We start from the raw sequence: 144,179 nt of genomic DNA, 5'->3' as shown, positions 1-144,179 counted from the left end.
TGGTGGGCGGCTGGCACCATGACCGAAAAACGACATTTTTTATGGCTCCTCCCCTTTCACAAAATGATCGCCCTCAAAAAAGAGTGCGGACCGAAGTGACTACCCAATACTTTCAGAAATCGAAAGAAACGTTCCCAAAGTTTCATGTTGTTCACAGTGAAGCAACAGAAAAGACTGCCCGAACAATATCCCCATTCATAGTAACAAGAACCCTAACCAGTGCCTTAGGCACAGGTTACAAGCTAAAAAAAATACCTAGCGGTGACCTTCTACTAGAACTGAAAGACAACGACCAATATTCTAAACTGTCCAACTTGATGTCCATTGGGGATATACCTGTCTCAATTACTGCACATCGATCTTTGAACACCGTCCGGGGAGTGATCTCCGAAATCGATTTCCTTGAACTCACAGAAGAAGAAATGCTCGAAGGTCTGAAAGACCAGAATTTCATCAATGTTCACCGCATCAAGATCAGAAAGGAAAACAAAGAAATAGCAACAAAACATCTTGTCCTCGCGTTCAGCTCAAGCATACTACCTGAATCAATAGAAGTTGGTTACCTCAAGATAAATGTCCGACACTATATCCCAAACCCGCGACGGTGTTTCAACTGCCAGCGATACGGTCAGGGCTCACAGAGCTGCCGTGGCCGAAAAGCATGTGCAAAATGCGCCTCAAACGAGCACGTTTCTGAAAACTGTGAAGCAGCAGCACTTCGGTGCGCAAACTGTTATGGTGATCACCCCTCCTATTCCAGATCATGTCCGTCATGGAAAAGTGAAAAAGAAATAATAACAATGAAGACAAAGCAAAACATAACTTTCAAGGAAGCACGACAAATCTTTCATGCAAAGAACACGTTCAACCTCACAGCAAGAACAAACTTCGCTGATGTGGTGCGCGGGGGCGCTGCACCGTACCGCGTTCCGTCCACTGCCCAGGCAAAGCCTCAGGCAGGGCCATCTGCGCCCCCGGCAGGGTCAGCAAACGCTGCCTTGCCACCCCCCACAAAGGTCTCGCCGTCCCCTGAGTCGGCAGACGATCAGACCACCCCCTCTAGGAGGAGGTCTGAAGTTCGTACACGCGCGGCATCCCCGCGGGCCTCCAGCGCCTCCACCGAGGCGATGGATGTATCACCCGGCACGACCGTCCTGCACGGGCGGCAAAACTCACTTGACCGCCAAAATAAAGGAAGGACCCGAATCACGGGTCCCCCTAAACCAGAAACCTAGGTTCCCACTTTTCCTTAAAAAAATGCACAGAAAGTGGCGTTCCTTATACAGTGGAACTGCCGTGGACTTTTCCATAACTACAGTGACATAAAAGATCTTTTAGACACTTTCTCCCCGGTGGCGTTATGCCTACAGGAAACGAACCTAGGTCCTAAACACAAGAATTTTTTGAAGAAATACAAAGTCTTTCGTTCTGACAGAGAGCAAACTAGCAGGCTCTCTGGAGGTGTTGCTATTGTCATCCAAGGCGGGGTTGCAACTCGCGAAATCAAACTTCAAACTAACTATGAAGCTGTTGCAGTCACCCTCATACATTTCAAAACAATTACAATATGTTCTATACATCTTGGGCCAACCCAAACAGTTACACTTAATGACTTGGAAACACTTTTAGAACAGCTGCCAGAGCCATATCTGGTAGTTGGGGATTTTAATGCCCACTCTGTTTTTTGGGAAAGTGAACAGACTGACACTAGAGGTCGTGTTTTAGAAGATTTTATTTTGTGCAACGACGTTTGCCTGCTCAATACAGCTAAACCTACGTATTGTTACCCTGCCTCAGGAAAAATGAGTTGCATAGTCTTGTCTTTTAGTTCACCCTCTGTTTTTACTGATTTTAATTGGGATGTTCTTCAAAATCCGTACGGAAGTGATCACCTTCCTATAGTAATTAGCTTGTCATCACCACCATCAATCATTCCTAGCAAACCAAGTCGTTGGAAGCTCCACGTATCTGACTGGGCACTATTTCAGGAAAAGGCCGCACTGGATAAAATTTTTTCGGATGACCTTAGTGTAGACGATCTCAACGAAATAATTACAACTTTTATTATAACTGCTGCGCGCCTAGCCATTCCTCAGTCTTCGGGAGTGGTACACCAAAACCACAAGGTTTGGTATAACCAAGACTGCAGAGATGCAAAAAAGAAGCAGAACAAAGCCTGGGGAATTTTTCGCAGGTATCCAACAGTTGAGAACCTCATAAGATTTAAAAAAGCCCGTGCAAAAGCACGACATATCCGTCGTAATGCGGAAAAAAACTCATGGCAAAGCTACATATCATTCATAAACAGTTCCGTCACATCCAAAAAAATGTGGGCGCAAGTTCGCAAACTGAATGGCAGCTTCTCCCCTTTCACAATTCCCTTTCTTACAGACCCTGGTGCACAAACAAGTATAGAGGAACAAGCAAACATCTTAGGCGAACATTTCTCTAACGTTTCCAGCTCTTCACACTACACACAAGAATTTCTACAATACAAAAACACATCTGAGAAACAAAGACTCCCTAAAAGCGCCTGCACAAATGAAGCATACAATAGTTTCATTACAATTCATGAAATAAACAGTTTTATCTGCTGGGAAACAGACCGCGTTAAGTTCTCCCCACAAAAAACAGTTGCTGTCCTTTTCTCGCTCAAAAGAGGTTTGCAGACTGATCCCACCTTGCATTTAAATGACACTGTACTTCCATTAAAACATGAACATAAATTTTTGGGCGTAACATTTGACAAGAAACTCTCATTTCTACCACACATAAGTATGATCAAAAAGAAAGCCTCCAAATCCCTAAATATACTCAAAATACTGTCACGAAAGCAGTGGGGATCTGATAGAAAAGGTCTTTTGCAAATATACCGGTCTATAGTACACTCCACCCTAGATTATGGATGCGTTGTGTATGGCTCTGCGAGGCCATCATATCTGAAGAGACTGGACCCAGTACATAACCTTGGTTTACGTCTCTCAACTGGTGCATATAGAACATCCCCCATAAGTAGTCTCTATGTAGAAACCAATGAACCCTCCCTTACAGATAGAAGAACAATGCTCACTTGCGCATAAGTCCTGAAAATCCGTTCCCTACCGAAACACCTCTGTTATTCCATAGTTACAAAGTGCACCTCCAGAACACTGTTCAACAACAGACCCCAGTCAATCAGGCCTCTACTACTACGCTTCGAGGATAGTTGCCAGAGTTTAGGATTACTGGATACCCTTCCTGACATCACCTCAATGCACGACCTATTGCCCCCATGGTACAGCCTGCCCACTGTATGTGACCTTACATTAACGCGTTTTCAGAAAAAACAAACGCCGCGCGAACACATACTACAGGAACACTTGACATTGCAAAAAAAATATGCTTACCACACAGAAGTTTACACAGACGGCTCAAAAACAGCGGATTATGTTGGAAGTGCGGTAGTACAAGGAGACTGGAATAAAATAGTAAGACTGCCAAACTGTACGTCCATTTTTACCGCCGAATGTTATGCTGTTTCTGTAGCTGTTGATAGAATATTAAGTGTAGTGAATTACAATGAACGCGCCTGAACTATTATGAACGCGCCTCAGGTTGCCTCGATAGCAGACGAAGAAGTTGACGACGATGTGTGCCGGCGCGCGGCTCCAGCTCTCTGGCTGTGTAGACTGACTGTGATTTTGCTGCCATCCGCTCAGCTGTTTGGTGAACTGTATTGCTGAGTTCACTAGTACGTGAACCCCCTTTCATTTGGTGGAGGTTGCGGTCGTCTGACGCCCTGAACCTTCGCAGCCGTCTTCTCCCGCCGCTCACAATGCCTAAGGACTCCGTGCCCAGTCCTGCCCCACCCACCCCGACCGTTCTGTGCGCTGGAGCGCTGCGGCAGCGTGATCCCGCTTTCTTCAGTGGCACCGGCGACGATGACGTCGAGGATTGGCTGGCATCGTACGAACGGGTGAGCACCCATAACAAGTGGGACGATGCACTGAAACTCAACAACGTCATCTTCTACCTTTCGGACGTTGCGAACCTATGGTTCAGAAACCACGAAGCCGATGTCCCCACGTGGTCAGCCTTCAAGTCCAATTTAACTGATGTATTTGGCAGGCCTGCGGTGCGCAAGCTGCGCGCGGAACAACGCCTGCGAAGTCGGGCGCAGCTGCCTGGTGAAAATTTCGCCAGCTACATAGAGGACGTTGTGAACCTGTGCACACGAGTCGATGCCTCTATGTCTGAGCGCGCCAAGGTTGAGAACATTTTGAAAGGAATCGACGACGATGCGTTCCAGATGCTTCTGGCACGCAATCCCACCACAGTCGCTGACGTCATTACCCATTGCCAGAACTTTGACGAACTTCGGGAGCGACGCATCCTCACCCGTTCTCCGCTCTCGCAGCAAGAATCGCTTGCTTCCCTCACATCTGACACCGACCCGGCGCAACTGTCACCGCAGATAAAGCAGTTTGTTCGGGAGGAAGTCGCGCGTCAGCTCTCGTTGATGCCCTCCAGTCACGACGCTGCGACTCCTCTGGGGACGCCATTGCAGGAGGTCATCCGCCATGAAGTTGCCGAGGCTATTCCTACTGCACATCCAGTCCCTTCGGTTGCTTCCTTAACCTACGCCGAGGCTCAGTATCCCCAACCTTCTCCTATACCCGCCCGGATGACCTACGCAGAAGCAGCGGCGCGCTCCGTGCCCCTGACTGTTCCACCTCGTCAGCCCGTCCTGCGCCCGGCCCCGTCTCTACGACCAGCCCCGGTTTCTTCGCCGTCACCGCAGCGGCTTTACAACCCTTGGCGAACATCGGATAACCGTCCCATCTGTTACTCCTGTGGGTACCCGGGACATGTCGCCCGCCACTGTCGCCGTCGCATGGTGGCATCGCCAACCATCTCAACCCCTGTGCATCCATCCCAGATGTTTTATTCGGCTTCTCCATCCTCGCCGCTAGACGCGCACGCCCCCGACCGTGGTGCTTACGAGACCCGACGTTCTCCATCACCGCGCCGCCGCTCACTGTCGCCAATGCGCCGTCGCCCTCCCTCCGCTGAAGAGGGAAACTAAGATCCGCAGTTCCGGAGGCAAGAACTGCGCGCTGTTCGAAAAGCTCAAGGCCTCCGTTTTCCCCACGCAACGTTCTTCAGGTCATCGTCGACGGACTGCCGGTACATGCGCTTATCGACACGGGTGCCTCAGTATCAGTGATTCACGAAAAACTCTGCCGCCGCTTGCGCAAAGTCACGACGCCATTTACGGGTCTCTCGCTCCGCACCGCTAGTGAACAGTGCATTGCCCCTCTCGCCTCGTGCACAGCGCGAGTCATCATTGACGATATATTGTATCCAGTCGAATTGTTGGTGCTGTCCTCATGCTCACATGACATAATTCTCGGGTGGGACTTTCTGTCACACAACAACGCCGTCATCGATTGCGCCCGCGCTGAAGTTGAATTTTCTCCTTTGTTTGACGAGCTTACTACTGAAACCTCTGCCCCCTTGCCACTCAAGGTCACTATCGCTGAAGATGTTGAGGTAGCGCCGGGAGCATCTGCCCTTGTTTCTCTGTCGTGCCGTGCCGCGTCGGATGACACCGTTTTATTTACGCCGTCTGCTTCCTTTGTACGCCGGAAGAACCTGCCGCTACCTTCTGCTGTCCTCGATGTCCGGCGGGGTGTCACGAAGATGCTGCTCTACAATCCATCCCCGTGTGCCCTTACCCTGCTATCTGGTGAGTCCCCTGGCTGCATTCAACCCGTCTGCCTTCTCTCTGCCCTTAATGTCCACGAGGCAGCCAGCGGTCCCTCTCTAAACGCCATGCATTCCGAGCTCGCTACTGAACCTGAGCCTGACGAACTTTTCCGCGCCGCCATCGACGATACTCTTCCGTCCACCTACCGTCAGCAGCTTTCAGCCCTTCTCCACACTTTCCGCTTCGCTTTCGATGCAGCTCATCAGCCTTTAGGCCATACATCAACCGTGGCTCATCGCATTGAGACCGGCTCCCACCCGCCTTTTCGGCAGCGCCCCTATCGCTTGTCTGCGGCTGAGCGTCAAGTGATAAGTGAGCACGTTGAAGACATGCTGCACCGTGGCGTCATCCGTCCCTCTCACAGCCCTTGGTCTTCTCCGGTGGTGCTGGTCAAGAAGAAAGACGGTTCTATCAGATTTTGTGTCGATTACCGGCGACTGAACAAAATTACCCACAAAGACAATTATCCGCTTCCCCGCATCGATGACGCTCTTGACTGTCTCCAAGGCGCCGAATACTTCTCTCTTGACTTGCGTTCGGGCTACTGGCAGGTCCCGATGGCTGCCGCTGACCGTGAGAAGACCGCATTCGTTACCCCCGACGGCCTTTACGAGTTCACCGTTATGCCATTCGGCCTGTGCAACGCGCCAGCTACATTCGAAAGAATGATGGATAACGTCTTACGCAAGCTGAAGTGGCATACGTGCCTCTGTTACTTGGACGATATCGTTGTCTTTTCGGTAGATTTTTCCACTCACCTCACGCGCCTGCAGCAGGTTCTGACTTGCCTCACCGACGCTGGCCTACAGCTTAATCTGAAGAAGTGCCACTTCGGCGCCCGGCAGCTGACCATCTTGGGTCACATTGTATCTAAGGAAGGCGTTCTCCCCGACCCGGCCAAACTTCGCGCAGTTGCGGAGTTTCCCAAGCCGACAACAATGAAGCAGCTTCGGAGCTTTATCGGTCTGTGCTCCTATTTTCAGCTCTTCGTCCGCAATTTTGCGTCGATCATTGCGCCACTCACAAAACTGCTTGGAACCGACAACCACCTGTCCGCTTGGTCCCCCGAATGCGACGACGCGTTCACCACACTGCGCCGTCTTCTTACCTCGCCGCCCATCCTTCGCCACTACGATCCGAGAGCCCCTACCGAGGTGCATACTGATGCAAGTGGCGTCGGCCTCGGAGCTGTCCTGACTCAGCGGAAAGATGGTTATGAGGAATACGTCGTGGCGTATGCGAGTCGGGTGCTCAGCAAGGCTGAATGCAACTATTCCGTTACGGAGAAGGAATGTTTAGCGATCGTTTGGGCACTCATGAAATTTCGACCCTATCTGTACGGCCGCAAGTTTGATGTCCTCACGGACCATCACGCGCTTTGCTGGTTGTCGTCTCTTAACGACCCGGCCGGCCGCCTCGCCAGATGGGCTCTCCGCCTTCAGGAGTTCGACATCCGCATTGTACATCGCTCTGGCCGCAGGCACATGGACGCCGACGCTCTATCTCGATCTCCTCTGCCCACCGCCGCTGCATGCTCATCCGTGCCAGAACCCGTCCTCTCGCCTCTTACCACCTCTGATATGCTTGCGGAACAGCGCAAAGACCCGTGGCTTGCGTCGATCATCGACGTCGTGACCAACGCTCACACTGCTGTGCCTTCGCGCACTCTCCGCCGCCAGGCACCCCATTTTGCCTTCCGTGATGGCCTGCTCTACCGCCGTAACTACAAGCAAGATGGTCGACGGTGGCTCCTCGCGATACCTCGCCATTTACGTTCTGAGATCTGTGCCTCGTTTCACGCTGACCCACAATGTGCCCACGCCGGTGTGTTGAAGACGTTTCAAAGAATATCTCAACGTTATTATTGGCGGGGCATGTACGGGTACATTCGCCAATACGTCCGCTCCTGCATCGCCTGTCAGCGACGCAAGTCTCCCACGCCCCGTACGAGCGGCCCCTTGCAGCCATTGCCGTGCCCGGCTCGCCCATTCGATCGTGTTGGCGTCGACCTCTACGGCCCGCTGCCGTACACGTTATCTGGGAACCGCTGGATAATTGTTGGCGTCGACCACCTAACCCGGTATGCCGAGACCGCCGCCCTACCCGCTGCGACTGCTCGTGACGTTGCCCGCTTCCTGCTGCACAATTTTGTTCTTCGCCATGGTGCGCCGCGCGAGTTGCTCAGTGATCGAGGCCGTGTCTTTCTTTCGGACGTGGTGGAAGCCCTCCTCAGAGAGTGTCGCATCATTCATCGGACCACCACTGCCTACCACCCTCAAACTAACGGGCTGACTGAGCGCTTTAATCGCACTCTCGGCGATATGCTCACCATGTACGTCTCGTCAGATCAGTCTAACTGGGACGCTGTCCTGCCTTTTGTGACGTACGCATACAATACCGCCACTCAGTCAACCACCGGATTTTCCCCTTTCTACCTGTTGTATGGCCGTGAGCCGTCCTCCACAATGGACACGGTTTTGCCGTACACTCCGGACGCCTCTGAATCTACGCCCCTTTCCGAACTCGCCAAGCACGCCGAGGAATGTCGCCAACTGGCCCGTTCTTTCACCTCGGACTCCCAAGGTAGCCGAAAGCATGAACACGATGCCCATCAAACCGCGCACGCTTTCTCTCCAGGTTCATTAGTTTGGCTTTGGGTCCCCTCCACTACACCAGGACAGTCTTCGAAAATTCGCCGAGAACATCATGGCCCTTACCGCGTCGTCGAATCAACGTCCCCTGTTAATTATATTGTAGAGCCGCTTACACCGTCTTCGGACTTGCGTCGTCGCGGCCGTGAGCTTGTCCATGTCAGTCGCCTCAAGACTTATTACGACCCGCTCCTCTTGCCATCACCATAGGTCGCCAGGATGGCTCCTCTTCCATCCCGGGGCCATTGTAGTGGTGAATTACAATGAACGCGCCTGAACTATTATGAATGCGCCTCAGGTTGCCTCGATGGCAGACGAAGAAGTTGACGACGATGTGTGCCGGCGCGCGGCTCCAGCTCTCTGGCTGTGTAGACTGACTGTGATTTTGCTGCCATCCGCTCAGCTGTTTGGTGAACTGTATTGCTGAGTTCACTAGTACGTGAACCCCCTTTCATAAGTAACAGTATCGAAAACAGCATCATCTACACAGATTCACTCAGCCTGCTCACCGCTTTACATCCGCAAAATGCAGCTGAACCATTAATAGGGAGCATAATACACAACATAGAAAAAATCACAACACAGGGGCACACAATCAAATTCTGCTGGGTGCCGAGCCATATTGGAATAGTTGGAAATGAAAGAGCCGACTTGTGCGCTGCAGAAGCCCACAGTCACGAAATCAAAAAAGTCAGTACACCGTATAGAGACTGCATGAAATTAATACATTCTAACTTGAAAGCTAAATGGCAGACAACATGGGACAATGAAATAAACAACAAGCTGCATGATGTAAAACCTGTTCTAGGGGAATGGAAGACCTGTACGCACCAGGAGCGTTTTAGAAGGTAATTTTATGTCGGCTCCGCATAGGACACACACACCTGACACATAACTTCCTAATGACGAAACAAGACAAACCTCTTTGCGAAACATATGGAGATGAACTCACACTAATCCATATTTTAATATCATGTTCAGAACTCGAAGCACTAAGAAAAAAGCACTTCACTAAATTTTATAATGAACACATTCCTCTCCATCCAATGCTACTCTTGGGTGACAATGCATTTGTAGATATAAGTTTCGTTTTTAGCTTTTTAAGAGAAGCTGGTTTTCTCGATAAACTATAAATTTTAACCTATTGCCTTATTTGTTTTTGAAACACCCCAACCACTTTCTCACTCCTGAGAAGATGGCTGAGGTCCCTATTCCATCGGTTCGGGGCCTCGAGATCCTTGCTCAGCCAAGGATGGCTGCTGAGGTTACCGAACCCCTTTAAAGCTTTTACCATAAGTCAGTTTTAATAAGTTTGTCTTATATTTTTACTAGGTTGCATGAATTAACTTTTTAGGCCCTTGACACCTGCGTTCATTTAGACTTTCGTATAACATCCTGCATAAAACAATTTTCGATACCCTGAGCTTGGCGCATGATAGCCGCAGTCGCTTATGCGCCATAAAACCCAACACAACAACAACAACAACGACTTATATTATCACAAACAACAGTGTGTTTTCTAGCAGCTGCTGTGCGAGCATTCCGGAATATTAACGAACATTGACATTTCCAAAACCCAGTACTCCAGCCCACTTATAACGGACATCACGGTCCCGCGGATTTAATTCATTGTATCCGAAGTTCGTGGTAAGTGGACTGCTGACAATACAGCCAAAAATAGTCACATAAACCTGTCGCTTACTTTGGAAAAAAAAAAAACTTTCTTATGTACGTCTGTTTCTTCAGTAGCCTTATTACTGCGTTTTTTAGAATCTCCAACGTGGCCACAATCCTCGCCGAGTCTCAAGAGCGGATTTAAAGGCTGATATAAGTTATTCGACTAATCGCGGTTGAAGCGTCGACGGCAACTGGTTGAGGTCGAAGTCTAATCATAGATATCAAGAGGTTAAGCTGCGCCCAGTGCGGTGTCCCCCACGACACCCTCCGCCCTTCTCGTGAACCCTTACCCTCTATGAGCGCTGCACCCGATGCCTACGATGACGCCTTGTCGTCGCCGATCTTCGAACAAAATTGCAAAGATGCCACGATGAAGGTAGCCTAGAGTACTTGCTCGCTTTATATGCCGTCCCTTGTCTCCAGCGCAGAAGGTTAAGGCGCAGCGCAAAAGGTTGTGTCAATTGCGCAGGAGAAGCTCGCGACGTAACCGGCTAGGCCAATTAACAAATTGTATTTACCATGCGACTGATATTCGCTGTTGATCATCGACCCTGTGCAGTAGTTTCGCTTTCTACGGTGTCCCCGTCCCGCGCGCACTACGCTTCTGCTAGACGCTCTTCTCGGAATGCACGCGCGCTCTGATTTAACATCTAGGCCGAGGGCGCGGTGTTGGCCTCCGCGGTCAATGGCAAGTTCAGTGCTGTCTTTTTTAATCCGAAAGCTTTTCTTGCCACATGAATGGCGGTGACAGGATGTGTCACCACGGGCTGCGGACGGGAAGCGTGGACAGAGCGTGTCCTCATGAACTATCGGTCATCCAGTATAAGAGTGTAATATGAATTACAGTGCTTAATAATGATTCAATGGAAATTTTATATGATGGAATTACTAAACAAAATTAAGAAATAATAAGGCATTTAATTTTGCCACTTACTCCGAGTAATTCACAAAATTGGTGAATTGCCAGTAATTCCTTTAGAATAAAGCGAACAATAGGAATAAGAAAGGAATATTTTATTAATTAACAAAACTGACTAATTAATGGTTTGGTTTGGTTTGGTTTTTTGGGGTTTAACGTCCCAAAGCGACTCAGGCTATGAGGGACGCCGTGGTGAAGGGCTCCGGAAATTTCGACCACCTGGGGTCCTTTAACGGGCACTGACATCGCACAGCCCGGAGTAATGAATAAAAATATGAATTAGTTACCTTTCGCAGAGTAATGTTCCATTATTTGAAATAACCACACTCAACAAATAATTGCATTACTAAGCAACAGCGGCGGCAACGGACCTCGCAATGCTTTCGCATTTCCGCACGTAAAGAGACAACTGTACATTTAATTCTTCCTTTTTTCGGGCTCAGTGGCTATGGTGCTCGGCTGCTGGCCCGAAAGACGCGGGTTCGATCCCGGCCGCGGCGGCTGAATTTCTTTGGAGGAGAAATTCGAGGCCCGTGTACTGTGCGATGTCAGTGCACGTTAAAGAACCCCAGGTGGTCGAAATTTCCGGAGCCCTCCACTACGGCGTCTCTCATAGCCTTAGTCGCTTTGGGACGTTAAACCCCATAAACCAACCAACCTAAACCAACCTTTTTTCGGGTCGCCACGCTCTTTTTGGGGTAGGGTCATGTGGACTGAGAGACGCTGTTTGGTATCCACACTGGCAGAAACGGAGTTTTTCGACCTCAGGAACGCTCTTACGGAGGCTTCGCTCGCTGTAACCGAGCGGTGGTCACGAGCGTTCGTTGCATCTCAGACACAGGGCCGTTTCTCTAACGCGTGTTTTGACGGTTGCACTGCACTAGTTCGTAATAACCGAACGTTCTTCGTAACTGCGGTCGTTATTAGTCGGCTGGACTATAAGTGAAGACGCATGCGCATACACGCCGCCACGATGGCTCGGACTTGAAAGCCGGAATTCCGGCTGCGGTGGTTGCATTTCTACGGAGACAAAATGATAGAGGGCCGTGTACTGTGCGATGTAAGCGCGTCTTAAACAACCCGAGATGATAGAAATTATTCGGAGCATTTCACTACAGAGTACCTAATAGCAAGTAATAGTATTCGGACGTTGAACCACAGTAACCAAACCGTTCATATACACGCACGCACGCACGCTTGAAGTCACAAAGGTTGTTCCAGCCAGCATAGACGATAGATTAAAGCTACGACGGAGCAGCAACACATCTGTAACCATGCTCTTGACGGCCGGTCACCGAGCACGGGCCTTTGGTTACTTCAAATCGCAGAAAATATTAAAATATTTAAAAGTTCCCATCCTGGCAAAAACCTTAAGTAAGCGTGATATTCTAAAAGGAATGCTTCAACCCGAACAGGTGTTCCCTCCGCTTTCTGAAACAACGACGTGAAATTACACAACAGAAAGACGGCTACCTTTCGCCAGATTACCCGAGCCATGAAAGATACGGTGCCTCAAAAGAAGTCGAAACTAATATTGGAATAGTGGGCCTTTCTTTCTTGCTGTATTCGAAGGGGCTGAAAGAGCAAGACAGTCCCTCTCAGCGCATCAACCCATTTAGTAGAACGTTAAGTTGGGCGAGTTGGTACAGGTTCATGGTTGAAAAACAGCGCACAAAAGATTAGACACAAGAGTAAAGGCGACGACAGGACAAGCGCTGAACTCACAACTAAGGCTTTATTGCGAAAACCTGGGTATATAAGGAAGGCATAATACATGAAAACAAAATTGAACAAACAAAACTATGACAATGATAAAACTAGCGTGCGCCCGAAGCCCAAAATCTGCCAAGAAACGTTATCTCGTTATCACTTAAAGCAACCGAAGGTTTGCTAACGCAGCCCCGTTGCTCCGTTGCGATTCCTCCGATGTAGCGGAGCCCGCTACATCGGACAGACCGGCCGTTGCTTGAACAAGCGTTTGCAAGAACACAACAACTTAGATAAAGGCAATGACCAATCTTATCTTGTTACTCATTGTAAGGGGTGCGCAGTGATGAAAAGCAAGAAGAAAAAGTGCACTGCTTTGTTACGTCAAGCAAAGGTGTTGTATTCTCACAGAGATCAAACCACGCGGGAAGTAGCAGAAGCATACTTCATCGCAACGGAGCAACGGGGCTGCGTTAGCAAACCTTCGGTTGCTTTAAGTGATAACGAGATCTGGTTTCTTGGCAGATTTTGGGCTTCGGGCGCACGCTAGATTTATCATTGTCATAGTTTGGTTTGTTCAATGTTGTTTTCATGTATTATGCCTTCCTTATATACCCAGGTTTTCGCAATAAAGCCTTAGTTGTGAATTCAGCGCTTGTCCTGTCGTCGCCTTTACTCTTGTGTCTAGTCTTTTGTGCGCTGTTTTTCAACCATGCATCAACCCAGTTTCTTGCCCCTCGACGCACATACGATAAGCCGGTCTTGAGAACTGTGCACGATGATCACTAGGATTGATTCACCCTTGGTTGCCAAATCAGAAACAGGCCCCGAAAGTTAACAAAATTAAAGCGTAATGTGAATTAAGTTTTCTAGCACCCCCCAAATATCAAGAAAGGCGAAGACAATGTGCTCTTTAATCTCAAACTTTATGAACGCAGGAGAAATGACGTTAGTAATATATTCTATTGCGACTTTCGTAGGTTCATTTCTTAACTTAAAACGTAGAAATGAAAAGTAAATAAAAAAGCGAAGGGATTAGATTTTCACACGCAAATGCCGGAATAAAATGGCAACTAAGGAACATAGTGTAGGCGCACGGACACGACTTCAAGTGGTGTCTGGAAAAAAAGAGGCGGTTCTAAGGGAGCATGTAGTTGAAGTCAGCGGGCTGCGCCCGCTCGTGAATCCACAGGGAGGCGATCCATTTGGATCCACGCAGCACAGGGCACGAGCCGTGCATGGTGCTGAGGTCTGGCTCCCAAAGCCCTGCCCAATTCTTCTTCAGGTTGAACCAGAACAGCGCGGAGCCGAGGCGAGGAGTGATCGACAGTCCGGCTTCGGTAAATGCGGTGGCCCCGCCCTCCGCCACGTCACTCAGGTACACCAGCAGCGTTGCCAGCCGCTCCCCGTAAGCCTCCATTGTCCACGGCCCTAACAGGTCGGTATGCTCTCCATAGTGTCCTCCTATGCCGTAGTTCAGCACCTGCACTTTCTCGGCGAACTCCATTGAGAGCCCCGTCAACACCTCTGCGCGACGGTAGAAGGCGCTAGTGTTGGCGTTCTTTTTCAGAGCACTCATCTCCGCCGTCCTCATATCTCGAATCTCCCTTCCTCCGTCGCTGTTCAATACTTCAGCTGGTGCGAGTGCCTCGGGCAATCGCCGAAAAGCAGCGCATTCCGTCACGCTCAAAAAGTTGTGGATAAGCCACAACCGAGGCTCCGCAGCAGACAGCGCCTCCACGGCGAAAGGTGCCAGCGACGCGGCGCCACGCTTGCCCCTCGACAGCCAGCACATCAGGGAGCTGGCGGGCCTCGTATCGCCCTCCCGGCTCGACTGACACAGCTTGCCGAAGCTGGAGTCACTGACGAAGCCAGAGCGGACGGCTCCTCGCACCACGTCTTTGTAGGGCCACATGACCGGCGTCTCCGGAGGGTAGCCGACGACCTCGCGCCAGGCCTGGGACATCACAGTCTTTGTGAATTTCGCCCGCACCGGAAGGTGATGCTCAAGGAAGGACGCGTACCGTCTGTCGGCGGCGCCTTGCGCCATCCATTCAATGGCCAGTGTCCGTTCCCTAAGTGAGCAGTGGACGGCCAAAGAGAGCATATCGTCCGCCGTCGGTTGGGCCAGTTCGGGAGAGCGCATTGTCGTCACGGCATGCTCTGGCGTGATGTGGTACGCCTTCTGGATCCTACAGACGCCCGCAGCAGCTCCGTCAATGTCTTCTTCCGTGGGCCAGGGCAAGAAGTGGGCGTTATCTATCTGCGGCCGAGTACAGCGGAAGTCACGAAGCACGCCTGACATGGCGTCCAGAGCTGAGCGCCTGAGTAGACTCAGCAGGGATTGTTCTCCAGGCTGATTTCCCTTGCGCTTTAAAGCAGCGACGCGTAGCTTACTCCGAACGAGTGGTACGACGGCGGCAGCTCGGCGCCAGGTCACTTCGCAGGGCTCCAAATGGCGACGCAGGGCCCCGACCACGGTCTTCTCCGTATGGAACAGTCTGGCTAGGCCTTGCATAGATCTGAAGTAGTCGCCAGCTAGGACGCAGCTGATGCCGAGGAAGGCCGACAGTAAAGACAGCCATGAATTCATCTTCTTCCGAGCTTCTTTTTCATATTCTCCCATCAGTAACAAGCACGCGCATTGGAGTTAGGGCTTCATCGTCATTTGTTGACTGTGGTCATATTTCTTTTATTTATTGATTTTTCGCTCCAGCCCACCCGTCGTTCATTTTTATTATCGTCAGGGCCAGAGAATCCTTTGTAAGTAGAATGACATACAGTATAATAAACATTGTGGTGGTGGTGAAAAATATTTATCGTCTGTTAAATTGTCACAGAGAGGTGAATGGGGTAGGGCTCTATTGGCCCCTTCCGCTCACAGTACCGACTCTCGAGGGGTCTGTCGGAACTACAAGCTGGGATGGGATACCCCGTTTGTACGGCACATACTGCAGTCTAGTTGCTGATACAAAGCTCTAACTACGCGTAACCCGATTTGGGCCTCTGATTTGGGGAATAAACAGACCGATCAGAACGCCCGCGCAAAACGTGAGAATGTTCAGTTTTAAAGGGATAACGCAAAGCGATGAAAAGTCGGGAGAGATATAGGACAGGAATAAGACAGTGTTATCGAGCAGAAGTAAACAAGTGTATTGTCTGGCTGCTGTAAAACTTGACCGGCATTATTTATGGCTACTGCCAGGAAATTACTGCTCTAAAGAAAAGCACGCTTCAAAACTCCTTTTGCTACTACAGCGCCAACCTTCTTGAGACTGTCATTCTTTATCCCCTGAAGCAGCGATACGTATAATGAAGTCGTCATGTATGTGCCTTGATTGTAGTGCGAAAGCACTTATTAGGACTTTCAGAGCCTAGCAAAATCGTATTTTGGTGCATGCGTCGGGTATGTCTCTAGCGGGAGTGCTCTGTCCCGCTGCACTACCCACTCATCGACGCCTTGTACGTAACACTAATTCGGAGGTTCTGACACCATAATCATCTTTTGCCTCTCTGTCCCTTATGTGTGTCCCTCAGTGGAAGTCATTCCTCCATCTTAAATAAATAAAACAGACTGCCAAAAAAAAAAAAGAAAACTCGTGCTTCTGCACTCAATAGACACATTCTCTGTGTATTTTTTCTCGTCCTTCGTCCCTTAGACTGTTTTTGTCTCAATTAACCACTAAGTTCCTGGAATTGCTCACCAGGCTTTAGGCGTCCCTCAAGCGAGAAGCCTGAAGGAAGTACGCATAGCCATGACCATGCCACAGCCCTACACATTCAAAGACGCTCAGTTTGAACCAACCCCACGCCTTACGAAACATATCCATAAACAAAGCCAGCCAAACATTCATCGATTGCTGAGCGGACTGCAGTAAGGAAGAATGATGCTTAGCGAACACCTGACCAGCGTATCCCCTCTGCGTCCAATCTGGCGAACAAGCCCATATCCGGCGGCACTGCCCATACCGTGAAATGGGCCTCAGGGGTTTCTCCTAACACGCAACATGATCGCCCCCTGGCCAATGGCCACAATAGGTTGATGACTACCTGCATCCAGTGTAGCCTGTATCCAGCGTTAGAGGAGGTAGTAACCGCAGATTCGTTCCACTAGACTGAAATAACTTTAAAAAATAAAACAGGATGGAGCGAATTTAGCAGCCACTCTCAGGTCATGAGTGGCAGTTTACCAACAACCCTCAGAGAAAAACAAATAGCAGCTGTGTCCAATCTTACCACTACTCACCTATGGGGAAAAAGCGAGCAGGCTAACGGAAAGGGTACGGCTTAAATTGAGGGCAACGCTGTGTCCTATGAAATGGGTAATCAGACGTGTGGTGTTGAGACAGGAAGAGAGAACAATGGGTGAGGGAACAAACACGAGTTAATGGCGTCCTAGTCGAAATTAAGAAGGCGAAATGGACTTGGGCAGAGCATGTAATGCGAAGGCAAGGTAACCGATGGTCGTCAAGCGTAACGGAGTGGATTCCAAGAGGAGACAAGCGTAGCAATGAGCGTCATAAAGCTGTGGGGATGGATGACATTAAGAAATTTGCACTGATAGAGTGGCCGCGGCTTGCATAAGAGAGGATTAATTAAAGAAATATAGGAGAGGCCTTTCTCCTGCAGTGGGCGTAGTCAAGCTTGCGGTGATGATGAGTCATTAATGCTCAACGCCTTCGATTCACCACGTAGCAGCTATGCGACGCGCACCAGTGGAAGGCATCTAAGCCCCTGTAAGAGAAACTACACATAAACGCCACAGTTTTTCCGCTGACGCCGACGAAGCAAAAGAACCTCACAGGGGCGTGACGAAAGCTTCAAGTGACGATGCCACCCATAGTAGTTGGGAATACAGGCCCGAGCCACGACTCTCATACCCTACGAACCCGGAGCAAAAATCACGGAAGTGAGATTTGACGGCCTCAAGGTTGCTGCATCCAGCGGCCACAAGATTACTGTGGACACTAGAGCAAACTACTCAATCATTGGTCCCTTCGCCGCCTAGATGAATCACCGACTGAGGCGCTTGAAACGGCCCTTAAATTTGTACCGCTGGAGACCACCTGATTGCACTATCGAGACGATGCACCGTACCAGTGGCATTCACAGGTGTAAAGTCTTTGTCAAGAATATACAGCCCAAGGGGTTTGCTTCAAGGTCGAGTAGCGAGGCTGTTTAAGCACATTCGACAATCCTAAGCTTGGGTGGGTTGACGACTTGAGTTCCTTCTGCCTTTCTGAGATTGCCGAGCATGCAAGAAGAACCGTGCTGTAGGGCTCAGAAGCTGACCTCCTTGGGCTGTATACTTTTGACGAAGACTACGTATCTTGTGACCTTGCAACATCAAGTGCTTCTCTTCGGTGGACGCCAAAAGCGGCTACTGTGAAATTGATTCTATGAAAGAGACCAAGAGAAGGCCGCAATCATAATGACGGACGGCCTCTTTGAGCTCAGCATATTTTACCGGAATCTTTTACGCAACAAAGACTTTCCAAAGGCTAATAGACAGAGAACTGACAAGCCTGAACAGGCAAATACGTCTAGTGTACTAAGTAACGTCGCCGCGTTAGCTAAAAGAGGAGCGGCCGTTTCTGTGTCATATCAGTGGTAACGCGGGAGTACTCTCCGCCCGCAGAAAACAACTGCAGATATCGCGCAATTTCCGCAGCCGGCAGATAATAAACCAGTGCACAGACTCCTGGCACCGCGTGTATTAACGACGCTTTGACAGTCGCGTGCTCTTGAACCCTTAGCCAATTTCTGTCGCATCCCGGCATTTCGATAAAGGAGCAGAAACCGAGATCTACAGTGATGCAAGCAGAATGGGTCTAGGACTCCTGCTCGTGCAGTAGTGCAGTAGAAGGATGGGATCCAGAAAGAGTTGTTGCTTACGCGAGCCGCTTTCAGTCGGCTTGAAATAATCTAGGCCACAGCAGAAGTACAGTGAACTGTAGCAGAAGTGTTTCCATGATCACGCAATAGCCCATTCAAAGTGGTAAATAAATAACACGCTTCGCGTTGGTTCGTCACCTTGAAGTAGGCTTCGAGCAGTCTCACTCGTGGGAGCTTGCGCCTCCAGGAGTTCCACATCATCGTGCTGTGCAAGTCTAAACGCAAGCGCAGCAACGTACACTGCTTCTGCCTTACAAGAGCCCCTCTCTACACGCTACTGCAAGAAGACAATACGGATGCCTTTCTGGACCGTTAACCACCAACGATCACGAGCCACACCAACGCTACGACTCTGACCTAGAGCGCATCATCGAGTACCTGGATGGCAATAGCTCTTCACCGCCTGGTGTTTCCAAACGTGGATTATCCTCTTATTCTCCTTCGGACGGAATCCACTTGAAGAAAACCTGGCACTTAACAAGAACGCATGCCATCTTGACGTCCTTGCTATCCTTCATGAGGAGAAACAAATTTTAGAAGTTGCACAAGATTAACCAACAGATGTAACCTCCTTCAATTTAAAGAAAAAAATATCGCTGACTTTGTCTCTTCAGTCTGGTCGTACACTGCGTCGACATTTATCTTTATCGTGACTTTCAATTCCACAACACGGGGCAGCGAGGCTGGCAGTATTTCTGCAGCCAATTGAACCGCCATCGAGACCTTCCAGCAAACTGGAGTGGGCATACTTGGGCCGAAACTTACGAACAAACTTGCAGTCAAAGGGAGCGCTAGAAAAAAGACCACGCCATGTATGTCGATGCCGAGCAGAGACCTGGGATGCCATCTCAACTCTTCATTGTCTTCAGCGTACAACAGCGGAATGCAGGAGACCACACACAACACGGCCGTACGGCTCGTCCATGGCAGCGACTCAATGACCACGCTCGACGCCATGCCCCCAAACGTCACTGAAGAAGGCGACCTCGAATCATCGCCTACCTTCCTCGTGCAGAAGAAGCTTTGGGCTTGCCCCGCTCGAGATCTAAGAAAAAATTACCAAAAGCTGAGGCGGTGTATGGTCGAGCGTCAAATGTAAGTTTTGTTTTTTGTTTTGCCCGAACAATTTTCATGCCAACGTATACAGCTTACGAAAAGAAATCGTTTGACACCATTTCGAATCGAATGTCCTACGTCGAGTAGTTTGGTGGTAATAGAAGTCTGAAGGTCCAAGAAATTATGGTTTTGAGAAACAAAGGTCGTCGGTACGAATCACTATAACGCGCTAAGCTTCCATTCGCCTTGTAATTTTATGGTATATAACACGCTGAATAGTTTGATACCACTCCGAATATTCTGCCCCAATTAAGTGGTCGGTTCACAATCTGTATACCATTGGTGCTCATCAGCGGTTCATTTCGGCTGTTTGCACACAGGGGTATTTATAGGGAAAGGAATGTATAGTTTGTTGCGACGCGCGTCTCTTTTCTAACTCTCCTCTATCTGTCAGCCAGTCGGCAGGCCCGTGAACTTTCCTTTTCATCTTTCTCTCAGTTGCAACAACAACAAGGTATAGTAGCATATGCACGCTTTTATGCGGTACTTGGGTGCTGCTTATAAGTCTAGCTCGTTGTTATGCAACTGGTTGGGTCACATGGTATCACCCTGGTGCGTGGTGATGGTACGCCTGGAAACTAGGGAATACCACCCATGGTTAAGTATTATGGCGGCCATTTTAGTTACGTAGTATGGAAATTTAATGACCTTGTGTTGAATACTCACAAGACCTTGAATAACGTGAGTAGTAGAGCTAACGCTCCAAAACAGCGATCGTACACCCGATGTGCAACCTACAAAAGTGTGACGTGGAATACGAGTCAGGTGACAGAGTCTTGGGTTGGACATTGTAGAGCTACCACGATCTTAAATCTAGGCCACTGGGCCGCTGCTCTGGTCGTGACCAGTTCCTTCGACGAAGAAGCTACTCCGGCGCACCCAGAAGTAGCGAATATCATGGGCCTAACACCCACCCTATCACGTCCCATAATGGACGCTCGGCTTTCCATCCTGACTGTTTATTTTGGCTCGCTTTGTTCCCTTCCACTCTCAAGCTGATGTTTCTTTAGGAGAAAAGTAATGCGGTGAAACTGTTTCTTCCTCGAAAGCTTTGGCATGCGCCCTTTTTGCTTTGTTTTTGACGTGGGAAGCGCCGAGATTTCGGTGGCTAAATTGTAGCCGAGGATAACTACTTCGTCGTTCATCATTGCCATAGATGCTTTTCGCACCTTATCTCAAAAGTTCCCCATTATCTTTACACTCACCACTGCCGTCGGCGGCGGTAATTCTCTTTTTCGACGACCTTGAGCACAATTGCTGTTGTCTCTGTCTACGAGTTTTTAATAAATGATGTCCACGCTTGTCTAAGTACTCGGCTCTCTGCCATCTGCACTACGTGAAAATATGTAACCGACAAAACAAGGATTATTTTGCTCATCGCCTGCTGCCCCATATTTGGGAGAGATTAATCACTGCAAGAGAAACGCTGAAAATGACTGGAGTTGACATGATGCTCGAGAAACGATTCTTTGATGTCAGCAGAGAATGATGCTGATCGCTCTGAGGACACGCAGCATGTTTGGGAATGCGGTACGGTTCACAAAAACAATGAGGAACGTAAAATTGTTCGTTTAAGTAAAACATTTTATTTCCCCAAAATCAAGGCTCCTTAGAGCAACGAGGGCAACATAGAGCTGCGAAGACGGTACGGTACGAATAAAATCGCTACAGTTGCTCTGGTAGTATGAATCCGTATGGGTCCGCAATATTGGGAGGAAGCATACCTTCCCCAAGGTAGCCATTGCCTGTAAAGCACAATATATGTGAGTAAGTGTTTGCCACACAGATGTGCGAGCATTTCTTGTCGTTTCAGCAGCAGTCTTGAAAATATGTAAATTAGGAGATTTTTTTGTTTGTTAATTGAAGCTAATATTTCAACGCCATATTTTCAAAGAAGGCGCCGATTCTTTGCATGCCATATTTGGTGCCACCCTTTTAGCGGAGTTGTTCCACAAAGACCACCTTTTCTACAGAGCTAGACGGTGTTTAAAAACAACAGGAGCGCACGCGGCAGTCGGACTTTACAGGGGGTGTAAAGTAGGCTCAGCGCCCATGAAACTATATGAAAACTAGTGTTTTCAATGCAGTTTTCTGATTTCGGGAGTTGGCCTACGATGTCATTCTTTCGTAAAGAGTAACCATGAACATACTGGTATTAAACAGCATTTCAAAGCCGTTGTATCGTTAATGCGCCTGGAAACGCGCATGACAATCTCTCGCCGCTGAAGATAGGATCCATAAAAAGACAGGTAAGCAATACTTGCGAAATTATTTTTGTCCTTTCACAGACCGCAAGTGGTGGCGGCCCTTCGTTAACAGGGCTCCGGAAATTTCGACCCCAGGTGGTCGAAATTTCCGGAGCCCTCCACTACGGCGTCTCTCATAGCCTTAGTCGCTTTGGGACTTTAAACCCCATAAACTAAACTAAACCACAGTTGCTCAGCGCTTTGAAGAATACTGTGCCGTAGTGCGCTTCGTAACATTGGTTTGGTTTGGTTTGGTTTGGTTTATTGGGGAATAACGTCCCAAAGCGACTGAGGCTATGAGGGGCGCCGTAGTGAAGGGTTCCGGAAATTTCGACCACCTGGGGTTCTTTAACGTGCACTGACATCGCACAGCACACGGGCCTCTAGAATTTCGCCTTCATAGAAATTCAGCCGCTGCGGCCGGGATCGAACCCGCGTCTTTCGGGTCAGCAGCCGAGCGCCGCAACCATTGAGCCACCACGGCGGGGCGCTTCGTAACTTCGAAGCTATCTTTGTGAAACAACAAGAAAAATGTTTTGTGAAACAGAGCTTACCGCCAAACAGCCGCTCTTTACGCTCGATGTTTCTCCGAATCGCGCAAGCTTCTTGTGTAGTACCACATGCTGCCGCATACGGTTAATATTCTTGCTAACACAGTCGGTCATACCACACAGGCTAGACAGCATTACACAAAAGGCACTTCTGAAACGCCATGGCAAGCGCACGAAGGGAACCGCGCACTTTAGCAGCGGACGACCACCTACGACTCCGGCGTCCCTGAGTGCTTTCTGCATGTGTAATCAGGGTGTTGGTCATCTGCTAATATACGCAGTTCCGTTATTGAGGGTTCAGCATAAGTTAAGGACAACGCAGCGATCTAGGGAAAGGAAATTGATAGGTGTGTGTAACTTTCAGAGATCTTAAGTGGATGAGGGAACAAACGCGGGTTAATGACATCGTATTCTAATTGAAGAGGAAGAAATTACCTTTGGCAGGGCATTTAATGCGAAGGCAAGATAATCGCTGGTCCTTAAGGGTAACGGAGTGTATACAAGAGAAGGCAAGCGTGGCAGGGGGCGGCAGAAAATTAGGTAGGTGGATGAGATTAAGAAGTTTGCGGGGGACACAGTCGGCGCAGATGGCAAAGGACAGGGCTAATTGGAGATACATGGGCGTAGTAAGGCTGATGAGGACGCTGTGCCATGTGGTACCAATGTCTCACTGCACCAGGAACTTGAGCGAATAGGAGAAACTCCCAGCGCCTTTGGGCGTATGTCCGACTTCACAACGCACATTTATTGCGGCTTTTGAAAAAGACGGCTTCAAAATGACGTAGCGTACTTTGCTCTACTTGTATCCGCCAGCTGTTAACAAACAGGTCCCCCACCTAGTACCCTGTGAGACGAGAGGAGTTATCGGTAAGTTTTGCTTGCACATGTTTCTACCAGTCGGGCATCTCTTAGCACGGGCAGCGGCACCCGACTCCTATGCGCGTGTTTCGCGGTGTTTAAAAATACTGCGCATTTGAAATCACGCTGCATATTTTCACAATCTCTTTCCGTGTGTTTATGGTTACTCTTCTCCAAGGAACAAAAATACACGCGCACTGTGAAATCAGAAAACTGCTTTGACAACTCCCTATTTATCTCCCTCTCGACCTGTGCTCTAGCCACTAGAGGTCACCACTCGATGGAGGCAGGCTTTAAGCACTGCCATTAAGTAGCAGTAATCTCTTGCGTCCACATTTTGGAAACTATATTTGTTGACACTCAGACCATATTCCAAGTAAATGATACAGGTAAAATTCCACTTCTGGTTGTGTGAGTATTAGATTTTCGAAACGAATCGAACTCGAATAGTTGGCTTTCAAGACCAGATCGAATAACATGCGTTTATTTGCTCTTATTCATCTAACCTCGACCACAAAGTACAGAAATGCTTGTGAATGCACTCCGTGAAATTCGACTTTTTTTTAATGGTGGGGCCATTTTAAGTATTCAAACTATATATAACAGATCTGTGCAAACGTGAATGCTTCTGCGGACGCCGGTTGGTGGCATTGGTAACTACCACGTGCTTCATGTTCCAAGAGGTTAGGTTTAGGTTTATGGGGTTTAACGTCCCAAAGCGACTAAGGCTATGAGAGACGCCGTAGTGGAGGGCTCCGGAAATTTCGACCACCTGGGGTTCATTAACGTGCACTGACATCGCACAGTACACGGGCCTCTAGAATTTCTCCTCCAAAGAAATTCCAGCCGCCGCTGCCGGGATCGAACCCGGAGTAATTGTTACATACTCGTGAGCACAATACCATTGTATTATTGGCTGTGTGCTCAGCGTGCACTGCTCAGAAAGTCTGTGGCCCGCCATTAATGCCTATCGTTAAAACAGCCCCGAGTGCAAGGATAAGAAATTAGAAAGCACAAGATGTGTGGTGCTTTACTTGTCCGGTTATTGTCTTGCTTTTTTCCCTAGTTCACACTGGAATATTTTGATCGTCCAACCACCTTGCTTTAAGTGACCTCGCAGAACATTAGAGGAGAAGTTAGCCTTGACAAGCTTATCAGTTGCATATATCTCAGAGAAGTTGTGACATCGTTAGCAAATGCGAACTTACTAGAGTTCAGCTAACGGGGCTTCAGGTTACTGTTAACTTTGTAAAATAGTAGTTGGCACCTATGCAAGGAATGTTGTAACTTATTCCTGTTTTTTTCTCGTGAACGCGTTTTTTTTAGTTTATTTACGTTAGCGGCATTTTGTAACCTGATATTTGAAGAGTAAACTAGCTTCGAGGGCGGCACTGTAAGGACTGCTGAAGTGTAGAATATACTGATGGATATAATATTTGCTCCGATCGAAGCCTGACCGCCATCACAACATGGCGAGCTCCAACAGCACAGCTGATCGACTCAATGTTGGATATGTATTGGCAAAGGCGTGTCTTACAAAGGAGAGTGGAACCATTGATTTGCAATACTGGGCCGATTACCTAGCCGCTTGGGAACGGCTGCAATTAGCTCTCAAACGTTAGCATCAGTGTACTTAGTACGCGATTATCATCCCACCACCTCCCCTCTGAAAAAGAAATACTCCTCTCGACATTGAAGTGTCCAGAGTCTGCGGTAATGAGAACTTACATTTAATCTTGTCTAGGTCTGAAGCTACTCCCTCCAGTGCCTGGTTGGAGTTAGAGCGGATCATCAAAGAAAAGTCTGCAAGCATCTGGCAAATCATCGCGTTTTTAACTTCTTGGTTGTTGAATTGAAGGCCTTCTTCGACGCTGCACCGTGGGAAAAGAGATCACCGCATGGTTAAAGGGAAGCTGAAACACTTTTTTGAGAATTCGAGGTTATTCATGAATTCGAATCTATTAAGCTTCTAGATAAAGCATTAAAAGTAATTTTGCACTGGTATTTTAATTGGCGTCATAATCGTCGATTAAAACTACGACGATGTTTAGGCGTCTCCTCACTACGTTGGAGGAGTGCGAGGAATCTCGGCAGTGACGTCATTGTTGCCGAAATTTCAGATGTGCGCTGCTTACGCCTGCATGCTTCTGTGCGTCGTCGGATGGCGCCAAACAATGCATCGTGAGCTTCACCTTCGATGGCGTCGGTTTTCTTCCATGGAATAACCGTTTCTTCGCTGGAAACGTAGTGCCATCATACGTGACGTCATTATCGGGGCCTCTGCCTGTCGCTGTGCACTTCAGAGAAGCTGAACGCCGACGACGACTTTATTCGGCGATTACGCCACCAGTTCAAGTGCTACAGCAAAACGATTTCGTAGGCTTTACCTGTACATTTGGCACATTCGGGAACCTTAAACTCATCGAATTCTAAAACCGCTTCAGTTGCCGTTTAAGAGATGTTCTTGAATCCCACTATCTACCCTTCCGTAGCGACACAGAAAGGTGAGCAAATAATGTTGCTCACATACACAAGTTTGCTTTCCTGCCTAACGCGGGTATGTCAGCAAGAAATGGAGTGTATCTGGTCATTATATTATTTCTGACATGCCAGCTTTCGGTCAGTTATAGAAATCACATGTCCACTGCAGCACCATACTGACATAATTTCACCTTGCATGTTACCCTCATGCATTCTTCATGCATTCGACTTTGTTAGCCCATTTATTGGACTAACGCTTCATCATTTCATATCTTACATCATTATTTACCGTTGAACTTTAATACACATTTAATAGCCACATTTTATCTTCTATCCTTTTTTCTTTTATTTAACTTTTCTGCTCCGCTCTCCTTAAGTCTGTCTCCTGAATTCCCTTTCCAATGCAGAGTAACATGCCCGTGAATTTCAATCGCCGGCTAAATTCTCTGTTTTTAATTAAAGGGTTTTACTCTCTCTTTTTTCCTAAACAGCCTGAAAAAAGAAATATGGCTCGTACCCCTTTTCCGCACCGATTACAAGGCCAAATCATCGCATCACAACCTTCCGTCCATTTTAAATAAGCGCGGACACATCAACTGTACCAAACCTGTTGAACTACTTCAGTTTTTTTTATTGCATTTTGTAATCCAAATCTTGTTCCTCTCTGCGTTTCCTTTATGTTTTTTTCTTCTTTTTATTCTTTGTTTGATATTCCTAGCGGTGATGTTTTTTTCATTCTGTTATTAAACTTGTTTCGCTCCTACATTTTTGCAGCGATTATGAACACTTTTGCTCTTGTATAATTTCTTGCCCTCTTTCTTTTAAAGCAACACATTTTTATTTTTTTGGCGATCAGTGGCGGCCATTTTAAGGCCTATTCATTTTACTACAAAAATCCTGCTAGCGAAGCAGGTTTCTTTTGCGGAAAAACAGGATCGCATCGTCATGTGTTGACAGTCTTACCAACAGAACCACCGCTGTTTCTCCATCTTGTTCGAATAAAGGTAGATCTGACAGCAGTTTTTTTTTTGCATTTCGCGAGTTAACGAGCGAAAGCTGCCTTCAGCAATGGAGGCGTCACCTCATTCATAGATAGAGAAAATGTTTTAGGCATTGTGTCTGTTCTCGTTAGGCTTAGCAGAGGCACAATCGTCTAACGAGCGAATTCACTGCTCATACGTTTTTTTTTATAGATGAAAAGTGATGATGCGAAGTCCGTGTACCCAATTAGGGGCAGTAAATATAATGAATAAGCACTAACGACGACATGCTCGATTCTAAGCGAAGGGTCCTGCTTCAAAGCGTGCCTATACGTTACGAATGCTATCTCCTTGCGTGCGCAAGAGCCGAAGTGGACGCTGTAGAAAAGTTTCCGCAGCCACCTGTCAGCAGCGACTATTTTGGGGGCTAACGTGTTACTACCAGTTCATTTTACACACAATTTCTGTGCTCGGGTACTTTCACGAGCTCCGTCCTCCTGAGAGAAAATAGAGTGCCTTCAACTTCTGGTCAGACACTGCCAAGGTTTCCTTACTTAGGCGCGTCAGGAATCGTACGCGCCACGTTCACCACAACCGACGCCTCCGGCACTGATATCTGCAGAATCCGGCCGTACTTGGGAGAACCCTTTATAGGATGAAGTGGCAGTAGCTATCTTGCCGACAGGCCTAAGAGCGGTCGTCATGGAAACGCTCCATTACACAGCGAACAGCGCTCCATTACGTCATCCCTCAGCAAAACAATCGGACGACGAAAACGGTCCCATTCCCGAGGAGTCGGAGGAAGAAAGTTTCCTGATTTGAGTTTAAACGGGATTTGACGCCCCTATACCGGAAGTACCCTCAGTGCAGGGCTACTGCGGGGGCGAGAACTTCACGCAGCGGTAGCAAGAGTCCTAACGGCCGGAGTAAAACACATACTGCATTTTTAGCAGTTTTTTTCTGCCTCTTTTGAAATAATAGTAATAGTGCACGGCATCGTATCTGCTTTTTGTGCCGCTGGTTTTGCGCCTTAGTTCTCGTATATTTCTAAGCGTAATAAAATCTAGGGACATTTACTTAAGTTTTCATAAAAACCTAGAAATAGGGCTTCCACATCCAACAATTCTGAACAAAAGCATTTTTAGCGGGAAAAAATGCAATTTTTTCGCATATTATAGGATTTGTGCATAAAAGTCAGTATAGCCGCACACCTTCTGTCAGTAGGCTTGCATGTTCTTTATGTTAACGTTTTTGCTATCATAAAAAGCGTCCCCCATTGCTTTTCTATGGCACTCTAAACTGGTCGATGCGAGCTTTGGAAACACTCTAGAAGAACGATGTTGCAGCGAAAGCTACGGTGGCCGCGAACTTGCGATTTCGCTGTGGCGGTGCTTCGAGGAGGCACCCAGACTGACCTTGAGACGTTGCCTAGCAACCGCCGCGCGCTCGCCACGCCATCTGGCATAACGTCACACCACACGCCTCGCCGCGGAGCCACCGCCGCCGTTTGGTATGACGTCACGCCGCTTGCCTCGACGTTGAGCTCGCCTACGCTCGCTTCGCCAGCTGCGTCGCATGCCTGATAACAAGCTTTCGCTACGTATATCCTAGCAGAGCCGAGCTAAGCCAGTGCCAAATTTTTACTACAGATCGGAAAAGTGGACCATTGCATTGGATATTTAAGCAACAGCACCTTGCATATTTCAATATTCAAAATTTTTGTCCAGAAATGTTGGACATGTATGGCAATCGCATGCCCTGAGTGTACCTCAGCTTATCACAAGGGCGATTGTTCTGGAGTACCAGAGGTAGCGATTAATGGCCTCAAAGCGAGGATCAAAGAGAGGATAGTCTATAGACCCTGCGAAAGCTAAAAGTAAAGCTATTGCGGGGTTTAGACAAAACGACAGCGTCATTTAACAAATACATCAGCACACTTCTCTCTCTCCAGTATAAAGTCGCTGAACAAAAGGATATGAAAAAAAGAGACTCGAATCGTGGACAATTCGGCGAATTTTCTGCCAGAGATGCGCACTTTGCAGGAGGTGGTCATGGGAGAAAGAAATGCTATTATAAAATGTAGAGGACGGATGAAAAAGCCGAAACGGGCACATCACCCCGGGAAATAAAAGGAGTAGAACTGGACATCAATGAAATTGATCAGTGCTCTCGGAAGCTGTATAAGTGCTTTTATCATTTTTTTGTTTCTTGCGCTGTTGTCTTATCAAACCGAAACGCCACCCTTGTGTACATCATGCCACCCCCACAGTAGAATTCTCGCTCTGGCTTTTAGGGTAATTGAACAAATTGTGCTTTTGACAATCGCTAATGGTGTTGCACAGGAAAAGCCTACTGGCACAGTAAACGAGTATAAATCAAAAGTAAGATGAAATGCAAATAAATTTTACTCGCGTGCTTTCAGGGAAATGGCCGATTCTTTGAAGCTACTTACCATAAAAGCGTTAGTTACGCGATCCTGAAAAGGAAAGCACAGGGCAATATGTTTCAGAAGAATCGAATGCGGCAAGATAGCAAGCAATGGACCATCCTTGTTATGATCGCCACGGACCTCCAGAGTTCACAGGAAACATATCACCTTCTTGAATAAGCAAAACGGATTCAACTCCTTACTTGGACACCTCCGACACACGAAACAGTACGGTACACGCATTAACATACGAGTGGAGCTCTGCTGCTAAATCACAGCGTTCCCAACATTTTCTCGTATGTTTTGTAAGCTGCACTGATTGCCGGTGAACGAGTTTACAAATGTAGCTGAACCTGAAATTAACGACGTTGAAGAGGTGACGCCGGCTTCTTAGATACGACTACTTTATGTTACGTTTCCTATTCCAGCAGCGCATCATATATGTATTTATATATATATATATATATATATATATATATATATATATATATATATATATATATATATATATATATATATATATATATGCCTTGATGCCTTAGGAAGCATAAGAGGGTTCTCACACAGCTTCCACCCTCGCCGTTCAATGACGTTCTACGCCACAGCAGCGGTATCTCAGGACATGCTACGTCCGCCACTGAAGTACGTGGGTGGTGCTGATGAACACTCTCAAGATTAGGTTATTTGTAAACATAAATACCCCCGAAAGCAGAAGATTTGACAGCCGTCGCCGTAGCTCAGCGGTAGAGCACCGGACGCGTAATTAGGAGGTCGTGGGTTCGGATCCCACCGGCGGCATGTGGTTGTTTTTTCTTCTCCTTTTCTAACCAATTAGCTTTAAGTGATAACATATTCACTAATGTGTTAAATCGAAGAACAGCACAAAATAAATAAATTGATTCAAAATCCCCTGTGTCCCTTGGTTTCTGTGGCTGTTGGCTTCTCTCATATTTACAACGAGCCCCTCATTCCCCTTCCCAGCCCCTCATGCCCTATATATATATATATATATATATATATATATAAAGCGATCGACTCAGGCTATGAGGGACACCGTAGTGAAGGGCTCCGGAAATTTCGATCACCCGGGGTTCTTTAACGTGCACTAACATCGCACAGTACATGGGCCTCTGGAAATTCGCCTCCATCGAAATTCGGCCGCCGCGGCCGGGAACCGACACGGCGTCTTTCGGGCCAGTAGCCGAGGGCCGTAACCACTAAGCCACCACGGCAAGGCATATATATATATATATAGTTGTATAATGGTCTGTGAACCTTAAGGCTGTACTTTTGACAAAAAGCGGTTAATGTATTCAAGAGAAACCTTCCTTTTATATATCAAGCGTGACTACAGAAGAATAGAGTTTGGCGAAGCAGGCCTGACTTACCCGGCAAGGTGCAGACTCGTTTATGCACTGAAAGGGAAAAATGCGGTTTAGTATCCAAGAGTGACCCACTGGCTATGAGGGACACCGTAGTGGAGGGCCCCTGATTATTTTCAGCCACCTGGCGTTCATTCATGTGAACTGAAATCGCACAGTACACAGGCGCCTCCTCCATCGTAGCCCAGCTCCAGCGGTCGGGACTAAACCCTCGTCATCGGCCTTTGCAATCGAGTGCTCTAACTACTGTGTCGCCGCGGCAGGTTTACAGAAAATAATTGAGGCTTTAGTCTGAGCATTTGTTATTGTAGTAATTGGATAATTCCATTATTGGAATCGAATCAAGTGACATATTTTAAAGCTTTAATGAGGGTTAGGTTTATCTTAACATCGTCAATGTTATAGTTTTTGGAAAATTGGAACTAAAGAACATTCTATTATAGTAATTTGGAGAGAGAATAATCAAATGAAATTAGCAGCTTTGCTCCTGAATCAATAGCTCAGAATGCTTGCGCGAATGTGAGTTGTCTGATTGGAGACGAGCAGTAGTTTTCAGCGGATAATTTCAAGGAGAATATGTCGAATACTGTTGGTTCACAAGAGTTTGTTTCGCAAAATATACACTTTGAAAACAGTGAGTTTTACAAAGCCGTTACAAAAAATACGCACAGAGTGCACATAAAATTAATGTTTACCTGGTTGCGAGTGCAGCACTAAAAATAAAAAAACTGTCACAATAAACATCACAACAAAAGATGTAATTAGCTTGAGACATGGGTCGATACTCCACAAAAAGGCACTGCGCATGATATTGCAGCAAGGAGACAGAGTTGTTGTAAAAACACAAAAATTGACAATGTTAACATGGTGCCGCGTAAAAGTCTCATATTAGCGGAAATCGAACTGAATCTCGCCATTTCTCGGCAACGAGTTCACAGCGCCTTCTATACTATCCAACTCACTATACTATCTATACTCTATACTATCCTCCCCACACTATCCTCCTCGAAATCTCCGCCTGCCTAGCAATGCTTCTCCAAATAATAGCCTGCCTTCCAATGTTCAGCCGTCCGGTCAGTTTCCGCCATGCGTCCGAAAGGTGTGACGCAGCGTACATGAGACATCCACATTGACACACGGTTCTAGGCTTGTTCCTCACTTCCGATTCACCACCCCGCCATCTTAACAGTGCTAATGCGGCAGCGAAATACTGCTTAGATGTGCTATACCCGCGCGCCCTCGCTCTCCGAATCCACCGTGCGCGCAGCGCCATCCAGTGCATGTAACATTTAGTGCGCTGCAACAACTTCAACGCCCTTGTTGTGCGCCGTGCAACAAAGCGCAAACCGACACGGGCGCAGTGGTGTAACGGCGACACAAAGGCCCCCTATAGTGTACCACATACAGGTTTCACTACAAAATCGCATGCTTGTTTTCCGGAGGACGACTGACATCCGCAGTCCGAAACTGTGAAATCTTCACGTGAGACCAGTAGCGGCTCTACATGCTTAGTGAGTAGGTGCTCCCACTTTCATCACAATGACTCCTGCAACTGAAAATACCCTTTAACTACTTCATGGGTTGCTGGTATCAAGGTGGATCTGTCGTCGACTGGCGCTATGCATGGTACAGGTCACTTCCCTCCGTCACGCAGCGTGCGAGGGGGCGTTGTGGTAGTTGGGCAGTTTTGAGGTAGTAAGTGATTTTTTTGTAACTGTAATCGCTTGGTCGCTGGCTGGCATCACAGCTAACCTGATTAAAGGCGCACTCTTACAGTTACCTGAAGTGTCATGTTTGGAAGATGCACTACCTGGACAGAGAAGATGCACTGACCCTGATTCCAAGGGTGAAACACTCGCGCTAGGGAATCACTCGTATGAAACACTGAATTGGCAGTTTCGTTTCAACGTGTATAGCTCCTGGCTCTCGGTTTTCTGGACTGAACTTGGCCATGCGGACACCGCCTCGATGGAAATGCCGCAAAATAATTGTTGACTTTTAACAACCACAGCCATCGAAAATCAGGGTGGGGAGGGAGCCCACGTACATTAGGGCTCTGAGGTAGGCACGCCCTTCGTGCTGGTGCCCGGTCCTGCCATGATGCGTGGGAATGCTCGTGTAAAAAAAAGTTTTATAAATCGGTCCCGCTAACGAACATGGTTCAATCGCGCCAGCACTTGTTTGCACGGCAAATGGGGCGACAGTTAACTTCCGGCAACCTTCAGATCGTGAGTAGGGTGGAGATAGACTGCATGAAAGACGAAAGCAAGTTCGGTTACGTGCTTAGTCATCTGGACCGCAAGCGAGTGGAAGGAACAGAAGTTGTACTGTTTCATCGCCTTCGATCGCCAGTTACTCTCGAATAGTAGCCTTAACTGCGACCTCGTTGTCACCTGGCTCTTGCTTCGAGCTTAGCGGGCACCGCTCTGCCATCCCAAAGCAAGGGCCTGTAGAAAATTTTGAGACAGCGGGAAAAGTTGACAACGGGAATGTGAACAGTGGCTCAATCACTAAGAACTACATATCAGAAAGCGCGGTCTAGCCATGCATTCTTTTTTGTCTGCTTAAAGCATCACGGATGGAGAAAGAGACGACGTCGGCCTATATTTCAAGTCTTTGTTGTTGCTTTTTTTTCTTTACGAGGTCTGGAAGTTGAACGGGCGAACTTATGCAGTGCAATATAGGGTATAGGGTACACAAATGCCTCGTAATTTTTATTAATCAGACATTCGGACAGAATCAAATATAAAATACATTACTACTCTACCGAACATATCAAATCCTTGAATTTTCGCACAAACCTAGACCTGAGTTTCTGGCCTAAGGCTTAGGTCGTTTTGGCGACACACCGACACTATTCTTGTTCCATGTCACGGCTAAATGTAACACAATAAGAGAAGCACTCTCCGTTCCCCTAGAAAGCCGCGCGCACAAATTTTCTCGAACACTACGATGTCACTTTTTGTCATAGGCTACCAATGCGTGCTTTTTTAGAAGAAAAAAGACGGCCTAAGTAATAATTCTGTGTAAGTATACACATGCACAAATATCAAAGCCATATGTTATTAAACCCGGTGCGCTTACCTTGTCTATTCCTGTAGGAACCCTTATAAGATCTTCTTTGCAGTCCAGCTCTGGGACCTGACTGGTGAGGGAGCTCAGTTTCTGCTGCAGAGATTCAGCCACTAGAAATGGAATGGCGAAAACACTCGCTTAGCACTCAGGGCATTCTTATGAAGGCCAGACTGCATGCAGATTACTCTAGCCCAGAAGATAGCTGTGCATCGGAAAAGGGCAAATTTAAGAAACCCTCTGTTACCTTTGAATGAAAAAAAAAATACGCTCTTATGAATCACGAAAGTTTTGACTGCTATGGATTGTCACAATATCGTGAGCGAATTGATGTTTGGTTGGCACAAAAATTATAATTATTCGGGCCAACCTGCCCACCACTGCACTCTCCGTAAGTTTGAAGGGGGAGGAGCGACAAACTTCTCTACCCCGTGTGCGGAAGATGAGGGTCGACTCCTCACCGGCGATAGGAGCCACGCCTGATTAGGCGTTGACCGGAGGCATGGGGCGTAGGCAAGTTCCTTGTCAAACAGCTTTATACTTGGGCAAAGAACACCCACAAAATGTGCAAAACAAAGCCCAACAAAGAAGCGTCAACCCACAGGCGTGACGTGAACAACAAGCACAAAATCAGAACACAAACAACTATTAACAGGAAAAGGAAAACATGGGGCTGAGGACTACACAGCGTTATCAGAACAAATCAATACTATACAAAAGGTTAGAACAAGAAGAGACAGGACAAATAGAGTTCAAGCGAGTGGGGAGAAATGGTGGCTTAGCTGCGGGGTGGCAAGGACCGGTCGCAGGGAGCGTCGGGCTGCAGAGGCCCGCGGGGCTGATGGGGGGTTGCGGATACTGGCGAACTTGGGCCACGCGTCTTGAGGGCGCCGTCGCCGCGCTCTACGCGTCAGACACCCGCCTAGGCTCGCTTGCCGACCACTTCTCTGGCTGACCTCACACACGTCCGCACGCACCGAAATCTCCAAGCCAACTGCCCGGCTCGCGATTTTCCCGCCGCCGCGTTCTCATGGCAAACAAAAAAGAAACAACCAAACAAATCCTCAAGGCCCAGTGTGCCGACGATGTTGAGAAGGGGGGAGAAGAAACACGATGAAACTGAAGGGGACGCGAGGGAAAGCTACGGTCCTAACGAGAAGCGACGACAACTTGCCAAGGTCGGGAAGGGTGCTGGGGCATTCAACCGGCCGCTTCCCGTCCCCACATCGGCCAAGCGCTCGCTTCCCGGGTAGGGGACGGAGAAGTCTTGACCCTCCAGCGTCGCGAGCGGTCAACTGCCCCCGCGAGGGGTGCAAAATCGTCGACGCAGCATTGTGACCATTTCGTGATAAACTGAGGCGCCTTGCCTATTTCTGCTGCAAAAGTGAAATACGTACAAGGCAGGCACGACTTTGTGACATGGATGCGACTACTTCTATCCTCCGCATACAGGAACACACGCTGCAAGTCTAACAATCAGCATCGTCATCGTCCTAACAACTTCCGCTACAGCCCAAAGGCTTCTCTCATATCCCTCCAATTAAACCTGTCTTGTGCAGCTGCCCTCACCTTATCACCACAAACTTCCTAATCTCAGCCTTCCCTCTACTTTTCTGCTCCCTGCCCCGCCCTCCTGCTAAGCTTGCCTAGTCACTCTTCTGTTCCCCGAAGGGCCCGTCGGCTACCTCGCCTTCGCATTACATGCCCTGAACCTGGGGATTTCCTCTTCATTTCAATTAGGGTATCGATAACTCGTGTTTGTTCCCTGGTCAGTTCTGATATTTTCAGGTTCCTCAAAGGGACACTGAGGAGAAATTGAAGTTGGCTTGTATCGACAGAATACCAGCTCCTGATTATAAAAACGCCACTCATACTGACAACAAGGCTCTTGTAACGTAGAAAAGAGCAAGAACCAAAATACAGGTATCGCCGCCACAGGCCAAACTCGCAAGTACAAGCGTGATGACGTCATAGGACAAAGCAGTGTTGCTAGCAACTCTAGGACCCGAGAAGCCACAAATCCCTGAGGCGCAGCCAATGCATGCGCAAATGTCCTTGACGTCGCCAGATGGCGCCACGTGCCCGGCAGCTACGCGCGCTCCTGAAGCATCGGGACCAATCAGCGCCTGTTTTCCGGCGGTAGGCGGGCTCCCGGTATTCCGCTAGCGGTAACAAGGTACACGGTATGCTAAAGGTGTCTATTTGCGAGAATTTTGTTGACGACTTCGAGAATGAGATCTATCGTAACGCTGGCAAAACGCCAGTGTAAACGTAATCGAAGCGACTGTAGCGACGGCCGCAATAGCCGATAGATGCCTTCAACGTGCGGCCGGCGGTAGCTTTCTTTTCGGCTGCTGCTAGGCCGCACTGCTGGCTGCCAGAAATCACGGAGTCTGCGGTACGTCATGCGCACGTCATGTTTCACGTCACTTAGTCCTGTGTCGTCATAGGAGAATCCCAAGTTTGAATCAGAGCGGCGGGAAAAACTTTTTCAACTTCGAATCCAAATTTCTTAGAAATAAATGCATCTTTCGCTGCCGGCCAAGTGGCAACAAAGCCATGACATGCCGAACTATCGGATTTTACTATAAAAAAATATTAATAGTGCTCTCCTCAGTGTCCCTTTAACTTTACGCCATCATTTTGCTTTTCATAGCCCAATGGTGTGCCCTACGATTGTTTGAAAGCCTTTTATTTAGGCTCCAGGTTTCCACACCATAGATGAGTGCGGCAACATTAAACTGTTTCATACTTTCTTCTTGGAGGATACTCGTAGGCTGCTATTACTGACCTGAGAGTGCATTCCAAGTGCACTTCACCCGTTCTTATTCGTAGTTATTTCTCTCTCGAACTCCGGGTCAGCTAGCGGTTCCTACCTGCTCTGAGTACACGAATTTCTCAACTTCCAGTGCTTCACTGCCTATTATGAACTGCGGGGCAATACTCGTTGGGGGGCTAGTTGGTGCAATATTTCCAGAAATGGTTGTAGCGCCGAAACAGATAACACACAGCAAGCCCGACAGGACAGGCGCAACTTCCAACTGATTTATTCACCGCGAATGCGAATGAATATAAGGCAAACGATCAAGAGGGATACACGAACCACACATGCGCGGGAGGGTTGTACAAAAATTGAAAAAATAGATAGGTGAGTGAAACAGGTGTCTTACCCTCGTGTATCTAAAAAAACAGTTTCATCGCTGCAGTTGTTTTTGATATATAAAGCCAGTAACAGTTCACAGTCTTTCCGATCCTTACTTCTGCTTAAAACAATTTTTGTTTCAGCCTTGCTGTACACAGTGATGCGGCTTTACAGTGATGCGGCAGATGTGAACTTGTGCCATTTTGTAAATCCTGATTGTGTTCTGCTAATCGGTCGTTAATACAGTGGCCGGTTTGGCCGATGCACTTCTTTCCGCACGTGAGTGGAATCTAGTAGAGGACTCCCACGGCACATTTAACAAACGGAGCTGCATGTCTCTTCTTACATTCAGTTCTCTTTGCCTTGTTGGGATCAGTTGTAACGTATAGGGCAGCCAGTTTCTTGGGGGCGGAAAAAACCACAGGAACCTTGTATTTTGTTGCCACATGCTTTAAATTGTGCGCAACCTTATGAGTGTACGGGATGACACCGGTCTGCTTTTGGCTTTGGTGACCTCATCTTAACTGCGTTTTTTACTACATTCTTTCTTCAGTTGTCTGAGCAAAGCTTCTGCTGCTGCGCTTACGATCGACGTTGGAAGGCTTGCTTGCTCCAACTTCCGAACCTGGGTTTGAAAGCTTTCGCTCGCTTTATGGCAACATGATTTCTTCATCGACACTTCCATGCACATCTGAGCTATAGCGCGCTTTACAGTCTTCGAATGGGCAGTGTCATAGGGCATTACTTCTTTTCGTGCGCGAGGGCAATACATTCAGCAAAAGCTTTCGTCTTTAAGGATGATGTTATTGTCTAAAAACTGCAACCTATTGCCTTGGGCAAGCTCATGGGTAGAGTCCAAACCTTTTCAAAGTAGTTTAAAACCAGATAGAACATTTTCTACTGTTTGTAGGTAAGATGAGGGAACCTGATTTTTTTTAATAATTAAAAAATCGTCCACATATCTAAAAGTTTCTAGTCTTTGGCTTCGTCAAAAGTATCCACCAATGACCTGTCCAGCTCCGCAAGAAAGATGTTATACAGCACAGGAGCCACGAAGGAACCAATACGAATTCCCATTTTTTGAACAAGCAGCTGGTCTTCAAATGATACCACAGTGCAAGACAGGTAAAACTCTAACATTGCCATGAAATTCGCAATATAAACACTGGCAGCATTTCTAAAGAAACCGCAACATTCTTTTCAATGCATGGCTTAATTTACAACGGCTAACAGCTCAGTGTGTGGGATAGAATAGAACAGATCGACAACGTCAATAGAAAACATATAGCCTGAAGACCTATTGTCATGCAAAAATTTAGCAACATTAAGAGAGTTTCTGCAAGAAAAAGGGGTCTTCTACTTCTAAACTATTAAGACACCTTAGAAGGAAACGACTGGCTTGTCTCTGCCAAGCCCCTCTTTCATTAACAATATATATAAATGGAATTCCTTTCTTATGTGTTTTGGCGGTAAAAAACACATTTAAGTTATTTCCTTTGCAAAGACGAATGCCTTTAGCGATTCTATCCAGGCCAATACTTTCACACAGAAAAACCGCATTAGATTGCAGCTTGCCCAGACTAACCACGGTCTTGCGGAAATTCTTATGCACAGCCTCATGAGCCTTCTCGCTAAAAATACAAGACGGTATGACCACGAATCCACCTTTCTTGCCCGCTTGAGTGAGCCTAAGGTTGTGGAAGTCGAAGTGGTCGGCGACAGGTACGTCTGCTGTACGTTTGGCTGCAATTGATATGTTTTCCCAGAACTCGGCGAACATTGCCGGCGTGAAGCTTCAGTCCTACTGGCGGCTCGCCGCCCAAACCAGTGAAATCCTGAGGCAAAGGTCGTTGCTGGTGTTATCAAAAAGTGTTGAAAGAAGAACCCAAGAGAGTATAGCATGGCGCTTAAGGTTCTGGGAGGTATTAGTATCCCGGAAGGTGTAGTCGCTGTCCTTAGGAAAGTCCCGATGTTCAGCACGGGCCAAGGATTCCGAGCCATGAGCTACTTTCCTTGAATCGAAGGATTTCCAGTAAAGCTCACCCAGAGGACCAGGAAAGGTGCTTGCTAGACGGCGTGGGCAGTCTCAACAGGATCGCGCTCATCAACGGAGCTAGACATTAGTCGACCACCAAGAGAGTCGTTAAGTTCTTTGCCGACCACAAGCTTCGACTCACTCAAGCGGACAAGCAAGGTGGACTCGTCGTCATACCATCCGGTATGTTTAACGAGATGGCTCATGAGGCTGTGCATAAGAATTTCCGCAAGACCATGGTTTGTCTGGGCAAGCTGAAATCTAATGCGGTTTCTCTGTGTGAAAGTATTGGCCTGGATAGAATCACTAAAGGTATTCGTATTTGCACAGGAAATGGCTCAAATGTGTTCTTACCGCCTAAACACATAAGAAAGGAATTCCATTTATATGTATTGTAAGTGAAAGAGGGGCTTGGCAGAGACAAGCCAGTCGTTTCCTTCTAAGGCGTCTTAATAGTTTAGAAGTCGAAGACCCCTTTTTCTTGCACGAACTTTCTTGATGTTATCAAATTTTTGCATGACAATAAGTCTTCAGGCTATATGTTTTCTATTGACGTTGTCGATCTGCTCTATTCTGTCCCAGACTGAGGTTGTTAGCCGCTGTACAGTCATGCATTGAAAAGAATGGTGCAGTTTCTTTCCAAAATGCTGCCGGTGTTTCTCTAGCGAATTTCATGGCAATGTTAGAGTTTTACCTGTCTTGCACTGTGGTATCATTGAAGACCAGCTTTTTGTTCAAAAAAGGGGAATTGGCATTGGTTCCTGCGTGACTCTTGTGCAGTGTAACATCCTTCTTGAGGAGCTGTGCAGGTCATCTATAGATACTTTTGAACAAGCCAAGGTGCTGAAAACTTTTACATATATTGACGGTTTTTTAATCATTAAAAAAACAGGTTCCCTCATCTTACCCACAAACAGTGGAAGAAGTTTTACCTGGTTTTAACCTACCTGAAAAAGGTTTGGACTTCACCCATGAGCTTGCCCAAGGCAATAGGTTGTAGTTTTTAGACATTAACATCACCCTTAAAGACGAAACTTTTGCTGGATGTATTGCCCTCGCGCACGAAAAGAACTAATGCCCCATGATTCCGCTCATTCAAAGACTGTAAAGCGCGCTATTGCCCAGATGTGTATGGAAGCGTCGCTGTAGAAATCATGTTGCCATAAAGCTAGCGAAAGCATTCAAACCCAGGTTCGGAAGTTGGAACAAGCAGGCTTTCCAACGTCGATCGTAAGCGCAGTAGCAGAAGCTTTGCTGAGAAAACTGAAGAAAGAATGTAGTAAAAAAGGCAGTGAAGATGAGGTCACTATAGCCAAAAGTGGACCGGTCGTCATCTCGTACAGCCATAAGGTTGCGCACAATTTGAAGCATGCGGCAACAAAATATAAGGTTCCTGTGGTTTTTCTCCGCCCCGAAGAAAGTGGCTGCCCTATGCGTTAAAACTGAACCCAACAAGGCAAAGAAAACTGAATGTAAGAAGAGACATGCAGCTCCGTTTGTTAAATGTGCCGTGGGAGTCGTCTACTAGATTCCTCTCACGTGCGGAAAGAAGTACATCAGCCAAACTGACCGCTGTATTAAAGACCGATTAAGAGACCACAATCGGGATTCGCAAAATGGCACATGTTAGCATCTGCCCCATCACTGTAAAGTCTACGGTCAAGAAAGAAAGATGAAGTGTAAAGCAAGGCTGAAAGAAAAAAGTGTTTTTTTTTAATGCGATGTTTATTGCCTCAGGGCATAAAACGGCATGTAATGATAAATGAGGATGCCTAAATAAATGAGTAAAGGTTCGCTGAACTAATGAAATCGAGCAGTGAACGATGATGAGGTCCTTGTATCTAAGCGGTGTATGAAGCACTGTTGTCGGGCGAAAGACCCGCTGCCGCCAGGTGCCGAATTCTTGTAGGCTTCAGCGCCGGACAAACCCACAGCAGGTGGTGAATGTCGGCCTCAAGATTTCTGTTCTTGCAGACTAGACACCCGGGGCGGGGAAATACACCTTCAAATTGCGGCCACTTTCGTGTAACGGCTGGAGTTAGGGCAACGCCGACCCGGATCCTCCGAAGCGCAACCTCCTCTGCACGGGTAAGACCACGGGGGAGGGTTACCGCACACGGAGGGATTAGAGCACGTGTGCGGCGCCGGAGGTGTTCCTTTTTTGTTAAAAGGAGGGTGGTGTCATCCAGTGTTAGGACTCGAGGCGAAGACGAAGTTGGGGTCACAAGGTGGGTCGCAGAATCTGCACGGCTTTGCGAACTCAGGAGGTCTCGTGGGACCCACTGAATTCGGATTGGCTGCGGGATGCTTGTCGCGAGACGATGGATGTCCTGACAAATGCCTGGGGTGCGACTGACGCGTCGTAGTAGGCGTATGACTTGAAGAGCGTCGGTGCGGATGACAATGCGAGCCGTAGGTAGTAGGGGAACGGCGGGCACTGAGCATAGTGCCTCTTGAACGGCAAGCATCTCCACACAGAAGGAGGAAGGAGGTTCTGGGAAGCGAAACCTGGACGTTTTGTTGAGGGCAGGCTTGCAAGGGCAGTAAATTGCAGTAGTGGTTTCGCAAGCCTGGATGCCTGCGTCAACGTATAAAACGATGGAGCCATGCGGCAGATGGGCGTCTTCTTGTGTAATTCGTTCGCGAAACGACGCCGCCGCGAGGGTAGATGATGGCCGGCGTAGATCTGTTGGTTTTTTATCGCTTAGCTGCACAAAATGCCAGGGAGGGAGAACTGGCGGAGGCGGCTGTCGAATGGAGTGCGAGGAAGCATACGCCCTGAGTGCACACGTTGCGTGTGTAAGGTTAGACTTAAGCCGGCGAGCATCACGTCTTTGCTGCACCAGCTCATCTAGAGTAAGCAGTAGCCTTGACATTCACCACCGTACCTTGGCCAATCCCCCCGAGTGGGTATGTGCCATTTCCATATGGTGAAGAAGAAGAAGTAAGGACAAGACAGCCCGTGAACAGTTAGAGAATTTCTATATCAAAAGCAACTGTAGCGATTGTGTTAGTACCCCATCAGTTGCCATATATAAGAATGAAAGTGCTTTTTTAGATACAAGAGGGTGAGACACCTGTGTGACTCATCTATCTTTTTACAATTTTTGTACAATCCTCCCGCGCATGTGTGGTTCTTGCTATCCCTCTTCATTGTTTGCCTTATATGCATTCGCATTCGAGGTGAATAAATCAGTTGGATGTTGCGGCTGTCCTCTCTAGCTTTCTGTGTGTTGTCTGTTTCGGCGCTACAACCATTTTCTAGAAACTGCTGGGCCCTTCTGAAACTATGGAACATTGCGTTATATTGCGTCATATTATTTTTAGACCAATTATTCTGCTTGGCCTTTTCGATTCTCAATCATGGTTTGTAACCCGTGCCCTAGGTTACGCAGCAAGAGAATGCCATCAGTAAATTTGATATTACGAAAGTATTCTCCGTTAACTTTTAACCTCAACTGTTCCCAAACGAGTTCTGTAGAAAGCTCCTGTAAACAGGCGCTGAGTAGTACAGGACAGATCCTGTTTCCCTTCCTGACATCCTTCCTGATTGGGATTTTATCACTCTGCCTACCCAAGCACCACAGGTAATCGGCCCAATATTGCGAATGCATGGTTTAACTCTGGTCGTTTGCAGGACCGGCCTATCCCAATACATTTCCAATGTTGGGCCGATTAGCTGCGCTTCTGGGGTATGAGGGACTGTGGTGGCCCTACAGCCGCTATGGATATTATCAGTACATTTTGATGCGCCTCTGCTACGCTCTGGTTCCGCAATGCCAGCAGGACTGCTCATGTTTCAACGCAGCCAAGCGCTTGCTCTTAATCTACGAAAGCTAGAAAAAAGTTGGAGGCTTATCAAGGTTAAGCCCAGTGGATGCGAAGCAGCCTTCGTTTTGCATTCTTATTATTAACGTCCTTAGCGTTTCGAGGCATCTTGACCGCATACACGCCCGGCGCAAAGACGCTGGCGCGGTAGCGGGCAGAGACTGACGCGACGGCGGGCGCGCGCCGCTTCATCCCTGGCGAGACGTCACATATCACGTGATGCAGCGATGGTGGCGCCGCCGCCGCGTCGCGCGCGACGGCGCGAACCGAAGCGTGGAGGCCTCCGCCGGGCGACGTCCGACGGCGCGATATGAGGCCCCATCTGCAGCCGGTGTGACGTCATCACTTGACGTCACATCATGTGATCTCACTTCAAGGTCAATGGTGGCCACCGCCGGGCGTCGCGCGAAGGCCCGAAACCTACGTTAATATGCTTCGCATAATAAGGGATGGTTATATTCCGCCCAATTCTCTGTCTTTGGATATATGGCTTAAACATGCTTTTTTGTCAACCAGCCTTCATTCAAGCCAACCCGGTTTTTCATTTTACAGAAGTCCAAGGTTCTACACTCTTTTCTCAGTGAATACCGTGAAGCCAATGGACTGCAAGCTGATGTGTCAGTAGTTTTGAACTCCTTGACATGCCCTTTCTTAGGAATTAAGATAATTTGGCGTTCATCCCAGGTTCCCGTATGCTCGACGTTGTAAGACAGTATATAATAAGGTGGTGCTCGGTACCGGCATTCTTCCGGTTGACGTATGTAGTTATGCTAACTTGTAACTTTGTCTCCTCTGCTTAGCGAACGCGGAAACATTAGCATCAAGCCACCGTCTCCTTCTCAGAATCGGGTGTAATGCTCCGGGGGCGATTGAAAAAAAAAATGGCTGTGGTTCAACGTGACTTGAACCTAGTTATAGGAGCAAAAGCTCTGTTAAGCATGATCTCCACTGTCTCAAATGAAATGTCGAGATGTACTACCACGGCTTCGACCATACCGCCACGCAGTTAAGCTTGATTTGATCTTGTGAGGCACTGAAAGTCCTTGTATCATCCATATAGAAATCGTAAATTGTACTCGGAGGAGTACAGCCCTCGCTCTAATAAATTCAGGACTGCTCCATTAGTGACCTGAACACTGGAGTAATACCCACACGGCGCTATGGTGTCCAGGATACACGACATCACCCCCTAATCGGTGTCCCTATTCGTGCAAATCAGCGTCCGTCAGGACTTTGCCTACGACCGAGTGTGGCTTACCGGCATCTTGGTTGCCGCCACTTGGACGGGAGGGAGGGAAGGAAATAGATAGATGGAAATAGATAGACGGAAATAGATGGAAATAGATAAGAGCAACTAGCTTTCGTTTTCGTAAACCGTCTTTGGGCAAATTTGCAGGCAGAATGGTTGGTTTGTCATTCGTATGGTGGAGCCTACCGGGTTCTCTAAAATGAAAAGGTTTTGAGATGTGAGGGCCAAGGTTCGGTTTGCCTGACACAGATTTAGAGCTTGGGAGAGGGGGCGGTATAGTGCTCCACTTTGCGAATGAGAAGCAAACCATGCTGCCTGGCTTCTTGTTGCAAACAATGATACGTGGCGAAGCTGGTGATGCGAGTCAGTTCGCCCTTAACACAAAGCAGATCGAGCCAGCTTTGAGGCCCGCGATTCTCGACCAGCAGAGCCCTCCACTTATTCTCACAAATATTTAGTACTGGCGATAAAACAGATAGATAAGCTCCGTTCATGCTGTTGTAATAACTGCAAGGACTCACCGTTAGGGTCCCTTTCCTTTGCTAATCGTACGATGACCTTTTCGAAGAGGGTTGCTAATCGTTCCGGGTGTTCCCATCCACTACCCAAGGTGCACTAAAAAGAAAACAGGTATTTCATTTTCTCTGGCTAGAAGTAACAGACGTGGAGTTAATATATGATCATGTGGTAGAACGTAGGGGCAACACAGACGTCATGAATGACTCTACGCATCTGTGCGAGCTAATTGCACATCACATTGCAGTCGCGAAGTTTTTATTGATTTATAGATTTTGGCAGAATATTATTTCGACATCCTTTGACATTCTGGGCATTGGAAGTCCTGAAAGAAGGCGCACTGAGACTAGGTTATTTTTATGTGGCCTTTAATTAGAAATTCGAAGAGGGAGGGGGGGGGGGGGGGGAATGTGGCTTTTCCCAGTGGAAGCTGGGCCCAACACCACTTCTTTAAAGGAAGAGGGCATACACCTTCGGCTTGTTACACTTAACTGCGCCCTGTATAAGTGGGCACCTCTTTTACTAAATTCAGGCCTGAAGTACGCAGGCAATGAAAACTGACTATCAGGCTGACACCTTGCAGAAAGCCTAATCTTCAAATTGGCAGGATAACCACAATATTTGTTGCGAGCATTTTTTTTAATGGTGTGTAACGCACAGTAAATATGAACTGCCGCGCAGAGTTGGCGTACACTCGGAAAAAAAATTAAATGAACTTTGTTCTCCATTACAGTCGTTTCACCACTTTTCTCCTGTTTTGTATAAATTAAATGATGTACTAATTATTGCGACAATTACAGCTTAATGAACAGGACAATTAAAAAAAAACTAAAGGTTTCCTGACATTTCTTTCTTTGGTGCATCCGTGCATGTTTCCCAACAAGCATAACAGACCGAAACCGCAGGTATAAGGTTTGGTTTGGTTTATGGGGTTTAACGTCTTAAAGCGACTAAGACTATGAGAGACGCCGTAGTGGAGGGCTCCAGAAATTTCGACCACCTGGGGTTCTTTAACGTGCACTGACATCGCACAGTACACGGGCCTCTACAATTTCTCCTCCAACGAAATTCCGTCGCCGCGGCCGGAATCGAACCCGCGTCTTTCGGGTCAGCAGCCGAGCACCATAACCACTGAGCCACCGCGGCGGCGTACACAGGTATAAGTTGAGGCGTTACGTGCCCGGTGTGGCTGTGCGATGTAGTGTGGTCGCGTGGTTGCTAATATGGTCAATTTCACCTTTATTGCAGACAGATGCGTCCTTGATATACGTAAGCAGTAAGAGCTCACGCTCTTAAAAGTCAGAAATTGAAATTCGTACAGACGCAAGCAGTGTGAGTTGGGGCGCTGTTCTCGGTCAGAATCAGCGAAGCGGCGAAATTGTCCCAGCGTACGCCAGCCGTTCTTCGTCAAACGCAGAGCAGCGATGCACACCGCCACTACCACGTTACAATGTGAACTGCACAGAGCTGTTTAGAGCGGCTGTACAGCTCTGCACACAGGAGACGCCATCTTCTGCTAATCATCGCATATTCGCCGCAGGTTCTGCACGTGATACGCGGTGTTCATACCCGGTAAACGCATCGCAGGCGTGCGCCTCATTAAATTTTTCTGTCCCTACTCTAAAGCTACAGTGTCTTTCAGGGCGCACGTGAGGATACCGGTCGTTAAAGTCCGCACCATTTCACATTCTGCCCGCCTAAAATGCATACTTTTCAATCCACGGATATTAACGAATCTTATTCTCTAGGCGGCTTTGCAGTCGTGCTGCATCTCTGCTTTAAATATGTTGTCGTACGTATCCGTCTCATCAGCCATCATCCCGGCTCCTCGTATAGGCCTTGCTTACTTACGCGGAACAGCATCGGTAGAGCGCCTCCAAAGAACTGCACCAGAAGTCAGGTCCATGCGGAAAGAGAAAAAACGCCGTAAATATAAAAAAAGATGCTCAGAAAATTCGGCGATGGCCTACTAAATAGAGAAAAAGGTCATTAAGCATGTTCACATTAGGCATAATAAGCCACGTTCATTTAATTTGCAGAGCTCAGATACTTTATTGATTTCTTAGCAGAAACTTAAGTGCGGATCCTGAAGAGGGTATCATGAAGAACGAAGTTTGTCTTCTTGTCACTGCTGGCTTAGTATTTCTTTATAACTTGTGGATTTTTGGTTTTTTCATTCACACTGCTTCTCCTCTTCAGCTTCTTACTATTGAGATTAAGCGCGGCGTTGGCGTCTACAGAGGAACTGTGGGACTAGTCTACCTCCCTGCACTGTAAGTCACAGCCAACGTTGGGTTTCTCGCTGATGAGAGTGTGCAATCCTGTAACTGTGGCTCACATTAAAGAATCTTAAAATTTCCAATGCTGAGCTCTTTTTTAGTGTAAGTGGAATAATCATTATTGAAGTCAGTTATATAGTTTCACGCGTGGTGAAAGTGATATCTCAGCTGTCGATTGAAAGCACAGATTACTTCAAGTTCCACCTTTGCCAGATCCATCCGTGGTTTGCTAGATAGTAAATTAGGGTGCAGATAATGGCCAGCCTGGAAGTTTATAATCTTCAGTGTAGGCAACGTACAGCCCGTACAGATTCGGTGAAAAGTTGCGAGGTTATGGGGACCGCTTCTGAGTCGTGCAGTCAGGTTTTGGGATAACTGCGACGGTCTATGGCCAAGGAAACTTGGCACATATAAAGGCCACGAACAACCATGGCGGCCTATGAGCATTGCACCAAGGCTGAAAATTGTTTTTCTGCGGAGATATTTCAGTGCACGAAACACGTTCACCGAGACCCGCAGTGTGGATGGTCGTATAGCCTCACGTAATACATCACAGCCATTTCTTTACAGTATAACCCATTTCGAATAAACCACATTAATGCGGCCTATGACGAAGAAAGGCGGTGAGACAGAAGGAAATATGCACGCGCGGGCAAACATGACGTCGTTTCCAGCTTGCTATGCCGATCTGCCTTGTCGCAGAGCGCTGTACGATTGCTCGCTTGACACTCGGCCGATGCTGTTAAACAATTGGCCGCGTATACATAGTGCTAAACCCCCAGAATTTCTACCGAGGTGTCCGAGGCTTCTTTCAACACTCTCTGTAGTCACCGTTATTTTTTTTCCATTCACCTCTGTTTTGCAGTGAGTTTCGCTATGATAACACGCATAAGGCATCGTTACGATTTGGTTTTCCTGAATGCATCCGCACAACTTCGCGCCGAGAGGATTCTAGAGTTCGCAAGAAATTACAAGCAGAAAACATAGTGTTATCGCACGGACAGTGTATTCGCTTGTCGCCCAATGAATTTCCCCTTCTGTCAGGTTCACGTTTCGTACTCACGAATTCTCTGGTGCACCTGTATTGAACATCGGGGCACTGCAAAGAACATAGAAACTTTATTTAGACAACTTGAATGTGCGGCAATATAATTAGAGAACTGTGGTCCTGAAAACGTCTCTCTCGCAGTCGGCGGTGGCCGAGGTGCATGGAAACATTGCCAGCCACTACTTTTATCGATATGACTTACCTCAGAAACTTCCTAACCACACCTCAGTAACGCAAAGTAAGACAGTGAGCTCCGTACCCCTTCACACACGGGAATGAGCGCGACACACCATAAAATGCTCAGACGGATTTGCACTGAATTTCTTGAAATATTTAAAGCGGCTATTATTATTCCCTTGAGCAATGACTGTTAATTTAGCTGCCAAGGGGAAAAAAGTCATTGCACCAGGTTTCGAACGAGCATTCTATTCAGGCCTCTTGGCTAAACGAGGCACCTAAGCCGCTGCATCCAATTAAGATGCTCGGCCAATGAGGTTAATATTTTTCAAATCGCTTTATAAATATCATATAAGACGCCGTTGCGGGTAAGCGCGCATTCCGAGTCCACCAGTTGTGACACAAATCGCGAAAAAGTGAGCGAAAAGATTGTGAGCATTTTCAGCTGCCACTCTGCTACGCCTAACGTCTATATGTAACTATGTGAGCCGGTTTCTGGTGACAGCGTCACAAGAAAGTGGTTTTAGAGTGTTGATTGTTTTTAGCACATTTCTCAGTTCCGCGCCGTCACGTCCGCAGCGGCGTCCGTAGCGCCGTCCGTAGCGCCGTCCGCAACGCTGTCCGCAACGCTGTCCGCAACGCTGTCCGCAACGCTGTCCTCAACGCACTCCTTAACGCACTCCTCAACGCTGTCCTTAACGCTGTACTTAACGCTGTCCGCAACGCTGTCCTTCATGCTGTCCTTAATGCTGTCCGCAACGCTGTCCGCAACGCTGTCCTCAACACTGTGCTTAACGCTGTCCGCAACGCTGTCCTTAATGCTGTCCTTAATGCTGTCCGCAACGCTGTCCGCAACGCTGTCCTTAATGCTGTCCTTAATGCTGTCCGCAACGCTGTCCGTAACGCTGTCCGCAACGCTGTCCGCAACGCTGTCCTTAACACTGTACTTAACGCTGTCCGCAACGCTGTCCTTAATGCTGTCCTTAATGCTGTCTGCAACGCTGTCCGCAACGCTGCCCTTAACACTGTACTTAACGCTGTCCGCAATGCTGTCCTTAATGCTGTCCGCAACGCTGTCCTTAATGCTGTCCGCAACGCTGTCCGCAACGCTGTCCGCAGCGCTGTGCGCAGCGCCGTCCGCCGTGCATTTTGTAAGGAAGACGATGAAGACGAACGGTCAGGCGCGCTTCTTCGTTAATCTGCCGCGCACGAGGGTTCAGCAGTCCGCACATGCTGGTGCATCCAGCCTGAGCTGCCTTAGCTGCTCCTGAGCATGTGCGACGGGTTTGACAAAGAACATCTCACACGCCTCATACCGGTCGCGACACGAAGAAAGTAGGCCTGCTGTCTTTGTCAGGCATATAGGGAGCCTAAGGCTAATTCTCAAAGCGGATGATGCGCAAAATATTAGATCGAGGAATAGCGACCAGAATAAAACCGGAGATTAGTCAAGCGCGACGTTGCAGAGTGGGTGCTTGAAATGCATGGTAACTGGCTTGATGCGCTCTAGATTACAAGTAGGATAGGCTGAGCTAGAACCGGGCAGATTCGTACCCTGGCAATGATTGCATTTTGCAACAAGAGCCTGTTTTGAAACAAAAATGTGAAGTTTTTGAAGCAAGGAATGTGACTACATTTTCATCGCAACAGTGCACTTTATGTGGCAAGTCATGGTAGATTTTAACCGCGGTCATGGGCCTCTTGTCGCAAGCAATTGAGGCCACGTGACGCATGACAAGTAGCTAACGCATGCATAATTTTCTGGAGAGAAAAAAATTATCATCTTCATCAGCCTGACTACGCCCACTGCAGGGCAAAGGCGTCTCCCATGTCTCTCCAATATGAACCCGAACCCTCGCCAGTTGCGGCGACCGTATTCCAGCAAATTTCTTAATCTCGTCCGCCCACCTAACTTTCTGCCGCCCCCTGCTACGCCTGCCTTCTCTGGGAATCGGAGGTGGTATTCTCCCGGTGTCGCCTTATGCGACATGTCGCATTCGCTCTTCGCTCATTGGCTCGAGCTCCGGTGAAAGCGGCGTGACGACACGGATCCGCCTTCCTGCTACAGCATCGTGACGTCGCCCCAATTTACTACGCTTAGTCGAACTACGGAATGCGCTGAAGCGATTCGCGCGGGCGACGGGCTACAAAATTGATACTAGACGCCATGGATACCACTCTCCTTGCCTGGTTTTTGAGTTGCGAATAAGAGTGGCGTGTCCGCAGACATCGCGGCCAGTTTGCCTTGGCCGACGAATCTTGTCGGCGGCATTACCGGCTCTCGAAGAGCACAGCACTGTGGCTACCGTCTGCTGAGCCGGACTGCCACTCGCCATGCGAACTTACTTTGCACCGTCGTAAACAGACGACGAAGCAGACGTTGCCCGCTGCGACGAGATGGCCTTGGCAGCGCTTGCGCTCGCATCTACATGACCGTTCAAGGCGTTTTAATGCACGTTAGTGCAAGGAAACAGTGTCTGCACGAGCCAAAGAGGATTTAAAGCAATGTGAGGACTTTTACAAACCTACAACTGAACATTACAGAGTTTTAGTAATGCGGGCTTTTCGTAATTGCGTGCATAGCGGAATAGCGGGTCCAGAGTGCGCATGCGCAGAACGCTAATGGGGAAATAGCGTTAGCGTACGAACGCAATCGGCAGTTGCGGCTTTTGCGCCATTAGCGTGAAAACATGGCGGCGTCCTTGCAAGCGAGAGCCGCCCTCTTCAGCCAATTCAGCAGTCCTTGCGATTCCGGTCGGCATGTTCACCGGCAACTACTGGTATGTTGCTTTTCGCTATGACTTACCTTGCTTCGACGATAGAGCTTAAGCTGCAATTCAGCCTAGGTTTTCAGATACGCTCTCGATTCTGGAGCGCGCAAGCCTAATGGGACCTCCAGCTACACTGCTACCGTCTGCAACTGCCCGAAACGCAGCCAAAACCTAGCACAACCTTCCGGAACGAAACAAAAATAGCTTTGGAGCTTTTTCGCGGTGTTTTATAGACTTAAATGAAGTAAAGCGAGTTTATATTATTTTGCAAATGTTTTTTGAACATTAGACATCATGTGATGGCAAATATTCTTGCTATCAAAGATACGAAACTACTGCTGCTAGTGAATCAGCAGTGGTAAATTGTCGCTTCTCGGAGTGAATGAAAGCACCACCGACGAAAGTGCCGGGGGCGTTTTGCGTTTCTTCGAGCAACTGTACGCACTTTTCTAGGCCCCGCCCTAATGCGACATGTGGCAAAAGGCAACACCGGGAGAATACCACCCCTAGTCCGCTACCCTTAAGGACCAGCGGTTATCTTGCATTCGCATTACATGCCCTGCCCAAGCTCACTTCGTCTTGATTTCGACTAGGATGTCATTAACCCGCGTTTGTTCTTTCACCCACTCCGCCCACTTCCGATCTCTTAAGGTTACACCTATCATTTTTCTTTCCATAGCTCGCTGCGTTGTCCTTAATTTAAGCTGAACCCTCTTTGTTAGCCTCCACGTTTCTGTCCCATAGGTGAGTACCGGTAAGATAAAGCTGTTATATACTTTTCTCTTGAGGGATATTGATAAACTGCCATTCACCACCTCAGAGAACCTGCCGTTTGCGCTCCACCCCATTCTTAATCTTCTTGTTATTTCCCTCTTATTATCCGCATCAGCTGTCACTACCTGCCCTAAATAGACATATTGTCTTACTAGTTCCAGCACCTCGCCACCAACTGCGAACTGCTGTTCTCTTGCTAGACTGCTGAATAGTACTTTGGTTTTCTACATGTTAATTTTTCGCCCCACCGTTCTGCTCTTCCTGTCTAACTCATTGTTGATGTTTTTCTGTTCATGTCCTGAGTGACTTAGCAAGGCAATGTCATCAGCGAATTGCAGATTACTTGGGTATTCTCCATCAACTCTTATCCCCAACTGCTCCCATTTCCGGCCCCGGAATACCTCCTGTAAACAGGCAGTGAACAGCATAGCCGAGATCGTGTCTCCCTGCCGGACACCCTTCCTGATTGGAATTTCATATCTGTCTTTATGGAGAACTATGGTAGCTGTGCAGTAGTTGTAAATATCTTCCAATAGTTTCACATAACAGTCTTCTACACCCTGATTTCGCGATGCCTGCATGACTGCTAAGGTTTCTACTGAGTCGAATGCTCTCTCGTAATCAATGAACGCTAATATATAGGGGCTGGTTATACTCTGCGCATTTCTCTATCACCTGACTGATGGCGTGAATATGGTCTATTGTTGAGTATCCTTTACGAAAGCCTGCCTGATCATTCGGTTGATTGAAGTCTATGGTTGTCCTGACCCTATTAGCGATTACTTTAGTAAATAACTTGTAGGCAACAGACAATAAGCTGATCGCTCTGTAATTCTTCAATCCCTTGACGTCTCCTTTCTTATGAATTAAGATAATGTTAGCGTTTTTCCAAGCTCTAGGTACGCTCGAGGTCACAAGGCATTACTTATACAGGGTGGATAGTTTTTCGAGCACAAAAATTATGGTGGACACTTAAGGTCCTTACGTGCATTGAATGCGAACGCATCGTTTGGCCTTAAGACTTATACCCTATAATCCTTGGACGTAAAGGCCTTTGGGACAAAGCCCTAAAGGTCAAAGGATGCGACTGTGATGGCATTTGACCTAAAGGCCTTAGACATAATACTCTTTTGGCGGAATTCCTTTCTTTACCTTTAAGTCCTTAACCCTGAATGTGTTTGACCTAAAGATCCTTACAATATACTTATAACGCCACTGTGACGACTCTATTGCTATAGTCGCTTATGCGCCATTAAACCCAACACAACAACAACGTCTCTATCGCTATGTCTGCACAATGTCTACAATGCGTACGCGCATTGACTAACTTATAGCCCTTTTTGTGATCACGTGCCTAGTCAGATAGCATAACACCGATTTTTCGTGGCTACTTTTTACGGTCAAAGCCGACATCGGGTTTCGTTGCTGATGGGCCGTATAATGCTTTCGTATCAAAATTCACGATGTGACAACCTCTTCATATGTGCGTTGTAGTGTTAGGCCAGCGTCTACTGCGTGGAGTATACGTGTGTATGGTCGCGTTGGCTTATAACCCTGCGAAGTTAGGTATAGGGTAGCCCTGTAGTCAAAATTACAATTTTCGAGAATTGTCTTCTATGTTTCGGCAAATATGGCTTTGAACAATGTAAAGCCAGAGTCGTTTTATATTGCAGAGTGCTAAAAAAAAGCGCTTGTAGCAGTACATTCTTCAAAAGTTAGTTACTTCTCACTCAAAAAGGCTCCAAAACGCCGCTGTTTTAATACCCATTGTGTAAATTCCATTGTGTAAATTTTAGTGATTTTTCAACAAACGTTAGGCAAGGCATCGAGACACCGCTACCTTTCTCGTATGCAGCGGATACACACAAACCTAAATTCAGTAGAAAAGCTCTGTCCGTAATATGTGCGATTGGTCATACGAGAAACCGCGACATTAAGTGCAATAACATGCTAGGTTTAGCGGCGCTACCTAGGCGCTGTCCCTGATTTTTCAATGCGCCGAAACCACTAGAAAATTGACATCTTTTGGGTGGGAACTGAGATTATGTCCAAACTGGCAGCCTTGAGTATTCCGTGTATTTTAAGGTGACACTCTAACTGGAACCTGCCTCGGCTTATTCTTCGTCTATTAGAGTGTGCGCAAAAAGCAAGAGCGCTCTCATGTAGGCCTGTTGCGGCGCGGTCAAAACACAGGAGATGAGAAGCGCTCAACTGATGGGCAACGGCACCACTCGCAAGGGGTCTGTAAACTTAACGGCTAAAAAACCGCGCTCAAAATAACTGACCCAAGGGAGTGAAACAGTGCGGCTGGCAGTACAGGGTGTTTAACCTAATTCTTTACACGATTTTAAAAAAAACAGGCTTTTCGAGTTAGAAAAGCGCTCTTTTTCGCTATTTCGTTAGAGCGGCTATTTCGACGAGTTAACGTGCATTGGAGAGTTCAGAAGACTAAGAAATAGAAAGAGGCGCTCGCTATGACATAACTGACCAAAGGGTTGCTTTGCTTGCAAGCGCCGCGAAACCGATATGTATTTTGGCGCGTTGTAGCCAAAATTTGCTCGGCCGCAGCGCCGATTTTAACAGCTTTTTCGAAATTCTAGAAACTGATGTGTACACGCCTCTCAATAATTAAAGACCCTAACAGTAATAGCTAAGAGGCTCACTATTCAATATTAGTTAAATAGCCGGCTAGTCACCACCTCTTGGCTGTATTCTGATGTACTACTTCACTGACAATGCTATGCCGAAAAAAACGCTTTTTAACCGAAACGACTAATTTTAAAACTTGTGTAAAGTCTTAGGTGAAACAGCCTGTATGTAGCCCACGCTAGAATGACCAACAAGCCGGATCGTAATCGCGGGTCATGAAAGGCGTTCCCTATAGGCTTTCGCCGTAGACCATCTTAGTACTACATAGGGCAGCTCCAATATTTTGTTGAAGCTGGTCCTTTGTTTTTATGGGCTAGGTAGCATATCTAAGTGCTCAGCGTTGTTAGTGCACAAGTACTGACTCTCTGGAGCGAGGTAATTGATTCCTGTAATGCTAGTCGCAGTGTTTTGAAACCCGTAAATAATTTGGTCTTGTTAAGTTTGTTATTGTTAGACGACAATATAATGGCCTAAAGTGAGGCTGACTATTCCATCAGCCATAATCAAAATGGCTACAAAGTTGGAATAAAAATATGACTAGAATATACCCCAGCCCCTTTTTTTTTCACTTCGAGTACACAGCGACCTTTTCCACTGCAGCGTTGAAGAATCCATGAGTTTGGGATACCAGAAGAAAAGAGACTAAAAAAGCGCAAGAATCAATGGTTCTCACTAAATACTGGTGAAATCTAGGATATTTTGTTTTAAGCATCACTTTGAATGTGCTGCACTTTTTCGTAGTCAGACTTAGTACTGAAGTGGCATTATTTATTACTGCGCATACAACAACATTGGTTACAGAACAGGCATGCGCATTTTAACTCGCCTTCAGAATATCTTGCTAGAAAAAAAAATACACTTACGCCTCTGATGGTCCCTAAGTCAGGAAAATTCACGTAGACGCAGTCTGTAAGCCACAGAAAGAAGACGCGAGATTTCACGTTTTACTAAAAGCACTCGACGTAAAATTGAAGCGATGGTCAAAACCTCCCTGCTTTTTGTCTAGAGGCAGTGCAGCAGTGAAAAGTTTCTGGAAGAAAATATTACCGTGGGAACAATTTCAGCAATGTTTTCGCAAGGAGCCCAAGATAGGCAGCTGCCTCTGAAGTAAATGTGCTCTGGGTGAGAATTCGCGTTTCATAAACGTATGACAGCTGGTTTACATTGTCATCACCCAGCTATACCGACTCGAGTGTAATGTTACATCAATATGCAGCCCATGATTGTACTTGCTTTTTTCCACACAAAGAAAACAAAAAAAAAACGTTACAAGCGCCGTTAGATTGGTCAAATCCAACAAATCGTGAATAGCAGCTCAACCTATGTGCCTCAAAATTAATGTTCTTTTTAATGGAATTTGAAACAGTCTATGCGCTTCGGAGAACACATTTAGGGCATAATTATTCTCTTTCCTGCAGGTGAACATGTTTTCTGCGTGCATCTGAAAATCCTGACAATAAAGAATGAGTTGCTGCGGGTTCACCTTAACGTTCCAGCTCAAAACAAATCTATGTACTCATTCGGTATTAGTGAGATGCGCTACAGGGTCTACCAGCTGCTCTCGATGTAAATTAAGACGAACTGATTCCTTTCCTTTGCAAAGTAAATTATCTTTAAATATTACCATTCAGCAGTGTTCAGATATATTACATCGGCTACATGTCAGGACTTAAGCCGGCTGGCTATTAATATAAGCCATGTTTGGAAAGCATGCGATGTTAGCGAAATAGACTCAAGACAAGTTTGACAATCCACCGTCCGCGCCTTCAAGTTCTGCAGGCGGAATAAACGCTTCAGAGGTTATTACCTGATGTCGACGCCGGCGGGCAGAGTCCTCCTAGACACAAAGCGGCGAAGAAAAGGCAAGAAAGAGTCTTCATTGCGAAGTATAGCTTTCGGCTGCCTAAGCAAAGACATGCCTCACGGTCACGGTGCCCGGAATATATAATCCACTGGCCGCTACGAATATGCGCATGGTGCCTGAACATCGTGGCATGCTACTGACAGATGTACCTTATCTGCCAGCCGTCACGTCAACCTCACATCACCGCTTAATCGTGAAGTTCGGTAATGAAGTTCGGGCACGGTAGACAGACTAGAGCAGCAAATCATTCGCTGCTTATTAGATGTCAGAACTTGGTGACGGCTTTTGTTCCTAACATGACATGAAGAAATATAGTCTGAAGTATGAGCTGAGAGTGCTTATTATACAGGAATTCCGAGGTACGTCGAGATGGAAAACAAAATTAAGAAAACAGTCTTTCCACAAGTTGTGACTCGGTCCGTGCCATAAAACTAACCGACATTGCGGGCCGTAGCGCAGATGTTTACGTCCAGCAGATAACAATCACTTTCTGCATGACGGACGGCGAAAAGCTGTATTCCACTTGACGGGGTTATATGAAGGTGTATGGGGGAGCCCTTTGTCCTGCAGTGTATGTAATTAGGCGGATGATGACGACACTCGACTGCCAGCTTCCGTCACCGCTTCACTGCTCCAGTAAACCTCATTTCAAAACTCGCAATGTAGGACTTGTCATCTGCATTGTCGCTGGCTATGGGAAACCGGTGACAACCGGGAAGCATTGTACCGTCATGAGGACCCTTGTGGTTTGGTGTACGACGTTTGCGATGGCTCTAGTTATCTTTCCCTTTCATGTACATCATAGAAACAGAGCTCTGGCTCTTTGCGAGTACCGTTTTTTTTTTTTTTAATGAAAGTTCACCCAAAAAAGGCTTCCAGCGGAGAAACGTAGGATATTAATACGTGACTCAAGGCATTTCCCGGGAAACAATATGCGCGAATACTGGAGACAGCATTTTAACTTGAACCACTGATTCCTTTCTAAGAACTGTGGGATGTACATTGCTTGACAGAAGCTAACAATAACTGAAGCCGAAGAGCACAGCGCATGTTTTTTTTTTTTTAATATTATTCGTTGTGTTCTTGAATGTGAGGTTAAGAGAGCAATTCTAATAAGTATAATTTATTAGAAAGCAGATAACAAAACAATCACATGCCGCAGGTGGCATCCGAATCCACGACGTACGAATTTCGAGTCCGGTGTTCTAAACAACTAAGGCTGTCACTGAAGCCGAAGAGAATAGCGCATATTTTTTTTAAATTTAATTCGTGGGTTCCTCGGTATGATATAAAAGAGTAATTCTATTGAAAATAATTTATTAGAAAGCCGAAGAAACAACAATCACATGCCGCAGGTAGGATCCCAACCCACGACCTCCGAATTCGCGTCCGGTGCTCCAACGAACTAGGGCTGTCCGATCTGCTTTCGGGGGTATCTATGTGTAGTGTAAGAGAAGCTTGCGAGTGTTTACCGGCGCCACCTTCGGCCATAGCGGTGGACGAAGTGCGTCCTGTATTACCGCGAGTGCCACGTAGGAACATGGTCGGACGGTGAGGGGGGACGCTGTGCGAGACCAGTCTTGCCCTGCTTAAGGCATCAAGGCTGCCAGAATCGAGGTCATCGTTAGCCATTGAGCAGACAAGAGAAGGCAAAAAAGGGGCTCGTTTTGATATACATGAGGAAGCTAGCAGTCACCGACACTGATCTCCACTAGGTGGCTGGATGCCGCATTCCAGCTTTCCGACACGAGCGCGAGTGAAGTCACCGGTAGTTGGACGGCTTGTCCCGGAAGTCGGTTGTCTGCTGTGTATTTCAATGCAAAAAGTCGCGTCTTTCGCCCTTTCGTTCTCAGTTTTTTGCGTTGTTCTCGTGTAATGTCTCCTGTTATATGAAAGGAACAAGCAAGCTGAACGCGAGAAATGTGAGCATTGTGTGCAGAATCCTGTAGTTTCAGAGAAACCGAAGAAAACAGGCATGCAGGTCTCACCCTACCGCGGCAAAGGGGTACGTGCAATAAACCCTGTATTCTTGTCTGGTTCGTGCCTTCCGATCGTGAACAAGAAGTAGTGGAATGACGATGAGGCTAGGCAACCTTAAAACCGGATTTTCCAGGAGAAAAGAAAAGACACAGCGCGAGAGGAACGCCTGACAAGAAAGACGAATGCTGCAGTGCGCGCGAGAAGCGCTGTTAGAAGTCAGCTGCACCAAGCACCACGAATTAAAGCCAATTCAGGCTTAACTTACTACAATACAAAACAGTACATGACACGCTCCGTCGAAAAAGCAGTACTATACCTTTTGGAGGCGCTAACGTGAACCAACCGAACACCTTCGACACCTCACCAGATAGTAACGTAGCCCTCGCTCCGGTTCGGTCTACACATAATTCGGTAAAATGGTCACTGCAAATTCAGATGCCTGGTGAATGTTTCCACCTATTCTTTCTTATATTTATCCCCCATTGATAGCATAAGCAAGGATCACAGTAAAGAGCAGAGTTGGCGAAGCTAGGCAAACGAGACGACACCGAGCCGAGTAGACGAGGCTCCATACTTGCTGCGTGTAGCGGTGTCCTGTCGTCTGCTAGTGTTGTCCCATTGCGATGCAATGGACCCTTATTTTTGAAAGGTCTTTTCCGAAGACCTCACTGGTCTCCTCACTTAGTTGGCGGGCAACAGGTGGGCATTGTCATGTAAAAAGACGAGAACGACGAAAAGACGAAATGCTAAGTGGGAAAAGAAAACTGGAACTGAAAAACCGTGCTGAGGTCCGATTTCATGCACTGCCAAAGGCTGACTTCCGGGACAAGGCCGCTTACTTCCGGTGGCTTCACTTTCGGGCGCCCGATGCGGCATCCAACTCCCCTATTGGAGATCAGTGGTCACCGAAGCTAAGGAGCATAGTTGACGTTTTTTTTTTCTTTTCTTCTTCTGGCGTTCATTAATGACAGATTAACAGGGTAATTGTATTAAATATAAATGATTAGAAAGAAGCAGAAAAAACGGCCACATGCCGCAGGTTGGACCCGAACCCACGGCCTCCAAATTTGCGTCCTGTGCTCTACCAACCGAGCTTGAACTTAATATTTGCAGCTGTCGCTGAATGAGGGTAGCATGTAGTGTCTTAAGGTTCCGCATGCCATCAATATTACATCGCGTGACTCTTTCTGTGCTGACAGTCGTTAACGACGCAAAAGCCAATTTTAAACGCTTCGGTGCCGTTCATCGACGCGCCATCTACACTGAAAGCAGGAAACTAGTTTTTTTCTTTTCACTTGGTCTACTTTCCTTGTGGCAGCTATTTCTGAACCACTGTTGAAAATACTGGAATGTAGAAGTTGAGAATGGCCAAAGTGGAACCCTCCATGAAAGGCGGCAAATGTTGCCACTCAGCTGCATGAACATTTGACTGACCATCATGCATGAACATTCATGAACATCCATGAACGTTCATGAACATGCATGAACATCATGCATGAACATGCATGACCAGCTGCATGAAGATTCGACTGCTGCTAATCAGCAGATTTTTGTTCCGTCCCCTCGCATTTTTCTACTCCTGTAAAAAAATGCAAAATAAATTGAATTGAATTGAATTTCGTCGGAGATCTCGGCACCAGTGGCTCAGGGTAGGCTGCCGCATAATCCGGCTTTGGTGCAGAGGGTGATGAAGAACCGGCTAGTATTTTACTTGGGCCCGTTTAAGATTAAGCCGCCGGTTTAAAATGGCATTGAAGTTACATATTTTACCGGTCTTCTTTGTGGGCTTTCCATATCTATTACGCAGAATTATATGCCACCTGCGCAGTGAAGAGTACACCTGGCTTTTTCTCGATAGCCTGCCTCATTATTGGGTCTAAAGTGATTGCGTCCAAGCAGGAAATCTGCACGATCTAAGAATTTGGCTTTTTTCGGAAGTATTTGCTTTCGGGTACGCAAAAAGTTTTGATATCGCCAAGTTTTCATCAATTTTTTCTTTCGTTATGGAGGATGTCAAGGCAAATTTCGCAACAAATTTTCTAAAATCAATTTCGCAAATAACTTTGAGAAGTAAACATTTATTTTATAAGTTTCCGCTAAAACTTCATTCCAAAAACTAGGAGATTAAAAATTTAACTCCGTAGACAAAAATGAAGACAACTAAATGCGCATCTTTATCGTTTTATTTGGCTTCCTTTTGTATGTATGTCGTTAACTTATTAATGCCATTGTTCTGAGCCCAAAAATATTTAACGAAAACGCATAAATATTAGTAATGGGTGGCAGGCAGAAGGATCAGACATGATGAGAGATGACAGACGACTATCAGAAAATTTAATAGCTTCTCGCCTATCGCGAGCGCTCCGCCCGTGTAGCTGCCCCCATCATTGTCTTCCTAGTCCGCAACAAGACCCGGGGCCAAACGATCGCCGCATACTCATAAATCCTATAACACTATGGGCTAGACAGAAGGGAATACGCGCCACCGGATGAAGAACAAGACAAGGAACCGGAAATAACACTGAGAAGGATACGAACACACACTCAAGCTCAAAAAGACTTTCCTGCAACCTACCCGGAAGAGTATGAGCCACAGTGCGCACATTGTGGTATAGGGACGAATCTATACCACACGGTATGTCCTGCGAAAAGCACGAAGTGTAAGAAAGAGTGAAAGAACCGGCGATTGAGTGGTGGGAGGAAATGTTGTCCAGCTCCGACCCGAAAGTTCAGCAGAAGCTGACCGAAAGGGCAAGAGCGGCTGCAATGTCTAACGAATTCCCGGAAAAGGAGGACCGACCACATTTTAGTTCCAATTAAAGTACTTTAATCATCATCATCCCGATCGTGAAATAAGAAGACTTCTTCAGTTGATGAGGTACAGGACATGACCAAGGGTGTGATTGAATTGTTGTAGAGGGATGAGAAAGTGAAGAGCTTACCGCCACGATTAAAAGACATAAGCGGATTATGAGCGGATGAAATCTGGTCAGTGACACCTGCGAAGCCACCGGTGGCCAGAAGCTAGTGTCTAGGTCCATGGATGCACCAAACGGTAGGAGCAGGAGAGCCGCTTTTATGATCAAAAACATTGGGCGAGTCAGAGTAAGTAGGGGTGATTCAGCGCGGGAGCGGCTGGTTGGATTTGGTCAAGTCGAGCGGGGGCGATACCGGCAAGTGCGAACCACCAGCCCTCCACAGGAGACCTCGGCGGACAACAAGCTCCGAAGCGCAAGGGACCGGGCTGATGTGCAGACCCCACACTTTCACCAAATGTTACGTGATGGCAAATAGAATGACGAGACACGATGAGAGATATCTATGAGATGATTTAATATCTGCTAGCTTAGCGCGAGCAGTCCAAACATGCCACTGCCTACTTCGGCGCCTTCTTGCTCCGCAACAATTCCCATTTGGTCCGTGGTTAGGAGAGAGTTTAAAAGTAAAATATATTTTATACCTCCCATCGATGTCCCAATTATCGACATGTAGCACCGAAAATTGTCAAATGCCACTTGGTAATTTGGGCGCTATGAACTCGCTGAGAGGAATGCTCTCATTGGTTTGGAACGATTACTCTTCTTGCGGGATTATGAAAATTCTGAAAAGCTGTGCGAACCGTGTTAATCTGGCCTCCCACGTAGTACATAAGTCGTCCAAGTAGTAAAAAACAAACACGCAGCACACGCCACTCAGAATGTAAGCAGTCCTCTTATTTGCTATTTTGAAGTAGTGTGCTAAACGCAGCTGTCACGGCCGGTGGCTCCCCGCAGGTTATGCCATGGCAGAAAAGCGGCACATACGTGAAAATCTGTTATCTGCGCAGTTTCTCAGAAATTATCGGCAGCCAAGTTCTGATCAGGAGCCCCCACTCTGCCGCGGCTCTGAAGCCAGCGCATTGGGTATATGATAGATGGAGAAAAAGAGCGTTTGTGCTAGCAACAATCCAAGCATGTGCTCGGCGTTCTGTACGTGTGTTTCACCGCAAGAATGGTCTTGACTTACGTTTGAATTAAGAAACCTCAGGGTTACCCTTCGTCACTTGTTGCTCTAAACGATGTCCACTTCTCACTAACATGTGCTCAACCCTAAACTTCGTGATAGTTGAGTTTAGATCTCAGCTGCGTGTAAATGTCAAGTTCTAAGTAAAACTGTTTACAAACACTGTTGTGTATTCCACAGGCTTCGCTGTTTAGGATTTTCTAATCGTCGAAAAGTAGCTTGCTGCATGCGTGATGTCTCCGCGCATTGACATGCACCTCAAGAAGCAGTGAAAATAACCTTTGCTGTGGGTGGTTTGCGTATACAGGCAAAACCAGCTCGGAATGCACGCAGTTCTATACCAGCATGTGTTCTTTGTTGAGGTGTCGATGAGTTTGTTGAGGTTGTGGATATTTTTCAGGCTTGGATTATAGATATTAGGGAAGTGACTAAGACAACGGCGTTAACACGATGTTGCACACTGTATCATCCAGATATATGCTGAAGAGTGATTGATGTAAACACTGGCCCAAGGGTGTTGTTGGTTTTATTCTCAATTATACCAGCAATTCAGGACAAAGATGAAGGAATGCAGCAGTCACCGAAACCAAGGAGCATAAGGGATGGGTTTTTTTTACGTTAATTAACTAGGAGATTAAAAGTGTAAATGTTCAATCACTTAAAGGTAGTTGATAAGAAGGCAGAAGGAAAACAACCACAAGCCGCCGGGGGGATCCGAACCCATGACTGAAATTCAGAGGTCATGGGTTCAGATCCCACCGGCGGCATGTGGTTATTTTTTATTCTGCTTTCTTATCATCTATCTTTAAGTGATTGAATATTAACACTATTGACCTCCAACAAATTAACACCACAAATTAAAAAAACCATCCCATATGCTGCTTCGTTTCAGTGACTGTTGGCTTCTGTCGTGTATGTCATAACCAGCACCTCTTTTCCCTACACTTGTCGTCTTAATAATTCAGGACAAAGGCATCTTTGAACGGGAAAGAGTATATGAACGCAAAATTTTTTAATATATTATAAGATTTCACTACATTAACTAAATACATCCGCAGATCTCTCTTCGACACGTTTGTATTTTTTGCTACTAACGTTTGAGCTAAAACCAAAAGCGTTCCTCATTGGTTTACTACGGCACGCTTGATTGCTCGGCGCGAGCGATGGAAAACTTTAATGAAAGATTGTCATCAAAAGAATGCGCCATTACCATCAATATTTCCATAACAGTAGCTTAAAACAATCTAGTCAAAAATTATGCCCGAGAATGTTGAGCTTGGTCAGGAGATGCTGTATTAGTGATACACTGTGCAAATTTTCATTATGGTAACAAAGACGCGGCGGCGCTCGACGGGAGGAGGACGGAAACTTTGAATACGCAACATGCTGCATGGGGATTACAAGGTCCACGAGGCACAAATCACACTCCGGTACTAGGGAGCTCTTGTGTGCGCCGAACTAGTTAGGAGAGGCGTCTGCTCTCTGCCAGAGTACTCGTGGTAGAGACCATTCTCGCAAGACCAAGGGGGGAGTTTCAATGCGTTCCAGAAGCTAAGACCAAGGGGGGAGTTTCAATGCGTTCCAGAAGCTTGATGTGAACTTCTTCCATAAGGTTTATGTGAGCTTGCCACATGCTCCAAAGAGGGAGACTACCGCAGAAGGCCTTCACAAGCTTTGCATGCAGCCGTGATGAATTTTCAGTGAAGCATCAACTTTCGGGGATGAAGAGCATGCGGATGATGAAGGCAAGTTAGCAAAGTTTCATCTAATTTTCAGACATGCGGTGGCCAAGAGAGTAACTTGTCAATGGTCGCATATAAAAATTTGTGGTTAGCGACGCAAGGTACTGGTGTGCCCGCACCTTTCAGCACGTAGCGTGCAAGGTCGGCCCTAATAAAAAAAAAAGTGAACACGTTTCTCTGGTCATTAAGGCCTTCAGTTTCCATCATATCACTTCAGTTGAAATTAGTGCCTTCTGCGAAATTGCATGCGCAATGCGGCTATTCACTTAAACATTATACAGGAATGTCGTCAGCGCACTGCGAGATTTCCACAGATGGTGGGATGCATTTCTAAAACCCATTGAGTAAGATAAAAAAATGTGGCACCTAAAACTCATTCCAAAAGAGTCCCTAGAGATATGTGGTTTTGGGGGGCTTTTGTCGTTGACACGTAAGAAGACTTATCGTGAACATATGCAGCTGTACAACAGGCCGTTAATTCCGTCGACTTTAAGACTGGAGGCATGAACTTCCGTATAACTGTGTGAACTTCTTCGTTGAGATCAAAGAGCACGTAAAATGTTATAGACCACACCGCTTTGTTGCATCTGACGTGGTTTGAAAGGGAGCAATGTTGTGGATGTTGCTCTGGTCATTTGAGAAGCCTCGCGTCTATTTATAGATAGTAAGCCGTCATCACTATCACTTTTCAACCAGGAACGTAAAACTGCTAGGACACGAGGCGTTTGTTTCTGAATGACGCATGACGCACAGTGGTTGCAGGCAGCTTTTCCAAACGGCTTATGTCACTCCAAACAAAATGTTAGCAGAGCGAGGTCATCTGATGAACATATACGCCGCGCGTTAAATGCAAATGTGGTATTTTTCAGTTAATATCCAAGTGAAAGACATATGAAATAAATGTGGAAGCACGTGCTAAACTATTCAGGATCGAATAAAGAGAAGTAAGAGAAAGAGGAGAAATGTTTCTTTAAACCAGCGGGATAATTGATCTTGAGGTGGAGTGGGTGGCTTCTTCATTCCAGGACACCCACTGGGCATGGCTGCTCGAGGAACTTGGTGGACGAGCGCTTCTCGCCTCGCCAGGGCGTCGCCGGACAGATGTACCTCCCACAGCTGAAATGATGTGCTAGGCGCCTTTAAGTTTCGCGGTTTGCACCCCCCCCCCCCCTCCCGAGATGTGGAAGAGTGAGGGACGCGTGTCCGCGCACCAGGGGCAGGCGCCACGATATGTGAGTGGGCACATTTTGCTGTATCTGTGTAGGTTTGGGAATGTGCTTGTTTGAATAAGGCTGAAAGCTACTGCGTCTTCAGTGCTGAGCTTTTTGTGACACGGACTATAAATCTTGTGGTTAAGCCGCTGGATACTAAAGTGTTCACCGTAATTTGACGGCAGGGACATGAAGGTAAAGATTGGAAATCGTTCGGACGATTGGTCTCGTCCCGTACGGTTGGTTAACGCTCGAGCTAAGGCTTTCGCTCTTTCGTTCCGCTCCGGTCCCTTGCGGCTCGGCGTCCACGTAATTTGATAGTACTCTTCCAGCTTCGGCCAGAGGATATGAGCAGCCAGCAGCGGTGTTCGTCCGTTGGTAAAGTGGCGGCAGGCCTGTTGCGAAACGGTGACGACGTGAACTTTCCTGCCGACCCTGTCGGGGTGCGGGCTTCCTGTCAGTTTTTTGTAGTTGTTATGTATTTTTTGAGAGTTTTACAATAAAGGGGTGCTTGATGATTAGCGCCGCTATGATTTCAGCCATAGCTGGGATCTCTGCCCTGACGAAGGTCGCGAGGGTCAAGCAGTCGTCTCTTCCGTCCACGGCGGCTACCGCAAGAGGACCCTTTCGGGGTACGCCGCCACGCCCCCATACGTTATGTGCGGGTCGCCCTTCAATTTTCGCCGCTGACGGTTGATGCGAGCTTTGTGACGACCTTCATGGAGTTCGTAGTTGACGTGGTTAGGAATGGGGCCGGTCTTGATCCTGCTAGGAACTTCGGGCGGTTGTTATCGTTTCCCATCGAGAGCGCTGAGCTCCGTTAGCGTTCCCATCCGGTGGAGGATTGCTCCGCTCGCCACCGTTTTCTGCAGTCTCGCCTTTTGCGAAGCCAGAACCGCATCCGAATGTTCGGCGAATGTGTTGTGGATCCAAAGAGCCGCTGCCTTCTCGTTCAAGGTGGTGACGGGGAGATCCAGCGCCATTTTCTATGCGCTCAAAAGGTGGCCTCTACTTGTTCTTGATCTCGTGTATTTATCGAGTGGTGATGATACGGCATGCCGTACGTCAATCCGCTGTTCACTGGGATCCCGACGAGGAGGAGCGTGTCCTCTTCGCGCATGCCTTTGCGGCTTCATGTGATTCTCTTGACCATTCGCGAGATCTTGCTCCTGACGGGCCTTAGGGTTTGGCTGCTGTAGGAGACTTTCAGGTTGCTCTGGACCCAGAAATTCAGAAATCTAGCTTGGTTGCTCTCTGGGATCTTGTGGCCCTCTTGATAGAGGTCTATGGGGCCAGGGGATTTGTAGATTCCTCCTCCGTGCACTCGTCCACCTCCGACTTGTCGGGCGCGCAACGCATTCCGCTTGCGGCCGCGAACCTCTCCACGGCCGTTGCGGCCTTCTGAAGGGTCGCCTCTTTAGTTCGAAGGAGGCCATGATGGCCAGGAGCATAATGCCGTCGGCGCACAGGGCATAACCTCGAATCCGGTATCTTCCGCAGTTCTTTGGTCAGCGCCAGCATAGCGATATTCAGAAGGATTGAGGAGAGTACCACCCCTTGCGGCGTTCCTGTGTTCCGCATCTCGATATTGTCTAGTCGAGTGAGTCTTATTCCGATGAACGCCGTCCTGCCAATAAGGAACGATCTGAAATCATCAAAGATAGTTTCTCGCATGTGATTTCGGTAAGCCCCTTGAGGATAGCCTCGTGAGAGGTGTTGTCGAAGGCCCCCTCCAATTCGAGTGCGACCAGTAAGTGTTCTCCCTTTGGGATGCCCTGTGAGACTTCTTCCCTTAGGGTTAGGAGCGCATCTTCCTCAGAGAGTCCCGACTTAAAGCCCAGCATGGTGTTCGGGAACATGCTCTCCTCTATGAAATTTTGGAGGCGGGCTTGAATGACCTACTCGTACACCTAACCGAGGAACTAAGTCAGCGAGATGGGACTCAGGGCTTCCATCACAGATTTTTCGTCTGGCTTGGGGATTGCCACGATTTTCACATGTTTCCACGCCTTCGAAGCGTGGCCATGGGTCCAGAGTTCTTCCCTGAGGCATTCCGGTCACGTGGGCCACTTCTCCCTGTGATCGGCGCGTTCAGTTCTAATCTTTATTCGGCTTCCTATTTTAGGAGGCAGGGTCATACGAGGTCTCTGCCCAGGTATCCGACATAAACGCCCTGCTCGTTTCCAGTAAATTTGTGAGCTATGTCTTGAAACATGCGACTGGTTGCTAGCTTGGCCTTTCGATCTCGATCAGGCAATGCAGGATGGCCTACGTCTGCGCCATACTCAAGCGCGTCGATTGATATCCCGCATGTGAACACTCATTGTCACCGCTTTTGTCAAGATTTCGACAGCTACTTTCCCATGTAAGTATGCTGATGTACCAAGCAACGAAAGAACGCGACTATAAGATTTCAATTAGACATCCTACAGTCAGGATGTCTACGATGATATTTCTCAAACTATTTTCTGATCACTGTGGTGTCTTCAGACCTGCTATGAACACATTTCTGCTGCGTTCATATCAGCATTTCTGCTGCGCATCTTCTGCTATGAACGCATTTCGCTCAAAAAAAAATATTCTTGCTGTCTAGGAATACAAGCGTTAAAAGATAGTACTGAATACCGAAAATAAGATACTTGTTCCCGGTAGACAAGAAGTTTGCTACTGTTTTCTGCTACGCGATATCTTCAATGGCTTAATGCCATATGTGCAGAATTGGTCATTGTCTACTTAGCATTCATAGATCTCTGAGAGCCCTCATACCACTCCTGGTGCAGTGGTAGAGCGGTCAAGCAATGCGACTCTGGCCTGCGATGGCAGGTGCTGCAACTGGTGGGGCTGGTGCGACCAAGGTTGCTCATCTCGAGGAACCTTTCGCGATCAGTCATGAACATAGCTTCCACCTACCATGGTGCGCAGTCTGCCAACAATCTGGTGGGCAGGCTGTGGTGACACGACAAGGTTACGCGACTTAGGTGGCCCACCTGTCTCCTGGGTTGCTTCTATGGGGCTTTTTCGGTCATGGTCAACGACGCCGACAACGCCAGATTTTCAGCGACATGAGCCTATCACGTTAATACTATTTGGAAACATTTATGTTGTTGAGGTTGGCTAAACTACTTTCTTGTCTTCTCTCGTCGCCTCCTCAAGTTGTAATTCCACGTGAATCAGAGAAGCAGATCTGACTGTTTCGTCAAAACATGCGAGCATTGCGTGCTTTATTTCTTGCGATTTTCTTCATGCGAAATACCACCGAAATCTGGGGCCCATTCAGTGGAATTGGTTTATCTAGGTTGAAAAAGAATGAACAATTGTAAACCTGCCCAAAGTTTATTCCCATGCGAATTAGTCTGCCGTAATGACAGCTACCAACATGGAGCACGTCAAAAAAGGCTGTTTTGCAGTAGTTTTTTCAATTTGCCTTCTTTCGGGTTATGCAAAGAAAAATGGCTGCTGCACTCTTTTTCGCTTGGGTATACTCGTTCTTTATGCGTCACAAAGTTCTCGCTCTATAGTACAGTTGGCTCAAATACAGAATCATTATCTAACAGCAAATAAAAATGATAGGGTTATAAAGTTGTTGAACTGAGCAGTAGACTTGCGAAGACACGCGTTTAGCCCAACTGGCTCAAGGTTTTGCTTTGCTGCGTCGTCGGCACATCTGGCGACGATATTGGATTCAGTGTAAGCTCTGTTCGCGGTTAAGCTGGTCTGATACCTGTTCGCGCCGCAGCTGGAAATTGATGAAGACGACGATGTGCAGTGCACAGCGCGAGTGTATGTTGCAGTTCAACACAAGGCGTGGTCGGCTGTGGCGACAGCATACTCCTCTCGTGCAGTGGCCAGTGAAGCTGATCCGTTCGCGCCGCCACATGTTCGAATCACAGTCGCGGCAAAACTTATTTATTCAGTCAAGGCTTCAGCGATGAATGGGCTCTTTCGGCTTTGGTCGTGAAGTATAGCTTTAGCTCTAGTAGGAAATCTACGGAGGGTGCCAAAATAGTTGCCATGGAAACATCGTGTCACGAGATGTAGCTTGTAAAGCTGTAGGGTGAGGTATATGAGAATTCAATGACATAAACATATTTTCCTTGTCTAAAGAGAACAAAAAGATCCATGCTCTTCTCACTTCCGTCTCGTTGCGCTTCGCATGGTCTCAATAAAACTCCGAGACGCTGTTGCGGCGGTCAGCTACGCAAGAATTCTGCTGAGATGGCTTTCCTGTCACAGTGATAGAGATCAAGAACAAAAATGAGACCGTCAAGCAGACAACTGACTGCCGCTGTGGCTCAGCGGTTATGGCGCTCGGGTTCCATCCCGGCCGCGGCGGCTGAATTTCGATAGAGGCGAAATTCTAGAGGCCCGTGTACTGTGCGATGTCAGTGCACGTTAAAGAACCCCAGGTGATCGAAATTTCCGGAGCCCTTCTCTACGGCGTCCCTCATAGCCTGAGTCGCTTTGGGACGTTAAGCCTCTACAAACCCAAACCCTGACTGTGTAGGGACAAGATCGACTTTTTATTAACTGCAAATGTCAAGTCGCAGTGCGTATGCGTGCCAAGAAACTCCCACCGCCGAGTTTTTCAGCGCTGGACGCCTGTCAGCGTTTATTAGGGCAGAGACCTCCCATTAAGCACGCCTGTGTAGGTTTTAAGATTGGCAGCAAAGTTCGCAGCGTAATACATTCTGAACGGCAGTCGCTAAATCAACACTTCAGACTGCTAAAGCTCACGAAATTATAAGTCCTAAGCACCGCTATATCAGAAATCGAGGTGTTCAATCTTGCGTGTTAGAACATTCCACTTCTTGTTGCTGCCATATAGTTCGAGTTATATGCGTACCCAACAGCCATTAGGGACAGGTCTCACACTGTGTGCAGTTCTTCAGTTTTCCTTCGACTATGACTCGTTTGGGGCTTCGTCTACAAAAGGTTCTGTGTGTGCGAAGGTGTAGGAGTCGCTTCTCATGAAAGGGACCCCCGCAGAAGAGTTTGAGCTGGCGGTCCAAGAAACAATGGGCGACCTCCCGCCAGCCCAGACCTTCTCCCGCAGGGAGAAGTGGGTAGCTAATGGCTTGAGATGCGCCGCATGGTCCCCTTCGCCCTCCTGGGCCCGTCCTGCGAATGATTCTGAGCTGGGCTTGGCAGGTATCTTCGTGACAGTGGGCGCCGAAGTCCTCGGGATGAGCGGTGAGGCAAGAGGTATTTCCACAGCATCCGTGTTTTCAGACCATCCCGGAGGCAATGCAGGGGTAATTACCGGCAACACTATGCGAATAAGCGGTTGTCCTACCATGGACTGCGACTGGAAGCTGGATGTCACGGCCGACTGTGATGACGGTTTTGTCACGGAAGTCTGGGATCGCGATGTCTGTACTGCCTTCACTGTGGTTGTTTCTTGGCTTGTAGATGGTATTGGGGCAGGAGGCGCTTGGTGTGTCAGGATAGTAATACGAGATAGTTCAGGACTCGTAGCCACAACCGAAGACTTCGAAGGCTTCGCGTGGTTGTTGTTCCTTCGTATGCCGACCTCTCTGGCCAGTTTCTCCCTGGTGACAAAACAGAGCGAATAACGTTGAGACACGAACTGTAACGTGATTAACAACAACATATTTCTGAAAGATGCGCTGCCCATGCTTCATAAAACGAAATGAACTATGTTAATTGAAGCCATGAAAAAAGTCAACGTACGTGTCCTTGTAAGTTCGAGTCAAATTAAATCCAACAGACAAGCCCAGTCACACATCGAATGGGTCACTTTATAGTAAAGAAAAAAAACGAATAAAGCAGCTATTACACTCCATGCCAGTGAGCTACTCTTGCTTGTTTGCAAATCAACGCAGATTGAATGTCGTCCAACCTTAACCCAAACCCAATCCAAGCAGGCCTGGAGACGTCTCATGCGCTGCACAGAGAACGATGCCCATAGTTTAACCCAGCTTTTACTACTAGGAATTCGCTTTATACCAGAATTCAAGGAGACCCACGCGATTTGACGAGGACTACGGCGCATTTTTCTTTTTTCCTTATTTCACTCCTACCACCATCTCTTTCCTAATGAATCCTCTTTGAATCTTTGCTTCATGACCGCTCTCACGAAGCGGCTTAGATGCCCAGCGATTCGCTGGATAGTTGCTGCTCCCTTCGTTTCCTCAAAATTAAACTTCATTTTCATTTCCAGCTTGGTTTTTTTGTCCAACGAGAATTAGATATGTACTGCACAGTTCGTTTCATCATGAGCATTTATTACTCTCAATATATGTCCCCACTGGTTATTGCTCAAGCTGCCAAATTGCTTTCGAAATAGAACTTATAATCAAAACTATGTAGAGCCGCGAAGAACCTTTTCGTCCTGTCGTTGGTGGTGCAGCGTCCCAGTTTTGTAACACTGTTTAAGATTTCTTTTCTGACGGCAGAATGGACTCTACATCTCATACAGAGAGAGAAAAACTTTTCTATCAACAAAGGTTGTAGGGATTCCCGCAGAGGATGGAGCCCTTTTTTCAATGAAACAGGGCTAATCCTGTCCGTACGAACAGAAACCTCGAAATAAGATATAAAAAGGCAGGCGTTGCTAAGACTGTAATGCCTATCTTTGCACTAATTTAGTTTACAATGTATTTCTTCCTGGCTTGTAGCTATAAAAAGTTTCCTTTCTTTTTACGTTAGCTTGTTTAGTTTTGTTTTTGTAACGCGTAGGATCTGTGGTGTAGCGCACTCCTTAACATTCTTCGGTAACCGAAAAGGGTTCGTTGGCTTTCTCTTTATTATTTTATGACAATTAGAGTTAATGCTGTAGCGCCCACAAACTATTTTGGTTGGCTCGCAGGTAATTTCATCCTGAAATCCAACCCGGAACATTGAAACCCAGCGTTATCTAATGGTCCTCCTATCGACGGCTTCGCCCCGGGCGTGACAGCTAGTCGCGGAGTGTCCACGAGCCGTGCGATTGACGTCACTGCCACGCATGGACAACACTACCAGAAGAAGCTCGAGCACCTGACGCGGCGCGTAAACGTCACAAGGCGGCTGAAGTGGAGGGAGGCCTTTTGGAACAAATCACAAAAGGGTGCACATGGCATGAACAGCGAAGAGCGCCAATAAGACCACTCACTTCTCGAATCAAAAGGGCGTCTTTGTCTCGCATGACATTTCGTGGATTTGAGACTAGCCAGCAGAGCTACGAATGAGTCAAGGTGGTTGTTTATGAATGGCTTGCTTAGAGCCTCTGCTCTGGGTAAAAAGCAAAATGGAGGGAAACAAAATGGAGGCGCCACTCAAGATCCGCCTTAAAGGTACGACGCGATAGCGTAATAGTTAATTCCCGTATATGCAGAATTGGTCATTCTCTACTTTACGTTCTTAGATCCCTGTGAGTCCTCATACCCTGCCTGGCGCAGCGGTGCAGCAGTTAAACGATGCGCCGCTTTGCTGTGATGACAGGTGGTTCCAGCGGTAGGCCTTGTGTCACCCAGGTTGGTCTTCCCGAGTGACCAATCATTACTTTAAGTGTCACATGCCACGGTGGGCAGTTTTGCTGAATATCCGGTAGGCAGGTTGTGATGACACCGCAGAGTCATGTGACCTAGGTGACACACTTGCCTCCTAGGTTGCTCTCTGGGCCCCACCTGCCAGAGTCATGCTCGTGACTTTTCGCTCACAACGCCGACACCGCCGAAGCCGGATTTTCCGCACAACGGTGCCTTTAACGCTATCGTGTCTCAAAGACAAAAACAGACAGATCACAAACTATAAACTTATTTTTTATGACGGGAAATCACTTTATATGAGCTCTTAAAGCATGAAAGAACCATGGAAATCTCCTAAAGCCAATTATTTCCGATACTGACGGTCGCACATCGAGGAACACTCACAAGAACCGAATGACGTCGTCGTCGTTGTATGGAACACCCTTCGTGCTCTGCAGGGTCCTGCCATTTCTCGGAGGACCTGGCCCACGCCTCAAGGTCGCCGCCTTGACAGTCATGGCGGCGACCTTATGGATGACGCGCCTCGTCGTCCGGATCAAAGTCGCCTTGCTCCCGCCCCTTGAGACGGGACGCACTCGCTGCGTCCTGTGTTTAGACGCCTCGCGCAGAGCAACCTGAATCGGAAAGGGACCAATTAGCGGGCAGAAAAGCAGTTCTTTTCTAACTAAGTTTGGTAACATAATGATGATCACTGGTTTGAATAGTGGAAGGGCAACTTGGCCACCAATGTGCGCCATGTAAGCGCGCTTCGTTTGCGAAAACTGGAATCGAAGACCGCTTTTTCACAAGTTTTTTGCACTTGAATAAAAGTATAGCCGATTTACATAATTAAGCAAATGCGAAGTAGATGCGCTAGTACTGCTCACCCCTGCTACGCTTTTCTATGCATTCTTGCTCTTTGTTAGGCCTAGGTTTGCTTTTTTATTAAAGGCGAGATGATAAGAGGGGCAGAGAGAATGAGGAAAGAGTGGATAGAACGAGAGATACGGTAGGAGAATGGAAGGCAAGAGCAAAGCCTATGCTCTAGAGCTTGTCATCGCCGCATCTAGAGCAGTGAAAGAAGGTCCCCAGTGCGTAGAAAGGAAATCGAAGAGCAAGGAAGGGCGCTTGAAGGCGAGCGCCCGTTAATGCGGGGAAGTGAGCACAAGCTGTTTCACGATGCAGCGAGCCGCGTGGAGCCCAGGTCTACACTGCAAACAGAAAGGAGTAACAGGAGAGTAAGTTGTCCTATAGCGCACTCCCTCTTTAAAAACGGCGCCCTTTTTTTACTCTCATATAGGCGCATTAGTATTCAGAGTGTAGGGAGCACCACGCGTACACGTCTGCTAACCGTGTAGGCTGAGGGGTGACTGAAGCGAGGGGAGAGAGGGCGCGCGAGCGACTAGCTGACTCCGCATAAGACCCGCTGTAATGCGCAGGGCATGTAATGCGAAGGCAAGATAACCGCTGGTCCTTAAGGGCAACGGAGTGGACTCCAAGAGAAAGCAAACGTAGCAGGGGACGGCAGAAAGTTAGGTGGGCGGATGAGATTAAGAAGTTTGCGGGGATACAGTGGCGGCAACTGACAAAGGACAGGGTTAATTGGAGAGACATGGGAGAAGCCTTTGCCCTGCAGTGGGTGTAGTCAGGCTGATGATGATGATGATGATTGGAGACCCGCTTGGACAACACTGCCCAGTGACGGCCGTGGCGGCGTCAACTGTGATACGCGCCACTCTCTCGTTCGCTGCAGCTGCGCGGCCGCTGATTACGGCTAGAAGTGCTACGCACTAAAAGTAGCTTGCCAGGCCAGAGTAAACCTTCTGCGTTTTTAAAACACGATGGGTGGCCGACTTCCCAAGGAACCGAAGCGATGTCTTTGTGATAGAGCACCCACCTCTCATTCGGAAGGTGCTGGGTTCTGTCCCCAGTGCCGCCAGGTACCCACCCTTTCTCTAATACGTACAATATTTCGCCCCGCTTTATACACAGCTCATGTGGGGTAAAATTCTGGGAAAACGGCGGTTGGACACTTTACCCTCCCTCAGTGGAAATTTATCCACGAAGGATCCGAAATCCGCCTTCCCGGTAAAGCCTATTGCGGCCATATCTTAAATACAGGTACCCAGATTCCTCCACACATGTCACAGTGCAAGCTTTCGCCTGTACTGTCAGCGCACAACTGTACCACAACTACAGCTATCACCAATTACACCTATATCTGTCCAGCTGACCACCCACCGCAGTTTTCAAGTGTCCCAATAAAAGAACCGAATGATGCAGTGTGTTTAGGACAGTTGTAGACATCACACCGGATCAAGAACAAGAATTAAAAAAGGAGTTCGAGTGGCCTTTTAACAAATTAATGCCAAGAAATTACGAGCAGACAGAGTGGATGATATGCACAGAGTACTTTCTACATTTGTCAAGTACTGTTTGAACCATAAATGGGTTTTGCCTACTGGGGCAGAGCCAACCTATGGTTGTTGCCATACAAGCCGGATGGTAAAACCCATCAACACACTGGTGCGCTAGATATTGTATTGGAATGGCTGAGTAGTTCTTACTACATTCGCTGCATGAGGAGCTTCTTCCACAGCGGGCTACCTCCAGGTAGGATTTCGCAACCTATTCAACAGCTACGGAGTGCCATACACGTTACCCATGAATCATAAGGCTTGTTTAGATCAAAAACTGGCCCCTCTCGAAAATGTGCTATTTCTAGTCATGTGATCCATGAGCTCCTGAGAGTCGAAACAATTTTGTGAGAGGGACAACATTTTGCGGGAAAGCCTCGGCGGAGGGCAAAAGGGTTAGTAATTTTAAAAACGTAAAATTAGTAAGAAAGGTAACGGAGGCGAATATCTATACTTACCTAGAGTTATAACCTTATAAACTAGCAATAACAAAAGGAACACTGCGTTCCACTACTCTTATGAACGAGCGGCGTGAACCCGGGAGACAAAGCAATGCGTAAGGTTCTGCCTGGTGGCATGTAATAGGAGCTGATGTGGCACTTCGCGCACGTTTCTCGCGCCATAATCGAAGGCTCGAACTTGCCTTTTTCCGTGTACTTTTACAATTTTATTTTCACCTGATCTCGGACGCTCAAACATCACTTTGCAAATATGTTTCAGTAATAGTAATCTTAATCATGCGCAACATCAAGACGAACGGTTAGTCATGAGCACATTCCACGTGACGCGATTTAATACGATCTCAAAGAATGTGTCACTTTCGGCACGTAGACTAGCTGATTTGGACTAATTTTACCGCGCCGCCGCCTATTTGGGTATACATGAGAGAGTACTAAGCAAGAGCAGCCTAAGCTGATTTGATCGAATTGCCTACGTCAGACCGGCTTCATGCCGAGCTTATTTTACCGTCGTAGGGTCTCTGTGTGATGTAGTAGCCAAATAGTAGGGCGCACCGTCAAATAAACGTCACGTTTCCAACAATGCCTCAAAAGGCTGGCAAACTGCCTTTCTTATGTTCAGAGCTCAGTGTCCCCGGCCAGTTCTCTGCCGACGTGGTTGGCCACTGAATATTGCCCTGTCTTCGTTCGCACGTGGTTGGCCAACGTAACTGAATTAGACCCAAGCTTTCACAACCGCCTGCCATCGCTCATTTCAACTCGAGCAGAGTACACAACTACGTGTTAAGCCATTGGAGTTATCGAATTCTTTTCCTTTAGCACGGGTGTTCATTTTGAAAACTGTTTTGCTCGTTACTGCAGAGTTGTATATGCGTTTGCATGTTCAGCCTCCGTTTTCGTTGTCACGATATGTAAGGCGCGGTGTAGGCATCATCAGGAGACATGCTTGTCAGTCTCCGTTTGCCTCACCTGTGGGAAAGTTTATGGAGGGTACTTAGAGTACTTATTTAGGTGCTGCGAATCCAAAAGCAAGCACGAGGGGTGTTCGACTGCGGCGATGGCGTACTCCTCTAATGCAGTAGCCAGCTAAGATGGCCTGTTCGCGCTGCCCGAATGGAAGTTGATGATGATTACGTTACCGAAACCCACTGCTAGTTACTGGCAATTTAGCACGCCGGTGCTGTGATCAACTGATACCGTACACCCGTAACGAAGTGGCCAGCGAAGTTCATTTGTTCGCGCCGACCTGGGTTCGAAACCCACTTGGGAAAAAGTTTTATTTTTTTCTGATAATGTAGGCACTGTCGATTACGTTATGATGTCGCGTGGGTTTTCGTTCCGTTTCTCGTAATGTATTCTATTGGGTGTTATGGCGCGTGAGCAACTCGGACCATCATGCGCCGAACGCATGGTATAATTTCTTTCAAAAACTGGGTGTCCTCATTGAAAGTTCTTGTCTGGACAAGGAATCCGATGAGCCCAGAAAATCAAATAAAGACCTCAGCCTTCTTCTCAGGCCTGAGAAAATGGATTAGGTGCATCACTAAATGCGTCAGAGCACAGGCTAAGAATTTTCAGTTGATTTTTTGACTGACAAGTCTTATAGGTCTTATAGATTTTGACCTTATTAACTTCTGTATCATACATAATTCCGCACTAGACATATCAAAAGCTGGTGTGAAAAGACCGATAAGCTATAACATCCCAAACAGAACAGGTAATCGGCCTAATATTGAAAATGCATTGGCATATCCTGGAACTATAAAAAACAAGAGTCACATCATCCATTTGCAATATTGAGCCGATTACTTGTGCTGCTTGGAATATGCTAGGCGACGCTGCTTAGCCCTTCTTTGGTTGCTTAGCTGCAACTGATCTTCAGAAACACAGACCAGAGGCAAATCAGTCGCGGCCTAGAAAATTACAATGCTCACTACTGTGCACTGACTTCAAGCGGACACTGGGACAAAGATACCCAGTCAAAGCTGTCGAATGGTACGGATCGTTGTGGAGATTGGTGGAGGGACGTAGTGCCTGGACAGCAGAGTCCGTGAAGAACATTAGGCCAGAATTTTATGCTAAATTGTTTACGCTCCTCACCTCGCCTTTCACGTCGTCCCCATTTTCTACGTCCACAAAGAGGGGCTCGTCTTGGCGGAGCACCCGCCTCCGGTGTTGCACGGCGAAGAGCACCATGGCCACCACAAAGACCACCATGAAGGCCACGGCGCAGGAGTAACAAGTCAGGTCGCGCCTGCGCATGCGCGAACACGTTAGGGCATCCTCAAAGACTCATGCAGTTAGGGCGAAGGCTTGTGTGAAGAACTTCAACGGCTTCCTAATGGTGTCTTCGACTGGTCGCTCCCACGATCCGGTTCGGATTTCGTAAAGTGAGAGCCGCTCTAGCTCCGAGCGCATAGCGAGACCGGTCAAGCCGAATAGTTAGCAAGTTTTCAGAGCGAAAGCGCAGGAAGCAGAAAAAGGACGTAACTTCCGGAACCGCCACACCGCAGTGGCGCCGCCGCTGCCGCTGGTGTCAACGACAGCAATCACACAGTCCGCACCGCCCACGCCGCTGAACCTGTATCGCTACCTCAGCTGTCTCCGTCTCGGCTCGCGTCGAAAACAAAAAAAAATGAGTGTCCCGTGGTACCACTCTGGATATGCCGCGGCAACCCCTCAACGCCCCGAAAGCCCTTCACCGGCCGAAGTCGTGATGTTTGCCACAGTGGACGGTAAGTCCAGCCTTATTCGTCTTCAGTACGGACAACGTGGTTTGGCGCCTTTTCGCAGCGTGCGCTTAATGGCGGCAGGTGTGGGGGAAAACGGACCTGCCACAGTTCTACTGGAAGGCTGTGAGTTTCCAGCGATGATGCCGAAGGCAGCATTGTGCTTTCTGCCCTAAGTGCGCATGATATAGCGAATATCCTACGCATTGGCATTCGTACTACGTGTGAATGCTGGCGCGAGAAGTAAAAAAATGGCTGAGGCTTAGCTAAGGTTAAGCCTAGTCAGATGCGAAGCATATTGATGGCTAGGCTTGGTAATACATGGCTTTCCTTGGTTGACGTTCATCCCGCTCTTCATCGGTCTCTGTGGCACGCTGAAGCTTTCGCTTCGCGTTCAAATCAGCCCTGCTTCTAGGCGGCATCCCAACACCTGGCCGCCTCGTAAGTGCCCGGAGAGCGAGGCAAGCTCAGCTTTATACCGCTGCTGTAGCGTCACGTGGTCAGCCGCCGCGCCTCTGATGTGGAGCCTCCACCGCCGCGGCCGACCGCGCGAGCCGGCAGCTCATCTCTCCTCTGCTGTGACGTCATGTTGTGACGCTAAAGGTCAATGGTAGCTCCACCGCCGCGCTCGACGGGCTGTAGTGTAGCTCTAGTAATATGCTTCGCATAAAAAAAAAATAAACTGCGCGAAATAGCTACAATCTGCTCTCGGACAATAACATTTGCTCACGTATGAGTGCTTCCGTCTTTCTGTGTGGTTTGTGTAGAATTTAGCGCTGTTTTTTCTTTCCTGAACACAGAGTGCTTTCAACTTCACGTTTTTTTTTGCCTTTCCCTCGTGCTCTGCACATTTTGTAGCGGCTCACAAAGGATATTTGTGCACAGTTTATCCCTTGCATTACCATCTCCAGAAAAACTTCGGTGCAATTTGTCTGCCCGGGAATGAGTAACAGAATTATTTGTGCTGTTGGAATAAGCCTTCACCAAAATAAGACTGGCGCGAGAAATGATTTTTCACGTGGTCAGCACAAATGCCCTAGCAATCGATGCATTCAATCAGTGTTCATATTACCCGTGTCAGTTGTGTAGCATTCAGCACCTACCTCGCTAGTCGCTGCACATCACGCTCTGTATTTTATGTTGTATTGATTTTTCTCTGCACAGGGGAGGAAGACCGAACAACCCCTGAAGTTGTGGATGTGGCCTCAGAAAAGGAGCCGAGTGAAAAAGTGCTCTTAATTGGTTAGTTTTAGTTCACAAATGATACTCAACTCACTTTTCAGAATGCATGTTAATGCTGAATGAGTGCATACACAAATGACAAAGCCAAGTTGGCTACCCTGCATGCATTTAAACAATTTGTCTGTCTATCACTGTTGGGCTTTAATGCTGCGGCTGCATTCTTATTTTTATGCACGTACCTGCAAAGAGCACGCATTCATTCATTTGACTTGGTGTGGTGAATATGCTTGGGAGAAAAAAGTTCATATAGTAAGCATGGATGAGCATATGGATAAAATAATTGTTGCTTGTTCGGACAACCTCGACAGTTTCACCTATTGCAACGTAACCAAAAAGGTCTGCATGAAGCTAAATGTCCAGGTGTAACGAACATTGAAAGCATTTCAACAGCCACTAAAACATGCGACTTTGTAGTCAAAGATGTCAAGCTTATTTCACTTGTTTCTTCTCCAATGCAGCTGCATGGGATGAAAGTCAAACGAAGTTGCTGCTGGATTACTATGCACGCTATGCTAGACAAGTGGGTCCACTGAAGAAATTCCGCAGCAAGCATGCAATGTTTGAACAGATTTCATGCGACATGTTCGGTGTTCTGGGGATACACCGCACTGCCGTGCAGTGTGAAACGCGGTTCAAAACGATTTCAAAGCGCAAGAGGAATGAAGTGAAGCATAACAACACGTCAGGCAATTCCCGCTGCCGCGTTGAGTATGAGGAAGAATTCAATGCCATCAAGGCTCTGGATGACAGTCTTGAGCCGGAAGTGCTGCGTGGCGTGGACATGGTGAGGCACAAAAAAGCATCTCACAGTAAATCAACGCCTAGACCGTCTACAAGCACAGACGTTCTGCAAAGCTTGGAGATGAGCGACGATAGCCTGCCCCTGACATCATCGGGAGACAGCTCATTGAAACTGTGCACAGAGTCTCGGGACGACGAAGAACCAAAGAAAAAAAGGGCTGACCACAGGATGCGCGCAAGCAATACGAGAATTCAACATATGCAGCTGTTCTTTGAACAGATGGACAAATTGAACAGTGAGAAAGAAAAAAAAAGGAAGAAAGAGAAGAAAGGAAGGAGCGAAGACACCGGGAGGTGCTAAAAGCTCATTCAGAGCACATGGCACTTTTGCGCACTCTAGCAGAAAAGTAGGACGCAAATCTTCATTTACCATCCTTTATTTGTAAAACGCTGTTGCAATGTGCAATACTTCAACCTCATTTTTCATAAAGCCAAATGTCTATTTAAGAAATGCTTTTGCAGCGTACAATAAATTTCAAAAAAAAAAAGGTTGCAGTCTCTGTGGAAGCAGCTTAGAAACTCTCGGCTAAAGCCTTTCGCTTCAATTCACCCAACCTGCGAAGAGCGCTTTCACTTGCAGACACTGGCTGTCGACTTGCCCTTAACTCTGCTAGGCTGAGCCTGCTGTGAAGGGTAGCATCAGTTCTGCGTTCATTTCTTTCAGCATCTGTAAGCAAATCATTAACATCAAAATCTCCTGCATCCAAGCATATGTTATGTAGAACACAGCATGATATAACAAACTTTGTTATTTTATCCACAGTTGTGAATTCTACATAACGGAGCTGCCGAAACCTTTGCTTAAGCATGCCAAAGGCATTTTCAATAATGACCCTAGTTGCTGCATGGCGTTGGTTATAGGCAACTTTGGCTGCTGTCATTGGCCCATAGTGTTTGTAAGGCGTTAACAAGTGCTCCCTAATGGGATAGGCAGCGTCACCCAGAATGTGAAATTTGTTCACTTCACACACTGTTGGCAAGTCTTCATGCACTGGAGACAACCTCAGAACTCGAGCATCATGCACTTTGCTTGGTGGCCCGGTGAACACATCCAGAAATCTCCCTCTTGCATCACATATGCCTTGCATAGTGATCGAGACTTGATCATGTCTATTGATGTAGGTTGATCTGATCTTGTTGCTTGGGCAGCGTATTGGGATGTATGTTCCGTCAATGCACCCAATGACATTGGGAAAGCCTGCAAGCTGGAAAAGACGAGAGAGCTACAGTTACTAGGGAAAAGGTAGGTCTTCTGCAGAGTTGATCAATGTACATCTCAAGCATGGAGCTATAACCTTGTGGCAATGGGAGAACACAGCCGGCATAGAAGCAGCATGTGGTACTTTTCATTTTACTCTGATACCTCCATTTTAAGGCAGTGTGCAAATGTAAGCAAAACCTAACGGTCACTACTTCATGCTTCTGAGCATTTTCTATTGGCTACAGTTTAACATTTAAAGAAGTGTTTTCTTTAAAGCTTGAGTAAAAAGCTAGAAAATGCAATGCATGAATGATTGCAGCATTTAATTTGATGTGTTATGATTGAAAAAAAAAGCCTAAAATTATGGGCATGGCACTAGTCAATCGGTTATTCTATGCTTAAGAGGAGCCTGAGAGAGATTTAAACACTCACATTCAGGAAATCTTTGGCCAGTGCGTGCTTGTCGGATGAGAAGTGAATTACATTCGGGGCTATCTGGCACAGGAAATCCAGGACCCTGTTGATGACCACTAGCTGGGTCGACTCTGCCATGTTGAACAGTGCAGAGCACTCACGCATCGATGCCTTGTTGGCTGCATACCTGTTAAATAAATTGCAACGCGAATGATTATAATTTACCAAACCAGCTTAGATCAAACATTCTTGCAGTTATCAGATGAACACACAAGAGAATAGAAAAGAAGACACTTCAACAAAGCTGTTGGAGTAAGCCGTGCTTCTGGTATTCAGTCTTACACGTGGTCTTGCATAAGATGTTTTTAACGTGTCCTCGCATGCCAAATACCCGCCACGGTGGCTCAGTGCTTACGGGCGCTAAGCCTCTGAGTCGGAATACCCGGGTTCAAACCTGGCTGCGGCGGCCGCATTTCGATGGAGGCGAAACGCAATGCATCCGTGTACTGTGCGATGCCGGAGCCCTTCACAACGGTGTCTCTCATAGCCTGAGTTGTTTTCGACGTTAAATCCCATGAACCAAACCTTGTATGGCAAATAAAAACATACTGGGTTCTAATAGCAGGTTTCAGCATTTTTTTTTCCTCAGTACTCTTTTCAACTGCATCAGTGAAATAAATTTACACAAGTTACAAAAGATTAATGTTCAAACGCAAACGTACCGTATAAATAAACTGTAAACACGCCTAAATACAGATTCAACTGGAACAAACGATATAAAAAACAAGTATGAAGTGAATGCAATACTGAGGTTGCACATTTTCTTGTTTTCTATTCACGAACCGCCTGTACTACACGTACACGCAGTTCAGAGAAGTGCTACATATAATCACGCGCATTATGCGCGTGCCCGCCAAACGTATCACTTTTTTGGTGTTTAAAACGAAGCTCACCAGAGAAAGGAAAGAATGTGCTCCTCTGGCGTCTTTGCTGGAGAACCGCCATGGTGTCTATCGGATGGAAAGAAGTCCGATTTCTCGAACCTGCCAATGAGGTCATAGCAGGCCTGGCGTCTCAGTCGGAAGTTCCTGCGGAACTGTAAAACATCACCGCATATGACTGATCAATCGGGCAAGCCGGATTGCAGCAGCTAATGGGGCCCTGAACTAAGGGCTCCATCCACTGGGGGCTATATAACGCAAGCTCTATTCATTCATCATTACATATCGGCACATACACGAACACAAATTCTTACCTCTTCTCCGGAGTAGTGTTGCACCACTATGCAGATGTAATCCTGAACCTTTGGTACACACGGAGGAACGCTAAAGAGTTCTTGAAACACTGCCCTGTGAACAGCGCCGTCGTCCTCGTCCGAGCTGCTGCTGCTGTAGTCGCTGTTGTGATGCCCTAGATGTGACAGCAACACAGATGGCGTACCCAGCGCAATGATTCGTCTTCTTTTCGACATTTCGCCTCACAGAGCCACACAGCAGGGACGTTTTAAGTGCCTCTAATACCTAAAGCGCCTAAACTTGCTTCTACGGATGCGTAAAAACTGACGCGTTAGGCCTCGCCAGACCGGTCGTGGTGTGCCGTGGCTACCCTGGCTCCCTGGCTTCGCATCCGTCTCCGCGAAACGGCGGAAGTGGCTCTGTCACGTGAACACATCTCGGGGCCGCATGGCGGGGCCGCTCCGACTTTTTTCTCGGAGCACCTCAGAGCGCTCTGAGCTGGAGGCGGGCGCTCTGAAAGAACCAGCCGAATGTAGTCAGAGCGCTTGATTTCGACCAGCCGAACGTGCGGCTGCATCTCAGAGCGCTCTAGAGCGCTCTAGAGCGATCTGAAACGACCAGTCGAAGACACCATAAGTGTGCGTATGCTTCGCCAAGGGAGGAGTGCAGTGCCTCCTCTCTGCTCATATAACACGTGTTGTGTCTTCTCTCCTACTTTGGTCCTCGTTTATGGCGCTAACTTCATCATATAACTGTTTTGTTTGAGTGGGACAAAGCGTGAACACCTTCAATAATTCCTTTTGCTGAAATCTGATATCCGGAATCAACAGCGAGGATATAACGCTGCACTAAACTAACCTTTCCCAGCGATCTCGGCTACTTTTGGTCAAATGTTTAGGGGAATCCCCCAAGGTAGAGTAGATTTGTAATAAGGGAGTAATCACTCATTGACGTCCACCCGAGCGCAGCCATACGGCTACAAAGAAAAGCTCTTTCTCAGAAACTTCGTAGTTAAAGAAAAAAAAACGAAACTCAGAAACTTTCTCAGAAACTACGAAGTTTCTGAGAAAGCTGTATAGCTTTTTTTTGTAGCCGTTTGGCTGCGCTCGGGTGGACGTCAATGGGTAATTACTCCCTTATTATCGGTTACTTTTGCGGCTGCGTTCGCAAAACAGTTCCACCCAACTTTCCACTCTCAGCGTAACACATCAGTCTATTCCACTGGTGCCTTGCATACGCGTACCTTCCTTTCCTAGCCACTCTCTCACTGTATGGATCATTTGGCATATTTGTGTAGGGTTACATTTCCTGCGTTGCTCTGTTTGCTGTGCCCACGCCAGGTTGAATACTGTAATTCGGTGTTTTTATCTAAGCTGCAGTCCTTGATTCTAAGAATGCCAACATCAGTTTCAACGGCACTGCTCGCACTTCTCTCCTCCTCAAGGTGGCTAGGAATCAACAGGTGTAGTGCGCCATAGAAAAAAAATTGCACACTGTGAGGAAACAGAAACCAGCGGAAAAGGCAGGATTTGGCTTTCGTCACTCTTGGACTTTTTCGCGGATCTGTTTTAACCTAGTTTCATAAGAGTGCATAATAATCGTCTGCAGTGCCCTTCAACAAGTGATGGAAAACCGCAAGCAGTCACGTTCGGAGCAGACAAAAAGGCTGGTGCTTGTTTTCGATGGCTCAACTTTCTAGTCCGCTGCTTTGTCAGCTCCTTCAATGTGGTGCCGTAGTGGTGAATGAATTTTCTAAGGAACGAATGGTATGGCAGACAGTTATTTGTGTAAACTCCTTTTAGTGTGCATTTTAATACGCAAGCAATTCTTAGCTCATCAGTGGCGTTCGTCCGACGATATAGATCCATAGCCATTCCAACTCAAGACATATAACAATCCATCCATTGGCTAAACTGGCTAAACAGTCCTTTCGTGGCAAAAAAACTCAAATGAAAACAAAAATAAAAACAAATTAAAAATTACAAGAAACTAGAAATAACAATAACAGATAAAAGTTAAAACGAAAATACTGAAAAAAATATGGAGGATGAAAGAGAGGACAAGGAAAGGCTTTCACATTTCCGCTCTAAAGTGGACAAGTGCAATCCTGCAATTTTTTAATGGGCGGTCACCGACTACACCACTTATCTACACACAGCAGTTTCTTCTGTTGAATTTTGTGCCAAATATTTTGCGCAGTTGTGTGACATGCGAAGAATATCAGCAATCAGTGGTCGTTCACAGTTTTATTCAGTGGTCTCAGATAAAGATATCAGGATTGTTTTTGTGATTATATGGGAAGGTATTCTCAAACGTGCAATTTTTAGTCAATGTGTGTATTTCCTGGGAAGAGCGTAGGTTCATTAATTCGGCACTTCGAGGAGGTGCACAATACCACAGTCGGCTCTGTATCGCGCTATTGAATTGCGTGACGGTCAATCGCGCCAGCCGAAGCCAACTGATTGGGAAATGCCAACAACGCGAGAATCAGACCCCTGTTTGATCGATATAACGGCCCCTCCGTTTGATGCACATAACGACAGCCTGGAAGTAAGGCTTGTTGTGATGGCTTCCATGTCCCACATTCTTGTTTGCAATACTTTAACATCACCGGAACCCTCATGGCGTATTACACTTCGAGGCATTTTATAGCGTCCATCATATCCGTTTAGTCCCATAAACCTGCAGAGTGCACATCATGAAGTATGAACAACGGTGGGAGAAAACAAGAAGCGTAATCACGGTACAGCTTGGCCTACGCTCCAAACGTTGCAGAATAAGTCTTGCAGTTTCGCTGCCTGCCGACAGATGGCGACGCAGAGAAGCGGGAAGTCCGACCGTTTGGGTTCTCATCTGCTTGCGGTGATTGATTCCATCGTTCAGTGCAATTTGCCCTCAGCACAGACTTCAGTGCTTTCTTTAGTGTTGTACTTTGACTCTGATATTACAGCATTTTGACTGTGGGCAAGTATATAGCTCTGTGCGGTTCTTTGGTGCGGTGACGATGGGGCGAAAGTGCTTTGCACCGCGATTCATGACAGATTATGATTAGAAGTCATGCAATGAGAAGTTGCCGCTCTTTTCTGCGCCCAAAAACAAAGAACGTCTGAATGCATTGAGAAATGTCATGCCACATAAAGACCGTTTACAGGGCTTCTAATGCGGGAGGCATTACATAATACGCGCGTTTAATCTTTACAACTATAAGTTAAGTCTGGCTTTCAAACGGGAGGTGAAAGAAAATCTCGTTTTTTCATGAATTATCAGATCTCGATAAAAACACACATTCCTACACCACCCGTTACACAGAACCGTGGAAGGTGGTCACTGCACGGGTATATTATTCCAGGCAAAAAGTGTCATACACACTGCCAACCCTTTTAAATTCATTCCACAAATCAGGCATAGATTTGCATACAATTTCTGTACGAACCCTACGCAAACACTTCATTAACAATCCTTGCTTACAATAACAACTAAAAGTGTTATCTTGCCTTTTGTTATTTACCTCTTGTGACTATCAAGTGTGCGTGCATTAATTTTGAATATTGTGCTTTCTGTGAGTTTTTTTTTTGTTGTTGTTCTATCGCTGCCTGCTTTGTAGGGAGGCTGCGGGCTTCAGTCAAGTCGCTTGTTGTCAAGCGGCTTTTATCCGCAGTCTCCCCCATCACTGATGGAAATAAACAAGTTATTATTGTTTATTATTATTGTTATTATTATTATTATTATTATTATTATTATTATTATTATTATTATTATTATTATTATTATTATTATTATTATTATTATTATTATTATTATTATTCTCAGCCTCATTTCGCGTAGAATACATGAGCAGCAATGTATAGGGTGATATAAAGAAATGATAAAAAACACCCTTGGAAGCAAGGTGTTCTAGTAAAAACAACGTTGAGTTCTTCAGGAGCCAGATTACGGCATTCAAGGGGCCAAGGGGCGAATCAAGACCCATCTACGGTGTAGAGGCCGGAAAAATCATCCCCGGATAGCACATCTCGTAGTTTAAGCTCCTTGTTTGAACTGGCGCCAAATACTTTACCTTCGAACTCCTAGGGATGCCATCAATTTGAAGCAGATGTAGTAAGAAGCCTGTATATTTAAAAATCTGAGCTCAACAAAGCTCCAGATCTCTGGACAGCGCCGTCAGTATGGCCACCTCCAGTCTTATTGACAAGGATTGTGTACGAGCGTTACTTACGATATGACAATGAAGATACTAAGAAGGTATATCCAGTTAGATAAATTTGAGCTGGCAAGTAATACCTCAAGTTCCGTAAATGTCGCTGCTTTAAAAGAAAGTATGTGGGCCGATTCGCAGTAAACCCTGCGTACGTTGCGCGCTCGTGTCAATTTCGCATTATTTCGAGCATGTAAAACTTTCATTGGTGGCAGAAGTGCAACAGTTTAGAAAAAGTTCATTGATTTCCTGGCGGTAATAAGTAACGCAAGTTATCAGCTTCTACTCAATCCCCATCCTACCTGGTTCATGACTTCATGACCCCGAGTATAGGGATGAACCCTAGGAATTTTCGGAAAACATGCATCTTAAGTTTTGGTTAATTTATAATTATTCTGGCAAAGCTGTCTATTTGAACCCGTTTTTCTCATTGCGTCCGGTCTAATATTTCACTAGTATTCAAGCACCTCTTTGTTAACGTCTATCTCTATTGCCATCTCCTCTGCTGCTTCAGAAAGTAAGGGCTTCAGAACGAACCGCAGTAATGTAGCGCCTCCTGGCGAAGTACCCAGAACTGCGAGGGGTTCTGTGCAGCCTGGGTCGCGCTCGTTTTTACACCTATATGTTCTTCCACCGTGGTGCGGACCACCTCCTTTAAAAAGCGAGTACAGAGCTCGAAATTGAGCGAGGTCGCAGTTCCAGAAAGCCCTCTAGGAGCCTTCTATGTGCCTTCGCCTCGTTCCTCACCTACCTGATGTAAGGCAAGAACGCCGCACTAGCATGTATCGAACACGCATGTTTTACCCACCCGGTGGTGTCTCTGTCTCGCGTGACGACGACGTAGAGCCGCCCGTCCCTTGTCGGAAGGTGGGAAGATCGAACGTCCGAGGAGTCGGAGTACCGGCCGCTCGACGACCAGGAGGAATCCAGGGAGGAGCTCATGGAAGCAGGCAGCGTCCCTCCCTTCTTCGTCTTCTTCCTTCCCCTCAAATCGTTTTGTAATGAAAAAATTCCAGTGAACACCGGCAGGATTATATTATCAAAAAAGCGGTTGCGATGTAGGTGACTGGGCATAGAAAGAGCTTTATTAATGCAGAATTAACATTATGTTGATGCAAACCGGAGATAATTTAGGGGACACTTAGGCCCCGCCTTTAGAGGGCCCCTGAAAAGGGATTTTGGAGGTTGGCTATAAAATGCTTTCATTGTAAGTAGAGTACAGTCCAGCGAGCGTTTATGCCACGTACGAGACCTCAAAAGTGAGCGGATAATTTACATTATATTTTTTAAAATTCTCTCACACCTCTCGGTGACCAGCGGTGCCAGGCTTTCGAGCGAAGCCTGTCACATGGCGTCAGGTCGTGCAAGTGACATCTGGAGTAGAGGGCTATCATTGCGTAGACTGGTATGCCAGTTGGTGCGGCATTCTGGGACACAGCGCAGTGTCTGGTCCCTACTTCCCGGGTGTTTGCGTTAGCAGGCTGTCATTGGTTCGCCGCGCCAACTCTCTCAGACGTCATGCAGCTAGCATGGCCGCGACCATTTCAGCAAGTCAGCAAGCTCTCTCCCACCCTTCCCCTTTCTTCACCGCCTGGGGAATTCCCACGAACGTCGGCAGCCGCGAAGGAGAGCAAAAAAATTGCGACAGGGCAACAAAAAAAAGCGCGAAAACTGAAATTTTGACAACATATAACTCAGCTTCTACAAAACGCATTTAAAAAATTCTTGCTGAGAGGATATTTGTTAAGCGGCGTCCTTCAACATCCTATAGGCACACCGCAACCTTGTTCAGAACCCCTTTAAGGGTGTGACACGGTAGTGTTGATTTGTCCCGTTAGCGACTCTACTTGATCTCATTAGCATGTTACGGCAGCCATTGTAGTTTACATTGTCACGGCTGCGCCATGCCATTGATATGGCGCCGTCTTTCAGGGGTGCAGCTACTCATGTCTTCCTCATCTTGTTCTCTATCAGTGGCCGTGTGTCGAGCTGGGTGAAGCGGTGCCGTTGTTTGTGCTCATGTTGGAGCCGTACCTTTGCAGTGGCCAAGGTGTGGACGAATCCAGAGCGGTGCCGACCGGCCCTCATAATCAAACGGTTCGCAGAACTGGCGGTCTCGGCGCTCCCAAGCTCATCCCTGTTTCGTGCAAGTTCTGCGTGTTTCGTGCCGAGTTATGGTTTCTTCAATTATTTTGTGTATAGGAGGAAAGACCACCACTTCCGTACTGCGGCTGTATGTGCCGTGCTGGCCTGTGCCCCCTAGTTTGGGATTGTTCAGAGCTCCGCATGGGTTCCGTCGACCTCCTCACCAAGGAAGGTTTTCCCACCGATGGCAAGGAATTTCGTGCACTGAACAAAGCCAGGGGGAACGGTATCTGGGAATATATTGGTAAATATGCTCAGTGGCCTCTACAAACCAGTGTAAAGCGTGGCTCGACCACCCAAGCCGTCCCATAATGTATCAGCAGGTCCTTACCTTCCCTTCCTTAAGAACCCAATTGTCCAACAAACGTCTTTGAGCCTCCGTTCCTAAATAAACAGCTTATTCATTCATTCATTAGCATATTACCCTATCTCATGCTCTACTAATGTTACCAGATCACATGACATATTAGTGTCACGTAACACAAGCGCACAGTTGTTCGCATACACTCACCACTCACACATATGCACTTTGCTACTCGCTTAATCACTGGTCCCGTAATTAGGGCTTCTCTATAATCACCCATCTACTCATTAGCACAGAGTGGTAGAGTGGCAAGCTACCACATTAAGTTCAAGACCACAGGAGATGCATATAAAATTAGATGAGACACTTATAAGCTCCGCCTTAAGGGTACGACGCGATAGCTTTAACGGGTTAATGCCTATATATGCGCAATTGGTCGCTGAGAGTCTTCACGCCATTCCTTGCGCAGTGTTGCAACGGTTGTTAAGCGATGAGCCACTGCCCTGCGATGGTAGGTGCTGCCATCGGTAGAGTTTGTGACATCCAGGTTGCTCTTCCCGCGCAACCTCTCATGACCAATCATTGATTTAACTGCCGCTTACCACAGAACCTTATTTGAAATGGAATAAAAGTGAGAACAAGTTTGACGTCATAATACGCAAAGTATATAAAACAGCACTTTGTATCCCGATCAACGCAGGAACAGAAAGAGTACTACACATGGGCATTCACAATACTGTAAACGAGGTTATTGAACGCCATTCGATATCGCAAAGGATACGGCTGTCAGGAAGCAGCATAGGACGAGACGTACTCGACAGACTAAGGCTCCCTTGCATTCAGTCTACGGAGAACAGAAATGACTTGAAAGACCAGCGTAGAAGCAAGATCGAGGGGCAGCCCATTCCGAGAATTATGCACACCGAATTTGATAAGCAAAGAAGATAGGCTAGGGCAGAACGCCATCAGGCCAGCATGGGGCGAGATGGGAGAGGCAATTTACATGGACGCGGCAGGACCAATCGAGGGAATATCAACCATAGCATGCGCGGACTTGCAAGGAAAATTAGTTAATGAGACATAAATTTGATGCCAGGGAATCGCCCAGACGGATGAGACGGCGATTGCTTTGGCGATGGTTTCCCGGAAGGTATCGCGTGTAATTATCAACTCCAAGACTGCATGTCGTAACTATACCAGAGGAAGGATTGGTAAACACACAAACAGAATACTCAGAGGTAAAGAAGATACTGACTTTAAATCCACAATCACATGGACTACAGGATACACTGCGGATGTTGGAAACGAAGGCGCTCACTCCACTGCCCTCGCGGTATTGCCTCGGGTCCCCAACAATCGCACGAACATAACTATTAAAAACCGGTAATAAGCGACAGGGATTTACTCTAACGTTTGAGTTTAAGGAAGAAAGTATAGGCCGAACCGCAAAACGATCTAAACAGGGAGCAAGGGGTCATTCTAAGGAAATTGCACTCGAACATTTATATTGATCCCGTCAAATTCAGCTATGTATTTCCGAATTCGTACGATCCGCATTGCGCCTTCTGCTGTGAAGCTGCTAACTTATACCATATTTTATGGCCTGACAAAAAACCCCAGCTATACCAAGAATCAATAACCCAACAACTGAGGAGTGGGAGGCGGCGCTGTACACCTCACATTCGGAAGACCGGATATTTCTGGTGAACCGGGCAAGAGCGGCGGCAAAAGCTAAAGGGCTCCTGGAATGAAGGCCCACCTAACCAATCTATGCATTAAACGTTTTCTCTCTCTCACACGGTAGTGGTTGCAGGTACCACCAGCGCCATGGGCGCTCAGTTTGGGCGCTTTTTCCAGCTGAAATTTATATTTCTTAAAACTATTGTACCATTAAATGCTCATTTTATTGCATTGCAAAAGATAGAGAAACATGAGAACTTTTTTTGCAGTAGCAACTAGAAGTCGTGCCAATCTTAGCAGGCAGCAACGGCAGTCACATCACCATCGGCAGTAGCAGAATCGACGGCAGCAGTGTGGGTTTTGCGAAACTTTCTAGTGTCGTTCGGTATAGGCCCGGTCTATCGTGTGTCCCTGTGCTTTAGCTGCTGATGGCAACAACTTCTCAGCTATACAACTATCCAAAACAGCCTTAAGAACTGTGCAAGTTTGTTTCTCATGAGGGGTGGTAATTAACAGTAGCGACAAGGAACGGCAGCAATTTTTGCTCAACTTCTCGAAACTCGTAACTTCTTTCTCGAAACTTCTCAGAAAAGTTTTCAATTTCTTCTGGTTCTTCTCGGCGCCGTTGTACCATGCTTCTAATGGTTTGGTTCACTTTGGCAAACACGTTTTCAGTCATGAGGACCCGTACGCAACGAATTCGCCGGTACGTAAGTTCGTATCTGAGGGTCGGAGCGTCGTGGCAGCATTTTCGTGCTACGTTCACGAAACTAAACCAACCGTTATTAATTTCTTCTGGTTCCATAGAACACTATTTTTCGTGATTTCAGGGTGTGGGCTTCAGGAAATACATTACAAGTATTAAGGCAACTGTACGCACTTACTTTTTAAGCGCCTGCGGCGGTACAACTGTCTGCCCCCGCAAGACTGGATGCACCGACGATATCGCGAGCGGAAGCTCGTGCGTCATGGCAAGTGAGCAGCGAAGACTTATTTTTGCAAATGTCAAAACAAATTGTGGGTAAGTTATGGGAGCAGGCAGAGGACTACGCGCCAGCAATAGTTGAGACTGCAGCGCTGTTGTTCTTCACCGCAGAGGAGGACATTGGCCCTGTTGGTAGTTGCGCTTCTGCAGATTCGTCGGAGTCACTGTCTGGGAGGGGAGGGGTATATAGAAGCTGCTTGCTACCGTGCATTCTGTGGGCCGTGGCTGAGCAGCAGCCATCCAGCGTTTAACGGTTTAACGTGGGCAGCGATGACGTGGCATCGCAAGCCAACACTCCCAGCTGTAACGAGGCAACTTCTGAATTTAATCCTGAAAAAGAGCTGCAGACTTGGGGAATGAAGCACGGGGTCTAACGAAGTGCAGTAGGCGACCTGCTTCTAAAGCTTTTGAGAAAACACCCATGCCATTCGACTCTTCCCGCTGACGCACGAGTACTTCTTAAAACGCCCAGACATCCATGTCCAGATTATCTAGTCACAGAACATTCATCAGTACAGTGCTGGCATTTTGGGCTTGAAAGCAAACTCCTACATGCGATCAATGTCTTGCGTGATCTTCCAGCAGCGCTCGTGGTGTCCTTCAAAACTGACGGATTGCCACTGTCAAAGAGCATCAACGTTAAGCTGTGGCCAATTCAGTGCCTTCTCTTGAACTGTGACCAACAAGCGCCATTTTTTGTTGGTGCCTTTGCAGGTCCAAGCTATCATGCGGCTACAGTTACATTTCTGATGCTGTTTGTCACTCAGCTAAAAAACCTCTTGCTCAATGGTTTAGTTAATACTAACACTATCGCTGTGTGTTTAAAAGCCATCATATGTGACGCACCAGCACAGGCAATGGCCCTATTTGTTAAGTGGCACACTGGTTGTAGTTCTTGGCCAAAGTGTACATGTGAAGGCGTGTGCAGGGATGGAAAATGCACTCTGACTGTGAAAGCCGCACCAGTGCAAGCTTTCGACCGCGGCAAGGTGGTGACCACCACAGGGGTACTTCTGAGCTGACACAGCTCCCAGTTGATGTTGTCAGACATTATTTTAGACTACATGCACCTTGTGCTTCTTGGTGTTCTGAAAAAGTTAATAATGCCGTGCCTAACTGCACTCACGGTTCATGTTGTCCCCCTTGAAATAAAGCTTATGAATGATGCCAGTATCAGCCTAAGGAAACACGTTCCCAAAGAATCTGCTTGGTCCACACGTTCGCTGGCTGAAGTCGAACGATGGCAGACAGTAGAATTCCGCTTAATTCTCGTTTATACAGGCCCTTTTAAGTTGAAACCTGCATTGAAGCACCAACTCTTAGACAACTTCATTTCCCTGCATACCGCAGTGTCCATTGCCGCAGGCAATAAGATATCTCATGTAGATGCTGATTATGCTTGGACACTGCCTATATATTTTCACGTAGTGGTGACCGCAGTACGGCGAATAGGAAAACAGCGAGAAAGTCTTCGAAACTCTTTATTTGGGCTGACTTGCGCCCGCAAAGAACTGAATCACTCGGCGGCGGCGTAGCAACAAGCGTGTTCGTCGGTCGTTGAACAGAATGCCCGCCGCTGACGGCCGTGCTCTTTTTAAAGCTGATAGCGAACATTCGAGATAATGCTTGGAAAGTTACTAGAACATTCTGGCGCAAAGTAGAATCGGCTCCGCTTGGATGCGATCAATCGAGATAAATCTAGGCGCGTCTTGCGTCACAAACGAAGCGATAAAGCGGCGTGTCGGCAGCCTTGAAGCATGAACAAACAAACACTACAAAACATTACAAAGATTCGCAGCAATATTATGTACTAAACATTTAAGTCACTCTGTGGGGGAAATCAAGTTTCCTAAAATGTGCATTGTTTAATTCATCTAGCCGATGATGTCAGCATTCATCACATTTGAAAGCAACATGCAACATGTGAAAAAAGAGCTTCGAAAGCATGAAAATCCACTCCGGCAACTGAGAAGCAGAATGGTCGAGAGACTACCGTTTCCGTGAACTTTGCGTGAACAACTTCGGCTTAATTCTTCTGTTTCACTCTCTCAGCCTTGGGGTGCTGGGTCTCTGCCACCTGAATGCAGAGGTCCTGAGTTTAGGGTTGCGAAGTTTAACGAATTCATCATGACATGTAACCCTGCTGCAACTGTGCCACAGTGGATAGCCACATTATTGTGCACACATTTGCATATCTCGCACCTTCTAACAAGAAGTTTGTGCTGTTGGCCAAGAATTTCCCTGCAGAGAGGACTACTAAAAAATCCCGTTCTAATCATCAAGCATTGGTATCTTTGTTGCAAACAAGTGCATGGCCTCTGAAGTGTCCAAGGAAGATGCTGATGCTTCCATACTCAGCAAAATATTTGGTTTTTCCAGATCCAGTCAAGTTAATAAATAGGCTTAAGTTGGCTGCGTTTTACCATAAGTAAGAAACATTATGCTTTAAGGTTCAAATAGACGTTTCTCTTTGAGCAAATATGTTCTTCCCGCTCTTCTTGCTAAACTTCAATTTTTGTTCACTTTAATTTGAATGCTGTTACGAAATCTTCGGCTGCCTGCAAGGAGACGTCTGTTGAGTAACAGACATGAACAGACATGATATGGCGCTTGGTGAATCTACAATGGCATGATTGTGCCTCGCAACAAGTTGGAAAAGGGCAGCACGTGAAACCGGCCAAACAATATACAGCATAACTGCATACGTGATGCGTTGGAAAATCTAATTCAGTTAAGATGCGTCTACGCTTAACGTGCGCCCACGCCGCGGCTTATTTAAGGCGTTAAGCGCTTCTTGACAATTATCCTGCTCGTTTCACATTCACTGTAACGCTCAACGAATAGCACTGCAAGGGTGAACAACCTTTCCAAAAGATTGATTGCAATTAAGCCTAACCTTTGGCACAGGACGCCTTCGGCTCAGATCTAACCAGTCATGTTTGAGGTTCTTCATGCAATGTCTGGCCAGCGCTTGCAATCGGGACCTTCATCGTAAACAGTTTTTGCGGGGCAACGTCGCGCACTGGATTCTTAAGCCAAGTGTAGTCATGCAATAAACGAGAAAGCGTGGCTGACCTTTAAAAACATGGCCGCTTATTTTTTTCGTCACATTCTCGATCACTTCATCGTGCACCGGAATGAAGAAGAATCGCAGCACTAGTGAGTGCAGGTTAGTCAGCGACAGAGATTTCGAATTATGATGCGTTAGGTGTCTCACTACCCGAAAAGCAGTCAATCGTTATGGTCGCGTAACAATGGTTGGGTTTCGGCGTGCCAAGAACAAGGAATGTAATTGTGAAAAATCTTGTATGTCACGAAGCCAATTATAATACCCGAAGCATCGCAAGGTGTATGATTTCGACCTTCGGTGCCATGTTCGTCCAGGCTCATTGCATGGTCTTCCCGCCTTTCTCAAAGGCGGCGACAGCATAAGTATGCCAATTTTGGGGAATGTGCACCTGAAGTCAGATTTCACCAGCAATCCTCCAAAAATATGTCTGCCGCTCATCGTTCCCTTTGAATAATGCCTGCTGCCAACTGTCTTTCGGGCTCGAGACACACTATTTACGTCGAGTGCTGTGACGTTATGTCCAATAGAACATGGAATAAAATGGCAATGCCTTTGAAAGTTCGAGAATGTTCGGCCTTGAATGCCAAGAGCGTGGAAGCTGCATGCATTCACGTTTAATAGATGTAAATGGTCTAGGTAATTTACGGTAGCCTCACGTGCAAGTAGCCTGTGGACATGGCTTGACCATTGTGTAGGCAATGGTTAAGAAGTGTCAATGTCTCCCACATGAAGTACTGCGCAGTTAGAAAAGCGAACTTCCCTTTCCCCAGGAAGGCGAGCCTAACGAACTGTTTCCCAGCAAACATTAAAAAGGAGAGACGTGAACATTTGGCTTTGGTCATAGTGTTTTTTAACAAGTGCATTGAGTGCAAAAGGGAAAAAGCCGCATCATTTATGCTGGATCGAACAATGAAATAAAAGTTCAAAGTTCAGTGCTTCCGCCCCCGTGATGCTCCGCCGCTTTGGTTATTGCGTTCTTTTGCGCTTGTTCAACAAAGCTTCTTTTGGGTACACCAAAAAGAAAAGCACAGGACGAGGACCAAATGACAACGACTGTGGTGGCGGCACCTCCAGCTGATAATCTTTAATAGCAGGGTATGTTTTTTTCCAATTTCGTTCTGCGGCAAACTGCGAAGCTGGTTTGAAAACAATGACGCCAGTGCTTTCTCTGTCATTCAACCATATATGATACAACCTTAGCATCCTCATTACTCTGGCTCTTCTCAGACAAACGAACTCCCAGCCGAAGTGCCAAATTGAGATACTGATCGATTGTGCTGTACCGTTTGGAGCGAGATGTTTGGTTCTAGAACGTTCCAGTAGCTCTGTATTCTCCTTGAGACGGAAGACCAGCTTGCTGCGGTCCGCGATTTCTTCGAACTCTCGGTTCACGCTCGAAAATGCAAAACACCGGCCTTTATTCAAGCATATCGATGGCAGAAAAGGCTGAAATGGTTAGAATAGGAAACAAAACAGGCCATCACTTCTATTTCGAGGTAGGTATCTTTCCTTTGCGATTTTTTGCCAGTTCAGAGTGATCTTCTGGAACTGTATGTCCTGAGCAAAATTTCTCATCTGCAGTTAGAAATTTAATTATTTTGCCATGGCTCTGTCCGTTATACAGGGCGTTTCACCTAACATTTTACAGAATTTTTAAACACAGGCTTTTAAATTTGAAGAGCGTTTTTTCCGGCATAACACTATGAGCAGTGTGGTTCATCAGTATACAGCTAAACGTGATAGCTAGCAAGGTGTTTAACTGATACTGAATAGTTAACTTTTTAACTATCACTTTTAGACTCCTTAGTTATTGAGAGGCCTGTAGCCCACCGTAAGTATAATCTCCATGTCAGTTTTTAGAATTACAAAATGCGGTTACCCTCGACCCTGTGGCTCAACAAATTTTGGCTCTTTCGACGAGTTACGTGAGCTGGAGAGGTTGCTTTACCTGCAAGCTTCTCAAAAGCGCATGTATTTTGGCGCGATGTAGCCACAATTTGTTGGGACACAGCGCCGAGGGTAACCGCTGTTTCGAAATTCTATAAACTATTCCAGATATTACTTACCGTGGGCTACTCGCCTGCGAATAATCAGAGCCTAGCAATAAAAGTTAAAAACTGAACAGTTCAGTATTAGTTAACCAGCCTGCTAGCTAGCACGTCTTAGCTGTATACTGATGTACTTCACTGCTTGTAGTGGTATGCCGGAAAATTGTTTAAAAATTATGTATAATATTAGGTGAAACGCACTGTATAACGGACAAAGCCATGGTAAAAAAAATTAGAATTTCTAACTGCAGATGAGACATTTTCCTCGGGACATACAGTTCTAGCAGATCACTCCGAGCGAAACGCACGCGTTGCATCAAGGCTAAGCGCGCTACAGGAGGAGCAGATGGCGCCGCCTGTGAATAGCCGCGGCAGCTAGCCTTCCAGACAAAGCGTGCTGCAGCGTGCTACACAGATGATAGTCCGATGCGAGAGACTGTCGCCGCCAAGGCAGTGTGGAGCTCGAATTTCCGAACGTGTGCCTGTCTTCGTGTCTAACAAACCACGCAGACGAACCACCTCGAAGAAAGAACTATAATGAAAGAAACTCAGAAGCGTAAAAACTAACACCTTCGTATTCTACACGTAAGCAGTCTTAAGTGTCCTACTGACTTTTTTTTTAACTCCTTGTTTTCAATTAATTATTTTTTTATTTTGAGCATTGTTCTCGTTTTCGCCTCCTTCTCAGGGCTCCCTCTCTCTTTCCCTTATGTTGTTATGTTTCTTTTGAGAGGAGTAATAATTAAGGTGATACGGGGTAACAGGCCAGCCAATAGCGGCTTCCGTACATGCGGACGGACTGAATATGCAGTGTATAGCTTCTATAGACTTCTGTCTATAAAGTCTACAGACTGTCTAAATACAAATCGTAGAGAACAGTCTATAGGCAATACAAATGCCATAAACAGTCTATAGACAATGTATAGATTTATGGCCATACGCTTTTAGTAGACTTTTGTCTATAGACAGTCTATACACTATGAATAGACAAAAAGCAGTATCTATAGGAAGTCAATAGAGTCATTAAAAAGCCTATAGACTGTCTATAGACCGTTTTTATAAGGGAAGAATGTATTTAAATGCTGACAGCCACCGCCCGCCACGGCGGCGAGCGCGCACATGTAGCCTTCGCGCTCTAATACATGCGCCAACCTCGAAGGGAATTCTGCTCTTGGCGCCTGCTGTCCGCGTTCGAAATACGAGAAGCGGCGTGCAAATTTCATCGCGCCGTCGAGTGGGGCCTTAACGCCTAAAAAGCGCACAGACAGCTTTCGCGCATGCGCTGTCCCTAGCGGGGATTTCTCGCCGCGCCATGTAGGTGCGGGGAGCAGCGAACAAGTTCTGGACGCACTGTCGGGCAGAGTGTCAATGCCAGAATAGTTCTTACATCATGCTTTAGATACGCACTGTACCAACAGTGTTAGAGTTTTCGCGCAGGGCAGCCGAGTTTTTGAAATACTGATTCGGCTCGAGACTGTCATTTGGAAAGCCGGTACAGATCCACACTGGAGATTTAGTCTGGTGAAAGGTAAAGTTCTTTCCTTATTTCAGAATACAATGGAGTACACGAAGGAGATTGATTTCCCAATGCCTTTGCCTTTGAAAATTGGTTATACAGCACGTATGTTTATATTCATCGCCACAAAAAGGTACGTTGAAAATATATTTATTGTCACTGGGATCATGGCTGAAATTTCACTTCAGTCGGATCAACGCTTTTTGTTCACTGCTTCCCCACAACACGGCGTTGCGCAGCTCGATCACTGCACTGGACGGCTATAGTTTTCTCTTCAAAGCAATCATTCCCTTCGGCCCAGGAAATGCCTTGCCGTAGCTGCACACTTGCAGCGATTTCCGGATTCATCCGCAATGATATACCAACCTTAGGCTGCATAAGTTTGGCCTGTTTCTCTGCAGGCAGGAGCGCCGCTTCTGCACTCGCACCGTTGTCCCCTGGCCCCCGCAGTAAGTTCTCGTCGCCACTGGACAGGAGGATTAGCTACAGACAGCGTTTAGTTATACCAACCAGTTCGTGTGCCTTCATAAGTTTGGCAGCGCTATCTTTCGGGCTCCGTGACACAATGCCGGTAGCTAAGACGCTGACGCGACGCGTAAGATACGTTGCCTTGTGCTTGAGATCGAGTCAGCACCTTCTCTGTATATTGTTGGTAGTGTTCCCAAAAGGCATCGCATCAGTGCAGAATCTTTTATTTTTAAACGTTTCCCTTGTCTTATTAGTTCGGGGGGAGTCGTAGCATCCCATAACTCATGACCCTGTCCCTACGTGCCCTTCTCATAGTGGAAGCAACCACTGATAATAATGTAACGATGGCCAGATCGTATTACAGCGAGAGGTTTGTTTCTTGGGGTTTAGGAGAGGTCTCCTGGGACAACCTATAGCGAACATTCTGAAGGCTGTTCGAGCGCACGCGGCAGCTGGTATGACGTCACCATCGGCGCTGCTTCTGACGTCATCGTCAGCAAGAGCAGGTGCATGGCTCGAGCGGTGTCCTTATGATGTCACAGCGCGGATGAGTGGAGGCATCAGCTGCGTGCATAGCGTGACGTCACACCTGTTCCGCTACAAAAGACGGCGCGGACGCAGGTGGGCGAAAACCTTGGCCATTAATTACAGATTAGTCGCAGGAATGAGCAGGAGGGCAAAAGCTGCACCATGCAGCTTAACTAACCAGCTACATTTTACCTGTGCGAAGCTAAACAACAGCACTCACTAGAATTTTGCCACAAGCAAGAACCAGAGCTTAGCTTACCAGGTAATGTTTCTTTTTCTTCTTTCCTTTTCATAAAGACTAATGAGGGATGGTGCTTTGGTGCGCTGGAACTTAGTGGCCATTACCCGCATTTAGCCGCTGTGGTTTTTTTTTTTTTGTCCGAAGCCTGCTTCTGGCAGGTGGACACCTGTCCACGGGGTTGTGGGCCACCTGCTAGTCTGTATAAATTCACCTTTTAGGTTTTGAGGTTGCCACAAATATATATGACCTAGGCGACTCACTCTTTATAAAGAAGACACCAAGACAAACACCTTAGCGTAGCAGTGTTTAATGACGAAACAATTACGAGAACACCCTGCACATAACCGCAGACTCTCTAAACACAAAATCTCATAAACTGTCTATAGGAAATACAAACTCTATAGACAGTCTATAGACACTGTACAGATTTATGGCCATGCCCTTCTTTTAGTAGACGGTTGTCTATAGTCCTTATACTGACAATGAATAGACGAAAGGAAATGTGTATATGAAGTCAATACAGCCTGCAAGAAGTCTATAGACAGTCTATTAACCATTTTATATAGAAAGGAATCCAGAGGAAAGGAAGATCGACACGACGGAACAAACATCTAGGATAGCTCCATAGTGCAGGTGTCCGCCCTGGGAAAGCGTGCACGACATCCATCACATTCACTCGATTGGGCTAGTGCCACCGTTTGCAGTCGGCCTGTTGTTTGAAAGCTGTCGGCTGGCCCGTGTCCTGACTGGTTTTATGAGGGACTGATCTGTCTAAGCGCTAATTGGCTGGAATGGTAATGGCGCTCAGTTACGCCGTAAAGCATGAGGGGCCAGCTGTGAACAGTGAAGAATGGCCATTGATATCATAACGCACTTGAATCGGGAAGTCTACTTGCTGCATGGCCTTCGACACTACCGACTAGGGTTTAGCGTCAGTGGTGTCAGAGGGATTGCAGTTGTGGGACAATAGTTCATGGCGTCTAAGAAATTTCCATGCCATGGCCATTGTGCAACAAGGCAATCAATAGAGCCGTAAAAAACTTTTCTTCTTCTTAATGACCAAAACTTATGTCCAGGCCTGTTTCATCATGATGATAACACTAACAAATATTTTTGAGCTACTGAATATCACCAACCATCAGCAACACGGGAGTGATACTAAAATGTCGCACGGTACGTGCCGCCTTTACTAAAATTAACTCAGCAACGGGGTTTGCTTCTCACTGCGTAACCCGTACCGCACCCTTAAAGACCAAAAGGTCTCTTAACGGTGAGGTAAAGGGTTTTCGTGACGTAACCCGGATTAAGAGTTTAAGGGGTGCCATAAGTGCTGCGCTGCCCGACCCAAGTAAACGAACCATGTATTTTACTTGGTTGCTTATGTCAAAGACGACACATACATCGACGCATCCGCGTACATCAACGGCAGGTGTGTTCTATGTTTCGTTCCGCGCAGCAGATCTTAAACGGCCGCATTTTTTTCAACATCACCTCTGGGGTCATAGTACTAATAGTAAGAATGCACTAGCTGCCTCTCTCAACGTAAACACATGAGCTGCACCACCAGGGAAGGATTGAAAAAGGTGATGAAAAAAATGGTTAGAGCTAACCTTACCGGCTAAGCGCCTCACTCAGCGGGAGCTCAGTCCTTCTGTGCGAGTGGCGTCGTAATCAAGGCATTGGCGCAACACTACCGGCTTTTTTTGACGTCACATGACATGCTTGCAATGACCATGCAACACGCGTCATGGTGTTGGGCCCCCTACACACTTGTCAAATCGATTTCCATCCACCAACCTTTTTTTTAGAGGTTGTTCCCGCCTCTCTTGAATAACTTTACTGCTTCAGTGCTTTGCCCTTACAAGAATTTTTGCACAGTCTATAGACTGTCCATAGACTTCAGTCTATAAAGTCTATAGACTCTCTATAGGCAAATCCTAGAGAACAGCCTACAGGCAATACAGATAGATAGATACAGAGAGAGGGAAAGGCAGGGATGTTAACCAGAAAGGATTCCGGTTGGCTACCCTGCACAGGGGAAGGGAATAAGGGGAATTAAAGAGGAAAGAGAGAAGGAACGGGAAATAATCACAGTCTGTCAATCAAGGCAGTCTCTCTCAAAAAAACAAAAGAGTGTCTTGTAAGCCTTGATGGCAGTTGACTGTTGTGGCCACGGACCGAGGATCTTGGCCTCTGTGAAAGGGCGAGAGTCCAGGCGGTCCAGAGCACAGCGCAGCTCACGTCTTTCGGCCACAAAGGCAGGGCACTCACACAAGAGATGAGTGATTGTCTCTTCACAGGCGCAGTACAGGCAATGCAAATGCTATAGACAGTCTATAGACAATCTGTAGATCCATGCCCATGCACGTTTAATAGACTTTGGTTATAGAAAGCCTATAGACTATTAATATAAAAGGAAATATCTATAGAAAGGCAATAGAGTCTACAAGAAGTCTATAGACTCTCTATATACCGTTTTTATAAGGCTTGTGCCTCACTGCCTGAGTTGTTTGTCCGAGGACCCCCCTCTTAAGCCTTAATATATGTAACCCGCTCTGAAAAAGGAAGAAAGATAGTCACAGCGGACAGCCTCGGAATAATTTAGATCACCTGAAGTTCTATAGCATGCACCCGTTATCGCACAGCACACGCGTGGTTTTTCGCATTAGCCCGCGGCCGAGATTCGGACGCTACGGCCGAGGCTGGAATCCGCGACCTTGTGCTTAGTGGACGAAAGCCATTAAACCTGAACCACGGTGTATAGCTGGGGCTAACCGTACGAAACTGATCGTGCTTCATCGAGTCTCATTATGCTTTCCTCTCATCTGCTTTCAGGGGCTTTGCTGAAATGAAGATGCGCAATAGTCGCGGCTACTGCATGTCATGTAGAGTGAAGGATGGAAGTTTGGAATATGCGTCTGAAAGACAAGGAAATGATCACAAGCAAAAGGAGGTTAAAGATACTGGCAATTTTGCAGACCCAGGCCATCCCACTTCTCTGGCTGTAAGAATTGAAACTAATACTCGCCTGGGCGTAAGTTCCTTTAATTTATTCTAACCTGCTTGGGGCTGTGGTGACATGCGGAAGAGGTACAGGTTATGCCGAAACCTTGTAGGAGGCGTGGAAAAAGATGTTCCATGTATTCACGTACAGTCTTCGCCAAACGTATACAGCCGAAGGGGTCTGCATCTGAGCCCTGCAGTGCGGCTCCTCTTGCACACTCAGGGACCCTAATCCCATGACGGCAGGTCGAATTTAAGTCCTCAACCCTCCCAAGGTTAGGACTGTCGAATCTGCTTAAGAGCTCCACTACACGGTCGGGAAGCAGACTCCTTGGGCTGTATATTTTTGACAAAGACTGTACATGACGTTATGCAATCACTCCTTACACAGAAACAAGCATAGAGGTGGATACAGTGACGAATGCAAATTAGAAAGCAATTTTGTGAAGTTCGGACTATTAAAAACTTGAAAACGTTGTTTTGGTTTCGTGAAGAAGAAAAAAGACGGAGCGAAGAAAAAACACGAGATGCTTAAGCTCCGCCTTACGAGTGAAACGCTATAGCGTCAGTGGACTCCGTCACAGATTTTTCGCATAGCTTCAGCACGCCGAACCTTGTTCTGCGCCTTCTCTTCTTCCGTCTTGTACGGCCTCCCTCGTGGTCCGGTTAATGTAGACGGCACATTAAAATTCAGGGAAGGCGCAGTTTTAGAGAAGGCTGCGCTCTAGTAGATGTAACTGGCTCCATCACACACGTGTGTGAGGAGCAAGCAAGCGCCCACTCTTTATGCTATCACATGACGGCATCACTCGGCCCTGTTCCTAGAGGCCCCCGTGCGCAATGGAACTTTCGGATCCGCTTCCTGAGGGGCAAAATATTAATAGATGGAGGGGTGGATGTAAAAAAGGAGGTCCCTGTTACAAACGGGGTGGGGACAGTTGCCACCTTGCTCTGCTTTTTTTTCGTTATTTTGGTTTAACTGTGCTATAGATTTTTATTAAATATTGCCATTTTCTTCAAATACGCTTTCCTACACTTCTAACCCTATGTCATCTCTCTGCTTTTGAGCCACCAATCTTCCTATCGCTTTTAGCTGACTTCCACCACATATTTATTTACATGACCATTGTTCTCTCTAAACCCCAGGGCCTCTGGGAGGGTCATTGTGCTTCCATTGAGAACGGGATGGATACTATCAAATATAAGTATAGGATTCACCACTCACAGCACATGTGTCATCTTCGACGTTAAATTTCTTTTTGTAGCTGCGCGTTCTAAGACACCTCGACCTAGCTTCGAAGAGTAGGGCACTGCCTCTTGAGTTATCATAAAACGATTTCTTCCCAATCTGCCTTTTCCAGTATCGATATAGTTCTACATTATGCTTCTTTTCGATTGAATTTCATTTCATTTTCATTTATTGAACCCTCAAGGCCAAAGGCATTAAAGAGGGGAGTGGTTACAAAACATGAAGATACATAAACAGATGCAATGCATGATACAAAACAAAGATTATATTCCTGTTATACAATGTTAGCTAGTGCAGAACGAAAATGCTGGTTATCACTTATGTCGACGATATCTGCGGGAAGGCGGTTCCATTCGCGTGATGTACGAGGCAAGAAAGACTGAAATGAAGTTACAGTGTTACACGTTTCAATGCCAACTTTGTGACGATGATCAATGCGGTTTGACACGTATCTGGGGGACGAAATGAGGGCATAATGCAGCATGGGATGATGGTATAGCTTATGAAAGAGGCTCAAACGAATTGTCTGCCGGCGGGATGCTAAAAGAGGCAAAGAAAGATTAGCTTTCATGCTTGTTACACTTGCGGTACGGTTAAAGTTGGACAGGATAAAGCGTGCAGCGTTATTTTGAACTAGCTCAAGCAAAGTTATCAGTTTATCATGATGGGGATCCCATATGGCGGCGGCGTATTCCAGATTAGGACGTATTAGTGTTTTATAAAGCAATAATTTTAAGGAAGACGGAGTTTTGGAAAAGTTACGGCGGACATAGCCCAACATGCGGTTAGCTTTGTTAGCAATGTACTCAATATGGCGCTTCCAGTTAAGGTCAGCAGAAATATGAACACCCAGGTATTTATATGAAGTAACCGCTTCTAAGGGAACGTTATTTAGGTAGTACACAGGCGGAGCGTTGGCACTTCTTGATATTCGCATAATTTTGCACTTATTAGTGTTAAGTTCCATAAGCCATTCATTACACCAAAGAGAAATATTAGAGAGATCACGCTGAAGAAGGTTAGCATCGTCGGGGGATTTTATTTCGCGGAAAACAACACAGTCGTCAGCAAACAAAAGAATGTTAGATGATACAATGGAAGGGAGTTCGTTGATGTAAATAAGAAATAAAAGTGGTCCGAGCACGGAGCCTTGTGGCACGCCCGAGTAAACTTCGCTGAAAGGTGAGTTAAAATTATTAGCGGAAACGAACTGCGATCGGTTAAGAAGAAAGTATTCAATCCATTTCAGAACGTTGTAGTCGATATTAAGTTGGGTTAGCTTTAAAAATAATAAGCGGTGACATACCTTGTCGAATGCCTTAGAATAATCAAGGAAAATGCAGTCAGCTTCTGATGCGCGATCTAAAATATGATGAAGTTTGATAGTGAAGCTGGCAAGTTGGGTCTCGCAAGAAAATGACTTCCGAAAGCCGTGCTGTGCGGGTGTAAAAAAGGAATTAGACTCGAGAAAGTTCACAAGGTTAGTGAAAATGACGTGTTCTAATAGTTTGCAACAAGTACTAGTAAGCGAGATGGGGCGATAATTTGTAGGGGAGGTTCGATTTCCTGATTTGAATAATGGAACCACCTTCCCGACTTTCCATTGTGTTGGCAGAATGGAATTATCGAGAGTCTGCTGAAAAATCTTTGTTAGTATTAAGGAGCTAGAGGTAATTGTATTTTTTAAAAATTTAGCATGAATGCAGTCAAAACCGGGCGATGAATGAAGTTTTAGGGCATCAATAAGTTTAGCAACACCAGATGTATCGATGAAAATTTGAGGCATAGCAGGGTAATTATACCGGAGTGGAACGGGATGTGTGCTGTTTGATGTGCGCGAGAAGTTCTGAATAAAGGTTTTGTTAAGTTCTGATGCGCATAAATGAGCCGGAATAGGGTCCCCTGACACCTCAGTTAAGTTAATAGATTCTTCGGTATGTGGGTTGATGACGCGCCAAAATTTTTTAATGTTAGTAGATAGCATGGATGGTAACGTGTTGGAAAGGAAGTTATCTTTTGCATGCTTAAGTGCAGTAGTATAGGCATCAGCGGCAGTCTTATATGCGTCCCAGTGTGTGTTGCACGGTGATAGCCTAGCTATACGATATCGGCGCTTTTTTCTGTTAGATAGGCGTCTTATATGGGCGGTGTACCATGGGGCTTGAGGATTAGAAGTGATGGTGCGTCTTGGAATATATTTCTGAGTTAGTTCATGAACTTTAGCCGTAAACATATCCCAGTTAGTTTGCACAGAGCGATCGTCAAAGTTTTTCAGGAAGTTTTCAGAAAACACTGATAATTCATTGTTAATGGCATCGAAGTCTGCTCTAATATAATCTAGTATGGTCTTTTTCTTTCTTGCAGGTTTAGGACAGGCAGCGTTAATGCTGAAAACAAGCAAAGAGTGATCGCTTATATTAGGTAAATAGGTGATGGCGGAAGCAAAGTCGGCTCGATTGGTTAGGATCAAATCTAAAGTGTTGGCAGTGTTGACAGAGATTCTGGTAGCATTAGTGACTAATTGGGTAAATGAAAAAACGGAGCATAAATCTAAAAAATCACTGGCATCGGATGAAAATTGATAAAGGGTGGGAGGCTGGATATCCCAAGAAATATTGGGAAAGTTAAAATCACCTAGCAAAAACAAGGAAGCCGATGGAAATCTAGTGTGTATTGTGTTTATTTATTTATTTATTTATTTATTGTACCCTCAGGGCCCGAAGGCATTACAGAGGGGAGTGGGAATACATAAAATTTTCTGTCTAAACAGCAACAACAAGAGAAAACAAAAATAAACCAGGAATACATGACAAATTGAAAACACAGGAAGGCAATAAGATTATAAAGCAGTAGGGATATATTAAAACAGTGTGTAGACAGTGAAAGGCAATTTTTATACAGTAATAAACGACACAGACTCAGAAAGAAACATTAAGGACTTGACGAAATGCATTGTTATCAGAAATACCTGCGATGTCGTGGGGAAGGTGATTCCAGCTGGCACAAGTTCGAGGTATGAATGAGTCATGAAAACATTTGGTGTGACAAGATGGGATTCCAACTTTATGACGGTGATCAACGCGTGCTGATATGTAACATGGTCTTGACAGTAACTTAGGATTGAGAAAGCTGTTGTGGTAAATTTTATGAAAAAGACACAATGAGGCTATTGATCTGCGGTGGGAAAGAAGTGGTAGGGACAAACTTGATTTCATGGCGGTTACACTGCTTGTTCGGTGATAATTAGAAAGAATGAAACGGCATGCGCGGTTCTGCACAGCTTCCAAATCTGAAACAAGTGAATCGATGCCAGGGCTCCAGACAGATGCAGCATATTCTAACTTGGACCGTACCAATGTTTTATAAAGTAATAATTTTATTGAACTAGATGAACGTGAGAAATTTCTGCGAAGGTACCCAAGCATGCGATCAGCGTTATTTATTATGTATTCAACGTGAGTTTTCCAAGACAGGTTACAAGAAACGTAAACACCCAGATATTTATAACATGACACGGTTTCGAGAGACACGTTGTTAATGTGATAAGAGGAAGCGGCATTAGAGAGACGAGAAATGCGTACATGTTTACACTTATTAATGTTTAGTTGCATGTTCCAAATAAAACACCAGTCAAGAATCTTGTTAATATCGGATTGAAGACAACAGACATCATTATCATCTTTAATTTCGCGGTAAATAACACAATCATCGGCAAAAAGATTAATTGAAGAAATGTTAGCCGGTAAGTCATTTATATAGATGAGAAAAAGGAGGGGCCCAAGAACTGACCCCTGAGGCACTCCGGAATGGACAGGCAAAGAATGCGAGTTTATATTGTTTGCTGTTACGAATTGTGAACGGTTAGAAAGAAAGCATTGTAGCCATGCAAGGACATTAGGGTCTATGTTAAGATTGCTTAATTTAAGAAAGAGAAGCTCATGCGAAACAGTGTCAAACGCTTTCGAGAAGTCCAAAAATATGCAGTCTGCCTGAGACCCGTGGTCAAGGATGCAATGAAGGTCATGTGTGAAACATATTAGCTGAGTTTCGCATGAAAAAGACTTACGAAAACCATGCTGGGCAATGCTGAAAAAGGAGTTAGATTCTAAAAAAGAGATGAGATGAGAATATATGACGTGTTCCATGATCTTGCACGGAATACTAGTGAGCGATATAGGTCTAAAGTTATCAGGAGAATGTTTATTTCCGGACTTATGCAGTGGAATCACCTTCCCAATTTTCCAATCATTGGGAATACAACCTGTTACAAGAGGCTGTTCAAACAATTTAGTAAGAATTATGGAACAATAGAACTTTGTATTAATTAAAAACTTCGAATTAATGTTGTCAACACCGCAGGAAGAGGAAACCTTAAGATTTTCTATGATGCACTGGATGCCTGACGCGTCGAATTCAACTGGATCCATAGGAAGAGCATCAAAAACAGGGCACACGCGATGAACAAGAGAAACATTGCTAGAAAATGCCGCAGCAAATGTATTGTTTAGAACAGAAGAACATTCGTATGGAGGAAAGGAAACACCATCAGAAGAAGTAAGTAGAATTGTGGAAGAGTCTTTCTTGTTAACTACATTCCAAAATTGTTTAGGATTATTGACCAGCATAGCAGGCAGGGTGTGGTTAAAAAATGTGTCCTTTGCGTTTTTTAGCGCACCTTTGTACTCTGCAGCTGCGGAAAAGTAGGCCTCCCATCGTTGTTTAGAATTCAACAACTTCGCAGAGCGGAACAAGCGCTTCTTTTTATTGCAGAGTCTTTTTAAAACATTATTAAACCAGGGTGATTCCCGATCGCACTTCAGAGATCTTAATGGTACAAAAGTGTTAATGAGATGTTCAATGATATCCTTGAACAAATCCCAGTTAGTGTAAACAGAACGCTGTGAAAAGCCTGGTAAGTAATCGTCCAAAAAACGTGCTAGTTCGCAGTTAATAGCGTTAAAGTCAGCCCGTTTATAATCTCTAATTTGTTTAGTCTGACTAACTCGGATAGATACAGGAATTTGTACATCAAAATGGAGCAAAGAATGATCACTGAGACCAGGTAGGTAAAAAATCGAAGGGATAAGATCAGGCACGTTAGTTAGAACAAGATCTAAAACATTCGATGAGGATAAAGTAGTTCGAGTAGGTTTAGAGACTAACTGCGAAAGATTGAAATCCATACAAGTTGACAAAAACTTTTTACACTCCGTAGAAAAAGAGCTGAGATAAGGTGATGTATTAGTCCACACGATACTAGGGTAGTTAAAGTCGCCAGCTAAGACAATAGGTGTACTCGGAAATCGTACAGTGATCATGTTAAGGGAATCATGCAGTTCATCAAAGAATGTTGGGCTCGAGGACGGGGGACGGTAACATATACCCAAAATCATTCTCTTAAAACGTACACTAAGTTCCACCCAAACCAGTTCCAGGCTAGTTGGAATATTAATAGGCGTTGCTACAAAGTTATCCGCGACAGCTATTAAAACACCTCCTCCAGATCTCTCACTTCTGTCAGATCTAAACACGTTATAGCGTTTTTTACAGTCAAATAGTTCAATGTCCGCTATCTTGGAAGAAAGCCATGTTTCGGTTAGTAAGACGACATCAGCATCACACGAATCAATGATAGGATTAAGTTCATCCCGCTTGGGTAGTAAGCTTCGTATGTTGGAAAAAAGAAAAGAAAGCGAGTTGCCAGTATCGGACACCGGCCCACTGCCCCTCGCGCAGCCCTACGGCGCGTAGGTCGAGCCAGAGGTACCGTGATTTGACTGCTGATTGTGGACTGGCGAAGGAGACAATCGATCAGTCTGCTCAGCATGTGACGAAGCAGCGCTACCGTGACTCGAGTTACTATCAAGAAAAGTTGCTGATGCCCGAAGATTAGCCTCCATGAAAACGCAGTCGCGAGCAGGGTTATAACTGTAGCATTTGTTCTTAATGTACAGTTTGTTGTACCTAAGCTTGTAAAATGAGTCCTGACCCTTAGCGAACTGAAGCAGCTTTTTGCTGGCCTGACGCGTTTCTAACGAGTAATCTTCACTTACGGTGATACCTTCATCTTTAAGTTTGGCTGATTGGGATAGAATTTGTTGCTTTGTTTTAAAGGAGCAGAACTTCACGATGACCGGGCGACATTTATCATCCGTAAATGTACCAATCCTATGAGTACGTTCAAACGCATCCTTCGTAAGCGCCGGACTGAAGCAGTTAGAGATAACGCTCAAAAGCTTGTCTTCCGTTCCTTCCCATGTTTCCGTTGGACTGTCACGTAAGCCAAAAAACAATAAATTTTCTCTTCGGTGCCTGTCTTCAAGCTGTGACTGACTAAGCCGCAATTTGGCATTCTCGCTAATCAGGTTATCAGCGAGTTCGCGCAGGGTCAGCAGCTCTTGTTGAGCCTCGTCAGAAGCAGACGCTTGAAGTTCAACTGCCGACAGCCTCGCATCGATATCGGAGATATTCTTTTTCATAGATTCCTGATTTTCTTTTATTTCAGATATGGAAGCAATTAATCGTGACTGTTCGGTTTCCATTCTAGCAGTGCGTGAGTTAACGCTCTGTAATAAAGTTAACACGTCATTAAGCTTTTCCTGTACAGAGTCATCCGTTTCACTGTTCTTAGAACGCGTACCAGGGCCAGGGTTAAGTTCGACATCACCCGACTGCAGAACCAGCTGAGCACACGCATCAAATGACTGCACAAGCAAACCTAATAGCACTTGTGGGCGTGGGAACAGCACAAGACAAACATTGCTAGATTTCTTTGCAAACATAGGAACGTCATTACTAACCTGCATGAACAAACGCATGCTGTCAAGCAACCGTGCCACGATGCTGTTCACACGCCCACTGGAAGGCGCGGGCCGCTGGCGTTCGTTTATATCCACAGGAAATGGTGATGTCGTTGGCGATGAGCTGAACTTCTGCGAAGGAGCCACGGTCCAAGAGGGTTGCCAGGACGGGTCATATGAAGCCAGGTCAGCATAACAGCAGTACGGTGCAGGTGCAATCCAAGTGATGTCTGTTGGAGCGGTAGATGCCACGTAGATCTGAAGATATCCCGCTATCTGCATGAACAAACGCATGCTGTCAAGCAACCGTGCCACGATGCTGTTCACACGCCCACTTGTTCACACGCCCACTTGTAAGCTCGTCGTGAAGCTCGTTAATAAACGAGCGCAAAGAAGAAGGAGGGCGATAGCATACGCCGAATATTATTTTCTGGTGGTGTAAAGTAACTGATGCCCATACAGTTTCCAAGACGCTATTAGTGTAGATGCATGATGACGGTATGTCTTTCGAAATAGCAAGGAGTACGCCGCCTCCTCGCTGAATAGTTCGGTCATTGCGATATATTGTGAAGCGGTGTGCGTTGTGAAAGATTTCGTTATCGTGGATTTGATGTGATAGCCAAGTTTCAGTAAGTGCGATGATATGTGCAGAACAGGTGTCGATAGCCGATGAAAGAGGTGTTTTCTTGTTCAAGATACTTCTGATGTTAGTGTACAGAATCGTAACATCAGATGGTGATGAATGACCACTGCCCCTCTCGCGCCCCTAGGACGCAACAAGTGGCGAAGCGTCTGATCCTTGGGGCACGTGTTCGGATGACAGCTCGATTTCATCAACTGAGTCGTTGGATGGATTGTACATGAAGCATTTGCCGCGTATGAGTAGCTTGTTGTAGCGAAGGCGAAATTTGGGTGATCCCGGATAGCCGATTCCAAATTCGATTAGTTTCCGTCTCGCAGTTCGAGTAGCGGGTGAGAAATCTTCGCTTATTGATATTTTGTGTTCCTTGAAATCATTACGATGAGATAGGATTAACTCTTTCACTTTGTAGTTAGTAAATTTGGCAATGATGGGTCTACATTTGTTAGCGGAAAAGATGCCTAAACGATGAACACGCTGGAATGGGTCGTTTGGTAACGAGTCAAGTACCTTCGTTAGTGCATTGGTCAGTGTGCTTTCTGTTTCTTGCCAAGTTTCCGATGAATCTGTTAGTCCATGAAAAATCAAATTATCTCGGCGTGATCTGTCCTCCATATCATCTAGGCGTTTTTGCAAGAAGCGATTTTGTGAAGTTAAGCTTTCGATAGATTCTTGCATGCCTACAAACTCATGGCTTAAGGTGTCAAGAACTTTCCCTTTCTCTTCCAGTTCATCTAAACGCTTCTGAACATTAGTTATTTTTGTTTCGATGCTTTTCTGCCCAGCCTTAATGGATTTAATATCTGCTGTCAGCTCGGTTTGCGCCTTCGAACTTTGTAATGAGCGGGCGTGAACATCTTTGAGCAGTTGAAAAATTACGGTCATCTGTTCTGCAGGGAGCGATTCAATATCTGATAGGGATTCAGATCGTGTGGTGGGGCCGGGGTTCGTTTCTATGTCGCCGGAACACAAGAGTAGAAAAGCCATAGAAAAGCAATCACACACAGTTTCACACAGCACCCCTGGGCACGGGAACAGCAGCAAGCAGATGTCGTCGCTCTTTGTAGCGTACAAGGAAAATGTACACACCTGCATCGGAGCAAAGCGGAAATCAGGAGCCATGCTTCTTGCAACGTTCCCGTGCCCACTGAATCCGAGGACGGAGAGGCCGCAGCTTAAATTCCTTGCGGGCGATGATGCAGTTGTCGATGGGGTTGAACAGCCGAAGGCGAGTGATTCCACCGGGTGCGCAGGGATGAAAGATATGTTGCCGGGGCCACTGTCAGGCAGTGGCGTAGGTAGCATCTGAGCTGAAGGGCATGAAGGATATAGCGATTCCGGTATCAGCCAGGTGAAGAAGAGCGTCAGCGTAACCTGCATCGGAGCAAAGCGGAAATCAGGAGCCATGCTTCTTGCAACGTTCCCGTGCCCACTGAATCCGAGGACGGAGAGGCCGCAGCTTAAATTCCTTGCGGGCGATGATGCAGTTGTCGATGGGGTTGAACAGCCGAAGGCGAGTGATTCCACCGGGTGCGCAGGGATGAAAGATATGTTGCCGGGGCCACTGTCAGGCAGTGGCGTAGGTAGCATCTGAGCTGAAGGGCATGAAGGAGATAGCCATTCCGGTATCAGCCAGGTGAAGAAGAGCGTCAGCGTAACCTGCATCGGAGCAAAGCGGAAATCAGGAGCCATGCTTCTTGCAACGTTCCCGTGCCCACTGAATCCGAGGACGAAGAGGCCGCAGCTTAAATTCCTTGCGGGCGATGATGCAGTTGTCGATGGGGTTGAACAGCCGAAGGCGAGTGATTCCACCGGGTGCGCAGGGATGAAAGATATGTTGCCGGGGCCACTGTCAGGCAGTGGCGTAGGTAGCATCTGAGCTGAAGGGCATGAAGGAGATAGCGATTCCGGTATCAGCCAGGTGAAGAAGAGCGTCAGCGTAACCTGCATCGGAGCAAAGCGGAAATCAGAAGCCATGCTTCTTGCAACGTTCCCGTGCCCACTCCCGTGCCAATTCAATTTTTACCTTCAGCGCTTTTTTAACTGTCGTTTAATGCTCTTTCTTTCTCCGTCCTCACGACCGGCATACTTACTGGTCAGTTTTCTAGTTCTTTTCCGCCCCTGTGAGTTAACGCTCTTTCTGTATAAATATTTATATACCTTAGCTGCCCACCTGTTACCCTGCAATTTCCTCAGGCGTTCAACGTATAGTATTTTCCTCTCGGCTTCCTGTCCTTTGAATGATGCCCAGCCTATATCCCCCTGTACTGTCTCTTTCGTGGTTTTGCCGTGGGCACCTAGTGCTAATCTTCCAACAGCGCTCTGATGTACTTCTAACCTCGACTGAACTTCAGCCCTAAACCACACAACTGCACGCCCGTAAGTAAGCCCTGGCACCATTATTCCTTTCCAAATACCTCTCAGTACTTCAATAATTGCTGTACCCCTAATACTTTGTTTCATTATCCCGGAATCACTTACCACTTTTACCGTCAGAGATTGTTCGTGCTTTTCTATGTTATACGTGTTATACCTGCCCTTCGTTTACCCATTATCTGAAATATTTATATTCGGCCACTCTGGCTATTTCATGGCCTTGTTTTGTAAGCACTTGATCCTTTGTATCGTTGAAAATTATCACACCCGACTTAATTGCACTGAAACTGACACCTAGAACGTTTCCTTCGTCTCCACAACAATTAACCACAGTTTGCAAATCTTCCTGGCTATCTGCTAACAGTACAATATCGTCCGCATACATTAAACCGGGGACCTTTCCGCCTAATCTGTACCACAGATTATAACCTAGGTTGCTTCTTGTAGCCTTTCTATATTTACCATATTGTCACGTTGTAGTGACGGCCGTCCAGCGGTCAGGAAGACACCAACCAGTCTTGGAAACGAAGCTCTTTATTTGGGCTGACTTGCGCCCGCAAAAGAACTGAATCACTCGGCGGCGGCGTAAGCAGCAAACGTGCTCGTCGGTCGTCGAACTACGAATGCCCGCTGCTCACGGCATCTTTCAATTTAAAGCCGGCAAGGAAACTTCGAGATAACAGGTCGACATCATCTAGAGTAATCTGGAAACACGTAGATGCCGCTCTTCGTGGCTGTGATCAATCGAGATTAGTCCGGTCGCTTCTCGCGTTACAAACAAAAACGATAACACCCCTTTCGTGCGACCTTGCGCGAACGAACGGACATTACAATGATACGTGGCAATAAAAAGCATCAATAGCAGCGGTGATAGAGCTCAACAAGCTTGCCTTAATCCTCTGCGTACCTCGACAGTTGTACCTTTTATCCCTTCCCATGTAATTTGAACTTTATTATTTCGGTATATTTTTTCTTTGGAGGAGAAATTCTAGAGGCCCGTGTACTGTGCGATGTCAGTGCACGTTAGAGAACCCCAGGTGGTCGAAATTTCCGGAGCCCTGCACAAACGGCGTCTCTCATAGCCTTAGTCGCTTTTAGACGTTAAACCCCATAAACCAAACTAAACCAAACCTATTTCTTGCAGAAAATAAATTACCTTATAACCAATAGCTTCATCTTTTAATATGTTCCACAGGAGTTCCCTTTTCACATTGTCGTATGCACCGCCTATGTCCCGGAAGGCTAAATACATACGTCTGTTTTCCGCTTTAGCTATTTCTATGCATTCGGTAAGCAAGAATTGGCTATCATCTAATCGCCTGCCACTTCTGAACCCGTTCTGAAGTTCTCCGGGTATCCTGTTGGTTTCTACCCATGCGTGCATTTTTAATTTCACCGACCGCATTGCCAGCCTGTATATCAGAGATGTTATCGCAATCAGTCGGAAGGATTTTAGGTTCATCTTATCTTCTTTCTCTATATAAATCAATATTATTTTACACTTTCTCCAGCTGTGCGAAATTTTCTTATTTGCTATGACTGCCTCCAGTGGTTTTATCAGCGTTTCCTTGCTTCTTGGGACAGGTTCATTACGAATTGTTCGGCTGGTTGGTATCTCATGCTTCCAATTCCAAAGCGCAAAAAAAATACAAGGACGACAGAGGAACACCACAAAGCGACACTGATCGTTGAGACACTGATCGTTCAAGAAAATATAAACTACCCCAAAGCGTTTGGAGCAATTTTATATTAACAGTGATGATGATGATGATGATGATGTCCTCAGGCTTAATGGCTCATAACCACGACGGGGGATTGGCCAACGAACAGTGTCGTCAGCGCTTCGTGGTGTTCCTTTGTCGTCCTTGTCTTCTTTCGCGCTGGGGAATTGGGAGCAAGTTCATTAATCAGCTTGATTGCAATTGCGTGTATCCCTGCGCATGTGCATTTGGAAAGATTTGCTTCCCCCTTTTTCCCAGTCAAGACTAGTCAGTTCTAAGCTGCTTTCTATTGTGCTGTTGTCCAATGTGCTCCCTCACTTGGGTAGGTTAACTTATCGTCGTTCCTGAATGACTCAACTATAAATGACGTAATGTAGTTCACAGCATCGTCTCCCTCTAAACATTTTCCCTCAGCATCTTGAATTTGTTCCTGCTTTCTTTGATTCCTTTTGCCCAGTCAGCTAATATGGTTCCATAATTTCCTGGCTTGGTTTGGTTTGGTTTGGTCTATTGGGATTTAACGTCCCAAAGTGACTCAGGCTATGAGGGACGCCGTAGTGAAGGGCTCCGGAAATTTCGACCACCTTGGGTTCTTTAACGTGCAGTGACATCGCACAGCACACGGGCCTCTAGAATTTCGCCTACATCGAAATTACGCCGCCGCGGCCGGGATGGAACCCGCGTCTTTTGGGTCAGCAGCCGAGCGCCGTAACCACTGAGTCACCTCGGCGGGGTCATAATTTTCACCTTCCCCCCAACCTTTTAATTCTATCGCGAACATCAGGCAGCCAGCGATAAGAAGACTGCTTCATTTTAGCCTGGACCAAGACCTGCCTTGTTTTTGTCTTTTTTTGCCATTTATAGCCTATTGCTTCTTCAGATAACTGCGCCCTCTTTGCTTCTCTGAGTTCCCTTGAAGCCACCCGTCGTTGTGCGATGGCCTCCTTAATTTCCGTGTTCCACCAGCTTCGTGGCTTCCTCTTTGCTCTCCAGCGGTTTACTCCTTTTATTTGTTTCATTCTTGTACTGATGGATAGTTATAACTAATTATAATCCCACTTTTTCATGGGGCGTTTCTCTATTCCTTTGGTCATGCCGGCTGCTATTAACACTATTTGTTCGTCGTTTAATTCTGCGTTCCCTTTTTGACTTCCCAGCATTTTTCTTTTAATCAAGGCTCCAAACTGTAGACTAATATGCTTATGATCACTCCCCAGACTGTACTGCTCCGCTTCGCCTATTTCATTTATTCCGAGCTTGCTATAATATAGATTCCCTGCGACATTAGGCTGTAGTCAATGGTCGTCTCCCTGTTAAAGAATCCCCACGTGATTGGTCCCTCACATTTAGTTTCTTTATTTACAATAAATGAGTTGTGCTGCTCACAGAAGTCCACCATTAACTTTCCGTTTCAATCTATGTATCCACCCAGATCCTCGATGTGGCCATTCATGTCGCGCAGCAGAATAATATTGGCACCTTCGCCAAACTGCTTTACATGGTCTGTTCTGAAAGTAGTAGGACTCATTTTTTTAAACAAAATTTATTCAAGAGAATAGTACAAACGATTACAATTTTCCAAGGTAGCACCCTTCCGCACCTACACGCTGCTGCCAATGAGTTTTACAGTTTTCGTACGCCTCCAGGAACGCCTGGACCGGAATGCTGTTTAGCTCCCTCGTCACGGCCTGTTGAACCACCTCTACCGGTCCGTGATGTTTCCCCTCGAGCGTCGATTTTATTCTCTGGAATAGAAAAAAGTCTGGCGGGGCCAAGTCGAGGTTGTAGGGGTGCTGAGGCAGCGTTGCCGCCTTGTGCTGGGCAAAAAATCGGGGTCCTCATTCACATGATGAAGAAGATCCTACCGGTTGGCCTTTTCCTCCTCTGACAACACTCCCGGCACCAACTTCGCGCACGCTTTCCTCATGGAAAAGTTTTCTGTCACGATCTCAAACACTTGGGTTTGAGGAATGCTCAAGTAATCAGCAATCATTCTGATACTCATTCTACGACCACTGTTAAGTAAATGTTTCACTCGCGACACATTTTCGTTGGTCTTGCTGGTCGAAGGGCGTCTGGAGCAGTCGTCTTCCTCCACTCTTTCCTTACCTTCTCGGAAAAGCTTGTGCCACTCAAAAAACACCTGATCTACCCATGGAAGCGTCAACGTAGGCCTCCTTAATCATGTTGTGAGTCTCTTTGCCCGTTTTACCAAGATTTACTCAAAATTTGATCGCGTATCGCTGATGCAGTAAACGCTCGACGATTCTGCGTGACGAGACGTTTGGACAGGGGTTCACAGTACAAGCGACCTCCTCTTTTCAACGGCCGAGAGCCTACTGCCGATTTTCCCCAGCATTCCCAATATCCCCCTTCAACGATCCTGCACGTGCAGACAGCCTCTCGTCCGCCCGTTCGCCCAGGAAAAAACCAGTCCTACTACTTTCAGAACAGACCCTGTATATCGTCATTGAGACACTTAATTAGATCGCTTTTATTCTTGCCTGCATTTGTTCTCTGTCCCTCAATAAACAAACCCTAGCCATGTCCTTTTACCAGCAATTGTGCCTGATACTCAGACGTGTTCTTTGCAAGTTGATTTTATTTTTTGCCAATTTGTTCCTTGGTGTATGAGCATACCTGCCCCTCCTCTCCTCTTCTCCGTGGTTGTTCTGTTGCTCCCTTCCCAGACTTAGCCATCAATAAACGGTGGAGCTTCTAGACTCCGTATATGTATCTCGCATAGCGCATACATACCTACTTTTTGGTCCTTTAACGGCTGTTCTATTTCCAGCCCTTTCGCTCTCTTTCTACCCCCTTGCATGAATGCCGATGACGTCACACTCACAGCACTCCTGGTGGCCTCGGCGAGAAGTTCAAAGCTCTCCTTGCCTCGAGCTGCGCAGCTGCTCCTGCCATTTTTCCCGCACTAACGACGTGACGAAGCCGCGGTAGCCTTAAACAATGACGTAGAAGGCGACGACAAAACCGGCTTTTGGGTCTAACGGGCTGGTTTACTCTTTCGCCTTAATAACAAGTCCGATATTCTCTGAGAAATAGGTCGCGCTCCTTCATGCTCTATATCATTCATGCCTTTGTCCTCAGCCATGTGCTGTACACTACCCCATACTTACAACTATCCAAACATGACATAAACGCTTTGGATGCTTTGATTCGCAAGGCATTCAAGGTAGCACTTCATCTTCCCCTCAACACACCCACACACAGATTACTAGGCCTGGGCCTCCACAATACGATCAGGGAACTGGTGGAGGCCCACCGACAGGCCCAATACATCAGGCTCACACAAAGCTCCACAGGTCGGTATATCCTGGACTCCCTCGGAATCAAAATACCGGCCAACGACGCAACCCTCCTCGCCATACCACGATCCTTTCACCAGGAGCTCCTGAACAGGCCGCTCCCGAGGAATATGCACCCGTCCCACCATGAGCAGCGCCGCAGAGCCCGTGCGAAGGCACTCCATCGAGCGTACGGCCCCGAGCCGGACGCCGTATGGGTGGACGCTGCCTGCACGGGTGATGAGTGACAGCAGCTGTGGTGGACTCCTCTTTATCCGCCCTCCTCACACTACCTCTCCCTACAGACACCTCCCCAGAAGCTGCTGAGGAAGCCGCCATTGCACTTGCTATCACCCGCACGGAAGCCCGGTACATTTTAAGTGATTCTAAAACTGCGAATATAAATTTTGCTAGAGGCCGAGTCCATGTCCCTGCTTTTGGCATACTGGACTCGCCCTATGCACCCCCGCCCCGCCAAGTGGAGCTGATATGGGTGCCCGCGCACTCCGGGAATCCCGGAAACGAGGCCGGCAACCTTTTAGCCCGAGGTTCTTTAAACCGGGCTCAGGTGGCCTCGGATCGGGGATTCACTAAGGAGCGCATGCACTCATTCAGTGAGCTGACGCAGGCATACAGAGCCTCACGCCACCTCTACCCCCCGCCCCACCCCTCCCTAGATAATAAACAAGCAACACTCTGGCGCAGACTACAGACACACTCTCTCCCCTCACCCCTTACCCTAGCCCACTACCATCCCTCCTTCCCCACTCCGGCATGCGCCCTATGCCCAGAACCCTTCGCCTCTTCCCTCCACATCATTTCCCTCTGCCCGGCGGACCCTCCCCCGCGGGACCTAGAGAACCTCAAGACCTGGGAGGACTGGGAGACCCTGCTGCGCTCGGAGGACCCGGCCGTGCAGACCATCGCCACCGGCCGGGCTGCCAGTGTTATGGACCTTAGGAACATAAACACTTGAGTGCAGTGGGGTCGTGCGGGGACCCTGGGGCTTGCCCCGAATTCCTCTTCAAATAAAGTTTCTCTCTCTCTCTCTCTCTCTCTCTCTCTCTCTCTCTCTCTCTCTCTCTCTCTCTCTCCGAGAAAAAATTTGAAAACTCGGCGATTGCAAGACACTGTTTGCGAAATATTTAATGTAATGGTGCATTCTTCTGATATACCGCAAAATCTTCCTTTTAAGTGTTTCCATCGCTCGCGTGGAGCAGTTAAGACTGTAGTAGAAAACCAATGGCGGACGCTTTTCAAAGCGCTTGCCATTGGTTTTCTGTTTTAGTTTTAACTGCGCCATGCGAGCGATGAAAAAGTTTAAAAGAAGATTTTGCTACACATCTGAAGAATAGACCATTAGCTGCAATATTTCCATAACAGTACCTTGCAATTTTCCAATATTCTATTTTTCTGCCCAAGAATGTTGGACATGTTATCGTCGATGAGGAATGCGTTACAAATTTAAGAGTACGAAACTGACCTGAAAACATTTCAAGGCGTCCAATTTTATTATCGTTGAGGGGAGCGGCTGCGACAAAGCCATCCAGTCTTTCTCCAGCAGTTTTACTGTCGGATTCGAGTAAAGGAGGCCAACTTCAAACCTGCGCGCAAGGCTAGACTGGTGTATCAAGCAGATATTTTATGTCCTTTCTCTAGTCAAACTCGCTTTTCATCGTAGCAGGCAATGTCGGTACAATATCACAAGCAGTAACCGTAAATGAATCTTTACCTTTGCTTGCAATACTGCAAATATTATGTGCACCTGCTTTCAACTTTCTGATATAAAAGGCTAACAGTGGAACATCGGTTCTAGATGCTTCTCCCAGCTCGCTTAAAATGTGACGCTATAAGCTGATAGAGATAAAATCAAAACTAGCAAGGGCGCTTTCTTCTATCAGATGACAATGCAATGCACGGGTTTGGATTGCATGAACAAACGCGGCTGGCCAAGGGACGTGCGTGACTACACTGGCAGCGCATGCAGCTGCTAAGGCCAGCGCGCTACAAAGTTTTTGAGCGAAAGCTTTTCTTTTCGCGCTATAACTCCCAATGTCAAGATTGGTGCGCGTTTGACCTTGAGCCAGTGGAGCGGAGATACGCATATCACGTGACTCGCTATGGAGAGGTGCGCAGCTGCGCTCACTCAACGCCTCCCCACTGCTGTACCACGTGACTAGCGGTGGTATAACAGCTGCTTCGCTGGCGCTCGGTCGCTCAGTCTCACCATGGATGAGGCGTGCGCGGAGCCGACTTCGGCGCCAAACCATGCGTATCCACGCTTAACCGAGCCTTCGATCCTATCGCTGGGATTAGCAAGTGTAAACCTCTGATAGTTTTAAGGAGTCGCGTTGTCGTATTTCTGTAATATAGCACTAGTGGCACCTAGAACACCAGTTCGGAATTGTGTCGATCCGCGAACGCCTAAATAAGCTCTAAGCATTTGTAGAGCGCCTCGATGCAAGTGCATAGCAAGTGTTCGCTGCTAACAGCCTGACCGACGCCCGATGAAGCTCGACGAACGCGAGCGGCGAGATCGACTTTCGCGCTCAACACATCACCAACATCACCAAGTCACCGGTTTACCCAAGCGCTTTCCGGTGGCTGCGCTCAGCTTGCTCATAAAAATGGCGGCTTTTGCTGGTGAAAATACGCTGTGAGCCCCTCTCTGTTCATGCTGAAGCTCGGCTAAACATCGCATATTTGGTATTTACGAAAGCTGGGGCGTTGTACAAAGTGGTAGTAGCCAAAATCGAACGCCACACTTTGAAGCCAGTGCTAAAACTGATATTTCTCGAAGCATTTGTGATAAAGATCCCTGGAAGATGATGGTCAGGTTATCTTCATTATTAAGATCTATTTTATCTGCATTGCAGTCGTGGTACGACGAACGGGACGCATACAAAGAAGAAGTTGGCAACATCATGAGTAAGCATACCAAAGCATTTTGTTTTGTTGATATCATGGCGGGAAACAACGTTTGTTCATGTTACAGTTTGTGAAGCATTGCAACAAAGAAAACTGCACTATTGTACAGGACGGGGGAATGCGTGTGTCTAGTCTGCTTTTTTTTTCCCCCGTGCTGTCCTGTAGCGCAGTTTCATAGTGGCTAGAGGTGCATGGAAGACATTCTCCGGGTTACATGGCATAGCCGTCTGATTCGAGTCGGGTACTAACAAGGAAGGAAGTGAAAAAAAAAACGAAACGGAGATCGTAAATTATCGTTTCCTGAAGCCACCCGTGCCGATTAAAATACCATTTTCGGTCGATTGCCCGAATTAACTGTCATCCGTGTATGGACGAATAGAATCTACGCAATACCACGAAATCTTTTTTCATTGTTTTTCTGATACACCTCATTTCAGTAAATGCCACCGAGGGGTGCCCCAGCCATTCCAAGCTCAGACGCTACAAAGATAGCTCTGGCGGTTACTAATATGTAGCACTCGAACAAGATGTTCTGCACAATCACGTGATATCCGTCACACTTTTTTTTTTCTCAGGCCGGGCCTCTGGAAGGGTCTTTCCTTTTCTTGCCAGGCCCCATAGTCGTAAATGAAAAACGCTTCCGTTAACATGGCGGCTGCGACCATGTTTAATCAGTAAGCTTAATAAGAACGCGTGGACCAAGAGCACTCAATCTGGAGACTGCGCCATGTGCGACCATGTGATCCAAGCCGGTCTCAGAGAAGCGTACGAGTGTTGAGGTTGAGGTTTGAGGTTTATTTTCTTTCAATTAAATGAAAGAGGGAACTCTGACAAAAGGCGGTAAGGCCTGACGAGGTCACAGTTCCCCAATACAGTTCATGCAGCAGTGTGCAGCACATAAATAACAAAATTTAAAGTAATATGACAGAAATACATTGGGACAAAAAAACATTGCAGCAAGCGACAATATTTCAATAATAAATAAAACAAAGACAGTGCACCATAAATCATATCAAAGGTAGTATATAAACATGGCAGGAGGTCACAAAAGGAAACGCAAACACACAAACAATTTAACATGAAAACAAGAGATGCTACGCTAAATAAAACCGAAATTATATTGCGTCAGTGCTGATTAGTAACCTTTTGATGTCTTTTTTAAACTTGTTCTTTGGGAAATCAAACATGACACTTAGAGATGGGTTATTGAGAACGACTGGAATCTGATAATCGAGCTTTTGTTTTCCGTAATTTGTCCTTGTTTTAGGGACCAAGTTTCTGTGTTGCCGAAGGGGGTATTTACTAGGAGGGCGGTTTGGAGAAATGGAATATAAACGATTACGATGGATGTACAGTAACAGGCGAAATATGTAAACATGGTTTGCTTTAAGTAAATTATGCTTATGATAGAGTGGTGATGTTGGTAGGTTTTCCGGCCTACCATGGTAACCCTCAATAGCCCGTAATGCCTTCTTTTGCAAAATCAGTAACTTTTGAAAATTACCTATTGTTGTAGTGCCCCAGACCAGTGCACAATACGACAATTTGGAAAAAAATAGTGCATAGTATATGGACACTTTTAGGGAAACGGGCAAGAGATCGCTGATCCTGTAAAGACAACCAACAGTTTTACTGAGGTCAGTGAGAAGTTTGGAAATGTGTTCTTATATGTATTATGGTCACAACCTTCCCTTCGACAGCCGTAGCAAAAGTGGGCAACAACATTGTCACTGACAAGGGAGTACAGACGTCCAATGTGGATTCGAAATTATATAAACCAACCCATAAGAAGAATGTATGATGATGTTCAGAGATCGCTGTCGGAAATTGCTTAAAGTCTCGCTCTTTCGATGGGATTCGTCGCACAATTCTATCATGGGCGCATGCGACAACGTAAAACTCCAGGCCATTTTGGACGCCATGGAAGCTGCTGAGATTGGAGGAAGCATGTACACCGAGATAAAGTTTTAAGGCGAAAGCATTTCTGGTCTATGTCGGAGTGTTCGTGTCACCAAAACGTGTCCGCAAAACGTGTAAGCAAAACGCGCCCGCAGCAGTTGTGACGTTCTCAGGAAAGGCAGCTTCAAATGAATAGTTGTGATCAATAGAGGACGGTGTGACAATGCTCCGCAAAAAAATATGCCGATATGATGATTGGTTAATTAATTAGAGTCAAAAATGTCTAAAAACGTCGAAAAGCGCGGACTTCGATATTGTGAGTGGACGGGAAAACAGCAATGGTTGGCAAAATAGTGGGAAAATAGTCAAAGTATTGAAAATAACGTTTAAAATTAATTGAAATGTATTTGATGAGTGATGATTAATTGAAAAAAAGTTTCATTGACATAGAATAATTAGCTAATTAATTCTCAGCAAAAACCATTGGATGGTTGAATAGGCTGGACGGTAAGCAACCACGGCGCCAAATTTGAAAAACCAACGTGATTAATTGAGATAAAAGAAGGTTAAATCAGAGTAAATAAATCAATATTTAATTAAATCATAAGATAATTACGCTAATTAAGTAGTTAAATTAGTTTACAAACAAAAACGAAATGATGAAGAGAGGCAAAGAAAGGCGACGAGTGCTCAGGAGGCGTCAATGCTTTTGCGTTCTCCCAATGCGGGTCACCGCGGTGATCTCTAATTTTTTGCCGGAGTAGTCGCTCGTTCTCCAGACTGAATACAGACCGATGTCCTTGCATTACACATTACGCGCAGTCCCACAGGGTGAGTGCCGAGCGCAAGTTTCTTCAACCTTGCTCTCGTAGGAGTGGTGAAATTACTACCGCAACCTGCTCAGCTCTCCAATGAGCGGACGATATCTGTATTTAGGCATCATGCGTGACACGTCTCACGTGTCATCATGTGTGACAAATCTCTGCGAGACTTCAGAAGGCGGCATCTGTAGTGGCATCTTAATTTCGTCTGCAACGCCAAGATAGTCTGACTGAGAAGTGTTTTCTTCCGTCGTTAATTTTCCACGCAAAAATATATCACCTTACGCCTAATGTATAAATAGTAAAGCCGTTTCCTACTATAGAAGCCATGAATTCTTAGGAGTAATGACTGTCCGAAGTCTCCTTCAGAGCCCTCTTTTCTCCACGTTTAAAAATAGACACACCGCAATTGTCCACATCCTATTTTTGCTCGGAGAAAAAACATGGGGCGCATCCGTGCGATCGATTGCAATTCCAGTGCAATTCGAGAATGTTCGGCTTTCTCCTGTACAGCCTCCCAGTACATGCTAACATGAAGGTTACAAACATCCCGGCTTTGCGGAGTATGCAAGCGCAACCTTCCAGCATTTGCTTTAGGCTGCCGAAAAGCGCTTCTACAGCAGCAGCTGCTATCATCGCCACAAAACATCCATTTATTAAACACATTGCTGTTGCCAAAAGGAGAGCCCATACTCGGCTCCTTGCTCAAGTCCTCTGTCCTAATATCGCAAATCTTCCTGTAATCAGGCCACGTACTAATTTCAGCAAAGTCACATGATGCTCATACCACCATTTTGCCCTTAAAATTACCACCCCTTCAGGACCGTCGTCGCGTTTGTGAAGTTTGGATGATCATCGGGTGAACGTATCTGTAGCCGGAGTTACGAAGAAAGGCGGTGTATCACTGTCTGCTCTGAAGCAGGTCACGTTAGAACATCTGCATTCTATCAACAGTCACAACATACACGTCTTACGGGCGGCTCCGTTCACTCCATTAGTTCTGCGGGGTCTGCGGTCATCATGGGAAAGTTCATCTTGATCGTGGTGAAGCCAACCTATGACACTTCCTCGACGGGTGCAAAAGTAGCTACCCTTTGGGCTACAGTTAAGTTTGTAGCGCTGCCGCTTTTGCGCGCGCGATCAAGAACCTAGGTTATCGCGAACGGAAGAAAACAGGTCACGTGGCCAGCCGGAGCAGCAGCCATGTTCTTCAGCTCCTTGGTGCATGGCTCTCCGCCTTCGTACACGGCACGGCGTCAGCAACAATAAATGCGCGGGCGCCCGCCGCTCGTACTACTGTGCGCCACATTGTTGATGACACGGAAGTGGTCACGCTAGTCAAGTAATAATGGGTTGATAATAGCTTATTGCTTGAGTGGAAGACCGCCTTGCTGAATGAAGAACAAAGACGTGTGTCCGTCCGTTGGGCTGAACATAAACGTGCATCACAACGCATAAGGGCACTTGTGTAGGTTTAAAGTCCCATGCTGGCGGTTTCACTCTTTAGATGCTGAAATAGTGCTCCTTACTGCTTTCTTGATCGTAAGAAGACTGCTGCTTACTTATCCAACTCCATGCTTAGCGATGTTCCGTTGATAACGAGCAAGCCATACCCATCCCCCAGATTCTTTTCAGACGGTAATTTCTTTCTTTTTCTTTTTTTGTTTTGTTTTTCTTTTAATTTCCTTTCTTTTTTTCCTTTATTTTTTTCCAGATAGTAATTTCAGAATATACTTGAAGGTCGAGAAGCACAGACTGTTGTCACTTCATGTGACAGTAGAAACTAACGACAATAATGAACCCTGGGTAAGGCCTTAACTTGGTAAAAGAGTGACGAAATGTATTTTCCCGCACGCTGTTGGAACGAGAATGCGCTGACATAGAAACTCATGCAAGAAGGCAGCATCGGGGATGCAGAAGCCTCACCAAAACCGAGTGTGGTAGATGCTTTAGACTTAAAGGCACGCTCAATAACACGACTTATATATAAGACATCGGCAACTTTTTCGATCCGGATAGACTTGATCCGGTTTATAACAGATTGTATAGAATTGATGTAAGCTCCGAAAACTTTTTGCAAAAATTTTGCTGTACGTAGTGTTGGTAAGCAAGATCTCGTTGATAATACAATATATTCGAGAACAATGTAATCTCTCCTGTCGTGTCTACGAATTTGAAAACAAGGCAGTTACACTAGGCTCCAGTGAGTGTGTGTGTAAGGAGGAAAGTGAATTACATCCGCCCCCAATGTCACTTACTGGCGGATGTGCTATCGCGTAGTGAGGTCAGTTCCGGAGCGACTTATGACGTCGAAAAGAAATCCTACAGCCTGCCGAAAACCAATACGAACGATGTCAGAAAGCTTGGTTTAGTGCATGTCTCACAACGTAACTAGGTTGTGAAAGCCTTCGCCAGATGGCGATAGCAACAAGTTCGCCATTATGGTTACGTTATTTTTAGAGGTCACCGTAACGCCGGCTCAGCATGCGTCGTGAAATGAAGACAACTTTTTACAGGCAGTGGGCGAACTCACGCGGGTGGAACTCGAGACTTTTAAATGGTGTTGCCTCCGTCTGCGGAAATAGTATCCAAGGCAGAGCATGGGAAAGCAAAGTAAGCTGCTTTGTTTGGGCCAGATGTGGTTCATGCCGTCGCTTTCCTGCCCCTCACACCAGGCAAACAATTCGCTTTTATGGGACCGGGCTCTTCCCATGCACACAGCAGTCATCTACACTGTGCAACCAAAGAAAGACAAACCGTCAAAGTAAGTTTCAAAACAAATGTTTTTTACTGCGGTTAACTGAGCCTCTCTTTATTTCTCTGAGTTTCCACCTTTTTAAAGGCAAGCCGGTTTTCTCTGTGCTCTGATGTGTTGGCATTGCAGAACGGGTAGTGGTTTCTTCGCTACCTATTTCATGAGCACGAAAGCTAATACTTCCTCCGCACTGCTGCCATTTAACGTGCATATCTGGGAATGCAAGTTATTTTATGACACTGACACTAACGATGGGGATGCAGAGTACACGGGGCAACTGATTAACCGCTGCACCATACCGTGACTTTTTTAAGGCGAAAGCCTTTAATGCCTCATCGTTGTCGACAGAAGGTTGTCAGCAGAGTTGTCACGCTTTTCGACTGGTCGAAATGCATATGACGTCAGAGTCCGCGGATTCAAAGTAATGAGTTAAACCACGGATGCCTGAAGCCCCCTTTTGGAGCAGACGACAGTAATAAAAAAATAGTTGCTGTCAACTCCGACAGGGGGCGGTAGGCGTCCGTGGGTGACCACATTACATACCTCATTACTGCGAACAGAGCCATGGATACAACCGAACTCATCGCAGCAGAGAGAGAGTCGTGCTAAAGAAGCAGTCAAAGTCGGCAGTTGAAGTGTGTAGTTGTAATGTATAGTCAGTGTGTAGTCAAATAAAGCACTAGTACAGCACAAACAGTCTCGCAGTAAATGCCAAACAGTGCTCCAGGGAAGGCTTTCGGCTTGGAGCACTTTAGAGAGCCAAAGTTCCCCCTGAATTTTTTTTAACGTTTACAAATTTTTATTTTTAAGAACGGCGAGAGACGCGTCGGTGTGATCCCTGCAGGTGAGATGTGCAAGGTACAAACTATGTTCATAATAGAGCTCAAGAATTAGCAAAATTAACTAATGAACTTTTTTATTCTTAGTTTTAGAGGCCACAATTACACTGTGAAGTTTAAGACCGTCAACAACGAAGGAGGGCCCGGTTTCTATGATTTTTCTTATGACAATGCGGTTCAAGTTAACGAACGTTAAAATTGCATTTCAAAGCTGATTAAATTGGTTTTGCCAGAGTGCATATGTATAACATGGTGCTGTTGCGCGTAATGTGCTCGCTGAAATCACGTTAACCGGATTTACGTCATAAAACACACAAGCGGCGTCTGTGTTTGCGGCATTAAAAATGCGAGCGACGCCATTTTATAAATGTTCGACGCGGCAAAGCCCGCTCAACGAATTTCGCTGTTTGGAGACGGGGGTTCGATCCCGACCGCGGCGGTCGCATTTCGATGGAGGTGAAATGCTGAAGGCCCGTATACAGTGTGATGTCATTGCACGAACTCCAGGTGGTAGAAATTATCCCAAGCTCTCCACTACGGCGTCGTGCATATGCCTGGGTCTCTTAAGGACATTAAACCTCGTATTAGGGTTCAGCGTTACGAACCTGCGTATGGACTCTGCGAGACGCAGTAAGAGCGCGCTCCCGAACAGTTTAGTCCACCCGGATCTCTGTAATGCGCAGTGAGATTACACTGAGCATGGTCGTGTTTCAATACAGCCATCATCGAATTTCGGCCTTTAGCTAATCCTGCCGCGTTGTGTGATCTCAGGGTCCAGGGCTAAAGCCCGCGCGCCTGTAATTATTTAAGAAGGGCGGATAGCCGGCGCGAGTTGGTATCATTAGTTCAGTGAGCGCCCGTGCCTATCGCCTTCTACTTTTTGTCTCTTTCGCGCAGTACCAACCACAGAGTAATTATTGAGATGTGGCACTAGTTTTTTGTCCACCTATAAGAACAGTTCATTTTCCCACCCCTGTAACAAAACGCTTACAGAGCTAATTTCGTGACTCCGCGTTTCGTCTCCCTAGTGAATACCAGTGTTTGACAGCTATATTTGCAATTTCAATAGATATCATCAGCACCTCGCCGCAGCAGTACCGCAGTGGCATATCTAGCGCTTCGTTGTATCCGCCGCAATTATCGAGTATACGTACCGGTTCACCATTCGTATTGCCATCAGATATTTAACATCTCAATGCATATTCGATTCTGTTTTTGGCTACACTTTTCGTATTCGATTCAGCAGCAGCCTACACTTCCTGTATACGGTTCGGTTTTTGAGAAGGTACCTATCTCACACCCCTATGGAAAATAAAATCCATTTAACGCTGCCAGCGACAGTCCTAAGAGACCGACGCCGATGACGTGAACTATGTTTTTCTGTGCAGATGTTAGTAAATAATTCCAGCTGTATTCGCCGACGTTGGCTTAGTAGCACGGCTGGTCACCTGACCAGCCCTAACTAACCGCGATCACATGATGCTGATAACATAATGACCACTCTCAAGGTGCTGATCATCATGCGGCCAGAACCGGCCAGAACCATGATGTCACCAGAGTAAGCGCTTCATGGCAGCTGGCTGCCCAGGTGACCTCCGCGCTGTGGCGTCACCGCAGGGAGAGCCATCTTGGCCTAAGCCATCCGAGTTGTCCAGGTGACCTCCACGCTGTGACGTCACCGCAGACAGCCATCTTGGGCAAAGCCCTCCGACGTGTACAGGTGACCTCCGTGCTGTGACGTCCGCGCATATAGAGCCATCTTGGCCAAAGCCCTCCGAAGTGTCCAAGTGATCTCCGCGCTGTGACGTCACCGCAGACAGAGCCATCTAGGGCAAAGCCCTCCGAGGTGTCCAGGTGATCTCCGCGTTGTAGCAACGATTCAAGCATGTGTCGTGAAAAGAAGAGGAGCAAACCCGAATTGACAGGTCGCAAAATCACAAATCGCAAAATCGTAAATTGGAAAATAATATTCTCAGGAGCAGACAACAGCTTACCTGAACAAACGCATTATTGAGAAGCGTAATCGTCCATGCATTTCTGCAATCCTTTGTGAGGCTAGGCCACTCGGCCAGTTAATATTTATCAGTGCTCTTGGAGGTCACCTCAGCCTCCGGATCATTGTCAGTGTCATGAGTTTCACTCGAATTGCGGGAAACGTCATTAAGTTTTGAACGAAATTTTATTACACGGAAAAGATCTCTCATCATGTGGCGCCAACGTGAGCTCAGCCACAAGAAATCGAAGCAAGCAATTTTTACTAACAGCCAAGACTGGGTGGAGTTTTCCTTCTTGTCTATAAACGACAAGTTAAAGTAACCATCCGGAGAAAAGTTCCCTATTCAGTACTTTTCCTTTTTCGGCGCATAACCCAACCTAACACACAGATTTTTGTCTGGTTCCTTCCTTTCTAGCTTGTACGTCGAACTACCAGGAAAAGGCGATAAAAAAGCAACTTTCACCAACGATGTTAAGAAAGGCCAACGTCTCGTGTTCATGGTACGCACGGAGACCAATTGTCTCGTGGTCACCAACAACTTCGACCAAAAGAAGCCATTCGTCGTTCTTTACAGGGCCAATGAACCCTACATAAAAGCGAAATTCCCCTCTGACCTGGAGATCATAACGGTAAAAGGCGTACGTGATGCTTCATTGTCTTCCCTAATTTCTTATCGCCCTACGCATGCCACGCCCACTCTTCCCTTATCGTATATGTTGGCTGCCAAGCAGCTAGAGTAGACCTTGAGACGTTGCGAATGTTAGGCCCTTATCGTACCCGTTACGTTATGCGCGTCTGTCTTTGAGCGTACACGTATTGTACTCGGAAGTCAGCTTCATATCTCTCACTGCTTCTTTCAATGCAGTCCTCAAATTCGTGCTGTGAGAAAGATTGTAGTTAACGTCTACAATTTTTACAGCGGGAGCTGTTAAATGCACGTTCCGCGGATCTGCGTCGGTATAGTAGCCGTAGTAGGCGGCGTAACCGGTGGGTGGTCGCCATGGGAACCACTCGGAGCGGGGTGGTTACCGTGGAAGGAGGAGGGTTGCTGGAGGATGGTTGTCGCAGAAGGAATATGGGATGGCGAGAGCGTAAGAATGCGCAACCAGAGTGGTTGCCACGGAAACCACCCGGCGAGTGGTTACCATGGTTACCATATGGCTCTTTCTGCTGCGAAACGCGCCGCCCGGGGCGAGAGTAAGTGGCTGTCATATTCTCTACCTCAAAATATCGCTTTCAGTTGCTTGTTTGCCATAAAACTTAATACAACAACAATCTCCTTTTGCAAAGTTCGAACCGTCGTGTCAGTTTTTTTTAAATATTGTTTGTGATCGAAACACCCTGTGTGGATGTCGTATTTGGGGCTGCATGCTGAAACCAAGCTGTAGCAACGTAAAGGGAACTGAGAGCATTTGTTTTTGCTTCTTTCAGTGTCTGCCAGTTCAGAAGTCCGCTTAGAAACACATACGAGTTTATACGATACTTGGCCAGCCCTGTGAGCCTACGTTTAGCAATGTAAATAAACAATTTGTGGTACGACCCAACAACTTCGTCTAACGCTGCTTTTTATTGCGAAAGCAATACTGCTCACAGTTTGAGCCTTCAGCGTCGTCCTGGCGGATCCACCATTGACCTTTAGCATGACCTCTGTTATGACGTCACGCCAGACCGAGAGAGACAGGGCCCCAACTCGTCTCGTCGCGATCGTCCCAGCGCATCCACCACGCCGCGCCGCTGCCGCGAGGAGGCGCTCGCTGTGATGACGTCAGACTGCGAGAATAAAACAGGGCCCCAGCTCGGCTCGTCACAGTCGTCCTAGCGGATCCACCACGCCATGTCGGACGACTTGTACATGGCGAAGTTGCAACGATGTGCTGCAGCTAAGAAACGGCGGCGCGCTGAAGAAACGGATGAAGGACGGGAACAGCAGTTAGCCAAACGGCGTGCATATTACGCAGCGAGGCGTTGCTTTCGTAATTTCCGGGCTGAACCAAGCTAAGCCTCTGCCAATTTTTACCTTTGGGCACCAACACCTCCGCCTAATTATTTCTCTCCAATTATCTTTTTTGGTAGCCACTGGATGACCCCTAACACCTCATTCTACGCCCAAGCTACGTCTGCGAGGCAGACACTGACCGGGACCGTGCGCCGGAAATGAAAGAGAAAAATGTGCTTGTTCAGTGCTACCTTTTCTTTTCGGGGAAAACGGAAGTAGCTGTGGTAGTACCTTTCGCTTCACGCATTCGTAGAGTAACTTTACGTATTGCAGAGTGAATTCTAGCTTGTGAAGGTACTTGCTGTCCGCCTGCCTAGAATGCCGCCGCTCTGTGTTATGATTTCTTTTTGAGAAGTGATGACACCGTGTATGTGGTTCACAACGTATATGGGCCACAACACATTACAAGAACGGGAAAAAAATTATTGGTTTCAGTTTTAGCGTTTTTTCTTGATTTTTTTTATTAGTCACGTTTGATTATAAGTTTTGAGATTGAGTTGTGGGCAGTCTATAGGCCGTTTTCTTAGTTCTTTTAAAAAGGCATTACTAAAAATAGTACCTTCCAGGGTACACATCTCACCGCGGCTGAGGTCAGAGACTTAAAAGACGTAAAAAAATCGGACTTGAAGCTTAGGTTACGCGCCTAATTTCTGCATTGCAATACAAAGCGCAACTTTCTGGGGTAACACAAAAACACAGTGCACACGAAGCGCTTGAAATCACATGAGTAGAAGCCTCGTATGTGCCTTCTTTAACCTGTACTGACCTTGAGATGCGCACACCACATCATACATTCAATGAGCAGGATGTTCTAATGCTCCACTACGCACGGAATTTGCGAACCACTAAAACGCGTCCTTTGCTTCCTTGAAGACTGGTGGCTTTCATTAACTATTTGTTCGCGATTATCCTTCAATAGCCTCTAATATGCGGACTTGTTAAGGTATTGTTGGTTTTGGCCATGGGGTGATAAAGGGATGTGGGTGTTTCTGTTGTCACTTATGTTTAGTCTTCCGAACCCGACTCCACTTGCTACGGTCGCAATGCACTTGCTGGTACGTTTAAAATATCAAGCACTGCGTACAGTAGTATAAACTTATAAAGAAAACGCGTCATGTTGGTTCCATGTGCAGCATCATGTGCGATATGTTGTGGAAGTGCGAGATAATGTGTGACCTGAAATGTGCCTGCGGTTTGCTGTCTATAGATTAGCACATTTACGTCGCAAGTATTAAAGTTAATGGACGCGTTGCCTCCCTGAAGTGAAAGGTGTCGGTGTTGGAAGAAAACCGCGCCGCTGGAGTCTGCGCCTGGGCGGGCAACCCAAGGTAGGCCGGCTTCGTTCAATCGGGCACAGGCACAAGAGTTTCAAATGGTATCAAGAGTGCGGTATCATGACATTCACCACCCCGCCGCGATGGCTCAGTGGTTATGGTGTTCGGCTGCTGGCCCGAAAGACGCGGGTTCGATTCCGGCCGCGGCGGTCGAGTTTCAACGGAGGCGAAATTCTAGAGGCTCATGTACTGTGCGATGTCAGTGCACATTAAAGAGCCCCAGGTGGTCAAAATTTCCGAAGCCCTTCACTACGGCGTCCCTCATAGCCTGAGTCGCTTTGGGACGTTAAACCCCCATAAACCAAACCAAATCATGACATTCGCCGTCGTTGTAAGGCGCTGTTATTTAGTTAATTGGAATGTCCTCTTGTTCTCTGAACTCCCCTTATCAAATTTTATTGCTATGCCTGTTAGGGACTCACATCCAACATATAAAATGGCTGAGGCTTAGCTAAGGTTAAGCCTTGTCAGATGCGAAGCATATTGATGGCTAGGCTTGGTAATACGTGGCTTTCCTTGGTTGAATACTTGGTCATTTTAATACAACCACTAGAAGCCTTCGTCGTGGGGGAAGACAACGGCATGGCTACAGCGGAACGCCGACTAACCCCGAGACGCGCGTTGGGTGAGCGCCTGGATTGCCACGGAAGCCGCGTCCGCCTGCCCGGTGGAGCGAGCGTTTCACCTACACCGAGTGTGAACGCGCGTTCGAAATGCGCGGGAATGCCGCTCGAGGACATTCCGGCGTCTGTGCGATGGCATCGTTCTCTCTCTCCCAGCGCGTGACGGCGATCTGTCGTGACGTCATCGTGTCACGTGGTTGGTCGCGTACAGCTCCGAGCAACGGCGCGAGGTGGGGGACCTGTTTCTCATCTGTCATGACGTCACCGTGTCACGTGGTGTGACGTCATCCTGTCACGTGGTGTGACGTCATCGTGTCACGTGGTTGGTCGCGTACAGCTCAGAGCGACGGCGCGAGGTGGGGGACCTGTTTCTCATCTGTCATGACGTCATCGTGTCACGTGGTTTGACGTCATCGTGTCACGTGGTTGGTCGCGTACAGCTCCGAGCGACGGCGCGAGGTGGGGGACCTGTTTCTCATCTGTCATGACGTCATCGCGTCACGTGGTTGGACGCGTACAGCCACGGTGACGGCGTGGGGCATAGCTCTAGCACGGCCGCTCGATCCCTCCTTGGGAGCGGCCTGCCGAAAGCGCCTCCCGGCCTGTGATGGCGGAAGTACCAGCTTGCGCCGCTGCGGCGGCCGTGGCGCTGGCTATCGGTGAAGGAGTAGAAGCGCTGGCGGCACGGTGTGCGCATTTCTAACGGAATCGTTGCCTGCAGTTTTGTGGTGTATGCACTGCCCCTCGCGGAATGCACTGGGCCTCGGAGCCCTGTGAGTTAGGGCTCCGAAATTTAATAAAAATTACATTTCGATCTACTGGTTCTTTATCCTGTAGTATTCATAATGGTATAAAGTAGGGAACGGGGTTGCCGGGTATAATTTCACACCTTTGGAAACGCAAATAAAATGATCACGGTCGCGTACGCGGATGTTTGTCGATATCCGCGTGGTCGGTAAATTTCGCAGCACACAAAGCTATGCAGAACACGCAACTGAGATTGCCATAACGACTAATGACATTGTTTTGTACACGAATGCTCAACTCATGCCCTTTGTTCACGGCAAAGACGCACTTATTACTTTTTCGAAGAAAGTGCGCCCTCAGATAACTAGAATTTTTTTTTACTCAGTATTGTTGATGTATATAAAAGACAGCGAGCAGTAACGATTTTTCGTACATTTCCGCTTATGCAGGACATAAATACATGTTGTAACGTGACGGCGAGCCGAAGACTGGACTACACGGCGAGTGGCCATGGCATGATTTAATGGCGCTGGGCCTTGCGTGAGCGCTCCTGTACTCACCACTGCTCGCTCTGTAGTCTTGTAGTTTGCGACAATTTTGTGAATTATGTCAAGGAGGAGGGGCTAAAGGCGAACCATGTGTCTCCTCACGAGACTTTCAGCACATCTGACAACAGCACAAGGATACTTCGTGTACCTTTGATACAGTAATAAATACACGCAGCATACAAAAATGAAAGCTAGAAACACTTTAATAAGACCACTCGTCCAACATGTGCTCTCTATAGACGCAAGACTTTTCGGGACAGAGGCTTCCGCGAAAGTTTCAGGATACTTTCCAGAGAGCTATTCACGTCTCCTGCCCAGTTGGCTAGGAGTGGCCTCAACAGCTTCTTAACAAAGATCTCACAAAGTTCTTCACAGTGTTGTGGGTATATGCAGTCTTTGCACCACATCACAGGGCAGTCCTTCAAGCGAGGAAGCACGGCATTGGAAAGAAGTTTGGAAATGCGTGCACAACGACGAAGCTTTGCTGACATAAGGGCCCTCTCGACGAACGTGCAGATGAGCTTGCACAGCCACACAGCTTCAGGGCGCGCATAACTCAGACCTCCTTGGTCAAGGCCGGACACGAACTTGTATGCTCCGTCACGTGAAGGCTTTCCTTTAAGCAGCAGCTTACACTCAGGGCATGTGACCTGAAAAAGTAATCACGTGCGTAATTTACCGCCGCTTGGTTTCAAAATAAATATGCTTACCTTTCTTTCACAAACAAAGACAAGGTAGCCAGCCAAGTACGTGAGTGGCGCGAACTCAATTTCCGAAGGTACTTCGTCGTACTTCATGACGTGCTGAATTTTCCAAAGCACAGCCAGGGCATCTTCTGGAACTGCTGGATTTTTCACTTCGCAGGTAACGTTCGGACATCTCAGTGCCGCTTGGCACTCTGAGCTGGAAGGTGCATTTCCATGCCTGGCAGCCTCCAAGATGCCTACCTGCAAAATAACGTTTTCACCCGTTCGTGAAAAAAGTATTCAGTTTGATTACAATATCTGACTTGCCTTAAGCAACTTTTCCGCCGTGAAGACAGCTGTTCTGGCGTCTACTCGGTCGTTCCCACCGTTGAACTGGCGGAAGCAGCTGAACAGGGACTCAACTGGGTCACTGTTAAAGGGCCGGGTGAGCACGTACTTGAAGCTAAAAAAAAGACGACAATTAAATGAGAACATCAAAGGCTAGTACTGCGCCCGTTTTTTTTTCCTTGAGCCATGGACTAAACGGCTACAATTAAATAAGCAAGTTTAGTGAAATTTATACTTGCCCGAGATCCGTCAGCAGATACTCGACCACAGCGACTGTTGATCTCGTCGTCATGACAGTGGCTTCATAAGTCTCCTTAGTGAGGAACTTCGCACGAGACTCCCCACTTCGGACTTTGATGTTTTCAAGGAAGCTGATAAAGTCGACCTCAAGCCAGGTTAGCCGATCGTCATCTGCTTCTACGAATGGTGTTTGCCTTGACTTCCAAGTGGAGATGTCGTGAAGGTCGTACCACATACTTATTGCCTTCATAAATGCGATGGTCGATCCGCAGTCGCGGAATTCTGATGCTTTTTCGTGTGAGTGAGGATGCTCCTGAAGGTACTCCAAGGTGTTGATTACGACCGGTGAAAATATTAATGTTGCGCGGCATACCTTCATTTTTTCTAGATTGTTTGGCTGCACGTGAGCTCGGCTTAATAATCGCACCGGCTTGACCAACAACTGCTCCTGAATCTCATATAAAGTGTGGAGGAAAAAACCACCTCTAATGGGCTCTACACCATCAAACATCTCTCTTTCCAGCAGGTTGGTTCTCAGGTTCTTGATGAGATGATTGGGATCAAATGAGAGGAACAGAGGGTCACCTTCGCGTACTGGATGACGAACAACAGGTTGGAGTGTATTGTCCTCGGACATGTCGCGGAACATTGCGGTGTTGGTCTGGTGGTTGTCGGTGACAACACGAACAATGCGGATTCCTGCCTCTTCAACCGCCTTGATGACACTTAGCGTCATAGTGAGGAGCTGGTCATGCTTGAGGTTTCTTGTAAAAAAGTAACCGACCGGAATAACATAGGGTGTGGACAGCCCTCTTACAACAAAACAAAGGAGTCTAGTGGCCACTTCACTAGCACCTTTTCTAGCCTCGCACACAGTGTCAACCAGCCCAAATATTTTGTCTACCTGACGATCATAAATTACTTTCTGCTGGATCGACATTTCGTCAATGATGAGGCTGCAGTATGTTTCTTTTTCTGATTTCATACCTTCCCTCTCTACCTGCAGTCGTTCCTTGATGAGGCTCGTGACTCCGGTCTCTCCCGTAGACGACCCAACAAACTTCTGCAGCGTGCTTCGGCACGGCAGTTTCAGAAGCTTTCTTCCGCGCACCAAGTCGTATCCTTTGGAGGACGTTGCTTTCCATAATATACACTCTCTCAATGTTGGCTCGTCCCAAGCTGGTCTTGCTTTGTCAAAGTTCATGACCTGTTCCAAGACAAATTTAGCAGTCTTGTCACCGTCTGCTGCAGCCTTGGACATGTTCACTGCGGCCTGCACAGCTCGGTCATCTTCATAACGTTTCAATCGTTGGCGGACTTCGTCATAACTTTCTTGCAGCTTTTGCAGTCGCTCATTAAGTCTTCGGGTTTGCATTTCAAAGCGATGAGCTTTTCTTTTAGTCTCGTCGAAAAATCCTGTCAAATTGAATGACGTCTGACATTCTCCGTCTTTACACTCCTTTATCCGACATACCTCTACACCAATGCAATCGTCCGAAGAGTGGCTTTCTGCTACAGCTGACTGGACTCTGAAACTTTCGCTTCCGTAGTGTTCAGTGCTGAAATCTGAGTGTGCAGATTTCTCTTCCGCATTCATTCCTCTCGATTTACCTTCTAAAGTGCCGGTTGTCTGAGATATGAGAACGTCAGGTTGCGCACGACAAAGCGTTCTCCGCTTTTTTGAAGTCACCGGCTGTTTGTATGTGGGATAGAAGGGAAAATTCGTCGGAACCGCCGTCGGCCTGAGCAACTTGCGCTTCGTTCCTTGTCGATAATCCTCCTGATTGAAATGCAGTGAGCATACAACTGCTCTGGAGCTCGGTTGCCACTGGCTGCCCTTGTCACCACCTTGCCGCGAGATGTTGCGTAACCACTCTTCCCGAAGGTTTGCATTGGACGGTAGTTCATGGTAACAAAGTTCCGGGTTTCTTGCAGCATTTGATAGGCAGCGCGGCACACAACAGTTTTTAGGCATTATCGAAAACCCCTTAGAGGATCTGGCAAAAAACGTGGCTTACGCAATCATCGTAGGAGCACGTGCAACAGAGCTTACCGAGGAGCATTCTTTCGCTCGACGAAAGCGTACGACAAGGCACCGCGTTTACGGTTATTCGGCAGTGTTTTGCGCAGCTACACTCAGAAAAAGAGTTCACAATGCTTGTTTTCGACGCACGCACCTGAGCGCAGTGAAGTTCGAACAGGAACACCACGTAAACTCAAGAGAAAACACACAAAGCCTCAGCTTCCGAGCCTCCGACCGCGCCGGCCTACCGGGAGCGTTTCACCGATGCTTGGCGCCCCTAGCGGCCGAAATGGCAATTAGCCGCATCACACACTCCCCTTTGTCTGCTCCGCGACTCGGCAGGCCGCTCCCAAGGAGGGAGATCGAGCGGCCGTGGCTCTAGCAATATGCTTCGCATAAAAGCGCAGCTGCTAAGCGCCCGCTCCTGGGTCGCATGCCATCCGACCGTGTGACTGTAATAGCACGAGGAGGAAAGCGGAGGAGGATAGGAAGGCGGTGACGAATAAAGTGAGTGTGAGAGCTCCGATTGCTAGCGTGGGTAGTGATGTCATAGGAGAGAAGATGTAAATTGGAAAGCGCGAGGGGGGAGCGGCTCGATTGGAGACCAGAAGTCACTGGATCCGAGCCTAACCTACTGAACTTCTTACTCCAATAGGGCGATGTCGTTGCACCCAGAATTGTAGATTTGAGATGGTGAATATCACCTTTTCAAATTAGCCCTTGTGCATGCAGCCATGTTGACACTGGGCTTTGGTAACATTGTTATGATTTGCGGATTTCATTGCGACAGCGTACTGGACATGCGCGGCACAACCCAGGAAGCACATGGAGTCACTCTAGTTCTAACCTTTTCCTGCCACAGAAAGTTCAAGTGTAAACGTAAGCCGAAACTGCTAGTATTTAAAGCTCCATACAGACCCAAGCCTAAGGTGATAAGTCAGAGCTTCAAGTTCTTCACCGGTGTCAAAAACGACGATGAGCGGCCACAGCAGTTTATAAGAGAACATTAATGGCTTTAGACAATTGTAGCTTCGATGACATGCCGAACCGCAGTCGTTTTTCTTTACTTCTTTTTGACCATCAAAGTCGAGTAAAAGAAGAAATGATAAAAGGTTAATCTACTGCGAAACTCACTTGTCCAAAACAATCCCAAATGACTGAGTTCAGTTGAGGTCACTGCAAGCTACAGGTGAAATTAGCCTAGCGCATACTGCTGGCAATTGCTCTACCGTAGCGACACTTTGAGGCAAAATAAGGACCACAAGTCAGGCAAACGCCTGAGTCCTGGCTGATCTACATCGCTATACACACGATCATCCATAATAGCTGAACTCCTGCTGTCACCGAAAACGGGAACAGAGGACCGTTTCCTTCGTTCAGTCCACCACGCCCGGCTCTTCCCTTGGCAGTCCCTCATCTCGGTCCGCTACGCCGTTCAGCACTCGGGTTGGGCCCGCATCGCCTGCACGTACGGCCCGCAGGCAACGGACCTGGACCTGGGATAAGCACCTCACGTGGCCCCCGGCCATGAAGCCCCACCAGGAGGCCCGCGGCCGCGGAATGCGCAAGCCTAGGACTGTGCCAGACGGACCTCGTTCACAGAGCGCACGCCGCGACCGGTCTCTCGAATCATCTCCGCTGCTAGAGAGGTGGATAGAGTGCGTGCAGCGCGCAACACAGCGCGCTGCCCTGACTCCGGAGACGGCGAAGGCAACGTTACGCACCTTGGCCCTTCCGCCACGTGCTGCTGCGATGGCGGCGCGCGCGGACGAACACGTGGAAGCCGCCATTGCCAGCCCGGTCCAGCAGCCACCACACGGCGACGGCCAAATTCCGGCAGCGGTGGTAGCAGCCGTAGAAGAGCCAGAGGGGGACGACGCCATGGATCAAAGCACCCATCGCAAGCGGCGCCGTTCCACCCAGTCTGAGGAGGGGAACAAAGGCAGCGGGGGCGAGGAATCTGCTGCCAAGCGCGAAGCGCTGCAGCTCATTGCACCTGTCTCACCTCCCCCTCCGCGTCCAGAGGGAGCGATCACAGGACAAAGAGCCAGGGAGGTGACAGCGGACAACAGCGTGTCTGCCAGTACTAGCTGCTTTCACCCTGCTCTCGCCGGAACGCAAGCCCCCACCCTGAGGGACCAGCGGCCGGTGACGACACCGGCTGACGCGGCGCGGCAGAAGCCAGGAAACCCGGCACGTGACTGTTGTGTCCCCTTATTGCTTTTGTGTGTGTGCGCCCCCGCATCCTCCTCCTAACGACCACTCGCATCCACCTCCTAACGACCACTTGCCCTTCGTCGCACGCTGTCGCCAGATGCCCCCCCCCCCCCCCCCCCCTGGTGCGCCCCCGCATCCTCCTCCTGTTTTGGGAAGCCACTCCCTCCCGTGGACGCTTCTCCGCTCCCTCCTTTCTTCGGGCGGCCAGTTCGGCTCCTGCCTCGGTCGACGCTGGTCGCACCCTCATCGGCTTTAAATAAACGAAGTCTTAAAGTACCGTGTGCGTCTTCGCTGCATTCAACACAGCGACCGGACACGACAGTGGCGACGAGAAAGTGGATTCGACCCGCGCTACGCAACGCTATTGACAAGCCATGGCTACGCGAGGGTTTCCCAATCAGATACCAGAGTTCAACGGCTCATCGTGGTCATCGTGGGTTGGACGCCTTCAGTTCTACTTTGAAGCTAACAACATCACAGACCCAGCCTTGAAGAGGGCCAACCTGCTGACGCTGTGCGGGGAGCAGACCTACGATACTGTCTGCGCCCTTATTCAGCCAAGCACACCAGCGGCAGTGTCTTACGACGACATCGTAAAAGCGCTGCAAAAGCACTACGACCCAAGGCCATCCGAGGTCTACAGCCGGGCTCGCTTCCAACGACGAGATCAACTGGGAGGAGAAACTGTGAGCGCCTACGTAGCCGCGCTCAAGAAGCTCGCTGCCGACTGCAATTTTGGAACGCTGTCGACAACAGCTACCGGGCAGGAGGGAGACGCAGCTTCTTCTGCTAACACCACCATGCTTCCCTTGGACGTGATGTTACGCGACAGATTTGTGTGCGGACTGAGTGACGAGTCACTGCAGCAGCGCCTGTTCGCTGAGAAGGACCTCACATTCAGCAAAGCTTACGACATCGCCGTTCGAGCGGAGAGCGCCGGTCACCAGCAGAGAGGGATTCGCCGGAACACCGAGCCGGTACACCAGACAAGCAACCAGGTGCGCAAGCCTTCTGTTGTTGTAAAATCGGTCAAAAAGGCACAACACTGCTGGCGGTGTGACGACCAACACAACCCCCAGGGATGTCGATTCCAGTCAGCCACGTGTAATTTTTGCCACAAGCGAGGGCATATCGAAAGAGCATGCATTACGAAACGGAGACTTGCCAAGATAAAGTCACCTTCCCAGCCTAATCACAGCGTCAACGCCTCAGAGAATACGCCGCTATCTGATCTCCATGGAACAACATCAGCAACACCATCTGTGTTGTACGACCTGAACACCATGAATCTCGGCACGCGACCGAAGATTTTTACAGAAGTAAGCGTACATCACCAGCTGATTAAGTTCGAGGTGGACTCCGGCGCAGCCTGTACTCTGATCAGTGAGGACACGTTCCGAACTTCATGGCCATCTGACGCACCCGCCCTGCAACAAGACGACACGCACCTGCGAACGTGGTCAGGACAGAATCTGCCACTATTGGGCTCTGCCAACGTGCAGGTTAACTACAACGGCCAGACCCATACGCTACCTCTGCTTGTTGTGAAGGGCACAGGATCAAGCCTTCTAGGGAGAAACTGGTTTTCTCCACTAGGCGTGATGATATGCGGCATACACCAGACGCCGAGCCAGAACATGGTTGAGCAACTGCAAGAGAAATACGAAAGAGTATTCTCGGAAGAGATTCCAGGAAACGAAGGGCCCCCGGTCACACTGGAGTTGTTGGACAACGCGCAACCCAAATTTCTGAAGGCCAGGCCGGTGCCGTTTGCTCTCCGAGATTCAGTTGAAAAAGAGTTGGACAAACTGGAGCAGCAAGGTGTCATCGAGCCGACGCAGCATTCAGAATGGGCCACACCACTTGTCGTAGTTCGCAAGAAGAACGGAACCATACGCCTCTGCGGAGACTACCGGAGCACCGTCAATCTTGCGACTAAAGCGTCCTCTTACCCGCTACCGACACCTGAAGAAGTATTCAGTGTACTACGTGGCGCAAGAGTCTTCAGCACATTGGACCTCACCCAGGCGTATCAGCAGCTGAAGGTGAGCGAGTCAACTGCTGAATTATTGGCAATTAACACACTGAAAGGCTTGTACAAAGTCAAGCGACTGCCTTTTGGCGTAGCTGCAGCCCCGGCCATATTTCAAAAATTCATGGAGACAGTGCTTCAGGGCATCCCAGGAGTTTGTGTCTACCTTGACGATGTCATCATCAGTGGCACTTCCACTGAAGAGCATGCAGTGCGCCTAGAGCTCGTTCTCGAAAGGCTAGCAAACGCTAATTTGTGCATAAGCAAATCGAAGTGCTGTTTTGCGGTGCCAGAGGTGCAATTTCTGGGACACCGAATTGATGCGGAAGGCATTCACCCTACCGAGGACAAAGTGCGAGCGATCACAGAAGCACGAGCTCCAACAAACAAGCAGGAGCTACAGGCTTTTCTCGGACTCTTGACGTTCTACGACCGGTTCTTGGAACAAAGAGCTACCGTGGCCAACGACTTATACCAACTCCTTCGGAAAGATGTGACATGGACATGGTCGCCACGCCATCAGCAGTCATTCGATGCCCTGAAAAACCTGATTCGAAGATGTACAGTCCTCCGCCACTACGACGAAAGGAAGCCTCTGCTTTTGGCTTGCGACGCATCACCGTACGGAGTCGGCGCGGTTCTATCGCAAACTGACGAGCAAGGAAGGGAAGCTCCCATCGCCTTCGCCTCACGTACGTTGTCGCAAGCAGAACGCAACTACGCGCAACTTGACAAAGAAGGGCTAGCCATCGTCTACGCGGCGACACATTTTCACCAGTACATTGCCGGCCGGAAGGTGACCTTTATAACCGATCACCGACCGCTATTGGGCATTCTGGGACCACAAAGGCCTATGCCACCAACTTTGTCTCCGCGAATGACACGTTGGTGCATCAAACTCTCAGCGTACGACTACGCTCTGGTCTACCGC

At 47.1% G+C, this 144,179-nt stretch overlaps 5 protein-coding genes and 2 pseudogenes across 5 annotated transcripts in view; 3 read left to right on the top strand and 4 right to left on the bottom strand.

Moving 5' to 3' along the window:
• LOC149327893 (uncharacterized) overlaps positions 1 to 1,235 on the top strand; it is a 1,443-nt gene extending 208 nt beyond the window's left edge. The window contains exon 1 of the mRNA XM_089564991.1: positions 1 to 1,235. This exon is cut by the window's left edge and continues 208 nt beyond it. Within this exon, the coding sequence (XP_089421117.1) occupies positions 1 to 1,235 (1,235 nt within the window).
• A 12,606-nt stretch (positions 1,236 to 13,841) lies between these two features.
• Positions 13,842 to 15,008, bottom strand: LOC149327892 (prolyl 4-hydroxylase subunit alpha-1-like). The gene has a single exon (XM_089564990.1). It carries the CDS (start codon positions 15,006 to 15,008, stop codon positions 13,842 to 13,844), a length of 1,167 nt encoding a protein of 388 aa, XP_089421116.1.
• Positions 15,009 to 69,864: 54,856 nt separating this feature from the next.
• On the bottom strand, positions 69,865 to 77,540 carry LOC149327891 (uncharacterized; annotated as a pseudogene).
• A 499-nt stretch (positions 77,541 to 78,039) lies between these two features.
• Positions 78,040 to 80,396, top strand: LOC149327890 (uncharacterized). The gene is made up of 3 exons (XM_089564989.1): positions 78,040 to 78,058; positions 79,217 to 79,294; positions 79,753 to 80,396. The coding sequence occupies exons 1-3, from the start codon at positions 78,040 to 78,042 to the stop codon at positions 80,394 to 80,396; spliced, it is 741 nt and encodes a 246-aa protein (XP_089421115.1).
• Positions 80,397 to 98,924: 18,528 nt separating this feature from the next.
• On the top strand, positions 98,925 to 131,987 carry LOC149327888 (uncharacterized). Its single transcript, XM_089563728.1, has 7 exons — positions 98,925 to 99,021; positions 102,961 to 103,159; positions 122,093 to 122,144; positions 126,579 to 126,670; positions 127,540 to 127,628; positions 130,870 to 131,092; positions 131,886 to 131,987. The coding sequence occupies exons 1-7, from the start codon at positions 98,930 to 98,932 to the stop codon at positions 131,910 to 131,912; spliced, it is 774 nt and encodes a 257-aa protein (XP_089419854.1). The 5' UTR covers positions 98,925 to 98,929; the 3' UTR covers positions 131,913 to 131,987.
• On the bottom strand, positions 112,569 to 113,509 carry LOC149327889 (uncharacterized; annotated as a pseudogene).
• A 4,596-nt stretch (positions 131,988 to 136,583) lies between the features above and the next one.
• Positions 136,584 to 138,445, bottom strand: LOC149327887 (uncharacterized; the record flags this gene model as incomplete). The annotated part of the gene is made up of 3 exons (XM_089564987.1): positions 136,976 to 138,445; positions 136,716 to 136,851; positions 136,584 to 136,649 (listed from the first exon to the last, which is right to left on the bottom strand). Coding segments are annotated over exons 1-3 (1,578 nt in total), but the record flags the coding sequence as incomplete, so codon positions are not given.
• Positions 138,446 to 144,179: the final 5,734 nt, after the last annotated feature.

The sequence above is a fragment of the Amblyomma mixtum genome, chromosome 10, assembly GCF_055824585.1.
Source record: "Amblyomma mixtum isolate Tamu chromosome 10, ASM5582458v1, whole genome shotgun sequence".
In the NCBI taxonomy this organism is placed as follows: Eukaryota; Metazoa; Arthropoda; class Arachnida; order Ixodida; family Ixodidae; genus Amblyomma; species Amblyomma mixtum.
This window is presented reverse-complemented; position numbering and strand designations above follow the sequence as displayed.

What these genes read in the sequence shown, in the direction of transcription:
- LOC149327892 (XM_089564990.1), bottom strand. Translation starts at nt 15,008, where the DNA reads ATGTCAGGCGTGCTTCGTGACTTCCGCTGTACTCGGCCGCAGATAGAT.
- LOC149327890 (XM_089564989.1), top strand. An exon ending in TGAAAAAGTGCTCTTAATTG is followed by an intron (nt 79,295 to 79,752) that starts GTTAGTTTTAGT and finishes TCTCCAATGCAG; the next exon opens with CTGCATGGGATGAAAGTCAA.
- LOC149327888 (XM_089563728.1), top strand. Translation starts at nt 98,930, where the DNA reads ATGGAGTACACGAAGGAGATTGATTTCCCAATGCCTTTGCCTTTGAAA. An exon ending in ATATTCATCGCCACAAAAAG is followed by an intron (nt 99,022 to 102,960) that starts GTACGTTGAAAA and finishes ATCTGCTTTCAG; the next exon opens with GGGCTTTGCTGAAATGAAGA. An exon ending in ACGACAATAATGAACCCTGG is followed by an intron (nt 126,671 to 127,539) that starts GTAAGGCCTTAA and finishes CCCTCACACCAG; the next exon opens with GCAAACAATTCGCTTTTATG.